Here is a 118,512-nt window from a genome sequence, read left to right on the forward strand (position 1 = left end):
ATCCCTCTGCTTTGACTTGTCCTTTTATGGCTTTGTTAAATGCAGAAAACATTGAAGCACCAAATGGAACCGTCCCCTCTCTCTCTCTCTCTCTCTGTTTACATTGCCAAAACAAGTGAAACGGATAAACAAAGGTGAAATAAACAATAAAAAGTGAACAGTAAATATGACACTCACACAAGTTCCAAAATAATAAATGTCTCTCTCTCTCTCTCTCTCTCTCACTCGCTCTCTCTCAATTCAATTTCAATTCAATTTAAGGGGCTTTATTGGCATGGGAAACCCATGTTAACATTGCCAAAGCAAGTGAAGTAGATAATAAACAAAAGTGAAATAAACAATAAAAATTAACAATTAAACATTACAATCACAAAAGTTCCAAAAGAATAAACATATTTCAAATGTCATATTATGTGCAAATAGTTCAAGTACAAAAGGGAAAATAAATCAACCTAAATATGGGTTGTATTTACAATGGTGTTTGGGTCTTCACTGGTTGCCCTTTTCTTGTGGCAACAGGTCACACATCTTGCTGCTGTGATGGCACATTGTGGTATTTCACCCAGTAGATATGGGAGTTTATCAAAATTGTGTTTGTTTTCGAATTCTTTGTGGATCTGTGTAGTCTGAGGGAAATATATGTCTCTAATATGGTCATACATTTAGCAGGAAGTTAGGAAATCCAGCTCAGTTTCCACCTCATTTTGTGGGCAGTGGGCACATAGCCCGTCTTCTCTTGGGAGCCAGGACTGCCTACGGCAGCCTTTCTCAATAGCAAGGCTATGCTCAGTCTGTACATAGTCAAAGCTTTCAATAAGTTTAGGTCAGTCCTAGTGGTCAGGTATTATGTCACTGTGTACTCTCTGTTTAGGCCAAAAAGCATTTTAGTTTGCTCAGTTTTTTTTGTTAATTATCTTTTTGTTTTCTCATGATTTGGTTGGGTTTAATTGTGTTGCTGTCCTGGGGCTCTGTGGGGTGTGTTGTGTTTGTGAACAGAGCCCCAGGARCATCTTGCTTAGGGGACTCTTCTCCAGGTTCATCTCTCTGTAGGTGATGGCTTTGTTATAGAAGGTTTGGGAATCACTTCCTTTTAGGTGGTTGTATAACAGTGGAGGCTCCTCGGAGGAGGAAGGGGAGGACCATCCTCCTCAGTGAATGTCATAAAAACAAAAATGGTAAAACATTGAAAAACGTGTGTCTTTTTTAGATAAAACTATTCTAAATATATTCACGTCACCAAATAATTGATTAAAACACACTGTTTTGCAATGAAGGTCTACAGTAGCCTCAACAGCACTCTGTAGGGTAGTACCATGGTGTAGCCGGAGGACAGCTAGCTTCCATCCTCCTCTTAGTACATTAACTTCAACACAAAACCTAGGAGGCTCTCGGTTCTCACCCCCCTCCATAGACTTATATAGTAATTGTGACAACTTCCGGAGGACGTCCTCCAACCTATCAGAGCTCTTGCAGCATGAACTGACATGTTGTCCACCCAATCAAAGGATCAGAGAATGAATCTACTACTGAAAGCATAAGCTACAGCTAGCTAGCACTGCAGTGCATAACACGTGGTGTGTAGTTGACTCAAAGAGAGAGAAAGACAGTAGTTGAACAGTTTTCAACAAATTCATTTCTTCAAAAATGAAGGAGAAGCAAGAGAGAGAGAGAGAGATTTTGTCTTTTTTTTCACTTTCACTTTTTTAGCTAGCAAATGCAGCTGGCTAGTTTAGTTACTCAAACACCCTGCTCAAACAGAGGGATACTATGTTAGCTAGCTGGCTATGACTATCCAACACAACACTGGAACTCTTCCAAGTCAAGGTAAGCTTTGGGTATGATTAATTTATTGCCACCGGGGCCCGCCTGTCTAACTGCTTACTGACTATACACTGTAACGTTACTGCATGATTGTAGCGGGTTTACTAACACATTAGTTCTATTAGCTATGTTGACTATGACATTACTTTAGCTAATAGGGTGACAACGATGTAGACTGTGTGTAGCGGTTATGACATGGTTTGGCTTGGAAAGGTGTGTTGTTCATTGAAGTCCACAAACGAAGGGAAAAGGTGAGAGGAGGAGAGTGCATAGAGGCTAGAATGAATACAACGTGGCTGCTATGATCAGGGGTGTATTCATTCCGCCGATTCTGTTGAAAAAAACATTTCTTAAACGGAAGCAAACGAAACAGGGATAAAAATACCTGAATTTATAGAAACTCTTGTTTGCAACTGTTGGACTGATGATTACACCCTAGATAAGCTAGATGCAGGCAAGAGTGTGAAAGGCGGTATTGAATGTGTCACTGTCTGTCATCTCAAATTTCTCTCTCGATCTGTGTGCACCTACGTTGTAAACTTTAATCAATAGGCTAGGTTGTAGCAACCTCATAATGGGTATAGGGAAAATTTGAGTATCATGTTGTAGCCTAAACCTATCGATGTTTCATTGAACTGGGTGAATGGAATATGAATGACAGTCATCTAACATGCTGTAATAGAACTAAGGCCATGCTCATGAAAAAAATTATCTTCCTCCCTCATCATAAACAGTGTTTTACGTTGTACACAGAGGATAGTTCTGCATGCAGAGTCTCAATTTGTTGTTTGTCCCATTTTGCACATTTTTGGTTGGTGACCGGACCACCGAGCCCTCACAACCATAAAGGGCAATGGGTTCTATAACTGATTCAATTATTTTTTTTCAGGTCCTAATTGTTATGTCAAATTTTATGTTCCTTTTGATGGCATAGAAGGCCCTTCTTGCCTTGTCTTTCAGCTCGTTCACAGCTTTACCTGTGGCGCTGATGTTTAGGCCGAGGTATGTATCGTTTTTTCTCTCTCTCTTCATCCGACAACTCACCTCTAAAATGCAATGACACGTGACATGAGATCCGTGTGGGAGGGAATAAGTGTTGAAATAGTGTTGAAAATAGTGCTGAAATAGTGTGGTAAAGAATGAGAGTGTTAAAACTGAATCCCTCCAACTGACTGGATTCATTCCTGACCGTTAAGCTCCCAGTCACCTAAAATTAATGGCCCAGCCATTTACAGGCTACCTCCCAGCCAGGACAGATCTTTTGACCTTCTGCTGGCATTTTAACATGCTTCAGATTCACCGCAGACAGCAATCGAGATGTGAACACTGTGATAATAGTACCAACTGAAACCAACAGTAACAATGGGATTACATGGAGTCTTCTCATGTATCCCCTGCAACAAAAAAAAAACAAGTACAACCTGAATCTGAGATTCTGTGTGGGAAAAGTTGAGCAGTTTTAGCGAAGTACGACTGCTATACAGTGTTTGACTCGGCAGCCAGCATAACATGATTTGTCTGGAATGCGAAGGTCCATCGGTCTGGTAACAGGGAGGTGTCTCCCTGATACAATACCTGCACCCCAAATGGTACTTTATTCCCATATGGCTCTGCTTAAAAGTAGTGCACTACAGATGTAGGATCTTAATTTGATCACCATGTTGCAGGAGAACGCAGGAAATGCAGGACATGTAACACTTGCAGTGTATTGAGGTTGAAAAAGGCTTCTGGAGTTTGTCATTTCCACTTTGAAATTTCAGACTTTATTTTCCCTTACAATTTTTTTTTATCAACCCCACAAAAATATCCATTAATTATAATCCACATAATAATTTAAATGTCCTGCTGCTGCAGAATTATTTTCCCACTGTAGCAAAATCGCTCAAATGAAGATCCTACGTCTGTGAATAGGGAGTAGGTTGCCTTTTGGGACGCAGCCAATGTCTGCCTTGGTTGGTGAGAAACGGCAGACTAAATGCACAATGGACTAGGAGAAGAGAATGAGCTTGAGGATCTCATGATAAAACCCACAGTCTCCATAGGGACAATAGAACTGTCATAGCATTTACTCACTTGTGATTAACATTATTTTGAGAAACTCTCAGTAATAATGCAAAGTCAATTACTGAATTACACTTTAATGTCAGATTGTTTACTTAGGAAGGGCAGTACGGAAATGCAATTTAGCCCTATACTATTTAATAATGTTATAGACTGACTGGATTCTCATTGTTATGTTGTGAGAGGAGGAATTCAGTGATGTGTGTGACTGTGACAAACAGGAGAGATTGAGTGCCAACATTTGTTTGTTGGGCGAACAAATGGTGACAAACGATGGCAAATTGGAGTGGAGCCCCCCCCGCTGAGCTATAGTCTGCCAACTGGGATCACAATGGAAGAGGTACGAGGGGAAAATAAACACAGGCACACACATGCACACACACAATGCTATCCAAATGAAAGGGTGGGGGGGGGGGGGTTCAAGACAACATGGCATGCATACAGACAGCCCTCACACACAAAAGATGATAAAGGGATAAGAGAGCATATTAATTTGAAGGGACAGAGACACACACAACACACACATCAATGCATAAACGCTCACACAGGACCATCTAATCCAATGTTTAAGATGAAAGAGTGGAGCCACAGTGTGTGCTGAAGAGCATATGCCCTAAATCCTATAAATCTATAAAATAGCGACAGATGTAAACAGAGATCCCTGTGTTTCTGCCTCTGATCTGGAACCCTGGGAAAAAATCCCATTCCCTACACCCTCTCATCCAATCCCATTCCCAACTCCCATACCATTCCACGTGGGCAAACTCAGTGAAGTTCAACAATGGGCATAGACTAGATCAGGGCTCTCCAACTCTGTTCCTGGAGAGCTACCCAACTGTAGGTTTTTCACTAGGTTTTCAACCCCAGTTGTAACGAACTTGATTAATCTTATAAACCAGCTAATTATTACAATCAAGTGCGCTAGATAAGGGTTGGAATGAAAACCTATAGGATGGTAGCTCTCCATGAATAGTGTTGGAGAGCCCTGGACTAGATAGATACGGTAGCCAGAACAAACCAATAAAAAATTGATTCGGAGGAGCTGCAGCCCATTTCTGAAAAGGGGATTCAATGTAATTGTCCAGAAAAAACAACGATTTTTAATTTCCCCAGAGATGCGCTTTGCCAACTTTGTTTGCCTGCAGAGACCCGTGTCATGGGAAGTGCCAAGTAGCTATCCGCACATTGTTCCTCTATTGGCGATGCTGTATCTTCTCTCTTCAGACGCCATTAGCAATAATAATGTCTGGCTAATTAGCAAGACGTTTGGGTAACAGCCCCTAAGGAAGATTCTGAACCATTCTTTGTGTTCAAATAGTATTTTATGGCGTGCCTATTTTTAATGTCTCTTAAATACGTAGTGCTGCACTTGATTGAGCTCGCCTGGCAGCCTGGGACAATGGAACCAATGGAATAGTCCTAAAAGTGCAAACCCCAAACCTCGCCCATCTTGCACTCGAGGCAGGCTCGTTCAAACCCTCAACAATTTCCAAAGAAAACAGATACTATTTGAACCCAGGTCTGCTTTGTTTGTGTATCTATGCTTTATCTACAGGTAACTGCCGAAATAATGAAAACACTTTAGTTAAAAATTTGAGATACAAAGTATATCGAAAGTGATTCCACACAGGTGTGGTTGCTGAGTTAATTAAGCAATTAACATCCCATCATGCTAAGGGTCAAGTATAAAAATGCTGGGCAGACCATTATTTTGGCTACCATGGCTACCATGGCTATGCTCCCATAGGATGACAATGTCCCAATCCACAGGGCACGAAATGGTTTGATGAGCATCAAAATGATGTAAACCATACGCCATGGCCGTCTCAGTCACCAGATCTCAACCCAATTATGGGAGATTCTGGAGCGGCGCCTTTGACAGTGTTTTCCACCACCATCAACAAAATCCCAAATGATGGAATTTATCGTGGAAGAATGATGTCGCATAACCTCCAATAGAGTTCCAGACACTTGTAGAATCTATGCCATGTTGCAAGACAATTTATGTTGGCGTTTCCTTTGTTTTGGCAGTTACCTGTATATGACTATCAGGGTATCTCTGGCACACAGAGAACATCCACCAGGTCTACCTCGCTCTCCTCCCAGGCCTCCAACACAGACAAGTCATTGTGTGTGGGCACAGATGAGATTTGCATGCATGTTAGACTGGATTACACACCCAGGCTCTGGGAACCAGGACCCCTGGGGTCCCGGTTCCCCTCTATTTCCCCTCGCTGGTGAGTTCAGGCCGGGCTAGAAAGACAGCCTCTCTCCCTTCAACACAGAACTTCAAACGAACCTCACAGCTTAATTGTCCCAGAAAACATATCAGATATGACATTAAATTCTCAGATTTTGGGCTTTTTAGTTATTTTGAGCTGTCTCTCCACTTTATTGAAAGTAGCATTGAGACTTGCTCAAAATGATCATGCTATGCGAACCCTTACAGATCTATACTGATACCCATTCATTCAAGGTTTAGTGGGGAGAATGACAGTGTTGAAGGGGGTAATCCTTGAACTGATATGTATATTAACTACTTTAATCCTTGAACTGAGGATGCTGTGTCTGAGAGGGTGGAGATAGGCAGGCCCGACAGGGGCACGTAAAGCTCCTTAACTTAAGGATGTCTGGGGCCTTACAGACAACATGGTGCCTGCTACTGAGTACTGTACGTCAAAAGTCCCCTATCTAGTGTAATTGAGACAGGAAATGTCAATCAGCATATCCAACTTGATTGACATATGCGACTTATGGGATAAAAAACCTGTAACATGGTTATACGGACGTTTTGGGACATCGCGCTTGAAGATTTGTGAGGAATATGTTTTTTTGGTGGGTAAATTGTGCCTATTTTACAGTATGAAAAGCAAAATGTTGACTGTTGTCTCAAAGATTTCATGAAATGTGTCCCCACACATTTCATGAAATCTTTGAGACAACAGTCAACATTTTATTTTTGGAGACAAAAGTCGGTCTCGCTTTAAATTACGTTCAGCTTATAAAGGCTTCATAAAGCCTTCATAATGCCTTCATAAGCACTACATAAATGTGTTATAAAGCATCTTTAACCGTATGTCATGCTTTATAAAGGGTTCATAAATGTGGCATAACAGTGTGACATAATCACCAATGTCAATATTGAGTATGATGTAAACATGTGCTTTATAAAGGGTGACATGTTGTGCTGAAGGATGGCAAACGCTCTAAAGTGAAGTCATGTTAGTCACATTACACCTAATCTTGTTTCCAGACACTTCCACCCAAATGCGCGGAAGGTCTTATGGACCAATGCATCAAATGTGGCCTTCATTAGTTAGGGTTAGGTTTAAAATCACATTTTAAGAAGATAAATGTTGGAAATGGGCGGGGTTTAGCCATAACTATGACTTTGTGGCTGTGTTAACTAGTGACGACCAGGCGGGATGTTTTTGCTAACAAAGGACATAGCCTGATGACAAACATTTTACTCAGGAAGGTCACTCCCGCTAGGGCCAACTTTGAATGGTTGATATCCCAGACTTATACAATGCATTCGGAAAGTATTAAACCCCTTCACTTTTTCCACATTTTGTTATGTTACAGCCTTATTCTAAAATGGATTAAATAAAACATGTTCCTCAACAATCTACACACAATACCCAATAATGACAAAGTAAAAACAGGTTTTTAGACATTTTTGCAAATGTAATAAAAATAAAACACAGAAATACCTTATTTACATAAGTATTCAGACCCTTTGCTATGAGACTCGAAATTGAGCTCAGGTGCATTCTGTTTCCATTGATCATCCTTGAGATGTTTCTACAACTTGATTGGAGTCCAACTGTGGAAACTTAAATTGATTGGACATGATTTGGAAAGGCACACACCTGTTTATATAAGATTCAAACCGTTGACAGTGCATGTCAGAGCAAAAACCAAGCCATGAGGTCGAAGGAATTGTCCATAGAGCTCTGAGATAGGTTTGTGTCGAAGCACAGATGTGGGGAAGGGTACCAAAAAATGTCTGCATCATCGAAGGTCCCCAAGAACACAGTGGCCTCCATCATTCTTAAATGGAAGAAGTTTGGAACCACCAATACTCTTTATAGAGCTAGCCGCCCATGCCAAACTGAGCAATCGGGGGAGAAGGGTCTTGGTCAGAGTGGTGACCAAGAACTTGATGATCACTCTGACAGAGCTCCAGAGTTCCTCTGTGGAGATGGGAGAACCTTCCAGAAGGACAACCATCTCTGCAGCATTCCACCAATCAGGCCTTTGTGGTAGAGTGGCCAGACGGAAGCCAGTCTTCAGTAAAAGGCACAGTAAAAGACACCTAAAGGACTCTCAGACCATGAGAAACAAGATTCTCTGGTTTGATGAAACCAAGTTTGAACTCTTTGGCCTGAATGCCAAGTGTCAGTTCTGGAGGAAACCTGGCACCATCCCTACGGTGAAGCATGGTGGTGGCAGCATCATGATGTGGGGATGTTATTCAGCGGCAGGGACTGGGAGACTAGTCAGGATCGAGGGAAAGATGAACAGAGCAAAGTACAGAGAGATCCTTGATGAAAACCTGCTCCAGAGCGCTCAGGACCTCAGACTCGGGCGAAGGTTCACCTCCCAACAGGACAACGACCCTAAGCACACAGCCAAGACAATGCAGGAGTGGCTTCAGGACAAGTCTCTGAATGTCCTTCAGTGGCCCAGCCAGAGCCCGGACTTGAACCTGATCGAACATCTCTGGAGAGACCTAAGAATAGCTGTGCAGCAAAGCTCCACATCCAACCTGACAGAGCTTGAGAGGATCTGAGATGAATGGGAGATGAATGGGAGAAACTCCCCAAATACAAATGTGCCACGCTTGTGGCATCATACCCAAGAAAACGCAAGGCTGTAATCGCTGCCAAAGGTGCTTCAACAAAGTCCTGAGTAAAGGGTCTGAATACTTATGTAAATGTGATATTTCAGTTTCTAAAATCCTGTTTTTGTTTTGTCATTATGGGGTATTGTGTGTAGACTGATAAAACCAATTCAATCCATTTTAGAATAAGGCTGTAACATAACAAAATGTGGAAAAAGTCAAGGGGTCTGAATACTTTCTGAATGCACTGTATGTAGCCTGGGGACAATGTTGCACCAAGAAACACTTACCTTGATGATAGCCCCTAACATAAGGAAACTGAAAGTGGCTTTCTTCTGGAACCAAGTTACATCTCAGTACACAAACACGCACTCAACAATATAACAAAGCCATATCGCGTGGTGCTGGGCCCAGTCAGGTCTTTGACACATTCAACCACTCCCCTGCTGAAAGACCATTGTAACAGGTTGTAATCAAACCCTGGTCTCCAGCATGGGAACAGAAGAGCAGTTGTCTCAGGTTGACTACTCCAAATCATCTTGGCTCTGACACACACACACAAGCTTTGCGGGTCCATCAACCCATTTAAATACCGCGCACACCCTACAGTAACCTGTGGATCATGAGAGAACCTTCATAAATCAGCAGAACGTTAATAACCGACTTATTGACGTTTGATGTAGTGTCCTGTAATACTTTGTTTGAAGTGAGCAACCTGCAGCCATTGATAACACATACAGGCTTAATAATGTAAACACAAATGTGTTAACACTTTAATTATATATATATTTTTACCTTTAAGTCAGTTAAAAACAAATTCTTATTTACAATGACAGCCTAGGAACGGTGGGTTAACTTCCTTGTTCAGGGGCAGAACGACAGATTTTTACCGTGTCAGCTCAGGGATTCGATCTAGCAACCTTTCAGTTACTGGCCCAACGCTCTAACCACTAGGCTACCTGCTGCCACACTTAGGGAAGTAGGGAACACTTAGTGAATTAGGGAACACTTAGTGAATTATCACAGCTAAAACAAATAAACATTAAAGACGTGTTTAAAGTATACATGTCCTTTTATCTTTACATTTTTAAAACAATACAACTCCATTCGAGTCGTATTATCATATTAATTTACAAATCTCATGACGTGACGATGAAACTTGGCTGTTATCTAGGGGGATTTTTATTTAGCCGAGCCTGCTAGCTAGCTAAATTCCGTTAGCTAGCTAGCTAGCAATTGCTGTGAAATCAACGATTGAGGTAGCAATGTAAATCTAACTCAAAACTGAACTACTACAAATTAATATAAATGAAAATAAACAAAGATTAATTGAATCGTTTTTCGCTGTCCAGTGGCACCACAAGTGGGCACATGTGCGCTTACTGCACTACAGAAATACTGCTAACCATACAACACACACAAAAAAAACTGAATTAGGCAAAACATTTAAAAGGTCCTACCAAAGTTTTTGCTGTGCATGACTACAATTTAAAGTGTGTGTCATCCAGAAGCACAGCATTTTGGGGAAAGTCAGGTCCAATATTGGCTATGCACCCAGGAGGGTAAGAGGTTGGGCCATCCTAGACATGTTTTAGAGTAATATAATACATGCAATTTAGCACACTTTTATCCAAAGCAACTTACAGTCAAGACACATGACAAGGTTAGAAATGCTTTGTGAAGCTTCATTTTAATAGAATTCATTCTTGCTTATGCCACCCGTTATAAAGCACAGGTTTATTACATATTTGACATAGTGGGTTATAGCACATTTGACATTGGTGGTTATGTCACACAGTTATGCCATGTTTATGAAGCCTTTATAGAGCATGACATACGGTTATAGATGATGTGACACATTTTGTGGTGTTTCTGAAGCCTTTATAAGCTGCACGTCATTTAAAACGGGACCCAAAAGTAATATCTTCGATGGGTGAACTACACACTGACTCACTGAGTTTAGTTTGGCGTAATAGCAGTCCATTTCTATCAGTCTCACACCGTACAGTACATGAATGACTGTATACACTTTATACCTTTGTGCATTGCGTGCAAGTGTAGCCTACAGTATGGGACCAGTGTATGTTTATCGCTGTTTCTGTTGTATGCCTGTGTGTTGTGTCTGTGTGTTATTGAACACAAAATATCCCACAATAAAGCACCACATCAGTATAATATATTATATTATATGTTCAAATGTATTCGTCCCTCTGAGCATAACCGTGAATAGATAAACGCAGCCTTGTTTAAACGCCAAAAGCCCCGCGGTGCATTGCAGCCCTGAGGATTATAAATGAGAGCGGGCTTAATATTGATCCCTGGGTAACCTATGAAGCGCTAATAATTTGATAATATCCTTCCACACACACTGTTATTAATGACGTTAATGCTCCTCTGCGGATAGCGCTACAGAAACATCCATGACCATGCACACTTAATATCCACTGGGAATTTTGAGGGGAGCTCCATTCTCAGTAAAGACTCAATCAAATGCAACATGAGGAACACCGGTCATGCCCCTTTGGATGTTTAGGCTTAATTGATTCTATTCGTATGTCCTGGGGGTAAGAGGCTATCGATTTCTGGCGCTTTTGTTTTGACTTTGTTTTCATGGTTGAAACGGTCTTTTGCAGGCAATGTTGTGAGGTGAGATGGGAGTTCTTGTTACAGGTATGGATGTTTTTCTTATTAGATACTGTATCTCATCATTGCTGAGCAGTGGGAGGGCTGAGGTGCTGCATCCATTCACAGCGCCTTTGGCTTTTGGAATGAGGTGCTAACATTTTCCTATTTCCTATAATTGTTTCCCTATTTCATAAGGCCAGGAGTTGTTCCAGACCATGCAACCTGGGCTGGGCATATGTTGTGGAGAGAATCTCTAACTAGCGCCCAGAATATTTCCTGGTCAAGTCACACGATCAGAAAAAAAGGGTTTGATCCTTCTTCTGACATGTTGCGTTACTAGATGCAGTACATGCATTAGGCAGAGAGACATGAGTCAAGTTAATATTTACTGGGTAGAACTTGAACATGACTAAAGGTTTAACCCTTCACAGGACATTGTCCCAACAGATGCCTTATTCTACATAAAAGACAAGTGGTATAACCCTTTACATCAAAATACTAGACTACATTTACTTCAGAAAATGACATTCAATCACTGTATTTCACCTCAAAAAGCAACACGACACAGATGTCCAATTCAATCCAATCCTCAATAGGTATACCTACTAATTGGCTGAGCAAAAGGCCTGAATGGATTTCAATTGGCAATGTACTACAAGTAGCAGTATCAATGAACCAGGCGTCCAACCAAACACAGGCTATCCCCCTGGGGTATTCATTTTCACAGAGGCACAGATATGAGTGTATGTGGGTGGAGAGCTGAGCCGGGGAGTGGGTGGAGGCGATTGATTCAATATCTGAGGTTGTGCCGCAGAATACAGATTCAGATTCAGATTCACACACGCACACACACACACACACACTCAAGCGGCTTATGAGTTAAGGCAAATATAAATGTGGTTTGTATTCGTTGATAGTGAGCCATGAACCCTCGCTGCCTCTCTTATTTTCACATTGTAATATAATCATCTGTAGCCTACACTGCAGGGCCGCTGGTCAATTGAAAATAGATTCATGTGTACAGTATTCCTTCCTTAGCTAAGCCCTTTAAAAGGCACTTTTGTTGCGCTGAATATAGGCTCTTGTGTGTAAATCAAGGCGTATACACTGACTGTACAAAACATTGCTCTTTCCGTGACATAGACTGACCAGGTGAATCCAAGTGGAAGCTATGATCACTTGTTGATGTCACTTGTTAAATCCACTTCAATAAGTGTAAATGAATGGGAGGCGACAGGTTAAAGAAGGATTTCTAAGCCTTGAGATAATTGAAACATGGATTGTGTATGTGTTTCATTCAGAGGGTGAATGGGCAAGACAAAATATTTGAATGCCTTTGAATGTGGTATGGTAGTAGGTGCCAGGCGCACTGGTTTGTGTAAAAAAACTGCAACGCTGCTGGGTTTTTCACGTTCAACAGTTTCCCGTGTGTCAAGAATGGTCCACCAACCAAAGGACATCCAGCCAACTTGACACAACTGTGGGAAGCATTGGAGTCAACCTGGGCCAGCATCCCTGTAGAACGCCTTCGACACTTTGTAGAGTCCTTGCCCAGACGAATTGAGGCTTTTCTGTGGGCAATATTAGGAAGGTGTTCTTAATGTTTTGTACACTCAATGTAGACGTCAATGAGTAACCATCCAGGCAGACATGTCAAAGATGTTAAATGGATCGTCCTGGCTGATCATAGGTCTGCCACATAATCTCACAGACCCAACAGTTGATACAGTCACAATATGGCGGCTGGCTGACCTGATCATTACATGTGTGGAAGGACCACCAGAGAGCAGGCTGGGCTCACGGATAGCAGCCCAACAAGGCATGGGAGACAAGGTAACCAGAGGCAATCAAGCACAGCTGACGGTACTAATGAGATATTCTCCTTCCCCTATAAGAGAGAGTATGGAACCAGCAGAGAGGGGGGAAATACTATCTCTGGAAGATGGCCACCAAGACAGAGGAGCTATCCATGAAGAACCATTAAGACGGTGACAATCCCGTGACTTTTGTTGTAGTTTAAAGATAATCGTATTGTGTTCCTGTTTGATCTGGAGAAGTTGTATGTTTTTTCCTTGGGAGATTTTCATTGATTATGTTGGAGTGTTTGTGGTGACCAAATGCCCTCAATAGAGAACTGTGTTCAATCAAGAAAACCTACTCCTGACTCGTTTGTTTCCGCTTTAGAGTGACGCCCAATTACTTGGTCCGCTCACACATGCTACAAGGATCCTTCCAAGATCTTTGTAAGAACCTAATAAGCTATTGTGATCTTCAATCCTGTGCTTCCAACCCGGGGATCCAAAGGGTGTGTATGCATTCGTTCCAGCCCTTTACTGACACAGATGAATCAACTAATCGACAGCTTGATGATTAGCTGATTTGGTTGAATCGAGTGTGTTAGTGCTGGGCTGGAACAAAAGCCTGCAAACCCTGTAAAAAAGAATAGGACCGGGGTTCAAGAACACAGGTATAAGCCAACAACACCACACCATATCTTCGACCAAGAGTGACGGTATATGACTGCGAGTACTGATGTCTATTTCAAAGCATTTAATAGACAAACCGAATCCAACAAAAGCGCATGAATTCACGACAATGTATTCCTAAAGATGCAATCTATTCATCAGTGTATCTTTAAATCACATAGTTCTGTTTCTCTATAGCCAAGACTAAAATGTGTGATGGAATGAATGAAATATCCCTGGTCTGTTTTTGTCTCTTTCATATTTCTCTTCTGACTCGTTCCTCAATCATCCACGGCCCATTAACAATCATTCTCCAAGACAAATAATATAATCAGGGAAAGGGTCCTATAGCCTACCACTGTATCTCCAAAGAGATAATTGTAATACATCAGCTGATGTCAAATTATATGCTGTTATTCTTGCAGCTCACTTACCTTTATCTTTGTCAGATGACTAAAAGCTCATTTACCCTCAGAGCGGATTCGCTCAAGGTAGAATATTCCCGACATGCTCGTTCTAGACACGCCAACATGACTGTAAATCAGTGCTTAGAGATTGGAATAACACTATGTATTAGAGGAGATGTATTCCTAAATGTCTATGAGGAATAAATTGTGTAATTATGGTGTACTAGGCAGTAAACTACATTTGCATTTTGGTCATTTAGCAGAAGCTTTATCCGAAAGGACTTACAATCAGTTCATTCAACAAATGTAGGTAAAACAACCACATTTAACCATCATTGCTAAAATGGCTCCATAAATGTACTTAGGCCTTCTCCTTTGTTACACAGTAGTCACATGGTAGTTACTAGGTAATTCTGGTTACGCTGATATTAGAGTAGGTTATGTCATGAAACCTGTATGACTGCAACATATGCCGCGATTATGTCATACTGTTCTGTCTTCCCTTTGTCTAGTGTCTAAGATTTTCACTTCAGCATGTAGCAGCTTCATCTGCTGTAAAAACAAATCCCCTTCGGTCTGAGCCTCAAATGGCTCTTCCGTGTAGGCCCTTTTAATAATTCATAACTCAAGTAACTTTGAGTCCATCAGGGTATATGTAAGATACAAGGGCATGGATTTTCCCATTTTAGTCGTTGTGATTTTCGTCACCTGTAGACTGTTATAGAGTCCAGGTGGACACAGCAACAAATATTTCATCAATCGGATCACAGGATTATAGCCTACACCTATACATCCTTAATTCTTCCAGGTATTATTAAAACTCGAGTGGATTTCCCTCACATTTTTGGGAGAGGAAAGTACAATCTATCTTTAAATTTACTGCAGTGGGCTAAATCAGGGTCACACAGAGTGTTTCTTGGTAGTCTTAAACAAATCTACTTTTGTTTCAAAGTATACACATCACACACGTGGTTATGGGCTTAGAAAAAAAGAAGACGCCTCTACCATGTCAGGTATAGAGTTGAAATGTACTACATTTTGAGTTTACGTCCCAATATTACACTTTTATATACATCACAGAAGACTGAAATATAAGAAAACCGTTTGATATAGAAACGCTGGATGTTCAGCTGTTTGGTTTAATAATGTTTATTAACTATGAAATTATGAAAAATATGAATAACATTCCACCCATCAGGCCACTAGAGGGCGATTTGGTCATTTGACCGCAGGAAAGGGCTTCAAAAGTTAAATATGGTGGCATATCATCTGTATTCCTGAATTATTTCAATAAGTAAAGCTAACTGGATCTATTTTGGGATGTATCTGTTTAAAACTAAGGCCCCAAATCAATAAAAAAGGAAACTACGCTGCAGGTTCACTCATAATGTTTTTAATACATTTTAAAGGGATAGTTCATGTTTTGGTTTTAGCTATCCCTTTAAGGACAGGTACGGTTTCGCATCAATGTTCAATGATAATGTATGTGAGTGGAACAGCTTGTTGAGTGTGTTTTGTTTTTAATGCGGGTAATTACACCTCCAATCGATGATTACAGTGATTACATCCTGATGGAACTGCAGTTTTTCCTCTACGTTCAATTGATCGAATACAGGCCTAAGTTCCATAGTAAAGGCATTGATGTGACAATTACAAAACATGATGTTGTTGACAAGGCTAGCTTGTTCTAAAACCAAGAGTTTGTCCCCCCCTTATCTTTATTCAAAGGTCAAGAACATTGCATGTCCTGAGCAAGGCATAGAAGTACTAGGCCTACAGTAAACACATGGTTGTATAATGCTTGCCTATGTTTCCCCATTTAATGAATAGCTCTCCTGACATATGCTAAACACGCCATGCTAGCAGTATTAGAACATTGTAAAGGTTACCGAGCCTTATCTGATAGCGTGGTCTAACACAGTGGAAATGGGAGACCATGGGCATTTGTGTACAGCAGGATCTACAGATCCTTGATGGTGCTCCAAGCGTTCTGCTTTTCTGCAGAGCACACAGTGCTCCCTGGTGGCACATTTTGGACCGCTTATGATTAAAGGGATATTTCGTGATTTTGGCAATACTCTATTTCTCCAGATTAACTCATGGATACCATTTTTATATACAGTATCTGCATCCAGTATGAAGGAAGTTAGAAGTAGTTCAGTGAGCCAATGCTAACTAGCATTAGCACAACGACTGGAAGTCTATAGTATCTACTAGCTGGCTAGCAGTTACCATAGACGTCAAGTCATTGCGCTAACGCTAGTTAGCAACTGCGCTAACGCTAGTGAGCAACCTCCTTCACACTGCACTCAGAGACATAAAAATGGTATCCACAAGTTCATCTGACTCTGGGGAAGTAGATAAAGGGCTTCCTTGCCAAAATCCTGACGTATCCCTTTAAATAGACTCGACAGTATTTCACTGCAATAGCACCCCTAATTGATGACGCTTGTTTTTTAGTTTTGATTACTAAACATTTTAGAGTAAATATATGTAAAATTCTTCAGTTTGTTGACCATTGTAAAGGTTTACAAATGTACATTACGAAGCACATGTTAAAATATCCTAAATGCAGATAGAAATATGCACTTCCTCTCTACATAGGCAACAGAAATGAGTGTCTTCTGTTATTTATTCTGATCTACGATACCTCTGGGTTGCCTGATTACTAATGCTACTTGCTATTCCATTCTCTTCCTTCCTCCCTATACCCTTGGCTATCTTGAATATCTATCTACATAAGCACTGATCTGAGAGCTAAAAACGAGAGGTAAAAGGCACTCCTCCTGGCACAACAGGATCTATTATAAGAAAGGAAGGGAAAGATTAAAGGAAGCTAGCATGGGTACATAGTTCAGATATGGAAACACAAATATTCTCCACCAACAAGTGCACTATAAATAGCGGTTTTGAGAACTTGATTTATTCAACATCAATTACATCATTCAAAATATTAAAACAGAGAGCAACGGTGCCCCCTTGTGTACATCCGTAATACCATGTTATATATTTATGTATACATCTTTTGGTAGATATTAAATATTCTATCTATTACAGAAACACTACAAGCAACAATATTTCAAACAAGTTTGCTAAAATGTGCAAAGATTAATGTTGGGATAGGAAAATGGGTAACACTTTATTTGAATAGTCCATCTGTAGATGCTCTACAGACTCAGTAACGTTTCAACTAACTATGTACTAACCCTGAACCTGTCTCTAACCCTAATCCTAACCCCTAGCCTAACCCTAAACTTAACCCTAACCTTAGCCCTAACCCTAACCTTAGCCCTTATTCTAAACCTAACCGTAACCTTAGTAAGCAGTATTTATTGCCTTACCTCTCTTATCCTACCTCATATGCACATTCTGTACATAGATTTTTCTACTGTATTATTGACTGTATGTTTGTTTATTCCATGTGTAACTCTGTGTTGTTGTATGTGTCGAACTGCTATGCTTTATCTTGGCCAGGTCACAGTTGCAAATGAGAACTTGTTCTCAACTAGCCTACCTGGTTAAATAAAGGTGAAATAAAAATGTTAGAAAGTTGCTTATCAACAGATACGTTTGTTGATAGTATGACTGGACTATCAAAATAAAGTGTGAACGTAAAATAGACTCCGCAGAGCTTTAAAGTGCGTTGGATAAGCCTATAGGTCATTGGTTGGATCTCTTCTGCATTGCAGAGTTGAGACACACACCACCTTTATTGTAATGTGCATTCATTGACCTTCTCATAGTAGTGGGGAGACATACTGTACGTGTCACATCACCTCACCTTTGACCTTTATTAGGGCTTCAGTTGTCATTCAAGTTGACAGCAAAGACGTGTTCAGTAGTGCATACCGTAGCAAAATGTGTTGCATCGGAAACCCAGAAGCTGTGTTCTTATTGGACAAGTTCAGGTCATGCCTCCCCATTTCAAAACATTTTCTCCCTACTGAACATGACCCTTGTCTATTCTCCGTTGTCTGAGCTCTGGGCGTGCTGCACTACTTTGGGTTCAACAAGGCGATCATAGGATAGTATCAGCATCACCTGGAAATAACAATCCAATGTTAAATTYTAAAAGTGTACATGCTAGCCAAAAAAAACGTCATCAAATGTGGCTAACGTGCGCCACTTGAAAAAGTAGGGAGGTGCTAAATCCGAGTGAATGAAGTTCATAGATTGATAGATCGTAACTTCTTTAACTGTATCATGGGTTTGAATAGAGACACACACTGTGACTACTCACTGTGATCATGAGGAGAAGAGCCAGCATCATTCCAAGCATCAGGTACAAGTTACCGGTCAGTCCTCCAGCCCAGAGAGGCCCCAGGATAGTAGCCAGCCCCGCGACAGAGCGCCTCACGCCTTGACTGAACCCTAGACACCACCAGGAACACACACACAAAGACAATCCCATTCATTTGAGTGATTAATGACCTCTCCTTCCTGTAAAACAAATGGCCATTTAGTGATAGTTAATGATCATTCCCCTAATCATTCTCAGCATTGCCATGAGTCAAAGCCTCATTGCCTAGGGGGGCGAGTCAAAGAGCCTGATTGACTAAGATTAACTCAACCTTCACACAAGTGCATTGTTGGAACATTTCATTTTCAGAAGGTAATAAAATCAAACCAAAGCTAAACTATTTCATTATTTTACTTAAATCAGTCTTTAATATTAATATTTGTATTCCTTCTAGAAATAACATTTCTAAACATCATCATAAATCAGCACTATGGTGAGTCCAGCTCAATGAACCAATACATGCAATTATCACATTCGTAAGTCAGACACCCACCTTGTGTTTTCTCTGCAGTGACTTTGGAGAAGAGAGACACCTGGGACACGGCCACGAAGGGAAGCCCGAGCAGCTGCAGGAACACTCCGATGATGAACGTTGCCAACTCCCAGGAGTACCCACCTGGAGACAGGAAGAGACACAACCTCAGTCAGACGGATGATTGTTGGTGAAATGGTTGAAATTCTACTACTACAACTCCCTCTGGGAAAAGAGGTGTGTGTGTGTGTGTGTGTGTGTGTGTGTGTGTGTTGTGTGTGTGTGTGTGTGTGTGTGTGTGTGTGTGTGTGTGTGTGTGTGTGTGTGTGTGGTGTGTGTGTGTGTGTGTGTGTGTGTGTGTGTGTGTGTGTGTGTGTGTGTGCGTGTGCGTGCGTGTGTGTGGTGGGTTGTATATCACTTACAGATCTATCATTAACACCGTCATAGTCACCTCACCACCTTATCCACCCCAGGAGTCTCACACCAACCTTGGGTACAGATCTAGGATCAGCTTCCCCTCCCCCAATCCTAACCTTAACGTTTAGTGGGGAAAATGCTAAACTGACCCAAGATCAGCCATTAGGTTCACCCTACTCCCACCCACTCACCCTGGGGGTTGGCCAGGAAGATGAGGCACCAGACGCAGGCTACACTGCAGATGACCAACCCCACGGCCAGCACCAGGCGGTCTTCCACCTGGCGACTCAGCCAACGCACCAAGAAGAAGCCCAGGATCACCTCAACGCCACACAGGCTGTACATCAGGCTGTTGGCAAGCTCTCCGAAGCCAAAGGAGCGCTGGGTCAGAGGTGTCACCATGGTCTAGAGAGGAAGGGGCACATGAGAAATGACATCACTATGTCAGGGTAGTCACCATGTTCTAGGGAGAGAGAGGAAGACAGGAAATTACATCAGTATTTGTTTACCTCTTAATGGGAAAGAGTTCCCAGTTCCCACTCTATGAACAAGGTGTAACGTCAAAATTATATTGTGAAAACGTATGAACATGAAAAAGAGCTTTCAGGTCTTGCAATACGGTTAGGGTTAGGCATATGATGTGGTTACGATGCAACAAAAAAAGATGGCGTCCTTGTTTAGGCTGTTGCTGCAGAAGCTCTTACCTCCAGTGCTGTCTGGTTGAAGAAGGTGATGAACTGAGCAGTGAGGAGCACCACCACCTCCTCCCTCAGAAACTCTACAGAAACAGAGAGAGGTAAGAGAATCCATAAAAATGTTCACCACATATGCAGGCATACTTCAACTTTCCTCGAAAACTCGACGAAGCTGGAAAACCCCTGAATTTTTTAACATTTTATTTCACATTTATTTAACCAGGTAAGCAAGTTGAGAACAAGTTCTCATTTACAACTGCAACCTGGCCAAGATAAAGCAAAGCAGTGCGACAAAAACAACAACAGCAGAGTTACACATGGGATAAACAAACATAGTCAATAACACAATAGAAAAATCTATGTAAAGTGTGTGCAAATGTAGTAAGATTAGGGAGGTAAAGGCAAAAAAATAAGGCCAAAAGTACAATAAATACAATTTAACATTAACAGGAGTGATAGATGTGCAGATGATGATGTGCCAGTAGAGATACTGGGTTGCAAAAGAGCAAAAAAAAATTATAAATAACAATGTGGGGATGAGGTATGTTGGATGTGCTATTTACAGATGGGCTGTGTACAGGTACAGTGATCGGTAAGCTGCTCTGACAGCTGATGCTTAAAGTTAGAGAGGGAGATAATTGTCTCCAGCTTCAGTGATTTTTGCAATTCGTTCCAGTCATTTGGCAGCAGAGAACTGGAAGGAAAGGTGGCCAAAGGAGGTGTTGGCTTTGGAGATGACCAGGTATAACCTGCTGGAGCACGTGCTACGGGTGGGTTTTATTGGGGGCAGTGAGCTGAGATAAGCGGGACTTTACCTAGCAAAGACTTATAGTGACCTGGAGCCAGTGGGTTTGCGACAAATATGTAGCGAGTGCCAGCCAACGAGAACATACAATCGCAGTGGTGGGTAATATATGATGGGGCTTTGGTGACAAAACAGATGGCACTGTGATATACTACATCCAGTTTGCTGAGATAGAGTGTTGGAGGCTATTTTGTAAGTTACATCTCCGAAGTCAAAGATCGTAGGATAGTCAGTTTTACGAGGATAGTTTGGTAGCATGAGTGAAGAAGGCTTTGTTGCGAAATAGGAAGCCGATTCTAGATTTAATTTTGGATTGGAGATGCTTAATGTAAGTCTGGAAGGAGAGTTTACAGTCTAATCAGACATCTAGGTATTTGTAGTTGTCCACATATCTTAAGTCAGAACTGTCCAGAGTAGTGATCTAGCGTGGGAGGTGCGGGAAGCAACGAGATTGTAAAGGCATAGCATTATAGATTTTACTAGTATTTAAAAGCAGTTGGAGGCCACGGAAGGAGTGTTGTATGGCATTGAAGCTCGTTTGGAGGTTAGTTAACACAGTGTCCAAAGAAGGGACAGATGTATACAGAATGGTGTCGTCTGCGTAGAGATGGATCAGAGAATCACCAGCAGCAAGAGCGACATCATTGATATATACAGAGAAGAGAGTCGGCCCGAGAAGTTAACCCTGTGGCACCCCCATAGAGACTGCCAGAGGTCCGGACAACAGGCCCTCAGATTTGACACACTGAACTCTATCAGATAAGTAGTTGGTGAACCAGGCGAGGCAGTCATTTGAGAAGCCAAGGCTATTGAGTCTGCCGATAAGAATGTGGTGATTGACAGAGTCGAAAGCCTTGGCCAGGTTGATGAAGACAGCTGCACAGTACTGTCTTTTATCGATGGCGGTTATGAAATCGTTTAGGACCTTGAGTGTGGCTGAGGTGCACCCATGACCAGCTCGGAAACCAGACTGCATGGCGGAGAAGGTACGTGGGATTTGAAATGGTCAGTGATCTGTTTGTTAACTTGGCTTTCGAAGACTTTAGAAAGGCAGGGCAGGATGGATATAGGTCTATAACAGTTTGGGAGAGGGGGATGACTGCGGCAGCTTTCCAATCTTTGGGGATCTCAGACGATACGAAAGAGAGGTTGAACAGGCTAGTAATAGGAGTTGCAACAATTTCGACGGATAATTTCAGAAAGAGAGGGTCCAGATTGTCTAGCTCAGCTGATTTGTAGGGATCCAGATTTTGCAGCTCTTTCAGAACATCAGCTATCTGTATTTGGGTGAAGGAGAAACTTGGGCAAGTTTCTGCAGGGGGTGCAGAGCTGTTGGCTTGGGCAGGGGTAGCCAGGTGGAAAGCATGGCCAGCCGTAGAAAAATGCTTATTGAAATTCTCGATTATCGTAGATTTATCGGTGGTGACAGTGTTTCCTAGCCTCAGTGCAGTGGGCAGCTGGGAGGAGGTGCTCTAATTCTACATGGACTTAACAGTGTCCCAAAACTTTTTGGAATTAGTGCTCCAGGATGCAAATTTCTGTTTGAAAAAGCTAGCCTTAGCTTTCCTAACTGACTGTGTATATTGGTTCCTGACTTCCCTGAAAAGTTGCATATCGCGGGGGCTGTTCGATGTAAATGCAGTAGGCCACAGGATGTTTTTGTGCTGTTCAAGTGCAGTCAAGTCTGTCTGGAGTGAACCAAGAGCTATATCTGTTCTTAGTTCTAAATGTTTTGAATGGGGCATGCTTATTTAAAGAACAACCAGGCATCCTCTACTGACGGGATGAGGTCAATATCCTTCCAGGATACCCGGGCCAGGTCAATTAGAAAGACCTGCTCGCTGAAGTGTTTTAGGGAGCGTTTGACAGTGATGAGGGGTGGTCGTTTGACCGCGGACCCATTACGGACGCAGGCAATGAGGCAGTGATCGCTGAGATCCTGGTTGAAGACAGCAGAGGTGTATTTAGAGGTCAAGTTGGTCAGGATGATATCAATGAGGGTGCCCATGTTTACGGATTTAGGGTTGTACGTGGTAGGTTCCTTGATAAATTGTGTGAGATTTTGTGCATCTAGCTTAGATTGTAGGACAGCTGGGGTGTTAAGCATATCCCTGTTTAGGTTACCTAACAGTACGAACTCTGAAGATAGATGGGGGGCAATCAATTCATATATGATGTCCAGGGCACAGCTGGGTGCTGAGGGGGGTCTTTAACAAGCGGCAACAGTGAGAGACTTATTTATGGAAAGGTGGATTTTTAAAAGTAGAAGCTCGAACTGTTTGGGCACAGACCTGGATAGTGTGACAGAACTCTGCAGGCTATCTCTGCAGTAGATTGCAACTCCGCCCCCTTTCGCAGTTCTATCTTGTCAGAAAATGTTGTAGTTGGGGATGGAAATTTCTGAATTTTTGGTGGCCTTCCTAAGCCAGGATTCAGACACGGCTAGGACACGAGGGTTGGTGGAGTGTGCTAAAGCAGTGAATAAAACAAACTTAGGGAGGAGGCTTCTGATGATAACATGCATGAAACCAAGACTTTTACGGTTACAGAAGTCAACAGATGAGAGCGCCTGGGGAATAGGTGTAGTGCTGGGGGCTACAGGGCCTGAGTTAACCTCTACATCACCAGAGGAACAGAGGAGGAGTAGGATAAGGGTACGGCTAAAGGCTATAAGAACTGGTCGTCTAGTGCGTTGGGAACAGAGAATAAAAGAAGCAGATTTCTGGGCGTGGTACAATAGATTCAGTGCATAATGTGCATACAAGGGTATCGGAGGAAGTGAGTACAGTGGAGGTAAACCTAGGCATTGAGTGACGATGAGAGAGGTTGTGTCTCTGGAGGCACCAGTTAAGCCAGGTGAGGTCTCCACATATGTGGGGGGTGGGACAAAAGAGCTGTCTAAGGCATGTTGAGTGGGACTGGGGGCTCGCTCAACATGAAACAATAATAACTAAACGAAACAGCAGTAGACAAGACATATTGACATTAGGGAGAGGCATGTGTAGCCGAGTGATCATAGGGTCCAATGAGCAGCAATAGGTGAGTCAGGGAGCCGTTCGGTAGTTGCTACTACGCTAGGCGAGCAGGAGACACAGCGTTCAGAAAGCTAGCGGGCCGGGGATAGCAGATGGGTCTTCAGCGACATTGCAACGGAAAATCCTGTTGAAATCACATCGGACAATTACATCGGCAGACCAGTCGTGATGGATTGGCGGGGCTCCGTGTCGGCAATAAAGGGTCCAGGCCAATTGGCAAAGAGGTATTGTAGCCCAAGAATTAGCTGGTATACCTCTTCGGCAAGCCGGGAGATGGGGCTAGCTCGAGGCTAGCTGGTGCTTGCTTCGGGACAGAGGCATTAGCCAGCAATAGCCACTCGGTTGCAGCTAGCTAGCTGCGATGCTCCGGTGTAATGGTCCAGAGCTTGCGGCAGGAATCCGGTGATGTGGTAGAGAAAAGCAGTCCGATATGCTCTGGGTTGATATCGCGCTGTGCAGANAGGAGTAGGATAAGGGTACGGCTAAAGGCTATAAGAACTGGTCGTCTAGTGCGTTGGGAACAGAGAATAAAAGAAGCAGATTTCTGGGCGTGGTACAATAGATTCAGTGCATAATGTGCATACAAGGGTATCGGAGGAAGTGAGTACAGTGGAGGTAAACCTAGGCATTGAGTGACGATGAGAGAGGTTGTGTCTCTGGAGGCACCAGTTAAGCCAGGTGAGGTCTCCACATATGTGGGGGGTGGGACAAAAGAGCTGTCTAAGGCATGTTGAGTGGGACTGGGGGCTCGCTCAACATGAAACAATAATAACTAAACGAAACAGCAGTAGACAAGACATATTGACATTAGGGAGAGGCATGTGTAGCCGAGTGATCATAGGGTCCAATGAGCAGCAATAGGTGAGTCAGGGAGCCGTTCGGTAGTTGCTACTACGCTAGGCGAGCAGGAGACACAGCGTTCAGAAAGCTAGCGGGCCGGGGATAGCAGATGGGTCTTCAGCGACATTGCAACGGAAAATCCTGTTGAAATCACATCGGACAATTACATCGGCAGACCAGTCGTGATGGATTGGCGGGGCTCCGTGTCGGCAATAAAGGGTCCAGGCCAATTGGCAAAGAGGTATTGTAGCCCAAGAATTAGCTGGTATACCTCTTCGGCAAGCCGGGAGATGGGGCTAGCTCGAGGCTAGCTGGTGCTTGCTTCGGGACAGAGGCATTAGCCAGCAATAGCCACTCGGTTGCAGCTAGCTAGCTGCGATGCTCCGGTGTAATGGTCCAGAGCTTGCGGCAGGAATCCGGTGATGTGGTAGAGAAAAGCAGTCCGATATGCTCTGGGTTGATATCGCGCTGTGCAGACTGGCAGGTATTGACCGAGCTAAAGCTGGCTGGTGTCCGAGCTAACGGTGAAGACCACTTGCAGTGGCTAACTGACTACTAGCTAGTAGCTAGTTAGCTGGCTAGCTTCTGATGGGGGTTCCAGTTCTAAAGTATAAAAATAGCAGATTCGTACCACATTGGGTGAGGCGGGTTGCAGGAAAGTATATTCAGTTCGTAGATGGAAAGTGAGATTAAAATATATACAAAAAATGAAGAAACCGACTATTTATGCGGGACAAGACAAACACACGTCCGACTGCTACGCCATCTTGGAAACTAACGAACTAATGAATGAGAATATTTACCACGTACAAAGTCGATAGGCTTTACATTCACAACTCTCCTTCCATCGCCCTCAAACCCATTACAGAATGGGCCAAAATCAATGATAGAGAATGTTTGCGGCATTTAGAATTTAGTCTCCCTTTCGCCCACAAAACTCAACACAGGCATAGAGTCAAGTAAAGAGGAAGTCCAACATACATACCACCTTCTCCTTCCAAAAATCTACACACAGAGAGACTCAATACGAGTGATCTGACACACACACACACACAAACACAAGCTGGCACATAAACGATACTTGAGAGACTGAATCAATACAGGAGACATTTAACATGCACTAATAGACAGTGACAACTCAACAGACAAGATGGTGAGAAACTATCAATATACATGTCTAACGAGTAGAGTAGAGAGAGAGTAGAGTATTACTTTATTAATCCCAACTTGGGAAATTGTTTTATCACAGCATGTTTAATCAACTAATAACAATAACACCACACACAACATTGACCGGCACATGATAAAAAACTTTTTTCAACACATTAAGATATAGTATCCCTAAAATAATAGTCTGATTCTGGAGAGCTGTTTTCTATCTCTCCACTCACCTTGACTAGCACTGGAAATTGTGAGGGGGTTTGAGATAGTCGAAGGAGGGGACGAGGAAGAGGTAGAGGAAGGCGGCGAGGGAGGGCACTGTGAAGGGTCCTGGAAATGGTGGATCTCTGAGGAAAGGGTTGTCTCTATCTGGTCGTCCCAGACAGTGCCGTAGGTCTCCGGTGTCTCCTCTGCCCTTACCAGCGGCTCCTCCTCTTCGATCTCTCCCACAGCGATACCCCCCTCTCCGGAGCTGATAGGTGGTATGTCCCAGTACAGGGCCAGCACCACAAACTGGAGCAGGATCCACATCAGACACATGAAGATCTGGAAGAGGGGGAGGAGGGGAGGAGAGGGTATAAGGGTGCAAGATGGTTGAGATGGTAGAGTGAAATATTTTTATGCCAGCATTTTAATGTGTGTGTGTTGAGGGTGCAGTGTTTAAGAAATGTTTTATAATGTTTTATAATGTTTCTATTGGTTTGATGAAGTATTTATAAAACAGTGCATTCGGAAAGTACTCAGACCCTTTGACTTTTTCCTCATTTTGTTACGTTACAGCCGTATTCTAAAATTGATTAAATTCATTTTTTCCTCATCAATCTACACACAATACCTAATAACAACAAAGTTAAAACAGGTTTTTAAATAATAATAATAACTTATTTATTTATACTTTCCGAATGCACTGTAAGTATGCAAGGTCAATAAAATCATACTGTACAGGCTATAGTGTTAATGTACCCGCTAACTCTGAACAGGAGATTGAAGATTAAACAAATTGAGTGGTCATGTGATAATGAACTAGAATCTATTGGCCTGAACGTTACACTGTCTCCCCAAATGTCTTTTACTCTTATTGGAATGTATAGGCCACCTTCCACCAAAAGTGTGTTTTTTGATCAGTTTAATAACATGCTTAGGGAATGTGATTTTGGGAAAGAGGTCATCTTCATGGGAGATTTTAACTTTAATTATGAAGAGAAGTCTTGTAGGAAAACCCTCAAACGGATCACTAATACCTTTGACCTTACACAGCTAGTTAAAGGGCCAACCAGGGTGACTTGTTGCTCTAAAACACAGATTGATTTGGTGTTCAGTAATAAACCAGAGAGAGTGACTAAATCATTCAATATGGTTACTGGGCTATCTGATCATAATCTGACACTTATAGCCAGAAAGCTGTCTAAGAGCAGGTTTAACCTCTCTACTGTTAGAAAGCCGGATCAACTAAGAATACCTAAGAGTGAATTCAACTATTTTGAAAACGCAATTAAGGGAATTAACTGGAATGATCTCTTGTTATATACAGACGTGGAAGCTGATAGTCAAGTTTTTCTATCCACAATCCGGACTACAATAAATGGTTGCCTAAAGAATATCAAATCCAAACCTGGCCAAAAGAGCACTCTTCCTTGGCTAAATGGAGAAATCTGGAAATTGATGAAAGAACGAGATTATGCTCGAAAAATAGCCCTAAGATCCAAACTAGAGCATGACAGACGTAGGTTTACCATGTTGAGAAATAAGGTGATGAAAGAAATCAGACAGGCCAAGGCAAACCTTTTTATTAACATAATTGGTGAAGCAAAGGGAAATTCTAAATTGATCTGGGAGAATCTAAAAAAGTTAACAGGGAAAGACCATAGTAACACTGCAAAAAGACTAGAAATCATGGTGAATAACAATCTAACACAGGATGCAGTCGAAATAGCAATAGCCTTCAATTCCTACTTTATTGACTCTGTCAGGGTACTGACACAGAACCCCTCCACTGGTTTCTTGGGCTCAGTGCTAGTGAATGACGCTCAACCTGTCTTCATCATAAGGGAGGTTTCTGAGTCAAAGGTGAACAAGGTGATTAGCTCACTAAAGAACTCTAAAGCCAAAGACGTGTTTGGGCTGGACTCTAACTTTCTTAAAAACTACAAAGAGTCACTCATTGGGCCCCATTACTAAGGTCACCAACACATCTACTGGTCTCGGGGTGTTTCCAAGGGTATGGAAGTCGGCCATAATAACGGCCATCTTTAAATCGGGCGACCCTGCTGACGTGAGTAACTACAGGCCCATTAGTATACTACCTGTGGTGTCAAAGGTTGTTGAGAAGTGTGTAGCAGAACAACTGATTGCCCACCTCAACAACAGCCCCTTCACATTACACTCCATGCAGTTTGGCTTCAGAGCGAAACACTCCACAAAAACAGCCAACTGCTTTCTTCTGGAAAATGTGAAGTCCAAGATGGACAAAGGGGGCGTTGTTGGGGCTGTGTTTCTGGACCTAAGGAAGGCTTTTGATACTGTTAACCATGAGATTCTCATCACAAAATTGTCCAAGTTCAACTTTTCCCCGGATGCCTTGAGATGGATGAAATCATACCTTGAAGGCAGAACTCAGTGTGTCAGAGTGAGCAATGAGCTGTCGCTCACTCTTAGCTATGATGTGGGTGTGCCCCAAGGGTCAATACTGGGGCCCCTCCTGTTCAGCCTGTACATTAATGATCTGTCTGTACTGGGTCTGAAGTTCAAATGTATGCAGATGATACAGTGATATATGTGCATGCAAAGAGCAAACAACAAGCTGCACAAGAACTCACTACTGTAATGGTCCAGGTTACAAAGTGGCTCAGTGACTCGTGTTTGCATCTCAATGTGAAAAAAACTGTTTGCATGTTCTTCACAAAGAGGGCTACAGATGCTACTGAGCCAGATGTCTGTGTGTCAGGGGAGAAGCTCCAGGTGGTATTTGATTTTAAGTACATTGGCATCATACTTGATTCCAACCTCTCTTTTAAAAAGCATGTGAAAAAGGTCATTCAGATAACCAAATTCAACCTAGCTCATTTCCGATTTATACGAAATTGTTTGACTACAGAGGTAGCAAAACTGTACTTCAAATCTATGATACTCCCGCACTTAACATACTGCTTGACTAGTTGGGCCCAAGCTTGCTGTACAACATTAAAACCTATTCAGTCTGTCTACAAACAGGCTCTCAAAAGTGCTTGATAGGAAGCCCAATAGCCATCATCACTGTTACATCCTCAGAAAGCATGAGCTCCTGAGTTGGGAAAATCTTGTGCAATACACTGATGCATGTCTTGTATTCAAGATCCTAAATGGCCTGGCTCCCCCTCCACTCAGTATTTTTGTTAAACAGAAAACCCAAACATATGGCAGCATATCCACAAGGTCTGCCATGAGAGGTGACTGTATAGTTCCCTTAAGGAAAAGCACCTTTAGTAAATCCGCTTCCGCTTCCCATGTCTGGAATACACTGCCATCAGACACACATAACTGCACCACATATCACACTTTCACAAAATGCATGAAGACATGGCTAAAGGTCAATCAGATTTGTTAACATAATCCCTAGCTGTGTATTGCCGCTTTCCATGTTGTCTGTTGTCTGTAGCTTGTGAGGTGTGGAAACACTTTGTTGCTTTTATGAATTTTGTCTTGCTGCTTTATGTTCTATGTTGCTCTGTCTGTATGCTACGTCTTGCTTGTCCTATGTTGCTCTGTCTGTATGCTATGTCTTGCTTGTCTTATGTTGCTCTGCGTGTGCTCACTGCTCAATGATTGTCTATATTGTAATTGTTTTTAATAACCTGCCCAGGGACTGCGGTTGAAAATTAGCCGGCTGGCTAAAACCGGCACTTTTACTGAAACGTTGATTAATGTGCACTGTCCCTGTAAAAAATAAAATAAACTCGAGCTAAACGGATGTTTGTGGTTTAGTATTCATGAAGCATAGAGCTGTAGTGGGAGAACCGGAGAGGATAGATTGTCTGGATGCTGGATGTTTACCCCGGGAGAGGTGTAGTTGTTCACCACAAACGGTCCCAGCTGGAAGTCGCACAGCCTCAGGAAAAGATTGAATGCTGGCCCTGCAAAATGGAGGGTCGTATTCATTAGGCATCAAACGGAAGAAAACAGACAAAAGAAAACAGGGAGGCACTACCTAAACTTAAGAGAAGATACACATGTTTTTGTTGTAGGAGCAGTTTGGGGGTGGGGGTGCTATACATTTTTATGGGCAACGGGGCCGGGGGGTGTTCTGGACCATAGCCGCAGGAAGTAGGGGTGCTGAAAACCCCCCTGAAAAATCGGAATATATTTTTGAAATAATAATAATATTTCACAACAGTATTATTATTGGGCCTCTAGTATTAGCAGTATTTTCAGCATCTCCATTTTGGCAAGAAAGGTAGTTGTATAAATAAGAACAGTATCTCGCAGGATTCAATAGTTGGAATTGTCCTCTCTCTTTCTCTTCGATTGTCATTCTAATGGGATGCAGAAAGAACAAAACCCTGTCCTCAAACATTTACATCAAAAGGTGCAAAGTTATGGGCAAAGACACAAAACATCCGCATCAAATGAAATATTTTTCTTGATCAAATAACATGGAAAACAAACATTTTGTGCAGTATTACAAACAGTACATTACTGTATTGTACATAGGCTGGTCATTTAGGTTTTTACCTAGACGTTCACAATGCAGTAGTTAAGTACATTGAGACATCAAGAGGTTTGTGATGGTGTAGCTCAGTTAGTAGCGCATGGTGCTTGCAATGCTAGAGTTGTGGGTTCGATTCCCAATGGGGACCAGTATGAAAATGTATGCACTCAGTTGCTCTGGATAAGAGTGTCTACGAAAATGGAAAAGGAATGAATAGACCATTAAAATTTTCACAGAAATACATTGCATTTGCAACGTATTTCAAAAAACTGGAAAGCATATATCAAGCAAGTGTTTTTATTTTCCACAAGTATTATCAGATTAACTGTTTTGTACAGATAATTAACACTCAAGTTACAAATGCTGGTAAACACTCAAATACATTTAGTTACATTTTGTTCACAAAATTTGTGCACTGGGCCTTTACTAGTCCTGTATTAGCAGACCAATATAGATATCTTCAGTGCTGGCAAAAAATAACAAAAAATTGCATTCCCCCAAATCGCAGCACCCCCACCCCTAAACTACTTCCTGCAGCTATACGTTCGGAACAATGTAAACAACAGTAAATAAATTATAATTATTGTAATGCTTTAAAAAATATATAAAGCCTTTATTACAGCAAAGACTAAAACCACTTGCATTCATTCGTGAATGCAATTTCCCGAAATGGAACGATTTAGGTCTATTTATTGTTTACGGGAGTTATTCAATGGTAGCTTTGATATTTTATGTTAAAACTAAAATGCTATGCTGTGTGATGACATCAACAAATAAATGAATGATTGATTGATACAGTAACCAATATAAGTATTGAAATATAGGCCTAAGCAATGTTCCCTCAAATTTTTTGGGGCACTGACCAAATTTCAGTTCTGCTGAGCTCAAAGTTGAAGTTGTGAAAATTCTGTGAAACTTCCAGCGCGCTTTTATTGTGAAAACTGAGGCTGTACCTGCTTTAAGTTAGTTTTAACAGTGGTCAAGTAGGCTACTGTTGCTATTTGATCATAATGTAGACCTACCAGAGTGGCCTACCCTAAATAAACTATGTAGAATGTGCATCCCATAACATTTTAACATGGAAATAGTTGTTCTTTCATTCAGCCTACAGCAGCAGCCAATGTGTGGTGTTCTAAATTCCATGAGACTTTTGAAAAAACATGCAGGCTTGACATTAGCCTGGTTACCCACTTGTCCTTCAGACAAGGAGGTGACTGAAATTGTTGTTCTATTGTTTCATGCAAGAAACCACTTCACAAAATAAAATCATTATTATTCCCATACCATTATTACAGAGAATCAGACAAATTAAGCTACCCTCTGCCTATTGGCTACTTAGTTTATTAAGGCATGTCTCAAAATATAACACTGCCATTTTAAGACAAAAAAGCTCTTTACCTGACTGGCTTTTCAAAGATGACTAGAGATCTACATGTTTTGTGCTCTTGTAGGAAGCAATCACTCGCCTATTGCTGACTACAAATTATCTATAACTGGGCTAATAACTCAATTACTAGCAAAGGTTATGAACAAAATGTGCACACGCGGCTACATGCAGCTCTTGCTTTGATCTCCAAATAAGTGCATCTACTCAATACCACAGCTATAAACACAGTCCAGTTCAAAGTAAATGGTAGAAGTCCATATATGGCAATGGTCTGTGTAGAGTATGGGCTGAGTCGTGCGCAATAGAATCAATGGTGTAAAGTACTTAAGTAAAAATACTTTAAAGTACTACATTCCTGAAGAAAATAATGCACTTTTTACTCCATACATTTTCTCTGACACCCAAAAGTACTCGTAACATTTTGAATGCTTAGCAGGACAGGAAAATTGTCTAATTCACGCACTTAAAGAGAAAATCCCTGGTCATCCCTACTGCATCTGATCTGGCGGACTCATTAAACACAAATGCTTTCTTTGTCAATTATGTCTGAGTGTTGGAGAGTGCCCCTGGCTATTCGTAAATTTAAAAAACAAGACAATCGTGCTGTCTGGTTTGCTTAATATAAGGAATTTGAAGTGATTTATATTTTTACTTTTACATTTGATACTTAAGTATATTTTAGCAATTACATTTACTTTTGAAACTTAAGTATATTTAAAAACAAATACTTTGAAACTTTTACTCAAGTAGGATTTTACTAGGTGACTTTCACTTTTACTTGAGTCATTTTCTATTAAGGTATCTTTACTTTTACTCAAGTAGACCATTGGGTACTTTTTCCACCACTGAATAGAATCCTACTCCGATGCATTCTGACTACAAAAAAATCTCTTGCATAGTTCTTTTTGTTTCAGTATGTTGCATTGAAAGTGGGTAATATAGCGTTGATTCGATCACAATTGCCACAGTAAAGGCAAACTTTGATAGTGTTAATGTAACGGATGTGAAATGGCTAGCTAGTTAGCGGTGGTGCGTTTCAATCGGTTACGTCACTCGCTTTGAGACCTTGAAGTAGTGGTTCCCCTTGCGCTGCAATAGCCGTGGCTTTTGTGGAGCGATGGGTAACGATGCTTCGTGGGTGACTGTTGTTGATGTGTGCAGAAGGTCCCAGGTTCGCGCCCGGGGCGAGGGGACGGACTAAAGTTAAACTGTTACATTATTAACTAACAGGGAAAACTAGAAAGTTGACTGAAGTTCAATCTCGTGCTTCTTCTCTCTGTTGGCTGATAATTCTTCTGTGCACTGCACGGCTGTCCAGTGGGAACTGTGCGGCAGTCTCTGGGCTCAGGGGCGGAGCCAGAGAGGTGTCCGAGGCACTGGACATCTGATTGGCCACCCCGGGTGCCACCCCAAAATTTAATTCGCTACTGGCAGTTTGATGCTGATTGATATCTCATTTCACCTCTTGTTGAAAGAAGCATTTATTTTGACGTTCGGCGGCGCATTTTTCAAATCGAGGACTATAATATTAAATTTGTTCTTGATTAGGCCAATTCCAAAACGTTTCTTTGCTATTAGTTAAAATAATATATATGAGCATAAATATGATACTGTAAGTTTGTAATATTGATGGGCACCAAAATTATTATTTTTCAAGTCCATTGTTGCTTGATACCTAGTATGTTTTTTTGTAAATGTACTTTTTTTTGTAAATAAACTATGCAATTTATGTAACACCCAAATGCTATCTTATCTCTTTGGTGCTTGAGCCTTATTTTCTGAAAATATTTTGGGTCTTCAACACTTATAGACCCAGATTATATATTCATGAAAACAGAGTGACGCAGGTTTCTCCTGTGTGTGTGTGTGAATTCATAGTATGTTAAAGAATTCTAGCGAACGAACCCTTTTGGAACATACTATCTGCCACATTGAAGAACTCCGGGTTGAGTGAATTATCACTTCTACCTCTAATCAGCAATCATCGGATTCATTCATGCTCCTTAGATGCTCCTTAATTTTCTGTCATGGTCTATGGACCCCCTGAAGTAGCCTTGGCCACCCCTTGGCCACCCCACCTCTAGTTCCGCCACTGTCTGGGCTACTGCATGGCAGTCTCCAGGCTATTACGTGCCCGCGCGCAGTTTAGAGGGAACGTTGCAGTTTAGAGGGAACGTTGGGCCTAAGTAAATGACGGTATTAAGACTTAACAGGATGCGCTCTTAGGCCTACAGCTCGATGGTGGTTATACTGGGTTGAAGTGAAACGTTCAGATATGGAATACTGCAAATAGAAATGTAGCATAGAACAGATTCCATATTCTACATGATAGACAATAATATATTCCCATCTGAGCGGTCTGTAATGTTTCACACTCCTGAACAGCCCGCTGATGTGTTGCTGGGTATTATATTGCGGCCGTACAGTAGGACGCAACGTTTTGGAACGTTCAGATATAAATAAGCTGTGTAGAACAAGAATCACGTTGGATGTATTCATGGCATTTCTATCTGGAACGTTTGACAACATTTGGCGACTTTACGTGGCGCTGGTGTTACACTTTTATTACCAAGTGATACAGTAGCCTAGTATCATTCCATTTGATTTGGTTTTGGTGTATGATTTACCACCCATGCTGTTAAACAACGTTTGATCTGTCTATTTTTATACGAATTTTTATACGTACCTATTTTATTGCTGACAAAATAAAGCAAAGAGTGACAATGCTTGTTCTGTTCAATATAATGTGTGTGATTTACAGGACTGTAGGGGACAATGTTGTCTGTCAAATGACGTTTGTAAATAAAAACAGTACATAAATGTAAAAATATATATTTTCCATTTTCTGTAGGCCTGTTATTTTAAAAGGTATAAATGCCTATATAAAAAAATAACAGTGTAAAATATATAGTAATAATTAATTGTTTAAAAAAATTCAAAATTATTATTATTATTTTTTTGTAAAATGTAATGGGAATTAGGTTATTCTGTTTATGAGTGTGTTGATGGACCTCCCTTTGGCCTATGACGTGCTACGGTGCGATGAAGTGGCATATCTCGAAGAGAAGACAGTCAGAGAAGAGAAGATAGACAACATATAATAGAATACACGTATCTTAATCTCACCAAACCTAGTGTAAATTACCGTTTGGCATAAAAAATGCCGAAAACCGTTGGCGATACATTAATTGGTGTCCTTGATGACTTGGGAATGACTAAACTGAAGTGGTTCAGACATAAACTCTGTGAACGCAAGCAGGAGCCAAAAATTCGCAGGGGAAATGTTGAAAATTTGGACCCAATAGACTTAGCAGACCTTCTGACCCGTACTTTCTGTGAAGACGGGGCTTTGGATGTGGCTATAGAGGTATTGAGGGCAATTGACTGCCATGATGGCGCAAAGGAACTGACGGATTTCAAGAAAGGAAAATCGAACATAGTAGGAGGCACGTCCAATGGACATTTTAATATATATTTTTAAAATGTCATTTCATATCTTTGAAAGGTTTAAAAAAAACACTTCAGTTAACCCAAAAGTAAACTATTAAATAAATAATACACGTGTTTTTAAATTGCATTAAAATGTCCGTATGTAAAACTAAGGAAGTTGACCGTATTTAACTTACCTATTTTGCACATCTGGGCTGAGTAATGGCCTATAGCATATTTACATTTGCAACTCAAAATAGCCCTTATACATTATACTATTATTCATATTTCTATTCAATTGGTGGTGTCTCATGAAGCTTATTTTACAGCTCAAGAATCTTGGGTAACATCGGTTGCTGCTAATGGAAGTGCACCTGGACCAAATAACATGATCAAAGGTAAACACTAAAAGCAAGTGTTATATAGCCTAATGTCTCAAATACGTTGTTAAAATGTATGTTTTACTGTGATTAGTAATGGTTTATGGAGGGACAAATTCAACATGTAAAGTATTCTATCTTGATGAACAATCACAAAAGTCCTTCCTTTTCATTTCTTCATTAAAATGGTAGGTGAAACTGCTGCCCTCTAAATCTTCAACAGCATTTTTCGCTCCCCATATTTAATGCTGTCTGAATTACAAAAAGTGCATCATCATGCCTATCCTCCAATTTGCACACCCTACACGCACACACACACAAACACACGCACCATTAAAGGAGGAGTGTAGAGATATAGGCCCCTATCAAATACATTAGGTATGCTTTGCAGTCCATCACCTTTAAAATTCCTAAACCATGTCCTATCTCTACCTCAGACAAACACTTTGTGGACTATCACCGAACGGCCCTGATCGACAGAGTGAGCCAGGTGGCACCCATCTTGGATAGGCTCCTGGAGAGGGGAGTCATCACCACAAATGCCTACAGTGACGTGAGGGCTGAAAAAACCAGACAGAACAGGATGAGGGAGCTCTTAGATGTCCCTCTGAAAGCATCTGGGTCCAAAGGCAAAGATGTGTTCTTAGATATCCTGATGGAACAGGAGCCATACCTAATCAGTGAACTGAAGGGGGAATAATGGGGATAAGGGCCACTTTATTTTATTTTTTTTAGGGCAAGGGACAAACATTTGATGATAATAATGCACTCTGTTTATATTCTTAAAATGGAAAAATGAATTCTCTCCAAAGTTTGTAAAAAATGAAAACTAATTATATTGACCTCTGTTTTTTTCTTTTCATGAGCAAATACTGTGTCGTGAATTCTAATCATCTAGCTGTTTGGAACTCAACAATAGAAAACGTACGAATACATGTGGTAACATTGTGTTATGTAGCCTATACAAATGAGTGCATCTCATGCTTTGGCTACGTAGTTTATTAAACATAAACAAGCATACGGCCATTTGAATGTAAATGTCTTCTTAACTTAAGAGAGCCATTGATAGCCTGGTCTCAGATCTGTTTGTCTTGTCAATTAGTTGTCATTGTCGGCACGACAAGGAGCGGCAAGGACTGGCATGATGGCACAAACAGACTGGTAACCAAGAGTGTGTTTTTTAGTTGCATTAGAGTTTCCATTGGACACATTCAGGTATGTCCCTCCGTTTTGTTCCGCCTGCTTTTGTTTGAATCAGTTTCTTCTGTTTGGTTTCGTTTGGTTCCTAGTTAATGAATACATGCTACCATCCATATATGGCTGTCTATAGAAGTAGGTGGGACAATCATCTTGCAAATGCCGCTCTCACGTGCTAATCGGAACTAGGAAACTGACATTTCCGACTAGCTAACTGGTTGTAGTTATTCACATTCCGCAGTCAACCAGTTCACAAGTTGGAAATGTCAGTTTCCTAGTTTTGACTCGCATGTGAACGTGGCATTAGCCTGTTTTAAAATGTTCCAAGGTATTCTTCCTTTCACAACATGTTATTTTAGTTTGTTTGTGTGCCAATGCTTTGTTTGAACAAAACAAATTAACATAGTGTACCACAGTATGAGTCATAATACCCATAAAACCTAGTGGTCAAACAGGGAAATGGTTCTAATCGTTTTTCCACCATTCACTTTTCCCATAGGGGATTTTAGAAGCACTTAAAATAAGGGGTGTATTTCATGTAGGCTTACCCTGGCGTGACGTTTTAATAACCGTGTAAATCTCTAGGACAGGGTGACTTTTATCAATATATTCGCCTGTATTTACCCCCCCAAAATGAAATGCTAATTAGCTGCTAATATGTCTATCATGAAGAACTGCAAATGCCATAACGATCTGAACAAGACTGCCGGATCGAGGCAAAGGGAAGAATGTTAGCTAATGGTAGTAATGAATAAATTGGCAAAAATTCTTTAAATGAACAATTCTGTGAACTGTCTTGTGCAAGTTTTAAATTGACACAGTACCTGTTAGCAAAGGTGTCAGCTAGATATGACGTGCAGGAGCTGGCAGGGATTTGTAGTCTTGCATGATGTCTACTTTGATGCTAATTAGCATTTTGGAATCAGAGAGTATATAGAGTCGAACATAGCCGTGGGCAGTAGTGGTCCAGAGGGTGCTCAAGCACCCCCTAGAAAATAAATAATGATAATAGTAAAAAATATATACAGTACCAGTCAAAAGTTTGGACACACCTTCTCATTCAAGGGTTTTTCTTTATTTTTACTTTATTTCTACATTGTAGAATAATAGTGAAGACATCAAAACTATGAAATAACACATATGGAATCATGTACAGCTTTGCACACTCTTGGCAGTCACCTGGAATGCATTTCAATTAAAAGGTGTGCCTTGTTAAAAGTTAAGTTGTGGAATTTCTTTCCTTAATGCGTTTGAGCCAATCAGTTGTGGTGTGACAAGGGAGGGGTGGTATACAGAAGATATCCCTATTTAGTAAAAGACCAAGTCCATATTATGGAAAGAACAGCTCGAATAAGCAAAGAGAAACGACAGTCCATCATTACTTTAAGACATCAAGTGCTGTCGCAAAAACCATCAAGCGCTATGATGAAACTGGCTCTCATGAGGACCTCCACAGGAAAGGAGTTACCTCTGCTGCAGAGGATAAGTTCATTAGAGTTACCAGCCTCAGAAATTGCAGCCCAAATAAATGCTTCACAGAATTCAAGTAACAGACACATCTCAACATCAACTGTGAATCAGGCCTTCATGGTAGAATTTCTGCAAAGAAACCACTACTAAAGGACATCAATAAGAAGAAGAGACTTGCTTAGGCCAAGAAACACGAGCGATGGACATTAGACCGGTGGAAATTTGTCCTTTGGTCTGATGAGTCCAAATTTGAGATTTTTGGTTACAACCGCCGTGTCTTTGTGAGACGCAGAGTATGTAGACATATGATCTCTGCATGTGTGGTTCCCACCATGAAGCATGGAGGAGGAGGTGTGATGGTGTGGGGGTGCTTTTCTGGTGACACCGTCGTGTCACCGTCGTGTCACCAGGCCAGCCTGGTGACACCGTCGTGATTTATTTAGAATTTAAGCCACACTTAACCAGCATGCTTCCACAGGATTATGCAGCGATACGCCATACCATCTGGTTTGTGCTTAGTGGGACTATAATTTGTTTTTCAACAGGACAATGACCCAACACACCTCCAGGCTGTGTAAGGGCTATTTGACCAAGAAGGAGAGTGATGGAGTGCTGCATCCAATGACCTGGCCTCCACAATCACCCGACCTCAAGCCAATTGTGATGGTTTGGGATGAGTTGGACCGCAGAGTGAAGGAAAAGCAGCCAACAAGTGCTCAGCATATGTGGGAACTCCTTCAAGACTGTTGGAAAAGCATTCCAGGTGAAGCTGGTTGAGAGAATGCCACGACTGTGCAAAGCTGTCATCAAGGCAAAGGGTGGCTACTTTAAAGAATATATAATATTTTATTTATTTAACACCTTTTTGGTTACTACATGATTCCATATGTGTTATTTCATAGTTTTTATGTCTTCACTATTATTCTACAATGTAGAAAATAGTAGAAAATAATGAGTAGAAGTGTCCAAACTTTTGACTGGTACTGTATATATTTTTGGAAAACATTTCCTTTTCACAAAAGCAGTGCACTGGGCCTTTACTAATATTAGCGGACCGATATAGACTTCTGTAGTATAGGGAATAACCAAATAAATTCAGCATCTCAGCTTTGGCAGAACAGGTAGTTGTATAGTTTAGACCGCTCCTGAGTGGCGCAGCACTGCATCTCAGCGCTGGAGGTGTCACTACAGACCCTGGTTCAATTCCAGGCCGTATCCCAACTGGCTGTGATTGGGAGTCCCATAGGGTGGCGCACAATTGGCCCAGTGTCGTCCGGGTTAGGGTTTGGCCTGGGAAGGCCGTCATTGTAAATAAGAATAAGAATTTGTTCTTAACTGACTTGCCTAGTTAAATCAAATATATCAATATTAAGAGTTGTTGCCCTGTCCCTTTCTCTGCAATTGTCATTCTAATGGAACATTTACATCAAAAGGTGCAAAGTTATGGGCAAAGACACAAAACATCCACATCAAACTAAATATTTTCCTTGATCAAATAACATGGAACCACAACCACTTTTTGTGCAGTTTGCATTTTCCATCCTTACAAATGACTTAATGTAAATGTACATTACTGTAGACTGGCCATCCAGGTTTGTACCTACAGACTTTCCATCACCATGAAGAAAAGCAATGCACAATACATTAATTGAGTACACTGAGACATCAAGTGGCTTGTGATGATGTGATTGGATGATGTGGCTCAGTTGGTAGTACAGCACCCCCAACCTCAAACTACTTCCTGCCGCTATGGGCTGGACAAATCTTTCTGCCTGCACTGGCGCTGCAGACAGATATATCTGCTAATAAAGGACTATTAAAGGCATACTTGTCATTTTTTGTATTATTATATTTTTTTTTATTCCGATTTTTCTGAATCAGCACCCTTACTTCCCGCGGCTTAGTGTAGTACAGGAAGGTACTTTGACTGAGATGCACATATGGTAAAAACAGCGGTGCGCCATAGTACTAATAAGATCATGATGGCATGTTAGGAAAAAACTGACTGACCAATCAGGAGGCCAGCTTGGCGACATGCCATGATGGCAGCGAAAACGCCAGCGCGTTCCTCTGGCCGGGTGCTCCGCGTGAGGAAGCCAAAGATGGAGGAGCCTGCTCCTGCACCAATACCTGGAAGGCATCAATACGTGTATTAAATAGGTCTAGATTGTGTGACCAAATCAAAGGCTGTATAATATCAGGACCATAGCATTGGGATGCCATCCATCTCTCTCTCTCTCTCTATCACGTTCTCACACACACAAACACACACACAGACAATTGTAAATAGTTCACTTAGCGTTTAAATGAGTGGGTATAGGCCTACAGTGCAACAACAGAAAACCACAAACACTCCAGAATTTGTATTTGTCTCACCTGCTACAAGTCGACTGCACAACAGCAGCCATTTTGAGTATCCCATAAAATACATGAAGCTACCTAGGGGATAAAATAGGTAATTTCACCATTAGTTGTATCATCTGTGGCTTGCACTTAGGACTCTTTTAATTGGTCATAGGAATGAATTGCCTACTGCTGTTGCCATGAGTGTAAGGTTTAGCACATTCATATTTACTTGATCACAACTTTGCTGCAGTTGGAGGTTGGATAGATTCTTTCACAAACACCATGAAATCTGGAAGCAAGTCTGCCCATATTACTGTTATCAAATGTATAACAAAAGGCATTTCCATTTCCAAGGACTGCCATTTCCTCACTCTCCCTGCAACATCACATCAGCAGGCTAGCTGGGAGGGTTGAATGGAATCGAATGTTTTTCTTTATGACTCCCAAGTCAATCATTCATGTTTCAGTTAAATAAATCACGTGGGTCTTTGTTTGCATCCCAAACGGCCAGTATTCCCTATATGGTGCGCTACGTGCACTACTGGTCAAAGTAGTGCACTATGTAGGGAATATGGTGCCATTTGGGATGCAGCCTTCATGTGCCTTGCAACAGCTGGTTCCTGTGCCTGGAAACAATTTGAAGCTGTGAAGCTTACCAACAATCTCAAAAACGTTGGAGTAGAGGATGATGATCTTTGTAGTTCGGGTCCGGTCGGACCAGAGGCCGAACAGTGGGCCCGTCAGCAGCCCACTCAGACTGAACGCAGACAAGCCCAGACCCAGGAAGTATGGAGGTGCCTCCAAAATCTGGAGATACCTCCATATTGTAGGGAGGATGACAGCTGGGAGAGAGTGTGTGGGGGGAGAGAGAGTGAGAGAGAGAGAGAGGGAGAGAGAGAGAGAGAGATGCATTAGACATGTCTCATTTACCATACAAGCCCATTTGAAAAAGCAATATTTTTGTGTTTTTATTATGCATGTTTTAGATTTGAATGTGACAAAAACATACAAATCATATGACAGTCAGTCAGACATTTTTCGTTTCATTGTGGAAATATGTGTACATTTAGGCAGTCGAAACCAACTCACCATACTCGATGCCACTTAACAGAAATATCAATCCAATGGTGAAAAAAGTACAATTCTTCTTCTGACGATAATCCATCACATAAAATGACTTTTCTGGCTATCGCACTGTTACGAGAAGGATGTTATCAATGTTCATAAACCGAACTTCAACTCAACTACTCAGTCTGCAACCCAGAGTTTGTAAGACTCTGGTTGAATTAAACAGACTGAGTGCCAGCTTACGATAGCCAAAAGCTCCGAATATCATACAATGCACATTTGGTTATATACCTCACATTTGGTCATTAATGCCCATCCTCTTCTCCTAACACTGTCAATACTGTTTACAAGTCTTCTCCTATGCATACATTGTTTATCATATCCTGCCACAGGTTACACAATCTATTGCAAATCTAACGGTTTCACAGTGGTCACAAATTGTCTGCCACAGTTGCTTGTCTATTAACAGTTCCTCTTTTGCTATGCACATACATTCAAGAATTCTAGTCTTATGATTCAAACACATTTCACTCCATTATACTGTGACAGGGTGGAATACTTGTTAGTTATTGTCTCAACATTACTTTAAACGTATAAATCATTTAGTCATTATCTCATCATTACCTTAGACATATAAATCATATGGATTTCTATAACACGCACATCATCGTTTGCCTCATATCGTTCAGGGACAAATTTATCAAATTAGATTAAGCAAACAAGAGGATGATGACTCCAATCAAGCCTATTTCCCCTTGGTAAACATTGGAATGTACTCCACTGTATTTTGGTCGCTTCGAAACTCTCCTTTGCCCCAGAGGTAGTTGCCCCCACAGGTAGGTACTATAGCAGCCTCGACAGCTGGTAAAAACTCGATAGGCCTTATCAGCATATCCCCCAGAGTCTTTCGTCCTCCACGAACCACTATAATCCAATTAGTAAATATCCCAGACAAGCGTCATCCCTTCAAATACCTGAAGGAAAATTCAGTTTTGTTTTCAGTCATTGGCAGCAGGTTGACCAAGAATATTGGGGACTGTAGATCACTGCCTAAAGCCTGAGCTCTGCATATGCCACTGCAGGTATAGTCAATGTTCTTCTTCTGCTGTTTTGTGTTACAAGGTGAGGTAAAGCACACAGGACATGATATCTATTATTCATTATAGACAGCTCTCATTTCATTGTAAACACTAGGTTCGCACGCCACTCCAGACCAAAGTGCATATACACAAGCAATGCTTTAAAATAGCCATCCAGGTTAAGTAAGTGCTACCCTAACCCTAGGCTACTAGCRACAGTATACATAGAAAATTGCCCTCTTAGTAATGGTTTATGGGTGTAGCGTACAGTATTAGCAGCGATGGCTCATGCACTGCATGCAACCTCTCCACAAATATACCAGCACAGAAATATGGGATTTACATTTTAGAATGTATACTAAAGTATCTGGGCCCTCATTTATCAATGTTGCGTAGAAAAGCTTCTAAATTAACTCGTACGAAGAAAATGTAGAATGTTCGCAAGTACAAAAAGTTGGTATTTATCATTTGCTCGTATGCTTGATTTACACACACCTGTAAGTATTTTGCCTTGATAAATCAGACACGTTCTTAAACACTGTGCTAGTGCACATGCAGTCTCATTTACATAGAGAACCGCCCTAAATGACCATTTATGGTCACAAACCTTCCCTTTAAAGCTGAAAAAAGTCACTGATTTCTGTCCATCAACATGAAGGAATCAAAGAAGACAAAGAAAAACAACTTTTAGGATGCAGAAATAGAACTTTTGATCACTGAAGTGGAAGCAAAACAAGCCATACTTTTTGGCGCCCTCAGCAATGGTTTGACAAATAAGATAATAAATATTGCTTGGGAACAGGTTAGAGCTGTGGTAAATTCTGCCTCATCTGAGTGCAGAACATTTCATGAAATTAAAAAGAAATGGTTTGATTTGAAAACATATACAAAAAAATGTATGATCCACAAAAGGGATAGAAGTGCAGGAGGGCAGAGAGACTCTTCACTGTCTGCTATGGACCAGCGCATTGGTAGCATAATTGTAGAGACCTCAGTGTCTGGCATCATTTGTGATGGTGATACTGAGGACCGTCTCCTAGACCCTGAAGAAATACCAAGCACACCAACTGACAGTAAATCAAGCTTTATTTTTGCACCCATATTCAGACATGGACCACATCTAAATATTTTTTTCTTGACAATAGATATAACATTATAAATGTAACAAAATTAATATTACAAAAATAACAAAACATGAAATCTTCACAGATGTGGGTGATTTGCCTGACCCCCTCATCCCCAGGCCTACAAGAAGGGTGTCCTCTAACCCCCTCATCCCCAGGCCTACAAGAAGGGTGTCCTCTAACCCCCTCATCCCCAGGCCTACAAGAAGGGTGTCCTCTTGGGTGAGCGCTTCAGCTGTGCCACACGTTTTGAAGGACACAATCCTGAAACAACAAGAAGAGATCAACACATCAATTCTTGGACTCAAACAGCAGCTGGAMGATGTAAGGGAGAGCGAGGTARGTTGTCACACTTTTCAAGCTCTCTAACATTTYCTGGGCACAATACATCACACTGGTATAAATGTCATACCAAATGAAAGACGGAAGTCTTGGGCACATATTTTGTTTTCATTACATCTTCATATCTTATTTCAGTATGGAGTTGTAGACCGTTAAAAAGAGAGTGAAAGAAGAAAGAACTCAAAATAAAAACAATCGTGCCTAGAGAATCTGGCAAGTCATGCCTTTCAATCAAAGCAAGAATGCTGGCAAAGCACACATTAAGTGGCATGTCCACTTTACTTTGAACTTTGAAATCGAACGTTCTCTGGCGTGCACATACAGTGCCTTGCAAAAGCATTCACCCCCCTTGGCGTTTTTCCTATTTTGTTTCATTATAACCTGTAATTTAAATAGATTTCTATTTGGATTTCATGTAATTTCTATTTGGATTTCATGACATACACAAAATAGTCCAAATTGGTGAAGTGAAATAAAAAAAATAACTTGTTTCTTTTCCATTTCTAGTGCCTGCTTCACTGGTGTGTCAGTTAGAATTCCTGTTTTGCACCGTTTTCTTCCTTTGCAAGCTGGTTTTCGGGGGCCAGCTTTTGGATATGGCCGGATGTCCTCTGGAGTTTCTAGTCCGTTGTAAGCAATGGCATTGCTGGGCAAGGGTGAGCTGGTGCTAGCATAAGAACTGGGCAGGTCTGTGTCTGAGCTCATGCTAGGCAGAGCTGGAACAGTGTTGGCGGCCTGGCAGGGTTGGAATAGTGTTGGGGCCTGGCAGGTTGTTGCTGGGGCCTGGCAGGGCTGGAATGTTGCTGGGGCCTGGCAGTGTTGGTGCTGGGGCCTAGTAGGGTTGGGTTCTGAATAGGGCAATCTGTAACATAGGATGGGGCAAACTCGGTTTCCAGAAATACATCCCTGTTGTAAGGTTGCACCCCAGCCACCCTAAAGCCAGCCTGAATCTTCAAGGATGTTGCAGCCAGAGGATAGGCGATTGCCACAATAAATTGCCCAACCCTAAATTGACAATTGTCTCCCTGGGATTGTTCCTCAWCCAGGCATCACACGAGGTGTTGATGTGCCTCTTTAGTGGCCCGTAGACAGACCTGTCTAAGGGTTGAAGCCGATGAGAATAATGGGGTGGGAATGACAGCATAATAATCAATTTTCTTTGGCATAATTGAGTCCATCAATGGACAGATGAGAAAAATGAGTAAACAGGGATTCTCCTTTTAGCACTTCCTATGCTCAACTAAATGTTTCAGGAAGTCAACAAAGTGCACATCTTTCATCCACCCAGAGGGATTTGCCCCGCCATTGCTGCCAGGTGGCCCGTTGTCACGATCGTCGTATGAGTGAGACCAAGTCGCAGCGTGGTATGCGTACATTCTCTTTTAATSAATGAAACACTGAACAAAACAACAAAATCAACGAACGAAACGTMAAGCTGTACAAATAGTTCAGACAGGCAACTAAACATAGWCAAGATCCCACAACTAACAATGGGGAAAAAGGCTACCTAAATATGATCCCCAATCAGAGACAACGATAAARAGCTGTCTCTGATTGGGAACCATATCAGGCCAACATAGACATACAAAYACCTAGATGACCCACCCTAGTCACTATCACGACCRAACCAACACAGAGAAAAAACAGCTTACTATGGTCAGGGCGTGACACCCGTTGATCAGGAAATGAWCGCGGAAGTTGACACAGGGGAATATAAAATATGGAGGTATACTATTCCCTGTGGCTGAGACAGCACAGGCCAGTGTGACGAGGGTTCCCCTTTCAGCGGAGGTCAGTGACCCTCCTTGTTTGAATCCACGTCTGCCAACCACTCWGTCAAGTTTATGTACAGTGGTCACCCCAGTTTCATCGACATTCCATATGTCTCCTGGTCCAAATTGATATCTCTGTAGCATCTCTGCTACATTTTCGAAGAAAGCACTTGCCCTGGCAAGGCTAGTTGCCTCTGGCTTTCTCAGCGTCAGCGTTGGGTGACGCTTTTTTAAGAATCCTGTCAACCACTCCGAGCTAGGCCTTTTCTTCTTCTGCCCACATTGGCGCGAACTTCAGCTGGTGTGCCACAGCAAACTGGTTGGCAAGTCTTCTGACCTCACTTGGCGACAGACCAAAATAAATGTCAGCTGACCTAGTACTATACTGAACAAGCTGCATCTCCAAATCAGGTGAAAAAACCTGCCGTGGCTTTGAATAGACAACCACTGTTGTTGGCGTGGCTGTCTGACTTTCAACTTCTTCTCTGGTAACCTTTTGACAATACCGCGTCAGAGTATGGTAATTCATGTCAAAATCTTTCGCTGTACTCCTGATTGATTTGTTCTGCAACTTCACCTGCCTCACTGCCTTTGACATTATGCCAGGTGTGTAACGCTCGTCTGAAGAAGTGGACCAAGGTGCAGCGTGGTAAGTGTTCATGATTCTTTAATTACTCAGAACACCAAACAAAAACAACAAAAAGAATAACGAACGTCACGTTCTGCAGGCTTCAGAGCTAACAAAAAACAAGATCCCACAACATAGGTGGGAAAAAAGGCTACCTAAGTATGATTCCCATTCAGAGACAACAATAGACAGCTGCCTCTGATTGGGAACCACACTCGGCCAAACACAAAGAAATACAAAACATAGAATGCCCCAGGTCTGGGTGGATRATTCAGTGGAATGCCATTTTTGATTGCAGTGTTGTGGAGCACACTGCAAGCCTTGACAATGTAGCAAACCTAAAAAGGAATATGCACACTGTATTTCATTCAAGTAATGGCATGTGAAGGAATGTAATTTCAGAGGCAAACCTTGCTYGGCTGGTATTGCAGTGTGCCTCCTGTCCCAGACAAGCACAGACAACATCCTTTCAGCAGGCCTATGGTGCGCTCCACTGTTCTTGTGCGTGGGCTTGTTCAATGACTGTGCTTTTACTGCGATGTGGGTGCAGTCAATTGCTCCAATGACATTGGGAAATTCAGCTACGGTATGGAAATCCCTTTTCACTCTGGCCTGTTGCACAGCAGTGTACGGAAACTGTATGTATTGTGGGGTCAATGAGATAATGCCATGAAGGACTGCAGGCAATATTCGGCTCATGGTTGGTTGTGAAATGCCAGACTGATCCMCAATCTCCAATTGGAATGTTCCAGTGGCCAGAAATCCCAGGGTGGAGAGGACTTGGGTATTCACTGGTATGGCATTGGTGCATTTCGTCTTCCTTTCTAATACTGGAGAGAGTTGGTTGCAGAGATACAATAAAATATGCCTTGGAAAAGTAAATCTAATAATAAGCCAAGCATCGCTCTCAGCAAAYAAAATCAGCATGTTCATTGAAAACACGCTCCCTGCGTAATGCAGCTTGTGCCAGATCCTCCAGCAATGCAAGATTTGCCATTTTGGACAAGTCACAATGCCTCAATGTTGCCTTTTTTATATATTATATAACTAAATTGCCTCCAACCTTACATTCCACTCTCTTTCTAATTGACTTTATTATTCAATTAGGCTTAAATGGTTTCATGTTTATGAATTCAATAGCACCCTGAGAACTATTAGTAGCTTAAGTGTCTAAAAAAGAAATACATTAATAAACGATTCATGTATTATATTTTTTCTTCATAGTTTATGATTTGGTCCAGTATGCCAATCCTTTCTCCATTTGGTGYATGGAATTTCATTAGCAGTTGGACTTTTCTAACCACAAGGTGCGTACGCATGGTCAGAGTGTGCGTAAACTTAAGCACACTTCTCAAGTATAAGTACAACTTGGTCAATCCCACACTTTGATTACAAAATGATCGCACGCATGGTTTACAAACATTTCTGTTCGTACGCAACATTGATAAATGAGGGCCCAGGTACCTTCTCCTGGATATATAAATATAGTTCACATAAGAGTCAAACACTTCACATGGTGGTCAAACATGTCATAACATAAATTTAATTRGCATGATGGTCAAACATTTTGTAATATAAATACAAATACTCCAATATCACAAACTATAGGTTTTACTCTTGCATCATGCTACGTTCACTATTGGACATAGGCCTACTGTACTGTAGGCTAATATGTTATTGGATTGACGATGTGTTAAATATCACATTTTAGTCATTTAGCAGAGGTTCTTATCCAGAGCTACTTACATTAGTGCGTTCACACATTCTTCACACTGGTCCCCTGTGGGAATCAAACCCACAACCCTGGCATTGCAAGTGCCAGGCTCTACCAACTGAACTACACGGGATACATTCACAAGCTGGCGTGGGCCGATGCCCTGGCGTTGTCGGATTAAACAAACATCATTTAAACAAATCTCCATACGTTTCCCTTTCACATAATCAACATGGAATGAATAATATACGTTTTTAATGAATTCATGAATAATGAATTGCTAAAGGTATGCTTATGCTCAACTCCTGATGTTGTGGTCATATAAACTGTGGTGAGACAGTTGCAATCTTCATTTGAGACCGTTTGCTACAGCAGGAAAAGAATCCTGCAGCAACAGGAAATGTGAATTGGGAAAGGTGAATTGAAAATGTTTGTAGGGGGTTGATGAAATTTCAAATTCCAGACTTTAGAAGCCTTTTTAAAACTCACTACAAGTTTGCATTTCCTGCTGTGCAGTAAAAMTCTCAGCAACAAAAGTGATCAAATTAAGATCCTACACCTGTACATCTTTTCAGTTTATTTCAAGTGTGACATCTTCAAATAACATAATAGTATAATCACAGTGATCCCAGTATATACAGCGGCAACTGTTAGAATGACCTAATAAACAATACTTACACTCTTACAACAGTTAATATCAATACATACTGAAAAATAATATCTCCAATGGTCTTTTTTCCACTTTGGTTGTGAGTCTTTTTTTTCAACAGTCAGTGTTCAAAGTCTTTCAGATATAGTTTTTTGTGCACTAGTGTTCTGAGTGTAACCAGTAGCACTACTTAGAGTTGTAGCAGTCTGTCTGGGCATTTGTCTTACCAGTAACCGGTTGACTTTACTCTGTAGTTGGGTTGCAATCCTGGTGTCTGTAATATACTGTATCTCCAGTGTCATGTTGAATTTGTGATAATCGGTCCCACAGATACCAAGTTCATGGCAAAATATGTACCATGAAAATTCCATTCAGTGTAATTGAGTTCAAACCGAAGCAGAGTTTCACAAAACACTCTACGAATATCATTATTTACAAACACCAATAATAACAAGACTGCCGCTGTCTTAATGCAAAGTTTTTACCTCAGAGTCACTGAGGAGCCACTCCCAACATAAAACCCTGGGTAGAGGGGCTCAGTGAATTTGGTGTGGAATGTGTGCAGGTGTGTCCGTATGTTAGAGGAGACTCTGCAGAAGGACAGAATGCCGGCCTGCCAGTCCAGATACACTCCTACTCTGTAGTAAGGGGAGGATTGGACGGGAAACTCAGTGCAGTTATTATTGTGCCAGGTGGTGTTACTGTGATTAGAGGACTCCAAACTCCAAGACTTACGATTGTATCCAAGCACACAGTCTTTACGCCCTCCTGTCCTGCTGATTCCTTTATATGCCATTCCTATAACAGCCCATTCCCCATTCCAATCTGCCTCCCAGTAACAGGGCCCAGGCCCAGATAGACCCTCTCTACACAGCACCTGTTCACAGTTCCCAAATCTCTCTGGGTGATCAGGATACCGCTGCTTCTCATCCACCCATGTCACCTTTCTGTTCCCCTCAGACAGAGAGAGGCGTCTGTGTGCTGTGTTTGGGTCCAGTGTGAGATCACGTGCATCTGAATGGGGAGATGAAGACATAACTGATCACATTTCATCAAATTATCCAACAATTGGGGGGGGGGGGGCATATCCAAATGAACCCACTGTCTGGTCCATTAACTGGATCATGACTGAAACTAGAAAGGAGTCCAAGTGGAACATTCCAACAGTCTCTTGAATAAATCAATTGAACTTTTCCCCAACTATCCACAATGTTTTGGTCAACCTAAAATATGAATTTCATAAAATAAAAAAAGTTGGGTAAATCAAAAAAGCTGGAACTAGTTACATAATCTTTTTGACTTGGGCCACCTCAGTTATTTTTTTTTACAGTGTATGATTGGCATTATCTATCATGCAGAGGGTAAACGCAGAGGTTTAGCAGAGGTTAAACGCACATAAACACCGTTAAACCACCTTTTTTTTTCGGCGAGCGTATCTTTTGCGCAAAAATACATTGAAAGTATAGGGAGCATTACTTTACTCACCCGAACGGCGATCATCGTTTACCCACTTATTGTTTTGCCACTACATCCCTGATCCTACCTCCATTATCAAAGTTTGAATTTGTGGGACATTTTCACGCTGGGAGAAATTTTACAGCATGATGTCACAATCAGAACGATTGGGAACTATTCCACGCTGGGAAGATTTTTTTTACATGGGACAGGGTGTCATGTAAAAATCTTCCGAGCATGAAGTAGTTCCCAATCGTTCTGATTGTGACGTCAGGCTGTAAAATTTCTCCCAGTTCAATAATTGCACGGGCATCTCTTTATATGGATGGCTGAGCTCGTGAGAATATTTCTCTCACACCCTCCCTCGATCTCGAAAAACAGTTTTGTGGGCACGAGCATTTGCTTCACACATCTGCCAATCAAAGGTGGCCAGGATTATTGACTCTGACAAAACAGAAGCTTGTTGAGGGATGAAGTCAGCATATAAATACCTGGCCTCACGCGTCAAAGGGCTGAGGGTTGATGTGAGGAGAGATTACTATTATTATTATTTTATTTTTGTATAAAAATATATACAGTGGGCTCCAAAATTACTGGCACCCCTGACTGGCAATGCACAAACAATGCTTAAACAAATATAACAAAATAATTATAGAGAAACTCTAAATACCAGCATGTGAGAAATACTGTACTTTATTAATGTTTCAATGGAACCAACCAAAATTATTTATTGATTTAATTAAAAATCAATGTCCTCCAAATCAAGGTTTCTCAATTAATGGCACCCTTAAAGATMATTGTAAATAACATCTACCAAAATTAAACCACAAATTAAATTCCCCTTTTTGTTTATCTAAGTATTAAGGAACTATATTGAGCCATTACATCACTTCCTGTTTCACTAGGGTATAAAAATGAGGTAACACACATGCAATATCCCTTTGTCATCCAACACCATGAAGAAAACAAAAGAACTGGCAGTTCAAAAGAGACAGATGGTCATCGACCTTCATAAATCTGGTAATGGCTACAAGAAGATCCACAAACAATTGAATATACCACTGAGCACTGTCAGGGCAATTATTAGAAAATTCAAAAGATAGATATGGTACAGTTGAAAACCTCACGGGTAGAGGATGCAAATGCATTTTGCCCCGCAGGATAGGGAGGAGGGTGGTGAGAGAAGCAACAAAATCCCCAATAATCACTGTGAAAGAATTGCAGGCCTTGGTGGCGTCTTGGGGTCACCAGGTTTCAAAAAGCACCATCAAAAAGCACCGTCGAAATAGAGATGCATACAAGGAGAGGCACCTCATACCCACGGTGAAATATAGAGTGGGGTCAGTGATGTTTTGGGGCTGTTTTAATTCCAGAGGTCCAGGGGCACTGGTTAAGATTGATGGCATAATGAATTCCACCAAGTATCAGGCAATTTTGGCTGACAATCTGGTTGCCTCTGCCAGAAGGCTGGGACTTGGCCGTAGGTGGACTTTCCAACAACTTTTCAACGGTTCTGCCTGCGGCTATGGAATCCTGACCTGTTCACCGAATGTGCTACCTTGTCCCAGACCTGCTGTTTACGACTCTCTCTCTACCGCACCTGCTGTCTCTAACTCTGAATGCTCGGCTATGAAAAGCCAACTAACATTTACTCCTGAGGTGCTGACCTGTTGCACCCTCTACAACCACTGTGATGTATTATTATTTGACCCTTGCTGGCCATCTATGAACATCTTGGCCATGTACTGTTATAATCTCAACCCGGCACAGCCAGAAGAGGACTGGCCACCCCTCAGAGCCTGGTTCTCCTCTAGGTTTCTTCCTAGGTTCCTGCCTTTCTAGGGAGTTTTTCCTAGCCACCGTGCTTCTACATCTGCATCGCTTGCTGTTTGGGGTTTTAAGCTGGGTTTCTGTACAGCACTTTGTGACATTGGCTGATGTAAAAAGGGCTTTATAAATACATTTCATTGATACAGCYAGATATTTAGCCTATATTCTGGAATAATTTTCAGCACTGGACAACTCCTGGGATGACAGTTAAGTTTCACTTTGTAGCGAGTGCACTGCATGGTGTTTTGGGAAACGGGTGTGACATCTTCGGACGTTATTGTTTTTACAATGCATCGTTTAAACACTCCTAAGACTAATTTCAATCTTTATCGGGAAACCGGCCCTGATCATTTGAACATGTCTTTTCATGGCTTTGAGGGGGAAAAAAAGATTCCATAATTTAGATATCAGCTCAGGGAACAAGTGTACAAAAGGAAATTATACATTTCTGTTATGGACATGAATGGGATAAAAGTGTATTCATCCCAGCAATCAACACTCACATTTAATTTGACCTGGTTGGGTTCTGAAATCTCCAGATCCCATGCTGTAGCAAAAACAAAACAAATGAATAACATGCACGCACACACACACACACACACACACACAAATACACACAAATTAATGCAAGCATGTGCATTATGGACACTGCAACAGAGACAAAGAAAGAGCTTTAAACACAATTTCACTAATGTATCTGTTCTCACAACTTTACTGGTCTGTTCTCACACTGGTTACTGGATGTTTGGCTAACAATAAATGAGAAAATGGTACAACATACTTGAGTTTCTCCAGTTTACAGCAGGGATCCTCTAATATAGCAGAGAGCAGATTCACTCCTGAGTGATTGTAGCTCAYGTCCAGCTCTCTCAGGTGTGAGGGGTTTGACCTCAGAGCTGAGGCCAGAGAAGCACAGCCTTTCTTTGCGACTCCACAGAATGACAACCTGCAGAGTTTATCATGAGTTTACATCCTCTAGTGGAGAAAATGGTAGCTGTGTATGTCTTCCTCAATCACTTAAAATGTGACATTTGTATTTAAAAAATAAATTGGAAAACATATAATTAAATACATTAGAATTTAATAAATGTTGCATCTTAATTTATGACAATCTTTTTTATGCAATTAAGTACAAGGCATTTGGAAAGTATTCAAACCCCTTCCCTTTTTCCACATTTTGTTACATTACAGCCTTATTCTAAAATGTATTAAATAAAACAGTTTACCTCATCAATCTACACACAATACCCCATAATGACAAAGTGAAAAGTTTTTTTGTGTGCAAATTTACTACAAATAAAAAACAGATACCATATTTACATAAGTATTCAGACCCTTTGCTATGAGACTTGAAATTGGGCTCAGGTGCATTCTGTTTCCATTGAGCATCCTTGATGTTTCTACAACTTGATTGGAGTCCACATGTGGTAAATTCAATTGATTGGACATGCTTTGGAAAGGCACACACCTGTCTATATAAGCTCCCACAGTTGACAGTGCATGTCAGAGCAAAAACCAAGCCATTAGGTCGAAGGAATTGTCCGTAGAGCTCTGAGACAGGATTGTGACAAGGCACAGATCTGGGGACCGGAAACAACATTTCTGCAGCATTTAAGGTCCCCAAGAACACCGCGGCCTCCATCATTCTTTAAATGGAAAAAGTTTGGAACCACCAAAACTCTTCCTAGAGCTGGCCGCCCGGCCAAACTCAGCAATCGGGGGAGAAGCCTTGGTCAGGGAGGTGACCAAGAACCCGATGGTTCCTCTGACAAAGCTCTGTGGAGATGGGAGAACCTTCCAGAAGGACAACCATCTCTTCAGATTTCCACCTATCAGGCCTTTATGGTAGTGTGGCCAGACGGAAGCCACTCCTCAGTAAAAGGCACATGATATCCTGCTTGGAGTTTGCCAAAAGGCACCTAAAGAACACTCAGACCATGAGAAACAAGAATATCTGGACTGATGATACCAAGATTGAACTCTTTGGCCTGAATGCTAAGCGTCACSTCTGGAAGAAACCTGGCACCATCCCTACTGTGAAACATGGTGGTGGCAGCATCATGCTGTGGGGATGTTTTTCAGCGGCAGGGACTAGAAGGCAAGTCAGGATCGAGGGAAAGATGAATGYAGGGAAAGATGAACGGAGCAAAGTACAGAAAGATCCTTGATGAAAACCTGCTCCAGAGCACTCAGGACCTCAGACTCGGGTGAAGGTTCACCTTCCAACAGGACAACGACCCTAAGCACACAACCAAGACAAAGGGAGTGACTTTGGGACAAGTTTCTGAATGTCCTTGAGTGGCCCAGCCAGATCCCAGACTTGAACACGACCAAACATCTCTGGAGAGACCTGAAAATAGCTGTGCAGCGACGCCCCCCCCCATCCAACCTGACATAACTTGAGAGGATCTACAGAGAAAAATGGGAGAAACTCCCCAAATACAGGTGTGTCAAGATTGTAGCGTCATACCCAAGAAGACTCGAGGCTGTAATCGCTGCCAAAGGTGCTTCAACAAAGTACTGAGTAAAGGGTCTGAATACTTATATTAGGGAAAAAATACTATTTAATCAATTTTAGAATAAGGCTGAAACGTAACAAAATGTAGAAAAAGTTTAAATTCAGCTGACATATTAGTCCGATATTGTCCTCTATACTTAACATAAGAACTAGTTAACTAATGCAGGAATACTGACCTCAGTGTCTCAAGCTTACAGTGTGGATTCTCCAGTCCAGCTGAGAGCAGTTCCGCTCCTGAATTCCGCAYGTCATTGTCACTCAGGTCCAGCTCTCTCAGGTTTGAAGAGTTCGACTTTAGAACTGAGGCCAGAGAAGCACAGCATTTCGCTGTGAATCCACAAAATGACAACCTGCAGAGTGTATCATGAGTCTAAATCGTTTAGTAGTGAAAGTGGGAAATGGAAGCTTTGTATGTCTTCCTCAATCTCTTAAAATATGATAATTATTGATCACATTATTTCATATAATAAGTACTGCATCTTGAAAGTAATTTTTTAAAATACAATTGTATACTGTACAATAGATCTGAAATCAAACTTTCTCTTATGTAGTTAAGTAGCCTAACTATGACATTTACATTTGGCTGAGGTCAAACACATTAGTCTGATATTGTTGAAAAGGGAATAAATGTGGATTTGAAGAACTATCCAAATGTGAACTAATACAGGAAAACTAACCTCAGTGTCTCAAGTTTACAGTGCGGATTCTCCAGTCCAACAGCGAGCAGCTTCACTCCTGAATCCGTCAGGCTGTTGTCACTCAGGTCCAGCTCTCTCAGGTGGGAGGAGTTGAGAGCTGAGGCTAAAGCTTCACAGCATCTCTCTGTGAGGTTACATCCATTCAGCCTATGAAAGGTAAAATACTAATTTATCACAGTTATACAAATCTAGTGAAAAAGTAGCTTATATTTTGATAAAATTGGGAAAATAATGAACATTGGAAAGTTTAATTCCAAAACGCTATATATCCATTAGATTTTTAGATTAGATTTTATTGTTTAAAGAAATTTGCAATTTCTCGCATGGAATAGCCTTCATTACTCAGAACATGAATAGACTGACATATTTCAGAAGAAAGTTCTTTGTTTCTGGCCATTTTGAGCCTGTAATCAAACCCACAAATGCTGATACTCCAGATACTCAACTAGTCTAAGGCCAGTATTATTGCTTCTTTAATCAAAACAACAGTTTTCAGCTGTGCTAACATAATTGCAAACGGGTTTTCTAATGATCAATTAGCCTTTTAAATGGATAAACTTGGGTTAGCTAACACAACGTGCCATTGGAGCACAGGAGTGATGGTTGCTGATAATGGGCCTCTACGCCTATGTAGATAATCCATTTTAAATATGCATTTTCCAGCTACAATAGTCATTTACAACATTAACAATGTCTACACTGTATTTCTGATCAATTTGATGTTATTTTAAATGGACACATTTTATTCTCTTTAAAAAACAAGGACATTTCTAAGTGACCCCAAACTTTTGAACGGTGGTGTGTGTTATAAAAAAATCAATACAGTAATATAACATCTGTAAAACATTTAAATTTGACATTTTAGTCATTTAGCAGATGCTCTTATTCAGAGTGACTTGCAATAAGTGCATTCATCTTAAGACAGCTAGGTGAGCCAACCACATGGAATGGAATGTTCGTATCCTGTATGATTGACTATACAGTCAAACATACAGYATACGAACATTCCATTCCATCTAAACAATGGATATATATTAAAAAAACTTTCATACACATCTAAATCTATGAATGAAAAATTAGAGAACAGTAATATTTTACACACACATGAAGGTGCCCATAAGCAATCATTTCTGATGAAAAAACACACATGTGAAATTGGTGGATATCGCGTTTTGGAAATAAACTCTTCACATGTATAATATAATTTAATTTTGACTGACAATTTATAACATAGTATGTTTTCAACTCACAGAGATGTTCTGGAGGCTTTGACGACTGGCAACAGTCTCAGAAGCCCCTTTTCTGATCTGGAGTATTTCTTCAGATCAAACACAACCAGCTCCTCTTCTGAAGTCAACAACACGAAGACCAGAGCTGACCACTGTGCAGGTGAGAGTTCTTCACTGGAGACATTTCCTGAGCTCAGGTAGTTTTGGATCTCCTTCACCAGTGAATGGTCATTTAGTTCATTTAGACAGTGGAACAGATTGATGCACTTCTCTGGAGAGTGATTCTTTCTGATCTTCCTCTTTATGTACTTGACTGTTTGCTCGTGGCACTGAGAGCTGCTTCTCGTGCTCCTTGTCGGTGTCAGTAGGCCATGTAAGTGAGACTGATTGGACTCTAGTGAGAGGCCCAGAAGGAAGCGGAGGAACAGGTCCAGGTGTCCATTCTTACCCCGTAAGGCTTTATCCACAGCACTCTTGTGAAAGGTGAAGGCAGGTTTTAATGTAAACTTCCCAAGAATTTTTCTGATGGCAGAAAGGTCTTTGTTCATTAGGTTTACATTGTTGTTGTTGAATGATAAAAAGACATACAACGCAGCCAGAAACTCCTGGATGCTCAGATGCACGAAGCAGTACACCTTCTCCTGGAACGGCCCATAATCCTCTCTGAAGAGCTGTGTGAACACTCCCAAGCGAACCGAAGCTTCTCTGGCATTAATGCCACACTCTTGCAGATCTGACTCATAGAAAATTAGGTTGCCATTTTTTAGCTGTTGAAAAGCCAGTTTTCCCAGTGCCATAATGCTCTCTTTATCCCAGTGTGGATCTCCCTCGTCTTTCTCATTATATTTCTCGTTCATCTGTTTAGCATGAAACACCAGTAAACCAAGGAATAATTGAGTCAGAGTCTTTGGTATTTCTCCATTCGTATCTGTACTCAATATGCGCTCCAGAACTGTAGCGGAGATCCAACAGAAGACTGGTATGTGGCACATGATGTGGAGACTCCTTGATGTCTTAATGTGTGAGATGATTCTGTTTGCCAGATTCTCATCACTGAATCTCTTCCTGAAGTACTCCTCCTTCTGTGCGTCATTGAACCCTCGTACTTCTGTCACTTGGTCAACACACCCAGAAGGAATCTGATTGGATGCTGCAGGTCTGGAGGTTATCCAGAGGCGAGCAGAGGGAAGCAGATTCCCATTGATGAGGGATATCAGAAGCACATCCACTAAGGTTGGCTCTGTAGCTTTATCCCAGCTATCATTCTTCTTGTAGTTTAGAGGCAATCGACACTCATCTAGACCATCAAGGACAAATAGAACTTTGTACTTGCTCTCATTGTAGTTTGGGTTTCCTGATTCTTGTAATTTTGTGAAAATCTGATAGAGAAATTCCTTCTCAATCACTTTTGCCTCTCTGATGCATTCATGAACAAGATCCACTAAACTCAGCATTTTCTTCCGCACCAAATTTAGCTCTCGAAAAGGCAGTGAAAATATGAACTGGATATCTTGATTTGCTTTTCCTTCCGCCCAGTCCAAAATGAACTTAAGTACAGAGAATGTTTTTCCAATGCCAGCGATTCCCTTCGTCAGCACAGTTCTGGTAGGTTTGTCTTGTCCAGTTACAAATTTAAAGATGTTATTGCATTCGATCACCTTTTCTTCTGTCGCCGCTGGTGTGACGGATGCGATCTCAATCTGTCTTACTTCGTGTTCATTATTGACCTCTTCACTTCCACCCTCTGTGATGTAGAGTTCTGTGTAGATCTTATTGAGAAGTGTTTTATTTCCCTGTTTTGGCACCCCCTCGAAAACATGCTGAATTTTTTCCTTCAGTTTGTATTGGAATTTACGTCGGTACTTCTCAACATCTTCATATGACGGACCTGACAATGGATAAACAATTACAGTTTAAGATTAGGTATAATCAAGGTTTGATTGTATTTAGCGACTCAATTATCAGTCCCTCCGTGATTTTGCGAAGCCAAAGAGGTGTTTTCATTTGAAAAAAGTTATTGTTTAAGTGGCTTAATAATTGAACAGTGCACAAAGGGTACTTGCGACTGTGATTCCTGAAATGCAGCGCTTMTTGGAGTATTTTTCTATTTTATTCTGAAATTATACTTTTGTTGCATTGTTTGCTAGCTGGTTAGCTAGCTCATTGGCCACAATTGGAAAATGTTGCTAACGCTAGCTAGCAAGTTAATATAACTTATTCTCTCGATGTATGTTAGCCAGCTAAGTTAGTTGTATCTGAATATAACTCTCAACTGCTGTCAACATCAGAATAAGATTTGCAAACACTAGTTAGGTCCAGAAGTGGTTTAACAGCTTTGACTGAATGCTGACAGTGCATTCAGAGCCATCRAGTGGCTAGCCAAACTACAGAATTGTGTGTTGTAACGTAACTAAAGTTCGGGAGGAAAGACCACACATGAAACAATTTACATTTCCTCCGCTTTTGACAACCAAACAATTTAGAACTCCTTGTCAGGGCTGGACTACCCCATTTGGGGCCCCCAGGGCCCCCCCCCCTTTTTAGGAAAACAGCTAACTTCCTTCATTTCAACATATTTTGCAAAAATTTTCAGTTTTATAAAGTTATTCTACACATTTTGTAATGAGGCTAAGATCTTATTTGCAGTTTTAAAACTAATTTCCTGCAATTCTACGGTTTTTGCCATAGGTCAGAAAGAAAAATGTGGTGTTTTATAGCTCATCTCATGCTATTGTTCATGTTTTGCCATAGGCCTGAGAGACGTCCGCGGCTCATTTTCAAGAGTGCACCAGCACGCTCTCCCGAGCGCATTTCTCTACTATTCACGGCCCTTCCCRGAACGCACCAGCACATCTCCCGGGTACACGCAAGCCGCATGCCCTGCTCCTCGGTGGACCCGAGAGGCCGTGCCGCCTACCATCGCATCGGAGTCTCGGCTATTCATCCATCGTCGGTCAAGTAAATCATCTTGATGCAGAATCTAATCTGTTCTAAGAATTTCTCTCCACAATCCCGTATTCTCTTCTTTCATATTAAGAGTAATGTTTGATAAAAGCTCTGCCGTTTTGCACATTTCATTATGCCATTCATTTAAGTATTGTCCAGGGTCACATTTACAACAGCCCACATGAGGGCAGCCATATATTGTATCAGATTGTTGGATTATGCTAATTTCAACCAACCATATATTGTCCACCATACTATTTAGACTCAGACTGGCTTTCTGCCATCATTATGTCCTGCCATTGTTTTTCTCTCTCTTGTTATCTTGATTTACTACAGCTGCCCTTCCTACCCGGCGCTACAACAACATCCACCTCCCGCATGTTGCCCACCAACCTGGGAAACACCATGCTCCCGAGGTCCACCATGATGTCATTCCCTGCCACCTCCACTGCCGTATAGTCATTCCACAACCACCAACTCAGCCCAAACCAGCTCCGGACATGGTTTCTCACTCCACAGATTACAACCTGTCATCCAACACAGACTTCACGTCCCTGCAGCTTCCCCTGACGCCCCAGCAGCTTGACTCTCCCTGAACCGAACCTCCCAGCTTCAGCTGCTTACATCCACAACCTACCCCCCTCAACACCGCCAAGCCACCATAAAACACAGCAACTTCCTCTGCCCCACTGTCCCAACCATCTCCTTTCTCGGCTGCGGTCCACCAGCAAATCAAGCAGTAAAACCTCCACGTCCCAAAGCTTCCCTGATCTTCGGCCATTGTCGAGATTCCTACCGGGATTCCCTTGCATGACACAGTCACCATTCATACCCAAGCCCACGGTTCCGCCACAACCAGATGCTATCGCAGTCCAACAATCTCATACGACCATACTGACGTCCTCCTTTGCTGAAGCCTGTTCATCTGGTTCACATCGGATTAGCCATGACGCGTTTCTCCATTCAAATCGTTTGCTCAAGCTACACGTCTCCAAACTCATTCCTCTGACAGTGCATTTTCATGACAAATTGGACACCAAAAATTGCAAATTGCCTTGCAAGATGTCAGAATTGTCGCAGCAGATAAAATCATTTTTGCCCGCAAATGTATATTAAAAGAAACGCTGCGAAATCCTGGAGGGACTGATTTATTATTAAGGACAGAATACAAATTTGAGATGCGTGGGGCCAAAAGAAACTAATCCATGGTTTGGTTTTCTATAAACAGCCAATACAAACTTCAGCTAACTTTAGCCACCGCTAGTTACACATCAATGGAAGTGATTTGGCCATGAAATTATTAACAGGCACTGCCTGCTTTCACTCCCATAAATATTTTCGTAGCAGTGGCGAAAGTAAGCTGAAGTTTGTAGTGGCTGTTTTAAAGAAAACTGAACCATAAATAAATCAAAAATCATAGCCCATAGTTCCTCAGCCTGAAAGCAGTCTATCTAATATTAAGTTGTAAAATACAACCCTTTAACGCTACATTCTGCGAATGCAAAAACTTTTTTTTTCTTCTTTTTTTTTTATAAATGAGAAGACATATAGTTGTATTGAATACCTCTCTCCATAGTGTGAGATGTTATGTTATTTACCATCATCTGTAGAGTTAACAGCATCTTCCTTAACATGGTCTCCAGACTCAGTGTGGTTGGAGAGATCTGCAGAAGCATCCTGAACATCCTGAACTGGTACGGTGCTTGTGTTCAGGTCGGGCCTGGTTGGTGTGGCTGATACTCCTGCTGTGGCTTGGTGTTCTGTCCCTGACATTGGAACTAGATAAAACAAAAATGTACATACATTGATGTATTGATCAGTCAATGAGGTCTGCATTTGTTTTATTTTGGAGGGACTAAATAATGTATGATTAAAGTGGTCCTCCAAAGAAAGGGGTAGTGGGGGCGCAATTAAAGAAAATATACTCCCTCCTTAAACAACTCTTTCCCTCCTAGTCGGCAAACACGTCTGGTTTCAATCAAATGTGCATTTTAGAATGATTACAGGCTCAAGCATACAGTATGAATCCTGAGCTATTTTTACAGTCGGTCTTTAACTTACCAGCTAGATCATTCCGTTTAATCTTCTGCAGAATATGGTGTGCCATCTCCAGAGCACCAGCTTCCCTATAGGTATGCACCATCTGATCCACTGTGTCCTCTCTTTTAGCATTTTCCAGCCTGCTAACTGGGATGGTAGATGAGCCATCCGAAACAGGCTGTTTCAGGTACCACTGAAATTGCTTCAACTCCTCACTGGTCAGTTGTTGTAGAATAGCTAGCAACCGCTCTGGGACAGGTGTGGGTGGAGCAGGTGATGAGGTGTCCATTTTCGATCACTTGACACTATTAAACAACAGATCAAGTTAAATGTGTATATAACGTTCACACAAAACACAAAATACTAGGCCCCTGTCAATTGTGTCAATCTGCTGTTGATATGGCATTATTGGCGGACTGAATCGTTTGGAGGAGCATGTCTTTGGCAATTGGATGAGGGGCACTATTTAAAAATGGGGATGGATAGCCAACTTGAACAAGCAAAATTAAGTATGCAGCAGTGGCGGTTGGTGCCATTTAAGATTGGGGAGGACATTTTTTTGTTGTTGTTGATCAAGGCCTTATTTCTATTACAGCATATTGGATGACTATCATTTACTGTATATTCCATTCACCCAGCTCAATGTAACATTAATAGGTTTAGGCTAGCTACTACATGATGCTCATTTTCCCTATACCCATCATGAGGTTGCTACAGGTTGCTACAGGTCGAGAGAAAAATGCCAAACTTCATACCATAACTGCTAACTGCTACACACAGCCTACATCATTGTCACCATATTAACTAGCGTCATAGTCAACATAGCTACTAGAACTAACACGTTAGTAAACCAGCTACAATCATGCAGTACAGTGTACAGCAAGCAGTTTAGCAGTTACACCGGTGGGCCCCGGTGGCAATACATTTTATAAAACCAAAAACTTACCTTGACTTGGAAGAGTTAGTGTTGGATAGCCATAGCCAGATAGCTAACATAGCATCTCCGTTTGAGCAGGGTGTTTGACTATGCTAAACTAGCTAGCTGCATTCCCTAGCTAAGAAAGTGAACGTGAATTTAAAAAATAATAATAGCTAGCTCTCTCTCTCGTTCTCTCTCTTGCTTCTCCTTCATTTTTGAATAAATTAATTTGTTCAAAACTGTTCAACTAGTGTCTTTCTCTCTCTGTCAACTACTCACCATATTTTATGCACTGCAGTGCTATCTAGCTGTAGCTTATGCTTTCAGTACTAGATTKTTTCTATGATCCTTTGATTGGGTGGACAACATGTCAGTTCATGCACAAAGAGCTCTGATAGGTTGGAGAATGTCCTCCAGAAGTTGTCAAACTTACTGTGTAAGTCTATGGAAGGGGGTGAAAACAATGAGCCTCCTAGGTTTTGTATTGAAGTCAATGTACAATGAAGTCAGTGCATTCGAAAAGTATTCAGATCCCTTCACTTTTTCCATATTTTGTTACGTTACAGCCTTATTCTAAAATTGATTACATAAAACAAAATCCTCAATCTACACACAATACCTCATAATGACAAAGCGTAAACAGGTTTTTAGAAATGTAGGCAAATATTATTATTTTGTAATATATATTTACATAAGTATTCAGACCCTTTGCTATGAGACTCAAAATTGAGCTCAGGTGCATCCTGTTTCCAATGATCATCCTTGAGATGTTTCTACAATTTGGAGTCCACACGTGGTAAATTCAATTGATTGGACATGCTTTGGAAAGGCACACACCTATCTATATAAGCTCCCACAGTTGACAGTGCATGTCAGAGCAAAAACCAAGCCATTAGGTCGAAGGAATTGTCCGTAGAGCTCTGAGACAGGATTGTGACAAGGCACAGATCTGGGGAAGGGTACCAAAATAATGATGTAGCATTGAAGGTCCCCAAGAACACGGTGGCCTCCATCATTCTTAAATGGAAGAAGTTTGGAACCACCAAGCTTTCTAGAGCTGGCCGCCCGGCCAAACTGAGCAATCGGGGGAGAAGGGCCTTGGTCGGGGAGGTGACCAAGAACCCAATGGTCACTCAGACAGAGCTCTAGAGTTCCTCTGTGGAGATGGTTGTCCTTCTGGAAGATTCTCCCATCTCTGCAGCACTCCACCTATCAGGCCTTTATCGTAGAGTGGCCAGACGGAAGCCACTCTTCAGTAAAAGGCACATGACAGTCCGCTTGGAGTTTGCTAACAGACACCTAAAGGACTCTCATACCATGAGAAACAAGATTCTCTGGTCTGATGATACCAAGATTGAACTCATTGGCCTGAATGCCAAGCGTCACGTCTGGAGGAAACCTGGCACCATTCCTACTGTGAAGCTGATTAATTATTATTATTATTATAACAAAGCAAACACTCTGTCCATTTCTAAGAATTTGTAAGATCCTTATTTGCATAAAATAGACAAAGACCAGCCACCAAATTAATCAATAGCGTTTATTCTCGAGAGAGCTCCATTCAAAAAACCATGTACATTAGCTTATATATCACACACAGCGTCATAGCTTTCTAAATGTCCCTCCTCTTCCCCGACAAGGACAAAGCTGACCAAAAGTCCATTCCAACCCACCAACGCACATACCTTACACCCAATATCTGGATTATCTCCTGAAGTCTCACCATAGTTTATTACCACTTAGCTGACAGTTCCAGTCCCCCCCAGATACGGAAAACCTAGAGGGGCTTTTGCTGTCTTCCCTTATCTCCACAGAGTTATAGCTTAGTCGGTTCAAACATAGGTTAATGATCCACTTAGTTTTCTTTAGGCACACACACAGACATTCCTTCTCCCCCCCCCCCCCCGTACATGCTACATAACCTCTAATCCTAATGGTTAGGTTTCTGGGTAGAATCATTTATCTTAAACCTTGATAAAATATCTTAACAGAAGCATGGTGATGGCAGCATCATGCTGTGGGAATGTTTTTCAGCGGCAGGGACTGGGAGACTAGTCAGGATTGAGGGAAAGATGAACGGAGCAAAGTACAGAAAGATCCTTGATGAAAACCTGCTCCAGAGCAAAGTGTCACCTTCCACCTGGACAACGACCCTAAGCACAAAGCCAAGACAACGCAGGAGTGGCTTCGGGACAAGCCTATGAATGTCCTCGAGTTGCCCAGCCAGAGCCCAGATTTCACCCCATCTAACATCTCTGGAGAGACCTGAAAATAGCTGTGCAGCGACGCTCACCATCGAACCTGACAGAGCTTGAGAGGATCTGCAGAGATGCACCAGAGAAACTCCCCACATACAGGTGTGCCAAGCTTGTAGCGTCATACTCAAGAAGACTCAAGGCTGTAATCTCTGCCAAAGATGCTTCAACAAAGTACTGAGTAAAGTGTCTGAAGACTTTTTGTTTTACATTTGCAAAAGTGTTTTTTTATTTAAAATCGGGTATTGTGTGTAGATTGATGAAGATTTATTCATCAATCCTCTGGGAATGCACAGTACCCAGAGGATGACAGAAGTTAGCTGTCCTCCGGCTACACCATGGTGCTACCCCAGAGAGTGCTGTTGAGGCTACTGTAAACCTTCATTGCAAAACAGTGTGTTTTAATCAATTATTTGAGGATGTGAATATATACTTAAAGTGTTATAATAACCATGTAAATCTCTCTTGGACAATGGGACTTTGATCAAAATATTTGGCTATATACACTACCGGTCAAAAGTTTTGACGCCTACTCATTCAAGGGTTTTTCTTTATTTTGACTATTTTCTACATTGYAGAATAATAGTGAAGACATCAAAACTATGAAATAACACATATGGAATCATGTAGTAACCAAAAAAGTGTTAGAACATTTGTTTATTTTAGATACTTCAAAGTAGCCACCATTTGCCTTGATGACAGCTTTGCACACTCTTGGCATTCTCTCAACCAGCTTCACCTAGAATGTTTTTCCAACCGTCTTGAAGGAGTTCCCACATATGCTGAGCACTTGTTGGCTTCTTTTCCTTCACTCTGCGGTATCCATGCTGGTTAAGTGTGCCTTGAATTCTAAATAAATCACAGACAGTGTCACCAGCAAAGCACCCCCACACCATAACACCTCCTCCTCCATGCTTTACGGTGGAAAATACACATGCAGAGATCATCCGTTCACCCACACCGCGTCTCACAAAGACATGCAGGTTGGAACCAAAAATCTCCAATTTGGACTCCAGACCAAAGGACAAATTTCCACCGGTCTAATGTCCATTGCTTGTGTTTCTTGGCCCAAGCAAGTCTCTTCTTCTTGTTGGTGTCCTTTAGTGGTGGTTTCTTTGCAGCAATTCAACCATGAAGGCCTGATTCACACAGTCTCTTCTGAACAGTTGATGTTGAGATGTGTCTGTTACTTGAACTCTGTGAAGCATTTATTTGGGCTGCTATTTCTGAGGCTGGTAACTCTAATGAACTTATCRTTTGCAGCAGAGGTAACTCTGGGTCTTCCTTTCCTGTTGCGGTCCTCATGAGAGCCAGTTTTATCATAGCGCTTGATGGGTTTTGCGACTGCACTTGCAGAAACGTTCAAAGTTCTTGAAATGTTCCTTATTGACTGACCTTCATGTCTTAAAGTAATAATGGACTGTCGTTTCTCTTTGCTTATTTGAGCTGTTCTTGCCATAATATGGACTTGGTCTTTTACCAAAATAGGGCTTCTGTATACCCCCCTACCTTGTCACAACACAAGTGTCATGATGTTGCCTGCTTGGGTACTGCAAACCCCATCCCCCTCTCCCTGCCTCTCCCTTTCCTACCACAACCCATGCGGTGATCACAGAGAGGTCGTAAATTCCTGAGAATCTCCTCATGGCCCAACAGTATTAGACAGAGGGTAAACTTTCAGGACAAAGGAATTCTCTTCCACCTCACAGAACTTGAGGACCCGCCCCTGAGCCAGTTGGGTCAGAGACCATGGGACAGCCCCTCTCTGCTATCCGAATAAAAGCCAACTCTGAGAAATTACCATTAGATCCATGGTTTATTCCTCAATGGGGAGAACAAAGGTTAATGTAACATTGCTGAATCTTTAACCATACCACGTGGTTAAAACTCTTATACTAATAATAACAAGTTTTGATATTGACTACTAGTCTGCAGCTAGGAATTCGGTATCATTGAACGCGAAGAAAGACAACCGCCGAAACAAGCATTCTACAACGAATGTCACTCTGAACAATCCACATAACTACGACAGAAGGAACTCCAACAAAACGAACTTCTCTCCAACGATCAAGACGACACACAATGGCGTAAATATATATATATTGATTGCAATTGTTCCCGAATGAGTGAGCGTTCATGTAAAGGATTAGCATGTCAATTGTTATAATTATGAACTCTGTAGTGACTTCTTGGTCGAACGCCAATTTTTCTTTGTCTAACAAGCTGCTATGCCGGTTCAGCCCACTAGGGCATATTTCTCCTATCATTCATGTAACTATTTTAAGTTTGTGTGTTTGTTTATGCATTTCTGTGAATTAATTAGTTAGTAATAAATAAATGATTTAAGACAATTGATGTATGGATGACTCATAGTGAAGACTGGGTTCGTGCAGATAATCAACAATTTACGACGTTTGGAATGAGACTAACGTGAGGTAAAGTAAATAAATCATTAATTAGAGGACTATTGATCAGATATGAAAATATCTGAAAGGTTATATTGGGAAATTATACTTTGTAATCTAATAACTTTCCCTGGTGCCCTCGATCATAGTTAATTAGTTACGTTATTACTCAAGTGATCGCGTAATCCCTAATTACAGGAATCTTTGATAAAACTATAAGTCTTCAATTTAACGATAGCAAAGACACGACACAAGTGATTGGCTCAAACGCATTAAGAAGGAAAGAAATTCCACAAATTAACTTAAGAAGGCACACCTGTTAATTTAAATGCATTCCAGGTGACTACCTCATGAAGCTGGTTGAGAGAATGCCAAGAGTGTGCAAAGCTGTCATCAAGGCAAAGGGTGGCTATTGATTTGTTTAACACTTTTTTGGTTACTACATGATTCCATATGTGTTATTTCATAGTTTGTCTTCACTATTATTCTCCAATGTAGAAAATAGTAAAAATAAAGAAAAACCCTTGAATGAGTAGGTGTTCTAAAACTTTTGACCGGTAGTGTATATAGCCGAATATATTGATAAGTCCCCTTGTCCGAGAGAGACTTACATGGTTATTAAAAAACACTTTAAGTATATATTCACGCCGCCAAATAATTGATTAAAACACACTGTTTTGCAATGAAGGTTTACAGTAGCCTCAACTGCGCTCTCTTGGGTAGCACCATGGTATAGCCGGAGGACACTAGTTTCCGTCATCCTCTGGGTAAAGACATTTGGAAAGTATTCAGACTTTTTCCACATTTTGTTACGTTACAGCCTTATTCTAAAATGGACCAAAAAAAAGAAATTTTCATCAATCTACACACAATACCCGATAAATTAAAAACATTTTTGCAGATGTAAAAAAAAAAACTACTTAAATATCAACTTTACATAGGTATTCAGACACTTTACTCAGTACTTTGTTGAAGAATCTTTGGCAGAGATTACAGCCACGAGTCTTCTTGGGTATGACGCTACAAGCTTGGCATACCTGTATGTGGGGAGTTTCTCTGATGCAGATCCTCTCAAGTTCTGTCAGGTTCGATAGTGAGCGTCGCTGCACAGCTATTTTCAGGTCTCTCCAGAGATGTTCAATCGAGTTCAAATCCGGGCTCTGTCTGGGCAACTCAAGGACATTCAGAGACTTGTCATAGTTGTTATGTTTTCACTATTATTCTACAATGTAGAAAATAGTAAAAATAAAGAAAAACCATTGAATGAGTGGTGTTCTAAAACTTTTGACAGGTAGTGTAGGTCAGACACTTCAGAACAAACTTCCTATAGATTTTTTGTTTGTGGGGGGACTATCTGTTGTTCCATGTAGTGAATCTGTTACTCAATGTGTTTGTATGGGCTATTAGCATTAATGCCCCCCCAAAATTATATATAAACATTGTATACCACCCCCTCCCGGCTTAGACTAAGCTTGGACTGTAATGATTAACAGTTTAAGGAACAAAGAGTAAGATTGGGATCTTTACGTGTTTGTCTTTTTGCAAACTGTGGTAAGAGGCATGTAGGCCTACTATAGTGAACAGACACATTATTCTCTATTCTCTAAAAATCTGTATATTCTGTTGTATCTTAGATATTGTCTAAAGATACTGTATAACCGTATAAAACCAGCTCTCACTTTAAGAAGCAGTACTACTCACCCTGAAATGGAACTCAACTACTGACAAACACTTGAATCATATCATATTTATCGGAAATATACCAGTCTTAGCTTTCAGGAATGGGGTCATATAGGTAATAGCCCAAACCGTTCAAATGCTAGGTCACAGCCAGTAGAAACTGGCTGAGAGGAAATCAAGGGGGTTTGGGGGATTTGTACGCAATGTCGGGGCCATGGGGTGATGAACAAATAACACATATGTAAAGCTCTGACTTTGACTTCTGATTGACTTACATGTAAAGTTAAAAATGTTCCATTCAGTAATGGTTCACTTTCTCGTCAAGTAATATTTAGTAACCTTTCATGAAATCGGGGAAATGTGAGCAGGGTTCCACAATATTAATCAATACTATGTACACATTTATATTTAAATATTACCTCTGTCTTGCTCTGTTAATAGTAATATTCAAGTTTACTTACTTCATTCTCTCTTCTCTTTAAAGCAGCATATTCTGCCTTGGGTTCTCAAAAATAACCACACGGCCAGGAAACTACTATAATCAGGAAGCAGATCTTACAGTCTTTAAAGTTGCCTTGTCGTGAGTTTTAGGGTGTTCTCACACTTGGTTCTATTCATCCAATTTTTGTGAACTTTATTAAGAGTTTTGCTAATTTTCTTGATTTCTTGTCAGCCCATATGTAGGTTAAAATGGTTATTCCATCAAGGTTCAAATTATTAGACTAGTACACAACACAGAACAACTAGGTTAAGGGTCAGTGGCCCAAGCCTGGGAACAGGAATATTCCAAGTTCAGACGGAAGGAGGGAGTCAGATCGCTATGATCACCAGAAACTTTACTTTTGGTTTCTCATTACAATTGTTGCGCTACTAGTGCTGCCTGTTGATGTTAGGTAGGCAGCTACAGTAACTGGATGATATTAACATATTCGGTTTTTATTTCATTTTTCATTTTATTTCATCTGGGTGCTTACGTCACCTACTAACACCCTGGTACTACCAGTGTAGCTCCAATTCTCATCAGTCCGAGAAAACACAGAAAGGTATGTGTTGCAGATTACTCCTGTGTACAAGTCCATAACGTGAAATAAATAAAGACTCCCATTGTTAATGCTATAGGTATTGTAATAAGGTGGTGTGAGACTATTGAAACATGTAACTTTCATCGTTGTTATTGATATAGTTTTACAGTGCTAAAAAGTATTGCTATTGCTAGCTAGCACGCCTTCTGTGATGTAGATGGTTAGCTGAGCTGCCGAGTTATGCTAGCGTAGCATTATGGGAGGTGTAGTTTTGCCCTCTAAGGTCTGAATGGGCTAAATGCGATTTCACGTTGTAGCTTGTTTTTGTACGTGAGTTGTTGTATTTTAATACTGTCAACACCTAGCAATGTATTGGGGATGTGTTTTACCTTTTCTCTTCATGCTCCTGTATTTTATTTTAACATTTATTTAACAAGGCAAGACAGTTAAGAACAAATTCGTATTTACAATGACAGCCTAGGAACAGTGGGTTAACTGCCTTGTTCAGGGGCAGAACAACATATTTTTACCTTGTCAGCTCAGGGATTCGATCTAGCAACCTTTCATTACTGACTCATCACTCTCATCACTTGTCAGATGTGCATTGGAGACGATGTGTTCCTGTCCTGTCTTTTTTTTTTTTTATTTTTTTCACCTTTATTTAACCAGGTAGGCTAGTTGAGAACAAGTTTTCTCATTTGCAACTGCGACTGGCAAGATAAAGCATAGCATGGTGAACAGACACACAGAGTTACACATGGAGTAAAACAATAAACAAGTCAATAACATGGTAGAAAAAAAGAGAATCTATATACAATGTGTGCAAAAGACATGAGGAGGCAATAAATGAATAATTACAATTTAGCAGATTAACACTGGAGTGATAAATCATCAATTGACATGTGCAAGAGATACTGCACTTTTCATAATACAGAGAAGAAAGTTTCTACATAAAAGCCCAAAAAAGACAGCCGTGGTGTCGCTCTTCATTTCTTGGTTTTTCTGTGGTATACTATCTGTGACCGCTACACATAAAATACATATGATAAAGTCACTGGTGAGGTGTTTTTTTTTCCATGGTGTATCAGTAGATCATTGATAAATACACAGAGCATACAACATTAAGAACACCTGGTCTTTCCATGACATGGACTGACCAGGTGAACGCTATGATCCCTTTTATAGATGTTAATCCACTTCAATCAGTGTAGATGATGAAAGGGTGCGGACGGTTAAAGAAGGATTTTTAAGCCTTGAGACAATTAAGACAGGGATGAATATAGTGTGCCATTCAGAGGGTGACCAGGCAAACTAAAAATGTAAGTGCCATTGAACGGGTATAGTAGTAGTGCGGCCACTGATTTTGTCAAGAACTGCACAATGCTAGGTATTTACGCTCAACAGCGTGAACAGAGTCCATGCCCCGACGAATCAACAAATTGAGCTGTTCTGAGGGCAAGGGGTGGTTGCAACTCAATATTAGGAAGGTGTCCTAAAAATTGTCAAAGACCCCAGCATTAGGCTCTCTTCTCTCTACTACGCATGGCAAGCGGTACCCGGAGTGCCAAGTGTAGGAAAAGGCTTCTCAACAGTTTTTACCCCCAAGCCATAAGACTCCTGAACGGTAATGATGGCTTACCCAGACATTCCTGCCATTGTATTCCCCCCCCTCCCCCCAAACCCTCTTTTTACACTGCTGCTACTCTCTGTTTATCATATATGCATAGTCACTTTAACTATACATTCATGTACATACTACCTCAATTGGGCCGACCAACCAGAGCCCTGTTAGCCAATGTGCGGGAGCAATCTGCATTGTGTCCCACCCACCACCCGCCAACCCCTCTTTTACGCTACTGCTACTCTCTGTTCATCATATATGCATCGTCACTTTAACCATATGTACATACTACGTCAATCAGCCTGACTAACCGGTGTCTGTAAGTAGCCTCGCTACTGTATATAGCCTGTCTTTTTACTGTTGTTTTATTTCTTTACCTACCTGTTGTTCACCTAATACCTCTTTTGCACTATTGGTTAGAGCCTGTAAGTAAACATTTCACTGTAAGGTCTACACCTGTTCTATTTGGCGCATGTGACAAATAAACTTTGATTTGATTCCTAATGTTTGGTGTACTCAGTGTATATATTTAGATTGTCACAGCAAACCTGATCCAATGACAAACACAATAGCACCAGCTACATGTAATGCTGAACTAAATTAGCGTATACCTCTTTCCATAACAATGAGCTTATCATGGACAACAAGGTGTGGCGCTGCTAGCTGGGGTCCAATGGGAGATCATTAGCATCTTACCTGGCTGTTTCTATAGAAACTCCTGGGAGCAGGTGGAGAGGAGAGGGGAGGATGTTTTACGCTCACCTTCTAGCCTTGGCGAATGGCAAACACAGGGAATTCCCTCCAGTCTATCACTGTCAGTACATAGAGCCGTCATCATACAGTCATCATGCTGCTGTATTAAAGAGTAGAGCTGAGGAGAAACTATGAGAATACGCTGTAGGACCATTGGAAAAGCTACTACAGTGTTTTCTCAACCTTTTTTAGTGCCAAGTACCGGCAAGCTAGATTGTTTCCTCCTTTTGGGGAAAATGTACATTTAAACTAGCACAAAAAAAAAAGACCAAATCAGCGTCAGCTAGCTGAACATCTCAGGGACTGCTGAGCATCATCTCAGGGACTGCTGAGCATCATCCCAGGGACCGGAGCTGGTACTTGGGCCGGAGGTTGACAAAACACTGGGCAACCAGACTACAGGAAGTTGTTGGGAGTGTTTGAAAAGCAGGAATGTTCTTGAACACAGCCTCACCTCGGAAGTCTTTTAGCGTCCCCATTAGCATCAACCTGCAGGGCGCACGGAGGCGACAGACACGGTAAGACAAAGGTTAGCTAGCCTGATCCCAGATCTGTTGGTGCTGTCTTGCCAATGACCCTAAGAGTTGGCACGACAGCACAAAGAGATCTGTAAGTAATCCTTAACCTGGTCCCAGATTGGCTGGGTAATCTAGAACAATCTGGGACCAGGTTAAGGATTACCTAAATAATATTTTTGAATTCAATTGAAGATACAATGGGTGGGGATTTCTGAAACTGGAAGGTGGGTGAGCAAAACTACATCAAAGCTTCCTTTCTGCAAGTGAGACTTCCTATTACAGGGAAAACAAACAGAATTCCTAGAAAGTGTTTCGAGTGGTGGTTCTGTCTGTCCTAATGTGCTCAAGCGATTATTTCTACTCTACTTTACATCCCACAAGTTACAAGGTAATGTAAAAGAACACAGAGTACATCAAACGTCTCTCGCTGTAACCATTCTGATGACTCCAATTGATAAGATTAGAGCAGAGGTTCCCAAACTTTATTGTGTCGAGGACCCCCTTTGTGATAGCAAATTCATAAGGAACCCCCTCATATTAGAACAAAAGATAAAAGATAAAGATGACAATAGTATACACAGTTTCAAGTCTTGGGCCATGGGGGGGGGGGGAAATGCCGTTTTAAAACTTTAATTAAAGTGCATTATGTTCCAAATGAAATTTAGTGTGTGTGTGCCTATGTGTACAAAAGCCCTAGAAGCACAAGGCAAAAAATATCAAATAGGGGTAGACTCTTTGAATTCTCAACTATCCCACCTTAAAGGGCAATTCTGCCACTTTTCAACCTAATTTTCATTATCCCAATATCAATGTCGACATAAACTCAGCAAAAAAAGAAACGTCCCTTTTTCAGGACACTGTCTTTTCAAAGATAATTAGTAAAAATCTAAAWAACTTCACAGATCTTCATTGTAAAGGGGTTCAACACAGTTTCCCATGCTTGATCATTGAACCATAAACAATTAATGAACATGTACCTGTGGAACAGTCGTTAAGACACTAACAGCTTACAGATGGTAGGCAATTAAGGTCACAGTTATGAAAACTTAGGACACAAAAGAGGCCTTTCTACTGACTCTGAAAAACACCAAAAGAAAGATGCCCAGGGTCCCTGCTCATCTGCGTGAACGTGCCTTAGGCATGCTGCAAGGAGGCATGAGGACTGCAGATGTGGCCGTACTGTGAGACGCCTAAGACAGAGCTACAGGGAGACAGGACGGACAGCTGATCGTCCTCGCAGTGGCAGACCACGTGTAACAACACCTGCAAAGGAACGGTACACTCGACCACACAGCTGCAGGAAAGGTACAGGATGGCAACAACAACTGCCCGAGTTACACCAGGAACGCACAATCCTCCATCAGTGCTCAGACTGTTTCGCAATGGCTGAGAGAGGCTGGACTGAGGGCTTGTAGGCCTGATGTAAGGCAGGTCTCACCAGACATCACCGGCAACAAGGTCGTCTATGGGCACAAACCCACCGTCGCTGGACCAGACAGGACTGGCAAAATGTGCTCTTCACTGACAAGTTGCGGTTTTGTCCCACCAGGGGTGATGGCGGATTCGCGTTTCGTCGAAGGAATGAGCGTTACACCGAGGCCTGTACTCTGGAGCGGGATCGAGGTGGAGGGTCCGTCATGGTCTGGGGCGGTGTGTCACAGCATCATCGGACTGAGCTTGTTGTCATTGCAGGCAATCTCAACGCTGTGCTTTACAGGGAAGACATCCTCCTCCCTCATGTGGTACCCTTCCTGCAGGCTCATCCTGACATCACCCTCCATCATGACAATGCCACCAGCCATACTGTCGTTCTGTGCGTGATTTCCTGCAAGACAGGAATGTCAGTGTTCTGCCGTGGCCAGCGAAGAGCCCAGATCTCAATCCCATTGAGCACGTCTGGACCTTTTGGATCGGAGGGTGAGGCTAGGGCCATTCCCCCCAGAAATGTCCGGGAACTTGTAGGTGCCTTGGTGGAAGAGTGGGGTACACTCCACAGCAAGAACTGGCAAAATCTGATGCAGTACATGAGGAGGAGATGCACTGCAAGTTCTTAATGCAGCTGGTGGCCACACCAGATACTGACTGTTACTTTTGATTTTGACCCCCCCTTTGTTCAGGGACACATTATTCCATTTCTGTTAGTCACATGCCTGTGGAACTTGTTCAGTTTATGTCTGTTGTTGAATCTTGTTATGTTCATACAAATATTTACACATGTTAAGTTTGCTGAATATAAACGCAGTTGACAGTGAGAGGACGTTTCTTTTCTTGTTGAGTTTGTGAAAACGGCGCATTTCTATGTTTTGTAGTTAAAAAGTTCTACCCGATGACATCATCAAAGGTTTAGAAAAAGCACTATGAGAATCGAGGTGATGTAGGGAGCAAGAAAATACTCTTCCTCTGGCTAGAAACGTGTACTTTTAATCCTACCCAGGGATGTCACAGAGAAGCATTTTTATCAGTATTTTTTTAAAGCATTTTTTATCTATTTAACCACAGATCATAGAAACGCGCCGTTCTCACATACGGTGCATTCGGAAAGTATTCAGACCCCTTGACTTTTTCCACATTTTGTTACGTTATAGACTTATTCTAAAATTGATTTTTTWWAAATGTTTGCAAATGTATAAAAAAATATAAGACTGAAATATCACACTTACATAAGTATCCGGTTCAATAACCCTTTACTCTGTACTTTGTTGAAGCACCTTTAGCAGCGATTACAGCCTCGAGTCTTCTTGTGTATAACGCTACAAGCTTGGCACACCTGTATTTGGGGAGTTTCTTCTCTCCAGATCCTCTCAAGCTCTGTCAGGTTGGATGGGGAGCAACGCTGCACAGCTATTTTCAGGTCTCTCCGGAGATGTTTGATCGGGTTCAAGCCTGGGCTCTGGCTGAGCCACTCTAGGACATTCAGAGACTTGTCCCGATGCCACTCCTGTGTTGTCTTGGCTGTGTGCTTAGAGTCGTTGTCATGTTGGAAGGTGAACCTTCACCCCAGTCTGAGGTCCTGAGCTCTCAGGAGCAGGTTTTCATCAAGGATCTCTCTGTACTTTTCTCCATTCACCTTTCCCTCAACCCTGACTAGTCTCCCAGTCCCTGCCGCTGAAAAATACTCCCACAGCATGATGCTGCCACCATTATACTTCACCGTAGGGATGGTGCCAGGTTTTCTCCAGATGTGACGCTTGGCATTCAGGCCAAAGAGTTCAATCTTGGTTTCATCAGACCAGAGAATCTTGTTTGCCATGGTCTGATAGTCCTTTAGGTGCCTTTTGGCAAACTCCAAGCAGGCTGTCATGTGCCTTTTTACTGAGGAGTGGCTTCCGTCTGGCCACTCTACCATAAATGKCTTATTGGTGGGATCTGCAGAGATGGTTGTCCTTCTGGAAGGTTCTCCCATCTCCACAGAGGAACTCTGGAGCTCTGTCAGAGTGACCATCGGGTTGTTGGTCACCTCCCTGACCACGGCCCTCCTCCCCCGATTGCTCAGTTTGGTAAGGCAGCCAGCTCTAGGAAAAGTCTTGGTGGTTACAAACTTCTTCCATTTAAGATTGATGGAGGCCACTGTGTTCTTGGGGACCTTCAATGCTGCAGAAATACTTTGGTACCCTTCCCCAGATCTGTGCCTTGACACAATCCTGTCTCGGAGCTCTGTGGACAATTCCTTCAACCTCATGGCTTGGTTTTTGCTCTGACATGCACTGTCAACTGTGGGACCTTGTATAGACAGGTGTGTGCCTTTCCAATCAATTGAATTTACCTCATGTGGACTCATGTGGAAACAGGATGCACCGGAGATCAATTTTGAGTCTAATAGCGAAGGTTCTGAATACTTATGTAAATAAGGTATTTCTGTTATTTATTTTTTAATACATTTGCAAAGATTTGTAAAAYCCTGTTTTCGCTTTGTCATTATGGGGTATTGTGWATAGATTGATGAGGGGYAAAAAATATGTAATACATTTTAGCATAAGGCTGTAACTTAACAAAATGTGGAAAAAGTCAAGGGGTCTGAATACTTTCCGAATGCGCTGTATTTAGACACTGGTTTGGTGCTGGAGATAATGAATATGAAGTTGAAAAGCGGCAGAATTGCCCTTTAAGCCTTAAATCAAATCAAAGTGTATTGGTCGTGTACATAGATTTTGTAGATGCATGTGTTTTTTTTTCATATCCAATAGTTCATCTAGCAATACAATAACAATACACATATAATCCAAATAGTTGACCAATATCAGAACGAGCAATGTCAGTGTCCGGAATATATACACTGAGTGTACAAAACATTAAGAACACCTGCTTTTTCCATGACATAGACTGACCAGGTGAATCCAGGTGATAGCTATGAACCCTTATCGATGACACTTGTTAAATCCACTTCAATCAGTGTTTAGATAGGGGAGGAGACAACTTAAAGACTGATTTTTATGCCTTGAGACAATTGAGTCATGGATTGTGTATGTGTGCCATTTGGAGGGTGAATAGGCAAGACAAAAGATTTAAGTGCCGTTGCACCGGGTACAGTAGTAGGTGCCAGGCGCATCGGTTTGTGTCAAGAACTGCAACACTGCCGTGATTTTCACGCCCAACAGTTTCCCGTGTGTATCGAGAATGGTCCACCACCCATAACACAACTGTGGGAAGCATTAGAGTCAATATGGGCCAGCATCCCTGTGGAACGCATTCGACACCTTGTAGAGTTGAGGCTGTTCTGAGGGCAATATTAGAAAAGTGCTCTTAATGTTTTGTACACTCAGTTTATATACGGTGCATTCGGAAAGTATTCAGACCCCTTGACTTTTTCCACATTTTGTTACTTTACATCCTTATTCTAAAATGAATAAAAAAAATAAAAAAATCATCATCAATTTACACGCAATAGCCCATATTGACAAAGCAAAAACAGTTTTTTAGACATTTTTGCGATTGTGCAATGACTGCCCTTGTTTCACTAGTGTTAGGTTCTAATTCTCAGTGTAAAAAACTCGACAGACATTATGAAAGCTTAACCAAGTTTATTCTTCCCAGAGGATCAATACAGCTGCATTAGACAAACACATTTTCACACAAGCACTGATATTTAACCGTTCCTCATAGGCTGAGTCCCCTCCTACCCATCTGTACAAACATCGTTCATCACTGCTAGGCAGGACACTAGTGATACGGGCCATGAACTTTTATTTCTCCCTTAAGGTGACCTGACCCCCTCCATCACTAATCCATGGCTCTCTCTCCTTATCAATGCCTGCCACATGTAATCGCTTCCCTGCACTCAACACATTCCAAGCTTAATTGCACCCACGATATACCTTCCTCCTATAACCATTAACTCTGTTCCAGGGGTCCTAGGACTATAGGCTACACTTAAAGTTATTTGGCCACTTTAGTTGTGATGCAAACCTTCTGAAACATCTAGGCCTATGGGCTAGGTTACATAATGCATGGGCCTACGATTTGAAAAAGAAGCAAAAATTGTCTTTAAAAAAACGAAATAATATATGTGTGAAATTAGTTTTGATTTAGAATGGGCTGTTATCATGCACCTGTCGGAACGGGGGCATGGGGGGGGGGAGACGTCATCAGTAGGCACTGATGCTTTCCAGAGGTTCATTTTCATGCCAGCCAGGTAGGCTACTCCAGTTGCAAAGCAATGTGCTTAATATTAGGAAAGTTGAGAAATAAATCTATTAGGCCTGGCCCAGGGGTGRACAATTAGAATTCAAAGAGGTCCAGTGACTTAACATTTTCTCCCCACAAAGGTCCGAGCCATTAAAATGTCTAACGTGCGCTATGATTTGGGGGCATATGTAGTTCTTGTATATGTCGAGCTAATAAACAAAGTACTACATTTCAATAACATTTCGACAATATTTATTGCACATTTCCAATGCAGACACATTAAACATGAGGTAAAATAAATATGCAGCCTAGTCATAAATAAAAGTAGGCCTATCACAAATGTTCTCATTTCAAGCAGAACAAGACTGCATCTTCACAAAACAAGAACAAAAGTGCCTGTTTCTGGAAAAAGTGATTTGATTTCTGAACAAATAAGAAACCACAGGTTTAATATTGATCTTTCCTACTCTCTCCCACTTCACTTCTCCATCTCTCTTCTTTAGTGAGAGAAATGGGCTGTTTCTTGCCCTGCCAGTCATTTGAACCTTGGCTGGAATGGAGTCAGTGTCATTCTCATGCACATATGTAGGTGCTCATTGGTGAGTCTAGAGCGGTACTGATTTTTAATGATGTTCATAGTGGAGACAGAAGACTCCCAACTGTATGTGGAGCCAAACATGGTCAATGTGTGTGGTGCTACTTTGGTTAGACCAGGGAAAACAGTCTGACACAGCCTGCAGCCAGAAAGTGTCATGATCAGTTAGTTGAAAGTGCTCTCTTAGTGCAACATTTGCTTGCAGATCAATCTGTTCCATCTGTGGAGATCCAGCATGTCCCCTGACATCTGTGATGAGGAATGGATTCTCAATTAGAAGAAGGAGCTGCTGTCAAAGTGATTTCTGAAGTTTACAATCAGCTTGTCTATGAAGTCAACATGAAGAGAAACATCTCTCTCACCCTGAATCTGTTCCTGCACTTTTGGGAAGTGTGCACAGTCTCCTTGAAGATCTTCCTTGAACACTTCCAGTTTCCTCTGGAAGGAGCGGACAGATGCCAGCAAATCAGAAACTGAATTGTTCTCGCCCTGTAGTTTCACGTTAAACTCATTAGGGTGTGATGTGATGTCTACCCAAAAAGCAACAATATCCATTTTGCTCTCGTCTTGCAAAAGAAGTGAACACTGTGTTGCCTTCTGACTCTTGAGCTGTACTAGGAAAGCTGTTATTTGCCTCAACTTCTTTCAGGAATTCTCTCAGCAGGCGATGTTGATGAGACGAGGATGCCCTGAGGAAGTGGATGAGTTTCATCATTGTATTCATCACTTCAGCATACTCTTCTGACAGATTGGCGCACAGGACGGACTGATGAATGACGCAGTGGTAAGCTGTGAGATCAAGGTTGTCCTCTTTCAGCCGTGCCACAGCTCCTCTCTCTCTTCCTGTCATGGCAGGGGCCCCGTCTGAGGTGATGGAGATCACTTGTTTTAGATCTATGCCCCTCTTTCTCAGCATGTCCTTTATGGCCATGTATATGTCTTTTTCCTCTTGTATGTGTCTCGAGTGGTGTTACACCTAACAGGTCTTCACAGAATTCCTTCTTCCCTGTGTGGTAAAATCTAACATACACCAGAAGCTGGGCATTATCACTCACATCAGTAGATTCATTAACAGCTAATGCTCTGCATGGTGCTCTCCGAATAGCTTCATCAAGCTGTGTTAATACATCCTCTGTTCGTATTTCACTCTTTCTTGCTGATGTTGTACGTGACATTGGGATATGCTTGATCTTCTCACACAGCTCGTCTTTTTGTTTACCGTCAAGTAAGTTTCAGCAACAGCATTCATGCACTCCATCGCCACTCCCCAGTCAGTAAATGGCTTTTGGTATTGACCCAAAATCCAAGCTATTTTTAGTGAACATTCGTTTGCACGTTGTTGGGCAGTGAATGCAGAGAGGACTCTGGTGGACCGATCATACTGGGCTTTGAGTTTGTTTATTTTGCGTGCCCTCACCTCCAGACTGCTGTGGATATGTTTGCTTAGAATATATGTGCTTTGTCTCGCAGTGGCAGGCAGAGTGGTTGGACACTCGCTGCGGGAAGGATAAAGCCATATTTGTCTGTCCACTCTTCTTTGAAAGCTCAATTTTCTGTATCGACTTTCCTGACTTTTGCACACGCAATTCTATAATTTCTCCTCTCGCTTCCGCTTTTGCTTCTCTCGCTGCCTCTCTCTCTGACGACATCAGTCTCCTAACATGCATTGTAAACATTCCCTTTGATTGGCTGAGTTTCGTGACGTGATTTAAATAACGCACGTGGTTGAACAGCACACAGTAGTATGGGGCGCTGTCTGGGACCTTCCCAGCTGCACTGAGCCAGCGCGGTATGTGTACATTGAACAAAAGGGTTGCTTCATCAGTATTTAATTGAACAATTATTTCMGAGAAATGTGTCGAGGTCCAGATAAATCCTTCGTCCGCCAATTGTGCACCTCTGGCCTAGCCTATAGAAAGCTGATGGGATCCTCCTGTTTTTAATCATCAAAACTATGTTTCCTTACGCAATTGCATAGAATAGCCTATAGAAATGTTGAAAATGTAAGGAACACTTATTTCATTCAATGCATCAACCAGCTATGAGGAGATGGGTCTCGCTGCGCAACAGGTGATCCTATTACGCTGAAACTCTGAGTGCCAGGGCTCTCATGAAGTGTTACATTTTCCRGGTTGCATTTGCATTGATGTCAGAGTGATTAGAGGGACAATAGAGCCCTGAGTACCWGGCCATTAYRGATTGGCTGTTAGCAAGTTGGGTAGGCTACTAATGACCATCAGCGGTATCAGAGTGCAGTTTTGGAGAAGTCTAGTCACCGTGACTCAACGGTCACGTGAAATTTGACTGCGGTTATGACTACACACCACCCTCTGGAGAGCCATGCGGTTGCTGGCGGTTCAGTTGCCATACCAGGCGGTGATGCAGCCTGACAATGCTCTCGAAGGTGCATCTGTAGAAGTTTGTTAGGGTCTTAGGAGCCATGCCAAATTTCTTTAGCCTCCTGAGGTTGAAGAGGCGCTGTTGCATCTTCTTCACCACGGTGTCAGTGTGGTAAGTCCATTTCAGGTCCTTGGTGATGCGCACGCCAAGGAACTTGAAGCGTTTGGCCCTCTCCATTGTGGGCCTGTCTATGTGGATGGGAGCTTGCTCTCTCTGCTGTCTCCTGTAGTCCATGATCAGCTACTTCGTTTTGTTGAGGGAGAGGTTATCTCGTCGTTGTTAGTGATCAGGCCTGCRACTGTTGTCATCAGCAAACTTGATGATAGAGTTGGAGTCGTGCGTAGCCACACAGTCATGAGTAAACAGGGAGTACAGGAGAGGCTGAGCACACCCCCCTAGGGGAGGGGGCCCTGTTGACGATCAGCGTGGCGGATCTGGGGGCGACCCATCAGGAAGTTTAGGACCCAGTTGCACATGGAGGGGTTCAGTCCCAAGGCCCTGAGCTTGGTAATGAGCTTGTGAGGCACTATGGTGTTGAAAACCAAGCTGTAGTCGATGAACAGCATTCTCACGTAGGTATTCCTCTTGTCCAGGTGGGATAAGGCGATGTGCAGTGGCTTTTGCATCATCTGTGGATCTGTTGAGGRGGTATGCGAATTGTAGCGGATCGAGGGTGTCAGGTAAGTTGGAGGTGATATGGTCCTTGATTAGCCTCTCAAATTACTTCATGGTGACCGAAGTGAGTGCTACAGTGCTTAGTCATTTAGCTCAGTTACCTTTGCTTGGGTACCGGAACAATGATGGACATCTTAAAGCAAGTGGGAACAACAGACTGGGATAGGGAGAGATTGAATARGTCCATAAGCACTCCAGACAGCTGGTCTGCACATGAGGACGCYGCTTTGGATGCGACCAAAGAAGGTGTTCAGCTTATCTGGGAGTGAGATATCAGTGACATGGCTGGTTTTCCCTTTATAATCCATGATTGTCTGACGTCCCTGCCACATGAGTTTTGTGTCCGAGCCGTTGAATTGCAACTCCACTTTGTCCCTGTACTGTCGTTTTGCCTCATTGATCGCCTTATGGAGGTCATAGCTGGTTTGTTTTACACGTCCATGTTCCCGGTATCCTTGCCATGGTTAAATGCAGTGGTTCACACTTTCAGTTTTGAGCAAATGCTGCCATCTATCCACAGCTTTAGGTTTGGATATGTTCTGATCATCACTGTAGGAACAACATGCACTTCCTGATGAACCCAGTGACGGGGTCAGTGTAATCGTAAATGTTATTCCTAGAGGCGACCCAGAACATATCCCGGTCCACGTAATCAAAACAGTCCTATAGCATAGATTCCGATTGGTCATTCCACTGATGGATATACCTTCCCATGGGCGCTTTCTGTTTTAATTTCTGCCCATAGACTGGGAGCAGCAGGATGGAGGCGTGATCTGATTTGCTGAAGGGATGARGGGGGAACTTCACCTTGTAGCCTTCCCAGAAGGGAGAATAACAATGGTCAAGTGTCCTCTCTTGTAGCACAGGAGACATGTTGGTAGAACTTTGGAAGCGCTTTTTTCAGATTTCCTTTATTAAAGTCCCCAGCGACGACAAATGCGGCCTCGGAAAAATTTCCAGTCTCGTCAAAGTTCCTTAAATGCCAACAGCTGAAAATTACTCCGGAAGGTAATGGGGTCGGTATTTGATGGTGAGGAATGCAAGAACGGGAGAACAAAAGGACTTGAGTTACTGTATGTTTTTAATCGTGAAATATACCCCTATGCCTTTATTTCCCCGGAGTGTTCTTTCTTTCTGTCCGCGCGACGGACAGAGAACCCGGTTGGTTGGTTGGTTGGTTGGTTGGTTGGTTGGTTGGTTGGTTGAAGACAAAATCAAGGAAGAGTGACACATTTCCATAAAACAGATTATGTTGCAGTCCCTTGTCTCTCTGAAAGGAGATCCTCGCCCTGAGCTAGTCTACCTTATTTTCCAGAGATTGTACATTAGCAAGTAATATACTGGGTGGTTTGCCATCTTTTTGAGCCTGACTAGGATGCCGGCCCTCCTTCCTCTCCTCTGGTGGTGACGTTTTGGTAGAATGCCCGGGATGAATGGTACTGCTTCGGGAAATTCAAATAAAGGTTTGTGTCCAGGGAAGTCGAATTTGTGGAGTGATCGCCGATCTAATGTTCAGGAGTTCTTGTTGGTTGTAGGAGATGATACCAGAAACGTTCTGAGCAAATAAAATAAGACATAACACAAAAACAAAACACAAAACTGCAAAGTTGCCTGTCGGCGCCATCTTGTATCGACTTAACCTTTCGGAATGAATGGGTAAACGTGAAAGTGTATAGTTGTTTTTGTTTTAACCCTATCCAAAACCTTGACCCTTAAATTAAGCATTCGGAATGAATGAAGGACAATGCTCAGCAGGAGGAGCAACCCAGGGTGTCAAAAACACTTTGAAATGTGATGTTTGGAGAAACGTAGAAATTTGACATTTGGAGAAACGTGTATAAATGTTAGAATCTGAAGTCAGACTGGTAAAACCATGAGATCTTGTTGGCTCACATACACACTCTGGCATTCAAAAGCAGCCCTATCAAAGAATTGTCAATTAATAATCATATCATTGGATGGAGTGAATGAATGGCTGCAGCAACCGTCTGACAAGCACAACTGGCGCTGCATAACAAATGAGGCCTAATTAGACAAAAGAACAATTAAGTAATTTGAACAATATAATAAGTCGTTCAAATGACTTAGTATCTCGTTCAAACGACTTAATATCTCATTTGAATGACTTGGTAAAAAAAAGAGATAGTAAGTCGTTCAAACGATATTCAATTTTTTTTTGGCCTTGGGCTTCAGGGCATCCATATATGTGTGTTCATTCATGAGCGTGTGTGTGTGTGTGTGTGTGTGTGTTCATTTGTGTGTGTGCATTCATTCATGTGCATGTATGTGTGTGCCTATGACAAAGGGAGATCCTCCACCCGTTGGCGGCAAGGGAGCAGGTGTGGCGGAGAGGAGGGTACGGGCGCGGAGGGGAGAGGGCCAAGGCCCAGGTGACGGCCTCCAGTGTGGGGGAGGACAGAGCTATGCTCCTGGGCTTCAGCATGATGGCCTTCTCTGTGCTCATGTACTTTCTGATCGGGATCACTCTGGTTAAACCCCACCTAAACAGGTAAGGGAGGCCTCTGTCAATAAGACGTTTATATATGGAGCAGAATCGCTATCTGGTGAGTGGACACCGAGAGCTGGTGGTTTTGTACACTTACAATAGGTTATATTTCTAAGAATCAATCATATGATTCTAAGAATCAAAATCATCTGGGCTGAATTCGTAGGAGATGACTACTGTACRGTATGATCATCTTCAAAGTGAAGAATTTGAGTTAATGCAAGATGGCCAATAATGTAAGATAACTTCAGTAACACTACTGTAGGTGTCCTTGTGCATGCATTCATAACGCCTTTATAACAGCTATAGAAAACATAACATTTSTCAGAAATTGTTGTAACTAGTTATGAGAAACCCCACATGATGTTATAAAACTAGTTATAATTGGTGTAATAGGTGATATTTCATACTGTTGTCATATGCTCTAAGGGAAACTGTTAATAACAACTACTATTACATAGTCTGCATGAAAACTTATGTCATATGTTATTACATGCTACATACAAGATATTGTATCAGGTTATTATTTAATTTACCAACCTCTGTGTCACATTATTACATTGAATGGAATAATGGGCATCATAYCCATGTCATATACCCTTATAAAGTGTGCACAGACACTAAGTAAATTGACATTCATTTGAGGTGTTATAKAACAGTTATGAATTTGCTTATACCATAGGATGAGTTGAGAGTATCACAAAACATAACCATTTAAAGGATCTCTAAGACATATGGGCAAAGGGGAGTATAGATGTACTTGTGATTTGTATTTATTTTGACAACGAGACAACCACCAGTATGACAACAGTATGAACAGTCATCAATAAACCAATTATAGCTTGTTTTATAAAATAATGTGGGGTTCCTCATTACTAGTTATGACAACTTATAACAGCTTATGACAAATGTTGTGTTATATAGCTGTTATGAATGCATGCATAAGGACAGCTATAGTGTTACCATAACTTCTCATCAGTGGTGGAAAAAGTACCCAATTGTCATACTTGAGTAAAAGTAAAGATACCTTAACAGAAGATGACTCAAGTAAAAGTAAACATCACCCAGTAAAATACTACTTGAGTAAAAGTCTAAAAGTATTTGGTCTGAAATGTAATTAAGTGTCAAAAGTAAAAGTATAAATAATTTCAAATTCCTTATAWTAAGCAAACCTGAAGGCACAATTTTCTTGTTGTAAAATGTATGGATAGCTGCCGCGCACTCAGATGCTATTTACAAATAAAGCGTTTGTGTTTAGRGAGTCTGCCKGATCAGAGGCAGTAGGGATGACCAGGGATGTTCTCTTGATACTGTAAGTGTGTGAATTGGACCATTTTCCTGTCCTGCTAAGCATTCAAAATTGAACGAGTAGTTTTGGGTGTCAGTTAYAATTTATGGAGTAAAAAGTACATTTTCTATCYGAATGTAGTGAAGTAAAATTAAAAGTTGTAAAAAATATAAATAGTAGAGTACAGATACTTATAAAAAACTACTTAAGCAGTACTTTAAAGTATTTTTACTTAAGTACTTTACACAACTGCTTCTCATCAACTGCTGATGGTTTCAGTGACTGGCATGAGGAGGCCAGCTGCTTGCTGGTCCAGGTTGATGTTCTGGATGAGTGGGCCGACTGCAGAGGGGTCAGCACTGCCCCATGCCTGAGGGTTCTGGTCAACCTCAGTACCTCTGGACAGAAGGCTCGCCTACACTACGATGAAGAGTCTGTACTCCTCAACCATGAGGTACAGTTGAAGTCGGAAGTTTACATACACCTTAGCCAAATACATTTAAACTCAGTTTTTCACAATTCCTGACATTTAATCTTAGTAAAAATTCCCTGTCGTAGGTCAGTTAGGATCACCACTTTATTTTAAGATTGTGAAATGTCAGAATAGTAGTAGGGAGAATGCTTTATTTCAGCTTTTATTTCTTTCATCACATACCCAGTGGGTCAGAAGTTTACATACACTCAATTAGTATTTGGTAGCATTGCCTTTAAATTGTTTAACTTGGGTCAAACGTTTCGGGTAGCCTTCCACAAGCTTCCCACAATAAGTTGGGTGAATTTTGTCCCATTCCTTCTGACAGAGCTGGTGTAACTGAGTCAGGTTTGTAGGCCTCCTTGCTCGCACACGCTTTTTCAGTCTGCCAACAAATTTTCTATGTGATTGAGGTCAGGGCTTGTGATGGCCACTCCAATACTTTGACTTTGTTGTCCTTAAGCCATTTTGCCACAACTTTGGAAGTATGCTTGGGGTCATTGTCCATTTGGAAGACCCATTTGCGACCAAGCTTTAACTTCCTGACTGATGTCTTTAATGTTGCTTCAATATATCCACATAATTTTCCATCTTCATGAACCATCTATTTTGTGAAGTGCACCAGTCCCTTCTGCAGCAAAGCACCCCCACAACATGATGCTGGCACCCTTGTGCTTCACGGTTGGGATGGTGTTCTTCGGCTTGCAAGCCTCCCCCTTTGTCCTCCAATATAACGATGGTCATTATGGCCAAAAAGTTATATTTCTGTTTCATCAGACCAGAGGACATTTCTCCAAAAAGTACGATCTTTGTCCCGATGTGCAGTTGCAAACCGTAGTCTGGCTTTTTTTATGGCGGTTTTGGGGCAGTGGCTTCTTCCTTGCTGAGCGGCCTTTTAGGTTATGTCGATATAGTAATCGTTTTAATGTGGATATAGATATTTTTGTACCTGTTTCCATTACATCCCTTTCTGGAATTTTCCAAGCTTTTTAAAGGCACAGACAACTTAGTGTAGGTAAACTTCTGACCCACTGGAATTGTGATACAGTGAATTATAAGTGAAATAATCTGTCTGTAAGCAATTGTTGGAAAAATTACTTCTCATGCARAAAGTAGATGACCTAACCGACTTGCCAAAACTATAGTTTGTCAACAAGAAATTTGTGGAGTGGTTGATAAATGAGTTTTAATGACTCCAACCTAAGTGTATGTAAACTTCCGACATCAACTGTAGAATAAAGGCCACCAGTGACAATGTCGCTAATTTGAGAAATTTGCTTCAGTCATTAATAAGGAGAAGCTTCCATCCGGAGTGACTGGTGTCTAGCTTATGTGCATTAGTCATGCGTGCAAGTCATGATATATATCGGACTTAGATAATATAAACAAAATATGTATACTATTTTTCCCTTATCATTGCAGTGTTTCTACATACCCAAATGTCAAGTAGACAGGAAAGTCCTTGTGGACGAAGTGCAGAAAATCCAAAACACTTTGGAGGAGACACAAGGCAGTGAGTTGCGTTGTCTATCCGACCCCAGAAAATACCCCGAGGACACCATTTTGAAGAGGAAGTACACGTTAGGCCTTGCCCTGTGGTCTCTGCTGTGGCCCAGCTTAATGCTGGGCGGGGGAGCTCTACTGGTGGGCCTGGTGAAGCTCAACCAGAGACTGGCACACCTCTGTACGGAGCTGGGTAATGAGGCAGCAGGGGGTAGGCTGACAACGATGACAAATACCCAAGGCAAACTCTATCAGCTCCTTAGGTGGTCTGGCTCTGGACAGCACTCYCCTATGCAGGATGACTCAGTGAAGTGGTAGCTGACAGTGGCTTTGTTCCAATGTGTAATAAGTGTACTACAATGTGTCTTGTAATGTATCCAGTGAAAGGACATGGAGATAACATACTGTGTAGGTGATCCCCACTGTACAGAAGGAAGTCTATGGGTTGATGTAGTAGGAAATGGAAATAATTACGTTATCCACTTTGTCCTGGATTTTTTTTATTGATATGCACAAGGGCTGCAGGGAATCCCACTGTATAATTATAATGGCAAGAGGCAAATGGATAWTAAGAAATGAAATGCATTGGTTCTCAAAATATCTGAGATGGGGATACAGAGACATTTTTTTTTATTTATTTAAACAGTACAATGAGAGAATGAATACAGGGTTCTTTCCAGACGTGGTAAAATGAATGAGTATGAAAGAGTAATTAGTGCATACTACAGGTCAAACAATATTTACAAAGATGAATAGCTAGATAAGAATATCAGCTTTAAAAACATGCAGGATAGCTTTTCACCATTGTGCTTTTACACTGTAGCCAGAGCAGCAGGCCTTCAGTGAAACTCCACTAGATACATTTCCCTCCTTATTAAGCTCTTACGGCCCTTCATTCGTCTCTCATTTCAACAACTACAAGCTGTCTACTGGGGTGTAAAAGGATGTATTAGGCATAAGTCCAATGTTTTTGGGAGGGTTAGCGATTATATTTAGAGTTTGTCTACATTTAGAATACAAAAATATATTACCTCTAGAGTTATTCAAGGATCAAGTGATTTGCACAAAGTAGCAGTTCTCTTCATGGTGTGCCATTGTACCTCACCAGTAACAAAAAGGTAATTAACATGAAGTTCAAGTAAACACTAGTAAGAGAAAAGGATGACATTTCCCACAGCAAAAATGAAAAGAAACATTTATGATAGCTCTTGCATAGTGTATGTACTATGGGTATTGTAGTCGTCTCGTTTTGAATGGGTCCTGCCCAACAGTCTGTAACCTGTACAGAAACACAGTCAGTAAATCATTTGGTGAAGCTGGCATACAACTGACTAATAACGTAGCTCTATGCAATGAGCAAACTGCAGGATCCACACTTACAAGGGAAGTTGTTGGGGAAGGGAACAGAAAAAGACACTTGATGGGAGAACCACATTCATAATTTTTCTTTTTTAAACAACTTTACTGTATAGGGAGTTCATATGAAATAGAATGCTGAGGAAGTCTGGAATAGTGTCTAATCTATACATACTTGAATTTTTATAAAGACACGGTGAAGCAAATTCCAATTCAGTAAAAAAAAAAAGAAAAAAAGAAATTGGTTTCAAACACTTCCTAAAATGTCTGTTTAGATATTTCACTGATAGTTCTGACCTGTGGGTTGTTTCTTTTCATTCGTTTTTTAAAGTGAAAGGCAGGGTACAATAGCCTTTTTTCACAGTTCTTCCAGAGTCACCCTGTTAGGGAAGAGATAGGTGATACTGTCACAGTGCATAATTGTACATTTGTCTTCTGTGTACTGTCTGTACATAGTTGATAGACACCCTTAATGCCGTGTATATGCACAATTCAGAGATACTCCCATCTCTTGACCCTACTTTGCCTTGACACCAGTATTACAAGTCTATAGTACAGTACATAAATATCACAATTTGCATAGTGTAACAGCACGGCATTCTATAACATTGCACATCCTTTTCGCCCCCCCTTTCCCTTTAAAAACAGAACAAGGATGAAATTGAATATCTATTTCATCTGGGCGTCGCAAAAGGACTTTACAGTTCTTTTCTGTCGGTCATCCAAAACGTCTGCGTTGCAGCCAACAGTGCTGGACGGCAGCCATTTTGCACCTGAATGCTCCACACGCGTCGTAACACTGACAAACAAATACAAATGTTAGAGATCAGTGCTAACACAGAAGATACACAGGGATTGGAATAGTAGTGACTCATTCCCACGGTAAGACCGATAAGTAAGCTGTCGGGGGTGTGTGTGTGTGTGTGTGTGAGAGATATATATATTTTAGTACTTTGGCTCAGTAGAAAATAAAGACTCAGAATAATATGTGCACATTATGGATACGAGACCATTGGGATACTTCTGTACAAAATGTCATACTTGAGGTCACGAAACATGACCGTTTCAATCTGAGGGGACACTGTGTAATCGTCACTTGAGATCAAACATGGGTCAGAAAGTTCTGCTCGCTAGCCTTAAAATTGACGGCAGACGATGAACGGACATCCTTGTCTGTTAACCATGCACCACTGGGATTTAACAATGCTGGTGGTATTCTGGGTAGTGTTCATTGGGCTCCAAGCGTAAGAAAACAGACTGCCATGATTTGTCCAATAAGAAGAAAAAAAAAGAAAAGAAAAAAAAAACACTTTCCGTTGCATGCCCTAATGAACATGACCCTGGGCAGGCCTTCTTGGTGTCCTGGCGTGCTAGTAGAATGTAGGCTAGAGATCCATTCTGTCCATAGTAAACTAGTGGATGGGGTACGCTATATAGGGATGCACAATATCGGCTGACAATATTAAAAATCGGCCAGCATATCAGTAGACGTGATATATTGGCCGATAAAGCAATAGATCAGCCTTCATCAATTGTTTGTAATCATGATTGGTCCCCTAATTTTACAAGGAGAAAACTTTATGACCATATTGCAATACCAATATGGGAAAAATAATGGCCCAAAAATATGATTATCGTATCAGCCCAGAATTTCCCCATCYGTGCATCCCTAATATCCAGTTGGCACCCTTCTAACGGATGGGTTCATAAGTTAGCGGATGATGTAGAGACCCGTTCTAGCCTTTCACTTCATCCAACAGCTCTATCCATTCATATCTATATATTCATGGGCGCTAGCTCTGCCAGCTTAGCTTAGCTGGCGGATGGTGTCGAGATCCGCCCGTGTCCTCTCTGCGTTGCTGCTGCTCTCCAGTCCTATGGAACCTCTCAGTTCATGGCGTGCTGGCGGATGGTGTGGAAGATCCAGTCCATTTTGGTGGTCCAGCCGCCGTGGTGGGCGTCATTCATCTGCTTCATGAAGTAGTCCAGGGCCTCCTGCTCCGTCTTGTCCAAGGCAAGGGTCTTGCGGATGTAGGCGATGTCGTCGAACGACTGCAGCTCGGGCATGCCGGAGCCCAGCATCATGGAGAACAGGTTGATGAAGAGGTTGGCGTGCTGCCGGATGGCCAAATAGGCCTTGTAGCACATCTCCTGAAACCTGGGGGAGTGGGAGGACAATTGTGAGGGAGAATTAGGCTGGGAAACGTGGAACCTAGCTGGGTTAGGAAGCATGTGTTTTTGTGCTAATAACTGTGCTCCAAAATGGCTCCTGAGGGGATTAATAAAGTTGTAATGTATTACCAGTAGAGCAATGATATCACTCTATAACACAATTTCATGTTCAGATCAATTAAAAAGCTAAATGTAGTCAATGGAGTTCCCCATGTAGCCTTTTTAAAAAACACTTGCCTTGCACTTCAGAGTAGTGAATCTAATCCCTAATATTCACTGATAGGAAAGCTAACATTAACAAAAATACAGATACTGTACCTCTCAAACTCCCTGGTTTTTGTGCACTCCTGGGTTCCTTTGCTGATGACGATTAAGAAGTCCTGTGTCAAGACAAAAGGCACCCGCTCTCGCTTGTAGCCAAACTTCTTCTTCTTGTGATCCAGGAAATGGCCAAAGTCTATGTGGAATAGCTGCAAGGAGAAAAGACAAAAACAAAGAGCATCACAAAAACTGCTGACAGGCCTCCTATAACCAGGGAACGTCGAGAGAAAAGAAAAGTCTATGTAGGGTTGCAAAATTCCAGTAGCTTTTCCAGAAATCCTGGTGTGAAGATTTCTGGAATTACGTAGGAATTCTGGGTAATTTGGGGAAACATACCGGAATTTTGCCACCCTGAGTCTGAAGTACCTGTCCATCATCTTTGACCATGATGTTGCTGTTGTGTCGGTCACCGATCCCCAGGATGAAGGTGGCTACGCAGTATCCTGCACACGACCGTGTGAACAAGTCAATGGCCTGGTCGTACCTGGACACATTTCAATGGGTATATGTCATTAGACCAAAGACATGAAACTACAACAATCCTATTGAAGCTAAAGAAAGACAACCATAAGGCATTTTATAAGAATACAGTACATTCCACTTATAGGCAATTCGTGGATACTTTTGCCCTTTCAAGGATTAACCCCCCCATATGTGACAGTCTATTCCTTAATATACACCCAATATGACTAAGCGTTTAGCACCTAGCATAGCTTAGAAGAACACCATGTAGAAGAACGTAYGCCTACTGGTCATGCATTCTAAGATGTATGCTATGCTGTTGTGGATATTGAAACGTAYCCCAGTGCTCACATCTCTCCCCTGTTCTTGTCCTTGAGCCACTGGTGCAGCGTGTGGCTGTTGAACTGCAGCGCCCCCTTCAGGCCTCCTTTACACTGGATCTGCATGATGGTGTGGGAGTTCCTCACCACCTCGATCAGGCCCACGCAGTCGCCGATGGACAGGCAGCCGTACGGCAACATCCTGGGGACAAAAACAACCAAATAGGATGACCGGTAGGTCTACCATGGCTACAGTCTCATCGATACATTATTCATCTACCAATCGATAGACATGCATTGATTCCTTCTGTTCAATCAGAAGTGCATCCTGACGGTCAATCCACCAACAGAGAATGGGATGTGATCAGTACAATATGATACAGATCTAAGAAATATTACTCCTAATCTGGAAGTAACAATTCATTTCCTCGATTCACTTTTWAAAAAACTTTATTTAACTAGGCAAGTCAGTTAAGAACAAATTCGTATTTACAATGACGGCCTACCTATGGAAGCTATACATTCACTCCCTTCAAAAAACAACCCGACATTCAATCGACCTACATTCCTCCGCTTCGTATCTCATTTAGGCTACACTAGTTTCCAGTTCAGAGTTTACATTATCAGCTCCTACGGAAAGTAATGGACTCAATGTTTAATGAATCGGACGAGTCGCTCCTAATTTTAGGCTCCTGCCATCAAGGAGAAGAACATGAAGGGTGTAATCGACTATTCATGCATGCTGCTGCGTTAAGCGGCTACAGAGACTAGTACCTGAGATCAAGCCCCTGGTTCTGCCAGATGTTCTCCATTATCCTAATGATCTGCAGAGTCAGCATGTCCTGCCTCAGATCTGAAGGAGAGGTGAGAGTGAAATAGCAAGATGAGGAGTCTGAGCTTTGATCACACTAATGCAATATGAAATCGGTGCCAGGGCAAAATGGGATTCGGTAAGCATGTTMATCGTCTAGTGTGTCCATAGTGAGTCAAGGGGGTTGGGCGATTCATTTTGCATTAGCAAGATGTACCGTCTCCATTCTTGAAGATGATCTCGTTGCTCTGGAAGAGCAGCTCTGACATCATGTCGGGATTCTCCCAGTTGAGCCACAGAGGCCGTTTGGCCGATGACATCATCCGGCACTCTTCCAAGCTGAAAGAGATGGCAAACGTATCAACACAGACTCAGAATAACGTTACAAAAACATTTTGAACACAGTACAACCTGTTATTAAACCTGAATTTCACAGGACACATTTCTTGGTTTCTTTGTTCAAACATTCAGAAGAATATGTGGACATTTGTGGTTACGTCTACTGTGAGATAGAAAACCGGCAGTACCGGAGGTTTCCCAGCTGGTGAGCTGGGTTGAGCGGAGAGGTGAAGCTCTGTAGGGCATCCATGTAGTCAGGCCTTTTCATCTGCTCCACCAAGAACTTCATCTGAACCTGAGGGCAGAGAGAGAGCGCACGCTTCACTTTCACTTTACTAAATGTAGGGAGTCCATAGTCCTGAAGACCAAGGAGGCCTTTATAGCAGTTCCACACTCCTTTTTGCTTAGTATCTAGTTTGTTGTAAGTAAGAAAAACATCACGAAAAAGACTGATCAATTGAGGCTTCCATATTAGGGCGGGAAGTCGGAAGGCCTTGATCACGTCGCAAACGTTACCTTCTGGGCCTCGTCCTTCTTCTCCTGCTTGAGGAGGTCGGTGAGGTTGATGAGCTTCTCCATGGCCTCCACCTGTCTGCTCAGGTGCTTCAGGTACATGCCACAGGCCCGGCAGTAGGACTCCAGCAGCAGACCAAAACGTTGGCTCACTGTCTTGTTGTGCATCTCAGACCTGGAGGCAGAGAGAACAACTTATGTGATTGTGCACCCCTATACAAATGTACTAGCAAGACTTTTCTCAATCACAATCAATGTAACCTCTGTAAGCCTTTTCTTTACGTAAACCTTAAAATGCAGAAATGAAGCATGTTTTACAAGATTTTACACCAGCAGAATGGAATTCCGGCTGCCTAAGGCAAATTCAAGCAATCCTCCACACACACACACACATTTGGTTTCATAAACACCATAAGGCTAGTGGACTAGTAAGGAAACAAACAGAAATCAAACTCACTTGAGATGCCAAAAAAAGAAATGTCCTATCCGCTGATTGGTCAAAGCCTTCTTCAGCAGAAAGCGGGCCAGTGGGTTATCGAGGTACTGCTCGTACTTCAGAACCTGGTGGCCAGAAACGCAGTATGTTCAGAACACACACCCAAAATTAAATGCATCTGATAGGATTAGAAGCCACCATGTAAAAGAAAGCAGTTAGCCTGAGGGGTCATATTGAATTCTTTATGTAGTGTCAAATAATTAAAACACTGTCAAACGTAGGTGTCAAAGCCATTCAAAAACACATTAAGCTGACAGCCATGTTGAATCCAAGAATAGTAGGTGTATAGAATGGACAAGCCACACCCCATCTCTTGATTCATTACAGACTAAGAGTGGGTCTTATTATTGTACCTGGACCAGCTGAATGAGGTATTGAGAGAGTCTGTCATCCGTTAAGTATTTTTCAAGGCACTTCACAGCAAAGTCTCGGATCATGGGATCGGGGAAGTTGCAGTCCAGCAACTCCATGGCTTGTTCTGGCTTCATGGCTGGCCAGTCCTTTAAAAGGCAATACATCTGGAACAAAGATTTTTTTTTTTWAATTGAAAAGTATATAAAGAACACAAAGGCAACCTGCCTAAATGACTAGCACTCACGTCCGTAGCACTCACGTCCGTAGCCATGAAGTGTAGCCATGAAGTGCTTTGAAAGGTTGGAAATGGCTCACAACACCATTATCCCAGAAACCCTAGACCCACTCCAATTTGCATACCACCCAAACAGATCCACAGATGATGCAATCTCTATTGCACTCCACACTGCCCTTTCCCACCTGGACAAAAGGAACACTTATATGAGAATGCTATTCATTGACTACAGCTCAGCGTTCAACACCATAGTACCCTCAAAGCTCATCACTAAGCTAAGGATCCTGGGACTAAACACCTCCCTCTGCAACTGGATCCTGGACTTCCTGACGGGCCGCCCCCAGGTGGTGAGGGTAGGTAGCAACACATCTGCCACGCTGATCCTCAACAGTGGAGCTCCCCAGGGGTGCATGCTCAGTCCCCTCCTGTTCACCCACGACTGCATGGCCAGGCACGACTCCAACACCATCATTAAGGTTGCAGACGACACAGCAGTGGTAGGCCTGATCACCGACAAGATTGACCTCCCTACAGGCTAAGACCTGGCGGTGCCAGAATAACAACCTATCCCTCAACGTAACCAAGACTAAAAGAGATGATTGTGAACTACAGGAAAAGGAGGACCGAGCACGCCACCATTCTCATTGACGGGGCTGTAGTGGAGCAGGTTGAGAGCTTCAAGTTCCTTGGTGTCCACATCAACAACAAACTACAATGGTCCAAACACACCAAGACAGTAYTGAAAAGGGCACGACAAAGCCTCTAAGGAAACTAAAAAGATTTGGCATGGTTCCTGAGATCCTCAAAAGGTTCAACAGCTGCAACATCGAGAGCATCCTGACTGGTTGCATCAGTGCCTGGTACGACAATTGCTTGGCATCTGACCGCAAGGCACTACAGAGGGTAGTATGTACGGCCCAGTACATCACTGGGGCTAAGCTGCCTGCCATCCAGGACCTCTACACCAGGCGGTGTCAGAGGAAGGGCCGAAAAATTTTCAAAGACCCCAGCCACCTCAGTCATAGGCTGTTCTCTCTACTACCGCATGGAAAGAGGTACCGGAGTGCCAATGTAACCGATGTGAAATGGCTAGCTAGTTAGCAGTGGTGCGTGCTAATAGCATTTCAATCGGTGACGTCACTCGCTCTGAGAGCTGAAGTAGTTGTTCCCCTTGCTCTGCAAGGGCCGCGGCTTTTGTGGAGCGATYGGTAACGATGCTTCGTGGGTGTCAGTTGTTGATGTGTGCAGAGGGTCCCTGGTTCGAGCCCAGGTAGGGACGGGGAGAGGGACGGAAGCTAAACTGTTACACCAAGTCTAAGACAAAAAGGCTTCTCAACAGTCCAAGCCATAAGATTCCTGAACAGGTAATCAAATGGCTACCCAGACTATTTGCATTGTGTGCCACCCACCACCTGCCAACCCCTCTTTTACGCTACTCTCTGTTCATCATATATGCATAGTCACTTTAACCATATCTACATACTACCTCAAAATCAGCCTGACTAACCGGTGTCTGTATGTAGCCTCGCTACTTTTATAGCCTGTTTTTTACTGTTTTATTTCTTTACTTAACCATTGTTCACCTAATACCTTTTCTGCACTATTGGTAAGTAAGCATTTCACTGTAAGGTCTACTACACCTGTATTCAGCGCACGTGACTAATAAACTTTACTTTGACTGGTTTTCCACGCCCCTACTTAAAGGATAGCTGTATTCCCAGTCATGTGAAATCCATAGATTAGGGCCTAATTTATTTATTTATTAAAATTGACCGATTTCTTTATATGAACTGTAATTGTTGCGTTTATATTTTTGTTCAGTGTATATCAAATGTCCCCATGCCATGGTAGGCTATAAAGATAGCAATTGAAATGAGAGACTGTTTACCTGTGCAACCTCATCCCTGGAGTTCCATTTCACTGCCAGGAGAATCTTGGGCAGTATCTCCGGGATACTGACGCAGTAATGTCTACAGTAAGAGAAAAATAGCAAACCTTTGAATGTAGAAAATTGCTTTCCTCCATTAAGATCACACACACTTCTCAAATAATGAGCAGCACACATCTTAGTACAAGTACTTAGTACCTTGAGCAGGTAACCAAACTATTTCAGGTGTAAGAAATTTTGGATAAATCTTGCATGGGTTTTGTTTGTGTTTTTCATAATATAAATATATGTATTTGTTGATAAAGCACACAGAGTAATACCTGTGCCTCCAGAGGAAGTCCTTCTCCTGCTCAGTTATTTCAGACAGTGGGTCTCTGTTACACACCAGGCGCAGCTGTTCGTTGTCGCTGTCCGTCAGAGGGTTGTCTCTTGCCAGTCTGTTACTCTGCAATAGAGAACATTATGCTGCTTATTAAAACTACAGTACTGGTGGAAAGCAGGGTCAAGTTCAATAATCACTCAGTTGTAAAAAGTTTTGCAACAGAAAACAAAACCTGCGTTCATATTGGACACACTCAGGTAGTTCCCGGTTCACACCTGGTTCAAAGCATTTTGTTCATGTTTTGTGCCTCATGAACATGTCACCAGTGTCTCCTGGGGCATCTCTAGTACACACAACTTGTCAACAGCATTAACCCTTTGACACGTATGATCACATTTGTGATAATTGTTGAGTGGTCCCTGCAGCGTACCGTTGCAAATATGTGATTGAAACAGTAGCAACCAAATGTATGATGTAACAAACGCGTCTAAACAGCATTGTTGTCTGAAAAGCATCTAAACAATGTTTTGTACTGATTCGAAATAACAGGTCTTTACAACTTTATTCTTACATTTCACCTTTTATTGTAAAAAAAAAAAAAAAGTGACCTTCAGCCAATCATCATACTGACCACATCCATTACATAAACCAGTATAAATAACAGGTTTCGCTGACAAAAATAAGTTAGTTACCTAACAGCTAGACTTGTTTACAATGTACCAGATCTCTGGTAAGCACAAGGGAGTAATATTGTTTGTAAAGTGGTTGTTCCACTGGATATCATAAGGTGAATGCACCAATTTGTAAGTCGCTCTGGATAAGAGCGTCTGCTAAATGACTTAAATGTAAATGTAGAAAAGAGATGCGTGGGAACTAAGCTAACAGCAGCTAAATTCTTTATGATGGCAGCCATGTTGGTTTATGTTTGACAAGCGAAAACTCCCTAATCCCAGAATGCCTTTCACTACAAGATGCAAATAAACAAAGTCAAAGATGGCTGCGCCCATTGCCTGAAAAATATTAACTCATTTGTAATGTTCTGAAAAGTGGCCAAACTATTTGATCATCACTCCAAATATATGCTAGCCTAACCGTAGCGCGAAACCTAAACACGGATGAAACCCTTTTTAGGGGGGGTTTATGATGCAGGAAATATTACTATGATGGATTTATCAATAAAAGGGGGGCAAACACAGGAGAAGTTCATACACTAAATAAAAACCCTGGCAACCCTGAGGTACCATAGATACAATCTGATGCCGCGTTCATGGGAACTCTGAAATCTCAGACATCCGACTTTAGTGCATTGAAGACAACTGTTAACTTGGGGGGGGAGCTCAGGCTGGGAAAAATGCCAACTCTGAATTCCAACTCGGGAACTCAGGCCTCTTTCTAGAGCTCAGACTTTCCGACCTGAAGATCACTGACGTCATGATTTGACCACATTTTTCAGAGTTCCATCACCTCGTTTTAAAAATATTTGTTATAACATCTTTGGTCTGACAGACGCTTACTTAACAACCAGAATGCATTGTATAATGTCAACAAACGTAATGAAATACATTTTCCCTAATTAGAATTACAGACATCCACTCATGATCGATACTAAATTGTCCACACGAGAACATAGCTGGCAAATAGCTTAGCGCATCATAATAAGAACCTTAAAAAAAATATATAGATGTTTTACACACATCATATGTGTCCATTACAATCTATGCAAGAAACAGAATGCATGATTTGTCACCAGTACCTGAAAACATTACCAGTCAAAAGTTGACACCTACTCATTCAAGGGTTTTTCTTTATTTTTACTATTTTCTACATTGTAGAATAATAGTGAAGACATCAAAACTATGAAATAACACATATGGAATCATGTATTAACCCCCCACCCAAAAAAAAGTGTTAAACAAATCAAAGCCTCAAACATAAATTGTCCGCAAAGGTGAAATGGGCTACATCTTTTGTGAATTAATAAAGAGGCGGAACACACRTCAACTGTTCGAAAATTAAACATCTTTAGAAAATAATTTTAAATTGACAAGTTGAAACAGCCTATAGATAATTAGTAGGCAGCATGCCTTGGTTTGAGGGCAGCGCGGGTTAACTGTCCTGCTGTGTAACAATCACATTTTGTATTGATCACAATCACAATATAACTGTCTGTTACAAGCCAGGAAAACTAGCTAGCAGTACTGTACGTTGGCTACTATGAAGAAGGGAGAATGACATCAAGACTGACATCAAGAGCATAAAAAAAAAATCTAAAATACGCTTGTGCGAGCGACTGTTACACAAGATATTTGGAACTCATACGTGAAAAGGTTAAATCATTACAACAGATTAACATACAATGTCAATATTGACTTAGACCAAACAAAAACACTTGGGACTTACCAAACCGGTGTGGCAATAATTGAAGCCCAGCTCCCGGGATATGTTCCAGTTGGCGTGCTCCTCGATGGCCGGCATGTCGGGGAACTTTACTGGGTTACTGAAGTGGTCAAACTCCAGCTCCAGGCAAGGGGTTTCCTGTGGGCCCAGAGCAATATAATGGAAAGGTCATTTGGCGTCATCCAAAAGGGCTTATGAGAACAACGGCATCTTATTATTGTGGGATTAACTTGTGTGTCAATGAGTAATTAATAAAGATGGATAAGAGGCTTAGACAGTGAGAGGGGAGATGCAGATTATTGCTAACTGTAGCTGTGTGTGTGTGTGTGTGTGTGTCTTTCCATATGCGTGTGTAGCTAGCTAGCCAACATCTCAGACCTTGTTCGGATTGGAGCCGGTGACTCCGATAGCATTGAGCAGGTCTTCCAGGCCGTGGGGCACGGGCCATAGGTTGAGGGCCATCTTTCCAGCCACCAGCGTGTGGGTGTAATCAAACAGGTTGATGTTTCCCCAGGCTAGTGGACAGTGCTCCTGCAGCAACATTAGCACAATGATGGATTGTATTGTAGTCAATGTACGGAGTTGCATTGAAATTGGGATCAATGTAAATCGAGTTTAAAAATGTATAAAGAGGATATAGAATCCCAAGCTATACAYGTACAAGATTGAAAGCTATTGTTGTGCAAAGAAAACGCATGTGACACACAAGTAGGATTTGTCAAAGCCAGGAAAGTGAGTGGTACTGTTCATATCAATTACACTACCCAAACACCCAATTCATTTACTTTTTCCACATCTCCATGTATTCCCCAATCATTATTAATCTACACCAGGGATCTCAAACTGACTGGCGGCCCGGAGGCCACATCAGGCCCGAAAGCTGTTTCCCTCCAGCCCCCATGACAACAGTAACACCGACATTGGCCCCCAGGTATTTTGAGTTAGACCTGATTTACACTATTGATACTTTGGTCAAACCAAAGTAACTATTTTCTGTCAGAAACAACAAATTCCTGAAACCGGTGGGCAGGAGGGAGAGCTCACCTCTTTGGCCCCCTTCCTCCCTTTCACAGAACAGATTGACAGACAGAGTCGGGCGGCACGGGGGATGTCTGGAATGTACATGTCGTAGTTCAGCCACTCGTTCCACCTTGGATGTACAACAAAAACGTTCTCTCAAACAGACATCCCTATGAAGCTAACATTAAGTAGGCTACACTACAGTATGTGATTTAGCAAGTACTTCATTAAGAAAGTAATTTATTATGGATGCAGGATGGCATACCTGGGGTTTGAGCATGGCACACGCTGAGTGTTCACGTTGTCACACAGCTGCTCCCCACCGTGGTAAATCCCAGTCCGGACGTAGATCTAGATCAATAGCAGAGACAAACATGAATAATTTACATAGACGTCTTTGACAGAAACCTTTATTGTACTACTAAAAACAACAATGACATCCAGGACATTTGGACCCCAAACGTGATCTAAAATGTAGTTCCCCTTCTCCACCAGGACCTGCACTGAACAGAACTGTCAACCGGGTTCAGTGAGGATTTTGGGGGGGGAAACAGGGAGGTTCTACTTGAACTTGTTTAATAAGAACATGGGTTTTTGTTTTCTGTTGCAAAACATTTTGATACGCCCTACTGAACACCACCCAAAGGTCCTCAAGTACAGTACCTTGTCAATGTCCCTGATGTTGACATTGACGTAGGTGGCACACAGTATCCTTATCCTCAGCGTGCCGTTGATGGTCCACAGAGACTTGGTGGCCGTCTCGCCGTTCATGTAGGGAGTGGCCGTGGAGATGCGGCGGGCATACGAGGGCATGGTAAAGGTGTCGATGGGCAGCTGTGAGTACAGGCTGTCCTTGGCCATTAGCATGAGGTTGGGCATGCGCCCCAGCATGATGCAACTCCTCACGTACTGGGAAGGAAAGGCAATAGACATTAGACGCTACACCAAGCGAGAGGTATTAAACATACCTCTCACTTGGGATGTCTGAATGGAAACCATTGTTTTGCACAGTTGCTATTACCTGTGTAACATTGCTAGCTAGTCATTGGACAGTCATTCAAACATGCTGCAGACAGGATTCAAAGAAATGTCCTCAACACATTATTTTTCAAAGCCAAAGTTTCAAATCACAGACTGTTGTCAAAGAAATGCCTTATTTGGGAATTTCTTCTTTCGATTCCCTCATATTTAAAAAAAACACAGGCAAGAGACTAACTACAGATGTTTGAATGTATCCCTATTCAAGATGTGGAGTCATCAGAGCAGTGTGTGTGTTATACCTTGTATTGACTCAGGGGGTATTTCTCCAGCAGGTACTCGTCGCAGCCGCACACCTTGAGGATGTACTTGCCCTGATACTCCTGCACGCACATCTTGAGCTGCTCGTGGGACAGCAGCATGCTACGTGTCTTCTTGCGGATGGCCTCTGCGATCACGTGCTCCGGCACGCAGTCGTGGTTGATCTTCAGCGTGTACTTCTGCTTGTCGTTGCTCGGTGACACGATGACCCATATGACCACTATGATTTGACCTTGGAGGGAAAGACGAATAAACGTGTTATTAAAGGATCATAACGTGGTAAGCCAAGTAAATGTAAGTTCAAGTCTTCCACCATCCAACCCGATACATCACCAAACATATATTTAAAACAAGTGGTTGGTGGTTCTGTCAATGCTTACAATAGGCTATTTTGATACAAATTTAGGCTGTACATGGCTGGGCTACTTTCCCTTTGCCACAGACGCCAAAACTTCATTGTGTCTCCCATGTCCTACCTTTGTCAAGCTTATTGAAGATGTGCTTAGGTAGTTCTACTGACGACTCTACATTGGGAGGGTAGACGTACAACGCTCTACTGATGGGTCCGTTAGTGTCTCGGAGGTCCACAGACTCCTTGCAGACATTTAATATGTTCCTTCTAAAGTCCTGGACCTCCGCGTCCTTGACCAGGTCAAACTCGCATATAGGCATTCCTATGGCAAAACCTGCACACACACACAAAAAAAATAGAATTTCATGCACTTCTACAGCTACATTTTATCAAGCTTTATCCTCTCAGTATTCATGAAATTTGAGGGCTTGATTTGAAGACGTCCTGAGGCCACACCATTCTCTGTGTGCTTATGCGACGTCAGTGACTTGGTATAAAGAATACAAGAGACATACCAATTTCTCGGTTTAGTATTTTCTCCTCTCGGTTGCCTACTGGCTCGATGACTTTCAGGAAGGCCTGAAAAAGCCTTAGGTCGCACAATCTCCTCGTCTCATCGTAGAACTCCTCTCTCTCAGCCTCTTGGGTAACGCTGACAAAGATGTAGGAGGTCTCCTCCTGTAGGAGGTGGTGGAGTGGATACTTCCTGGCCTCCTTGAAGAGTTCGTGTTTCACCGAAATGAGTGTGGCCTCACGTGTGCACTCCAATGTCAGAATCATCCCATTGGGGAGAAGGCAGTCCACCATGATGCTCGGGGGCATCAAGTGCATGCCCCATAGTTCTCCCGAAGATGGCCTGGGAGGCATGGTGGTCGGGTCGGCTGCTCCTCACTATGCTAATAATTACAATGAGTTGGGTCGACCAGCTGGAGAGAGAGAGGCAATTACATAAGATGCAGTGACCCATTTATAAAATGTCCATTCTGCATGAGATAGTTAGCTAGCTACTAAATATTTTTAATGASAGCAGAGGCATTGAGTGCAAGTGCTCACTAATAACTATCATATTATAGCAGGCAGTTGCTTACACTACATTATAAAATAATAAGTTAATTTTTCATTGTCCAAAAAAAATGGAAATGCATGGGACAGCTCAAGCAGGAAACTACAGTTCCTCTTGGACAGATGTTGCTCGAAGAAAATATTTTTCATAACAATAGATAGTTTGATAGCTAAATGGAGAGGTTGACAGGTCACTCACTGTGTYATCTGACAAACTAACAGTGGTGAAGCAATGTGTCACAACAAGTAATGGAACGGGAAGACTGTAGTTAGCTAGCTAATGAAGTAGCTAACTAGCTTGCTAACTAACAGTTAGCGGTTTAGAGAATTTTGTAACATCCTTAATTCTGTCCTATGGGTATATTAGGATGGCACACGTTTGAAAACTAACCGGCAATTGTTATTTGCATTTTGCTTACTAGAATGCATCTATCGCTAGTGAGTGACAGGGTTAAACTTAGCTATCTAAAACACCGGTGCCGCTAGCTAGCTAATATTAGCTAACAAACCGCTACGCTAGCCATTAGCAAGCTAGTTGTTTGTGCAGAGTTAGCTAGGCTAACTGGCACAAGCTAAATGTCCAATGTCAATGCCTCATCATATTTGCAACTAGCCGTGTTGTCGTCTCGTTAAATTATGTATTTATTAGTTATGATTGTCATTTGACAGCATTTTCTATTTTATGACAAAATACCTGGCATTTGCAGGCAAACATTAGTTTGGTTATCGTCTCGCTCAAGTAACGCCCTGTTTTCAGTCATAACATGCAACTTTCTCCCGAGAATAGCTAGCAAATTTGAGGCAACTGTGAGCTAGCTAGCTAAACAAACCATATTCCTACCAGTTCTAGACCTCTCGCCCTCAGACGTAGCGCTGGCTTGCTACTCCATCCAATTGTCGGGACAGTCAGGTTTCTCAACAAAGACGTCTTTCGCTATCAATATGAATGTTTTCCCAAAGAATAAGTCCATTACATTCCATGTCGTGATACCCAGCTCAATAGCGAAAAAAACTGCATTTTGATTGCTCGCAAGCCGCCGGTCAGAGAGCTTAGTGTTCGTTTGACAAAGCTGCCTGCCTGGCGGTTTCCACTAGCTTCTATAGCCACAAAATCCAAATTGACAAAAAAWATATATATAGCTGTTTGGTCTTAATGTAAGGCTAGGGTTGAACATAAGGTTGGCAATGTGGTTTAGGTTAGGATTAGGTTTAAAATACAATTTTAAGAATATACATTTTCGAAATGGGCGGGGTTTAGGACTTTGTGGCTATAGAAACTAGTGACGACCATGGCATCGGGTTTTTGACCTCGGAAGATATGATGCATAGAATGTTCTTTCTGTCTTCTATTCAAACAATTTATGCCATCTCACCAACAGCATTTTAAACATTTTACATAATATTTAAAAGTGTTAAAACTCTCAAAAATCTTTGTAAGAAAACACAGTCCTGAAATAAAAGTGTTATATTCTGACAGCATTGCAACAAATCAAATAAAAAATGCATGACTACAGTAAATATGGAGATGTAGGACAGGGGTAGCCAACAGTAGTTGGTAGCCAGGGATGGTAAACAGGAGGGTTGAATCTGTTTTAATGCTGGACGTGAACAAAGCCCTGCACTTACAGTCCACCAGAACAATTAGGCCTACTGGTCACTCCTTATGGCTATCGATCCAAAACTATGCTTCTGGTAAAGGGGGTAACATTGTTATGAAGGGGACAGCAGAGGGGGTCAAATTCAAATTCCTTTCTTGCTTGTAAAATATTTACTGCTTTCTATTGCTGTCAGAGGGAGCTGGAAGTGGGCAAGTGGCACACCTCAAGAGATGCCAAGTAAACAACACGTGTGATAACTAGTCAAACCGACAATGTCAAAGATGTGACATTCATACAAGGTCTATTTCCATCCAAAGCCAGTCCTATGCAAAGCCAGGGGGAAAGTTTGTCTCAAACAAGGAAAGGCAGAGAAAGGCTCTGTCATGCCAAATGCCCTCAAAGGAAATCTGCCCAGTGACAGTGAGATAAAAAAAAATGCTAAAAAGTTTTCATTGGCATAATTTCTAAGAAATTCTGAACAAGAAGGTAGTGTTTATTACAGTTGCATCATTTATAAACAATTGCTTGATTGTAGATGGTAATGGTAATAACTGTAAATAATATAAGCTATGGCTGACCCCTAAAATATGTTGATGCTGTCATTCAGCAATTTCCCCATTAGATTCAGCATATTCTAGCTAGTTCGGGTATTTCGACAATGGTCTTTAACCCTCTTCTGCAAAAATGACATACAGGAACTGCACAAGGTTTTAACTTTGCTCAACACAGTAGGTCATGAACAATTATCTTCAGCAAACACAGTGGACAATTTGGGAGAACGAACTCTGTCTCATTCCGTCAGCACAAATTTTGCTCGGCATTGTCGTCTGTGAGATAAAGGGCACGTGCTCAACATTACTCCAAATTTAGGATTGTAAGAGAGGGTACCCAACTTTCTGTTAGAGCCCCGTGTTCAAAGTCTGCAAATCATTTACTAAGTATTTGTTATTGTGGTCGCATTGTCGAGCGGGAACCTGCAAGTAAGCATTTCATTGTACTGTGTATCCTGTACATATGACAAACAAACTTGACATGGTAGATAATAAAAAACTTAAAAATAACCTTTTTAATTTTTGTGAAAAGGTTGCATATTCTGACATGTATGCATATCCGCGGGAAGTAGGGGTACTGAGGGTGCTGCAGCACCCCCTGAAAAATCTGAATTWAAAAWAAAAATTCACGAGAAAAAAAAAATTCAATCACAAAAGTAGTGCACTGGGCCTTTAATAGTCCTGTATTAGCAGACCGATATAGCCATCTGCAGCGTCAGCGCGGGCTAAAGGTTTGTCCCCACCCCCAAACTACTTCTCACGGCTATGCATGCATGCATGCATGTTGCTTTCCAGGCAACAGAGGTCGTACATTAATTTAGCTGCTTAGATGTCCATTTCAGAACATTCCTTTCACATTCAGTTTGCAACAGTCCCTAAGTAGAACAGAAGCAAATCAAGCCACCTGTTCCAAATGTCTCAGCGTTGAGAGAGCAACATTACAAGAGGTCACAGGGTCATTAGGTTAAAACAATCCCTTTCATGTCATTATCTGTCTGGACTGGAGACCATGTTTGTCGCTCTCAGTTATTGCGCCAGCAAGCTTCACCWCTTGATCTTGACTACCTGCTCACACATAATGGAGAGGTACTGGGTGAGTTTGACCATGAAGATGATGGCAGTGCCCCCCGTGAGCATGCAGGAGGGCCAGAAGAGCGAGTAGAAGACAGCGCTGTGGCCGTACAGTCGGGTCAGGAGGGCGCTCTCCTGCTGGTCGCTGGGGTCGTAATAGCAGGGCACCTGCTGGTCCGGCTTCAGGCGTTCTGAGATGTTCACGATCATGTGGTGCATGGCTGCAGTGTCCTTCTGGCACTTTGGTACGTAGAAACACTTGAAAGAGAAAAGTTGGTGGCAATGATGTTAGTTCAGGTCCCTTAAGCGTGCCTTAGCAAGCATCCCCAGATACCCAACGTGAATATTTATTCATACAAATAAACTTGTGTTCCTGTTGACTTAAATATGGAAATAGAGCATCATGAGTCATGCAAAGCTCTAGGAGTTTTCCTGACCACGTGACCAGGAAGAAGCAGGCCCACATGACCCTGGCTTGTGCCAACAGCAATAGATTTCAAACCATTCAGTCATTCACAGCCTCCATTCTGACCCTCCGTTCACCTCAAAGTTGGAGTCCCAGCTCTCCTCGTTGTGAGATAAGCGGCTGAGCCTGCCCGTGGTGTTGACACTGACGTAGACSTGCAGACAGGGGTACTTGGAGCCTCTCCAGCAGTCCGAGCCACAGCTGTAAGAGCAGTTCACGTCTGCCGTGATGGTGGAGTTGACCACGATACAGACACTCTCCTCTGTCCACACACTATATGGAYAGATGAGGGMAAGAATTCAAAGGTATTGTAGGATTTTACACAGTGGCAGGTAAACATATATTTATCTCTGTGGTCAAATAATATTGCAGAATGATTTTGGGGTATAAAAATACCGGGTAGACACCCTACGGAGGTAGATGCGTAATTTTCACGTTCCAATTTAGCGTTTAAAGATTGCATTTTAGAATTTGCACTGATAACCCTCCATAATACTGTGGCATGCTGTGCCATAGTGTTCACACAAAAAATACTGACAAACAAACATACTGTATAAACACTACAAAGGCAGGTTGATTGAATTGCAGTCTTTGAGAATTAGCAACAGCAGAGTTCACCAAAATTACAAAATATACAAAGAATTATCCACTGTCAGATTGATAGTGCAATACCTGCTTGCGTAAGAGCGTAGTATGGTGATGCCCAGGACAAAGTACATCATGATCGACGCAATGACCATGGCCAGGCCCAGGAGAATAGCCCGGTCCTCCCCAGCTTTCAGAGCCGTCACCGTCTTCTTGTCCAGCAGGTCAACATCCCGGAACTTCTGGTAGATGGACCTGAGGTAGTGGTCAGACCAGGATTGGGGTCAAGTCCATTTCAATTCATTTTTACAAGAATACTTATTTTTTACTTTAATCGTTTGAAATGTTCCTCAATTTAATAACGGGGAGAACCATCGTCTGTTTCCTACTTGGGGGAACATCCACTGCATGTCAGCATAAAATATATGAACATTTATTATTAAATTGGAGTGATTTTCAGAGTGACACTGTACCTCGTCGTTCCTCCTCCCGATGATGCCCCTCCTGCACTTTTGGCACCTGTCACAAAGAACATCTTCCCAGACACCCCACGACCTCCTCTGCTCACAGAAGAAGCGGAGCGGACAGACTGCTGGAACGGCCTGCACAAAATAATAGTCCGTTATCACTCTGAACTCTATATGTAGATAGTATAGATAGACAGATCAACAGTAGATTAGACATTTTTCTCAATATTGATTTGTTAGATATTGAGGAATGAAATGGCATGAATCACACTCATAATGACAGATTATCGATTATAACATCGAATTAGATTAATGATGGTAATTCCTAGTATTTCATCACCGGCACTCTTCAGTCAGCCCGCTTATGACCCCTTTTGCCAACTTTTGTGTCATGGAAACAACACTGAAATAGAACTCTGTTGTTTGAAATATAGCATTTATAAGTACCATCACAGACACAAGGCAACAGACGCTCTTCTGTTATTTCAAGACAGTTTTGCAACTCAAATACAGAGATGGAGCAAAAGAAAGTCTTCCTGTGTTGCGTGATTTTGCAGTCAAATTCACTACCCTTGTGTGAAAGCCAATTCTAAGTTGTTGACAAAATATGAACAGATTGATACAATTCAAAAGGAATGACAAAGTAGGCCTATTTCTTCTGAGACATCAACAACCATGGGTAGTAGAGCTCCACCATAACCAGGATCGAMACTAAATTACTTGAATAGGATGGTAGTGTTCCTCTAATACAGTGGACGGTTAGGTGCAGCGTCACCAGGTAAACAAACGTTAATAAGGTGAGACAYGATAATAGATGATTATGAATGAACGGTGTTAATGTCGATTAAGTTGTCATGAAAGACATACCTGCTGGAGCATGAACCATTGGAACGTAACCCCTGTCAACACAAACACATTGTGTCCTCTCATTTATCAACAACAACAAGCCATGGCTGGCACACCGAGTCCAGTAAAGGCATCGTCACTTAACATTCTACCCCAAAAAAACAGACTGAAACAGGGAGGGACTACCTGAAGTAGTTCAGTAAGAAGCCATCATTTTTGTTGTCTGTTGAAAAGTGTTTTGCTTTCTTTTGCTACGGTGTGCACTAATGAATACGACCCAGARGTTATGACTTATATGTTTCAGGTCGTCCAGGGGTCAGTGTGTAAAGTGAGGGTCGATGCAGTCCCACTTTGGAGATTGCCAGGCCTTTATTGAAAGTATGATTTGGAACAAAGACATTTACATGACCTGATTGCAGTGGTGCATTACCAGCGTGTGCATTTGTCAATATCAATTGGGCAAAGCTCATGTCCCCTGGTATACCAATACTTGAGCCCTGAAACACGCCACACAAAATTTAGAGCGTAAATCGCGCTCCTCCAACCTTGAAGATTGGCGTCTGGTGTAACGGATGTGAAATGGCTAGCTAGTTAGCGGTGGTGCGCGCTAATAGCGTTTCAATCGGTTACGTCACTTGCTTTGAGACCTTGAAGTAGTGGTTCCCCTTACTCTGCAAGGGCCGCGGCCTTTGTGGAGCGATGGATAACGATGCTTCGTGGGTGTCAGTTGTTGATGTGTGCAGAGGATCCCTGGTTCGCGCGAGGGGACGGACTAAAGTTATACTGTTACACTGGCATGGTAGGATAGCCCTGGCCTCTGCACATGCATCTTATTTCTCTCATCTTAAGTTGTAGATTAAAATAAAAACAGTCCGGAAATGTACATATTTTTAACTGTTTTACTCCCTTCCCACTGGGCAAAAACTGGTTGAATCAACAGGGTCATAAAAAAATAAATCTATGTGATGACCTTGAATCAATGTGGAACACTTATTGGATTTGCAAAGTCATCAATGTAAGGGAATTTCGTCTTTTTTTCACCAAACTTTAAACCTAAATCTAATGACATGGTGAAATATTTTGTTGATTTCACGTTGAATTTACATCAGTTGACAACTCAACCAAATATAAATCAAAACTAGACYTTGAACTGACATCTGTGCCCAGTGGTTTGGCATATGCTCTAAGTCTTCCACTTGCCAACTTGACCCTATTCCTAACAAGCTGGTCAAAGAAGTTCTCCCTGTAACAGGCCTACCAATTTTGAACATTAGTAACGCATATCTCTAAACAGCAAAGTGATTTGAAAAATGATATGCCCATTTCAAAACTCCCTTTCCTTTCAACGATTCTACAGAAGACTGTTGCTTGTCTAAATGTTCCAAATGTTATTTGGGTGTTCCACATGGCTCTGTGCTTGGACCCTTATTAGTTGATTTATAGTTTCCACTTGGAAATGTAATCTGCAGACATGCCATGCACTTTCACAGCTATGCAGATGACACTCAAAATGTAATTTTCTTTTAAATCCCACAGTACTTTGCAGGCAGCTTGCCTTGAGGCATGCATCAAGGAGGTTAAACATTGGATGACAACACATTTCATACTAAACAGAGATGATGCTAATTTGTAATAAAACACAAAGCTTGTTTTTTTATTGCCTTGTGTTTGCTTTTTTATCTCCTTCCTTGTACTGTTCGACTGTGGTGCGATTGTACATGCACATTAAATAAAGTTTGATTTGATCTTTTGATTATTTACAAATGGAGAAATACAAATTGTAAACAATTTCTGTAATAATTAGCAGAACAAGTAAGTTCCCATAACATAAAGTGTGATATTCTTGTTTCCATACCAACAGTAAAATAGCCCCAAAAAACAGCCCACATCAGAAAAGTTATGGGTCTATGAGTCTATGAGTTGCTGACTGACAACGTTGTAATGCAAAGACTTCTATAAAAACTGCTGGATAGCACAACCTCAAATGAATTAAACTGACAATGGCATGGATATCAACATAGTTCAACTTAAATGATTGACGGTTTAAAGTTAAATGAAGTTGAATAAAGTTAAATGATTGCAAGTGCCACGTCGTAACACTGGCATTTATTTTTAACTACATTTTGATCAATAGCTGTAATCGTTACCTCTTGAGTGCCTGAAATTGCATGCATAGCCTACCTTTATTGAATTCAACCAGGGAAATACTTACAAAGACTGTGTCCCCTTCGCTGCTGCTCCTGAGTATGGATGCTGGAAATGCTTTTTAAAAGCTTCTGGTCCAAAAGATTTGTAGCTGTGCTTCATGCACCATGGAAGTTAAAATTGCACTGGCAAGTGATTTTGTCGCTAATGATACAAGGAATGGCCAGTGAAGTATGGAATGTAGCACTGTGTTTGAGTCCAATTCAATGCCTGACCTTGCAGGGCTTCCCAACAGCTGGCCCATGAATGAAATTTAAGTCAAATATACAAAAATATATATTTAAACATACGTACAAAAGCACAAAACAATTGGGGTAAAATGGATTCCAAATATGTTTCACCTCTCAGATAATAATGTTAGTGATCTGATAAGAACTATAGTACCCACGTATAGGTTCCTGACAATAATACTCTCTTATAATTTACACACTGTTAATGAAACTACAGTGTAAAATATATGTATCTTACAATATATTATCCACATTTATTCAAAATATATTATGGAAATGGGCCAGTTCATATATGTTTAGAGTGAAAATGCATTTTCCTATTTTTTTTTTTTAAATGTTAAAATTGTAAATGTATTAATTTCAGTACTTCAGGACTTACTGGAGGAAATTGGAGACAGTACTCAGCTAAGCATGATAGAGCACCCCTACACATGAACATGGATAAGAACATATTGATTATAGCTGGTTGCATACGGTTCACAGTAACCACCATTTTGAGAGAATAATTAAGGATAACCCATATGCCCTCCATGTTATCTAATTATGTAACGGTTGCTGAGTGTGCGCTATTCATCACATGAAGTAACAGGAGAGAAAATTATCTCTGTCCGTGGCTAAAGGATGGCGATGATGCTTCAATGCCCATGGTTTGTGAAAACGCTGGCTACAGCAAGAACGTACTGTACCTCTCTACATTCCCATTATCTCTTTAATGAACCATGTCCTCCTACCGTTGCGGACCGTGCGAGACAAACGCTTTACTACTCTCAAATTCTTTCCCAACATTGAGTCTTGTATTACAGTGGAATCACACCGCCTCTGAATTTGTTGGATGTGTCAGTGTCGTTCTTTGTTGACGTATCGATGTTTTTGTTCAGGTCAGGTCAGATCAATAGAAAGTGTTGGAAATCTCGGTTTTCCAACGTATACTTTTCTCTTGCTAAACGAGATGTTCAAAGGATGTTTGAAATACACTTACATAAGTGGCAATCTTTGGCAGAGCAACCTAAGGCCTCTATAGAACTTTTGTATGTGTGCGTGTTTCTCTTTGATCAGACTAAATTAGTCGGAGATTACATTACATATTAATAAACAAAATATGCCATTTAGCAGACACTTTTACTAAAAGCAACTTAGTCATGCATGCATTTTACTTACAGGTGGTCCTGGGAATCGAACACATTATCATGTCGTTATAAGCACCATGCTCTACCAACTGAGCTACAGAGGACCATGAACCCATTAAAATAAGATAAATAAAAGTGAGGTGTTTATTTCTTTAGTTACAATCCCTCTGTGGACTCTGCTTTGATCTTCCACAGTTTAGTGGGTGCTAAATGTCACCACGAGGCCTGGCATTTTTACACTCACTACAACCACAATGCATTTCAAAGTTGGCCCATGCTAATAATCTTCCTCTAACTTCTTGGACACCAACATTTGCTTTTAGAGAATGTCTCAGGACGTATTTTCTGCCTTGTCCTTCGAGTGGTTATTGTTCTGTGGCCAGGTGTCCCAGTGGTTAGTCTTTAAAAAGACACGTGCTCCTTTGCAATGCTCCCAGCATGAAGCAGAAACTAGAGTAGTTTCACAACCAAAGGTGTACAGAATGAAGAATGAGAATCGGAAAGTATGGAGTTATCGCGTTGACATGATGTTTGACACGTCAAATGTTATACAATCCGTCACAGTTTATATATAACCATACAAATGACATATGTTGGTGTTGTGTTGCCCTGTTTCCCCCCAACTCAAAACTGGTTAGTCTTTATGTAGTGCCAAATGAGATATAAAAAATGTAAGGGGTGACAAAATCATTTAATTATCTTAATGTTCTCACGTTTATCAGTTATTGTGTCTGTATCAATCAGTGTCATAAAACATGTAACATTGACACCTCTGGCAGTACATGATCTTGTTCACTTCATTAATTGTAACACATCCCACAAGTTACAACACCTATTGTCTTGGTACCTTGTGCATTTGCACATGTCAGCTAACAATATGTGTGAAATCCGGTAGGTCTTACCTCCTGCTGGTACACTGTTTTCATCTTCCAGGACCAGGGGAAGGGATTCAACTGTCAGTGGTGGCTCTCTCCAACTCGGCATGGACTCTCAGTGACAAGCCTGCTACCTCTTACTTAAACTCCAACCCCAGTCAACCGCATGCTTGTCATACCTGCGTGGGCAACTTGAGTGACAAGTACCATACCCCATGCTTAAAATGAGTTGGTCAAGAAGTCAAGACATATTGAATTAGAGTGCCTCAATGTTCAGCTATTTTTTCTGGCCCAATGGCTGTCTGACACAGTTATAGCATTTGCTCAGGTGTGACGGTGTGTGTGTGTGAAGGAAGAAAGTTTGATGTACAGTACTCTGTAGTGCTGGAGTACAATTCATTAGTAGGGTATACACTGCAGCTATAGAACAGGAGATATTTTTACTGTTTTGCCACAAGGTGTCTCTGCTGCCATAGAAACAGAAAAATGCAAAGCAGCTTCCCAGATTTCCTGTTATTATCCTTGTGATTATCAACTAAAATATCTTTATTTTACAATTTTGAGAACATTTCAATTGAAGTAAATGGCTTATGCTAATTTATTGTTTCATTAATTTATGTGAATTTTGGAATATAAAATTCACTAGATATAAAATTCTGTAGATATTGTGTACAAAACATTAAGAACACCTGCTCTTTCCATGACATAGACTGACCAGGTGAAAGCTATGATCCCTTATTGGTGTCACCTGATGACAAAATATTTAAGTGACTTTGAACGGGGTATGGTAGTAGGTGCCAGGCGCACCGGTTAGAGTGTGTCAAGAACTGCAACGCCGCTGGGTTTTTCACGCTCAACAGTTTCCCGTGTTTATCAAAAATGGTCCACAAACAAAGGACATCCAGCCAACTTGACACAACTGTGGAAGCATTGGAGTCAACATTTTATTTTATTTAACATGTGCCAGCATCCATGTGGAACACTTTTGACAGATTGTAGAGTCCATGCTCTTATGAATTGAAACTGTTATGAGGGAAAAGGGGGGTGCAACTCAATATAAGGAAGTTGTTCGTAATGTTTTGTACACTCAGTGTATTCTATATTTGGGTTATCATACTGTCTATTTATATTATTATTATTGACTTAAAGCAATGATTGATTCCTTTTCTATTTATCCAGAGCTACATTAGAGGAAGGCATTATAAGATATCCTCAGTGGCTTCTCCATGGTTCTTCATACTATAGGTCTGCTCAGGGGATTCCCTTGGAAACCCCTTGTAGCCATGCAGCCATATTGGATCCTAATTGGCTCATTACTGGTCTTCCATCCATAACGATCATTCACTACCAGCCTCTGCTGGTATTTCCATCTTCTCCTCCCAAGGGACATTCAGCCCCTGCCTAATGAGCTACTAAGCTACCTCTGTCAGCAGTGTAACGTCAACTCTGTGTTAGGAGCTTACAACCTCCCTCAGGAGCCTTAAAAAGTGGCATGAAGCTGCCTCCCTATTGGAAAACAATGTGTTTTTTACCATGACCACTCTTAGGCCCCCAAAAATAACCATGCCCATCCAAACCACATAGTGAGGAAACAGGGAGAACTCGTGCCCAATATCGCCAAAGAGGAGGAATGACATGACACAAGTACAAAAGGAATGGCATTTGTTGTATATGTGTGGCTAAGCCTAAACATAGCTGGAGGAAGATTCGCAGGAGAATCTGAGACTTTCTGTGTGGGCCAGATTTGGAGGTGAAGCAACAAGAGTAATGGGAGATGAAAGCCGATTCTTCCCCTTTGTTTCCCCTGGTTGGGCTAAAAATAACTAGTGCTGAGCAGGCACTGGAGCCCATGCAGTAGTCTGTCTCCAGCTGGCTGCTGGGGACAGGATGAGCATGATGATAACACAGGCTTTCATTCATGGGGATAAATCAGCATGCATTCATTGCACCATGTTGACGTTGTGCATGAGGAAGTGCTGTGTTCTGAATGTGCACAAAGAAAGTTACATATTGTTGAGGGGATGATGCATTTTTATTTGTATACTTAGGTTTTGAATGAACCCTTCATTTTTAGATACCATATTGTCAGTAGACCTACACTGGGCTGCATCACTGACATTGATTTATGATGAATTGCCAAAGTGCACCACTCGCTCTGGTCATGCTGTCGACGTCATAATAGTGAGCGACGGCGGCTAATTGACTCTTCTGTATCTGGAACAGAACAATCACAGTAGCCTAAAGCAGTGTTGGAGATATTCTGCCTTGAAGGATTTGTCCTGTTTTCCCTCATTAGCCAACCCCCCCCCCCCCCCCCCCCCCCCCCCCCTCCCACCCATACACACACTCAAAGAGAAAAAAAAGAGAATGTACGCAATAGTACTGTCGCCAAGGGAGCCGGCGGAAGCTTTCATTGGCGTAGCTGTATCCAAGCAATTACACAATGCCAACAGGTCCTCCGCATATTTAAACAAGTTACCGCTGTGCTCATATCCATTGCAAGCCCTTCATCTAATAGTCCTGCTACAGCAACCTCCTCACAGACACAGACCCACGCATGTACACGCACACACACCCAAGCAGGTACACACACAACAGATAATCAGGCAGTGTTTTGATTCCTATTCAAATCCCTAACATACATCACTTCGTGTCCCACATACATGCTCCGATTCCTCCCGCACAATCAGCACCTTTCAGTGTAGAATGTAGACAATATCTTTCTAATATATAACATATTGTACTCTCAGATTACAGTACAGCCCTGTAAGTACATAGCTATGGCATAATAACCATAACAGATGGAGCTACTGTGCTAACCCAAATAATGCTTTACGGTTTCAACATTAGTGGTTTTGTTTTAGCACTCGTGTATGCATGTCCTGTATATGGATCAGTGGATTTATGTTAGTGGGGGAGAGAATTGGTGTTGAAGCCATGTACAGTTAGACTCTGCTGAATAATGCATTGAGTAAACCCTGGCATTGGGAAAGGGGGATGCACTCTGCATTTGATTAGAGAGGCTGCCAATGCACCCACACACAGTGGGAGTGAGGGAGCATATATTTCTGCTTTCCACAAAGGGGAGGAGGGAGAGAGGGAGGGAGCATGTGAGAAAAATACCAATTATGTAGAGATGTACAGTTCTGTACTAAGCCCTCTGTTGGAGTGTTGACCTTGAGCTACATAGTAGTGAACAATGCATGCACATTTGATTTAACAATAGTACAATACAGTACACTTTCTCTGACAACACAAATGCGTAAATTCTTCTGGCTTGCTGCTGCTCAGTTAACGATTGCATGTTCAATATATTTTCTACACCCCCCCCCCCCCGGACACACCCTAGTGACCATACCCTAAAAACTGTGCTCTAAACACACATCTTCACTTAGTGTGTTTATCTGTGTTGTGTGCGTGCAGACTGTCGCATCTGTGTGGGGCACATTAAGAGATATTAGACTTGGAAGTCTAATGGACACTGCTGGGATGTTAACACTGAGCCAGATGACTACTGAGATCATTTGGTGGGAGGATCAAAGGGAGAGAGCTCAGAGCAGCAAAGGCAGTAGCTAGGGGAACAACATCAGCGGGATACAAGGAACTGTAGTACAGCGGGTACTGTAGCACCAGCACTGTAACAGCCACGGTATCAGTCCTCCGATGTGCCAGATGCACCCAATGGGAACATGCGTACAGTATTATACTTTCAGTTGATCATCATCTGACCACATTCAAATCACATTAAAACCAACAATAACATTACCAACTAAACAACAACAACCTAATTTGTTGACAACAACAACAAATGCTATTCAGGTATAATGGTATAGGAAAAAAAAGTGCACGTGTTTTTTTGACACTGAGATAGGAAGCGTTGGTTATTGCTTTACTTTTGCCCTGTCTGTGCTGTTAGTTACCAGGGTTATTTCATGTTTCATTTTTCCCACTTCATCCATTACTGTAAGCAGCTAGCAACCATTATCACCGGGAACTGAGAAGGCCCTGCGACTAGGTGGTGGGGAATAGTGAATAAAATTATTCTTCATGGACGCAGCGTAACATGCTGTCCATTCCATGAGACACAACATGAATCACATTTCCATCTATTTGAATTTGCATCATGTGTGTGCACGTGTAGGAGAGAGTGAGAGAGCGAGAGAGAGACCCTCTGAGACTCCCTGCTGAGCCTGTACTCCATAGTGGCGGGAAAAGGAAGAAAAACATGGAATGAAGGATGTGCTGTATATTGGCTACTCACTACTTATTCCTCTTGTTGTGCTTATTGTGTGTTTCTGCTGGCCACATTCACCATTTCATGATGTGTCATCATCTCGCACAGGGAAGTCTGGAGCGATGAAGCAGAATCTTCACTTGGGGCAAACAGTCATATGTTAGCACTGAATCAGTACTAACTATTCAGTCTAGTTTTTTAATTATGGCAGGAAAAGCTTGTGCTATCGTCATCCTATCTTTGATACAGCTATAGTAGATCTAAAATGTACTGAGGAATCATGGAATGATCCCATCTCAACGTCTCATCCCAGGGTGATATACAACTTCCATGATGCTTTCACAGCCTTGTCAGTGCTTCTCAGAAGAT

General features: G+C 41.8%; 6 protein-coding genes across 7 annotated transcripts; 2 read left to right on the top strand and 4 right to left on the bottom strand.

Moving 5' to 3' along the window:
- Positions 1-17,598: 17,598 nt before the first annotated feature.
- Positions 17,599-42,170, bottom strand: mfsd8l2 (major facilitator superfamily domain containing 8-like 2). Its single transcript, XM_023976782.3, has 11 exons — positions 41,933-42,170; positions 41,500-41,685; positions 40,874-40,936; positions 40,508-40,627; positions 29,980-30,059; positions 26,181-26,496; positions 20,119-20,192; positions 19,606-19,819; positions 19,019-19,141; positions 18,466-18,596; positions 17,599-18,266 (listed from the first exon to the last, which is right to left on the bottom strand). The coding sequence occupies exons 1-11, from the start codon at positions 42,006-42,008 to the stop codon at positions 18,186-18,188; spliced, it is 1,464 nt and encodes a 487-aa protein (XP_023832550.1). The 5' UTR covers positions 42,009-42,170; the 3' UTR covers positions 17,599-18,185.
- LOC111956329 (apoptosis-associated speck-like protein containing a CARD) lies at positions 35,071-38,853 on the top strand. The gene is made up of 3 exons (XM_023976783.2): positions 35,071-35,467; positions 35,780-35,848; positions 36,268-38,853. The coding sequence occupies exons 1-3, from the start codon at positions 35,182-35,184 to the stop codon at positions 36,528-36,530; spliced, it is 618 nt and encodes a 205-aa protein (XP_023832551.1). The 5' UTR covers positions 35,071-35,181; the 3' UTR covers positions 36,531-38,853.
- Positions 42,171-48,376: 6,206 nt separating the features above from the next.
- On the bottom strand, positions 48,377-70,032 carry LOC111956561 (NACHT, LRR and PYD domains-containing protein 3-like). 2 transcript variants are annotated; one of them, XM_023977042.2, is made up of 9 exons: positions 69,656-70,032; positions 61,957-62,240; positions 61,494-61,673; positions 56,971-58,837; positions 55,700-55,867; positions 55,199-55,372; positions 53,286-53,450; positions 53,008-53,051; positions 48,377-50,233 (listed from the first exon to the last, which is right to left on the bottom strand). In XM_023977042.2, the coding sequence occupies exons 2-9, from the start codon at positions 62,222-62,224 to the stop codon at positions 49,701-49,703; spliced, it is 3,399 nt and encodes a 1,132-aa protein (XP_023832810.1). In that variant the 5' UTR covers positions 62,225-62,240; positions 69,656-70,032; the 3' UTR covers positions 48,377-49,700. The 2 variants fall into 2 exon arrangements, with proteins under 2 accessions (XP_023832810.1, XP_070292832.1); XM_070436731.1 differs by lacking the exon at positions 69,656-70,032 and adding an exon at positions 68,552-69,643.
- Positions 70,033-72,997: 2,965 nt separating this feature from the next.
- On the top strand, positions 72,998-89,766 carry kcnmb3 (potassium calcium-activated channel subfamily M regulatory beta subunit 3). Its single transcript, XM_023977669.2, has 4 exons — positions 72,998-73,108; positions 84,706-84,909; positions 86,474-86,648; positions 88,089-89,766. The coding sequence occupies exons 1-4, from the start codon at positions 73,023-73,025 to the stop codon at positions 88,485-88,487; spliced, it is 864 nt and encodes a 287-aa protein (XP_023833437.1). The 5' UTR covers positions 72,998-73,022; the 3' UTR covers positions 88,488-89,766.
- LOC111956562 (phosphatidylinositol 4,5-bisphosphate 3-kinase catalytic subunit alpha isoform) lies at positions 88,789-105,111 on the bottom strand. Its single transcript, XM_023977043.2, has 21 exons — positions 104,730-105,111; positions 103,342-103,752; positions 102,951-103,160; positions 102,456-102,706; positions 101,839-102,084; positions 101,441-101,526; positions 101,200-101,305; positions 100,534-100,686; positions 100,159-100,293; positions 97,757-97,881; positions 97,437-97,518; positions 95,313-95,477; positions 94,921-95,024; positions 94,467-94,638; positions 94,139-94,245; positions 93,829-93,950; positions 93,575-93,653; positions 92,832-93,002; positions 92,385-92,502; positions 92,016-92,167; positions 88,789-91,683 (listed from the first exon to the last, which is right to left on the bottom strand). The coding sequence occupies exons 2-21, from the start codon at positions 103,691-103,693 to the stop codon at positions 91,413-91,415; spliced, it is 3,207 nt and encodes a 1,068-aa protein (XP_023832811.1). The 5' UTR covers positions 103,694-103,752; positions 104,730-105,111; the 3' UTR covers positions 88,789-91,412.
- Positions 105,112-106,867: 1,756 nt separating this feature from the next.
- LOC111956957 (calcium-activated potassium channel subunit beta-2-like) lies at positions 106,868-111,921 on the bottom strand. The gene is made up of 5 exons (XM_023977670.2): positions 111,893-111,921; positions 108,633-108,761; positions 108,247-108,414; positions 107,652-107,847; positions 106,868-107,366 (listed from the first exon to the last, which is right to left on the bottom strand). The coding sequence occupies exons 1-5, from the start codon at positions 111,919-111,921 to the stop codon at positions 107,082-107,084; spliced, it is 807 nt and encodes a 268-aa protein (XP_023833438.1). The 3' UTR covers positions 106,868-107,081.
- Positions 111,922-118,512: the final 6,591 nt, after the last annotated feature.

The sequence above is a fragment of the Salvelinus sp. IW2-2015 genome, linkage group LG32 (assembly GCF_002910315.2).
Source record: "Salvelinus sp. IW2-2015 linkage group LG32, ASM291031v2, whole genome shotgun sequence".
In the NCBI taxonomy this organism is placed as follows: domain Eukaryota; kingdom Metazoa; phylum Chordata; class Actinopteri; order Salmoniformes; family Salmonidae; genus Salvelinus; species Salvelinus sp. IW2-2015.

Bases quoted from the DNA above. Each gene is read 5' to 3' on its own strand.
- LOC111956329 (XM_023976783.2), top strand. From the start codon at position 35,182: ATGCCGAAAACCGTTGGCGATACATTAATTGGTGTCCTTGATGACTTG. The intron at 35,468-35,779 runs GCACGTCCAATG...CTTATTTTACAG, and splicing joins AAAATCGAACATAGTAGGAG to CTCAAGAATCTTGGGTAACA. The intron at 35,849-36,267 runs GTAAACACTAAA...TCTCTACCTCAG, and splicing joins ACCAAATAACATGATCAAAG to ACAAACACTTTGTGGACTAT.
- mfsd8l2 (XM_023976782.3), bottom strand. From the start codon at position 42,008: ATGGATTATCGTCAGAAGAAGAATTGTACTTTTTTCACCATTGGATTG. The intron at 41,686-41,932 runs GTGAGTTGGTTT...ACTCTCTCCCAG, and splicing joins GTTAAGTGGCATCGAGTATG to CTGTCATCCTCCCTACAATA. The intron at 26,497-29,979 runs GTAAACATCCAG...CCCCTCTTCCAG, and splicing joins ACAACTACACCTCTCCCGGG to ATCTTCATGTGTCTGATGTG.
- LOC111956562 (XM_023977043.2), bottom strand. From the start codon at position 103,693: ATGCCTCCCAGGCCATCTTCGGGAGAACTATGGGGCATGCACTTGATG. The intron at 95,478-97,436 runs GTAAACAGTCTC...TCTTTGTTCCAG, and splicing joins CCAGGGATGAGGTTGCACAG to ATGTATTGCCTTTTAAAGGA. The intron at 95,025-95,312 runs GTACAATAATAA...TCTGGCCACCAG, and splicing joins ACCTCATTCAGCTGGTCCAG to GTTCTGAAGTACGAGCAGTA.